This window comes from Chiloscyllium plagiosum, unplaced genomic scaffold (assembly GCF_037043375.1).
Source record: "Chiloscyllium plagiosum isolate Xiang-an unplaced genomic scaffold, Cpla_swu_hap1 HiC_scaffold_17, whole genome shotgun sequence".
In the NCBI taxonomy this organism is placed as follows: domain Eukaryota; kingdom Metazoa; phylum Chordata; class Chondrichthyes; order Orectolobiformes; family Hemiscylliidae; genus Chiloscyllium; species Chiloscyllium plagiosum.
In genome coordinates, this window is record NW_028270155.1 from 1,043,431 (window position 1) to 1,187,609 (window position 144,179).

The window sequence follows — 144,179 nt, forward strand, 5'->3', positions numbered from 1 at the left end:
GAACTGCCTCCAATACCACTACATCTTTCCTCAAATAAGGGGATCAAAACTGTGCACAATACTCCAGGGTCTCACCAATGCCTTGTATAGTTGTAGCAATACTTCCTTACCTTTATATTGTGTTCCTTTAGCAATAAAAGCCAACATTCCATTTGTTTTCTTTATTATCTGCTGTACCTGCATGCTAGTTTTCTGTAACTCATGAATGAGGGCTGCCAACTGAACCTGCACGTAAACCTTAAGAGAATCTGAACTAGCACTCCCAAGTCCCTATGTGCTTCATATTTCCAAAGCTTTTCCCTATTCAGAAAATAGCCTATGCCTCTATTCTTCTGACCAAAATGCAAAACTTCATTCTTTCCCACATTGTATTTTATTTGCCACTTCTTTGCCCACTCACCTAACCTGTCCAAGACCTTATTGCAGCTCCCCAGCTTTCTCAACACTACCTGTCCTTCCATCTATGTGTCATCTGCAAGTTTTGCAATTTAGGGGAGGTTATGGCCTAGCGGAATTATCACTGGATTTGTTAATCCAGAGACCTAGGTAGTGTGCTAGTGGCCTGGATTCCAATCCTGCGTTGGTAGATGGTGAAAATAAAAATCTGGAATATTTTTAAACAGTGACCCCCTATTTCTAGATTCTCGTACAAGAGTAACATCCTCTTCACATCCACCCTGAAAAGACCCCTCATGAGCTTATGTTTCAATCAAATCACCTCTTTATTAAACTCCAGCAGATAGTTTTATGATGACCCTGGCAAGTTACTGTTCCCCAGACCTAAAATATCTAACGAAGTGCCATCCTTACTCCCTGCCTATCCTGACAGCAGTTTACATCCTACTCCATGCAGAAGTGAAGAGCACACTTGATGAAATATACACCATCACAAATAGTCTTGAGACTGAATACCCTGAGACCTTATTCATCGTAGCTAGTGACTTCAATCAGGTCAACCTCAAGAGTGTGATACCAAGTTACCATCAACATATCTCCTGTTCCACCCAAAACACCCTTGATAATGGGTACAGAACCAAAATAAATGCCTACTGCTTCACCTCCCCCCATCATCTGCATTTTGGTAAATCAGACCACAAGACTGTGCCCCTTCTCCCAGCTGACAAGCAGAAACTGAACCGTGAGGATCTGGTACAGAAAACGTACAGTGCTAATCTGAAATAACGGATGAGCTCCTACATGACTGCTTGGAGTCGGTGGACTGGTCCATATTCAAGAACTCAGCGGCCAACCTAAACGAGTATGCCATTAGTCGAGAGTGTGGTGCTGGAAAAACACAGCAGGTCAGGCAGCATCTGAGAAGCAGGAGAATCGACGTTTCGTGCATAAGCCCTTCATCAGGAATCCTTTCCTGATGAAGGGCTTATGCCTGAAATGTTGACTCTCCTGCTTCTCGGATGCTGCCTGACCTGCTGTACTTTTCCAGCAGTACACTCTCAACCCTGAGCTCCAGCATCTGCAGTCCTCACTTTCTTCTGAGTATGCCATTACCATCACAGACTTCATCAGTAAGTTTGTAGAGGACTGTGTGTCAACAAAGTTAATCTAAGTGTTCCTCAACCATGGATGAACCGAGAGATCCACTCTCTCCTGAAGTCCAGGTCTGAGGCATTCAAATTGGGTGCTCTTGGCCTATACAAGAAATCTAGGTACGATCTTCACAAAGCCACCAGGAACACCAAGAGACAATTACAGACTAAACTAGACTCCCAGACTAACCACACAAATACACATCAACTATGGCAAGATATAGCAGGCTACAAAGTGAAGATGCGTAGAATCACTGACAGCAATGCATCCCTCCCCATTGTGCTCAATGCATTCTCTGTTTGTTTTGAGCAGAAGGTCAGTGAAGTGATGACACTTTCCTCAACAGCCTCAGTACACCTTTATCCACAGTTACTGCTGCAGACATCAGATCGGCCTTCTTGAGAGTGAACCCACAGAAAGCAACTGGCCCAGATGGAATCCCTGGCTGTGCACTCAAATCCTGGGTGGACCAGCTGGTGGGAGTATTTGCAGACATCTTTAAGTTCTCCTTAATCCAATGCGAGGTTCCTACCTGCTTCAAGAAGACCACTGTCATCCCATTGCCAAAGGAAAATCAGGCAACTTGCCCTAATGACGGCTGCCCAATGGCTCTGACATCCATCATTATGAAGTGCTTTGAAAGGTTAGTAATGGTACACATCAGCTCCAACCTCCCAGATCACCATGATCCACTACAATTCCCCTACCAGCGCAATAGGCCCACCGCAGATGCCATCTCTCTGGCCCTACACTCATTCCTGGAACATCTTGAAATAAGGACACCTACGTCAGACTCCTATTTATTGTTTAGCTCCACCTTCAACACCATAATTCCAACTAAACCTATCTCCTAACTCAAAGACCTATGACTGCTCCAACCTCTACAAGTGAATCCTTGACTTCCTGACCCGCAATCACAATCAGTAAGCATAGGTGACAGCTACTCCTCCATGATAATCCTCAACACCAGTGACCCGCAAGGCTGCATACTCAGCCTCTTACTATACCCCTTATACACTCAAGATTGTGTGGTCAAATTCAGCTTTAACTCCATTTACAATTTGTTAATGATATCACTATAGTAAGTTGGATCTTAAACAAAGACGAGACAGAGTACAGCAAAGAGATAGCTTAGTGATGTGGTGTAAAGACAACAATCTCTCCCTTATTATCAGAAAAATGAAGGAGCTGGACATCAAGTTCAGGAATTAGAGTGGAGGACATACCTCTGTTTGCATCAATGGTGCTGAAGTGGAGATGGAGAAAGTGAGGACTGCAGATGCTGGCGATCAGAGTCAAAAAGTGTGGTACTCGAAAAGTACAGCCGGTCAGGCAACATCCAAGGGGCAGGACAGTCGACATTTCGAGCATAAGCTCTTCATCAGGAATCCTGGTGAAGAGCTTATGCTCAGGAATCTGATGAAGAGCTCATGCTCGAAACCTTGACTCTCCCGCTCTCTGGATGCTGCCTGAGATGGAGATGGTTGAGAGTTTCAAGTTCCAGGAGTAAACATCATCAACAATCTGTCCTGGTTCATCCATGTTGACGCCATAGTCAATAAAGCATCCCAACATCTCTACTTCCTTAGAAGGCTAAGGAAATTCAACATGTCTACAATGACTCTTACCAATTTCAGAGATGCATGTGGAAAACATCCTATCTGCATGCAATACAGCTTCATGTGGCAACTGCTTTACCAAAGACCACAAGAATTTACAGAGAGTTGTGAATGCAACCCAGTCAATGATGAAAACTAGCTTTTTCCATTGACTCTATCTATACTTCCTGATGTATCGGGAAAGCAGCCAGCATCATAAAAAAGACCCTCCCACCCTGGTTATTATTTCTTCCAACTGGCAGAGGTTACAAAAATTTAAAAATACATACCAGATTCAAGCTCAGCTTCTTTCCTGCTGTTATTAGACTTATGAACGGACCTCTCATATATTAGATTTGATCTTTCTCTGCACCTTCTCGTAGTTATAACACTTTATTCTACATTCTGTTCAATGACTGTGATGTATGATTTGCCTGGATAGCACGCAAAACAATGCTTTTCATATATCTTGGTACATATGACAATAATAAGTGAAGTCAAATCAAATCTCTCTGTCCTTTCATCCCAATACATTTCTAATCTATTCCAGATAAACCTTCTCCAAACTGCTTCCCATGTATTGACATCCTTCCTTTAAAAAGGTGGCCATCACTGTACAAAGTACACCAACTCTTCATTATCCACAGATTTGCTACCTGCTGCTCCGTGCACTCGCAAGGTCAGCCCAGACTCCCCCTTTTTAATATAGACTTCCCCAGTCTGATCTCATGGTCCTTTGCATTAGGAGAGTTAGGTGGTAGCGATATCCATATTTTCTGTTATCCACAGAAAATCTGTGCTCCTATTCGCAGCGAATAAAGAGAATTTGGTGTAATCCAGGTATGGTTTCACCAGTGCCACATATGACTGAAACATAACCTCCCTATTTTTGTGTTCAACTCCCCTTACAATAATTAATAATATTCTGTTAACTTTACTAATTACATGTACGTGCAGGCTAACATTTTGTGATTCATGCACGAGGACACTCAAGTTCTTCTGCATCTCAGAGCTCAGCAATGTCTTTTCATTTATATAATATATCTTTTTTATTCTTCCTGCTTAAGTGTTGTCTCACCTTGTTTCTGCCAGGAAATGATCAAAATTTATGGGAAGGATAGAAGCATCACACTAGGGCAAGAAAATAATGAATGGGATATCTTAGGGTTGAAGGTTCTGTGTTGGAACTAGTGCAGTTTCTAAATTATGGAAATCGACGGGTAACTTTTTCACACAGAGGATGGTATGTATATGAAATGAGCTGCCAGTGGAAGTGGTAGAGGCGTGTACAATTACAACATTTAAAAGACACTTGAATGGGTACGTGAATAGGAATGGGCCAAATGCAAGCAAATGGGACCAGTTAAATTTAGGACATTTGCTGGCATGGATGAGTTGAGCTGAAGAGCCTATTTCTGTGCTGTATCAACCTATATGGATTCAGAAACCAAAGATGCATTGTTAGATTTGCAGACAATACCAAACCAGACACAGCAAAATCAAGGCTTAAAAAAAGATAAGTTACACAAAGTTTGACAGTTGGCAAAACAAAAGGCCAATGAAATTTAATACTGGAAATATAAAGGATAGCTCACAGGAAAGAAAACTGGGAAAACTGATGCTGACCATAAGGGTTGCTGAAATAGTTACAGGTACAATGGAAACTTATTGAGTCAGTCAGCTCAATACTTAACATTTTAATGTTGATCCATAAACAAAGCAACAAAAATAACAGGTCAAGATCAAAACTGACTCTAAAACTGTCCCACCTGGCATTAGCTGCATTGACACACAGTACTCCATCTACCTCCTCCCCACCTTCTCCCCCATCCAACTTCCCACCCTCTCTCAAACACACAGAACCCCATCCAATTTGGCAACTAGTTAGACACTGGCTTTGTGTTGCATGTTACTTTGCAGTGTTTGACACACAGTGTTCTCCATCCACTGTCTCTCTCCTTATCGGTTTGCTTTTCCTGTCTTGCTGGGTCACCTTTCCACATCCCATTTTGTCTTTGTCTGATTCCCTTGCTCATTCCCTCCTTGCTCATTCCCTCTCTTTTTCCCTTTCTCTCTTGCTCTCATTCACCTCTTACCCTTTTAATCTCCCAGTGTTTTCATTATTAGCATGGTATGGAATGCCTGTGTGACAGACTGAGTTTACAATATGATATCATCCTTACCCACTGACCCCTAAGATAAAAGTTTGACAGTTGTGTTCCATATCACAGAGTCATGGCTCAGAATTCAGATGAGAAACTGTACAAGTTATTGGCAAAGAATGAGAATAATTTCAGACATTTAGTGATTCAGTTGGAATAATACATTTCCTCAGATTGAAGTTTTGGAGATCTCAGTTGGACTGACAATTAGTGATCTCCATACATATCAGCTAGCTTCTTGAAACGAGGGCCCCAATCACTAAGGTAGTCATAATCCTGGTCTGAGTCAGAAGCCCTGGATGTGATGGAACTCAGAGTCTCAGCCAGAGAGCCCTCACCCTCATAATCGTAGATCAGAGCAGTGTCATACGGGGGTGCATTTGGGTCGTTATCAGCTGCATCCAATCCCTGCAAAACAGATTAAAAAGGGTTATTGGAGAGCACAATGACAGGGCACACAGCACCAAGAAGAGCACATGGCGCTTACTTGGGAAGAGAGACACCTGAGCACAAGACACTATTGATGTATATTTAATGTAGCTCTATACTGGTAACTTTAATATCAGCACACAGATCAGGGTATGTTTGTATAGAAATTACTATTAGAGAATGGCTTGTATTTATGATTAGATGTTTACTGCATCTTGTTCTGAAATCATTGATCTAGCTGTTGGAATCAAGTGTTGCATATTTTTAAATGTATAGTGCCTGCAATAATACTCATCAAATGGAGATTACACCAATATCAGCTCACAGATTGTGGGGGACAAAGAAACCCAGTTCTGTCCACCACGTAGGTGGATCAATCTTTCTGAATACTAGTTGACGCCACTTATAGATCTCTCTTATTGTGTCTATGACAGTTTCTGTCTGACATGATGAGAAGAAAACTGCTTGCACCTATAATGATCCAGTAGCTAAAATACATCTGCAATAAATACAATTAATGAACCACTAACATTTACTTAACAAGGTCTTTCTCTGTTGGGCTAACATGAGCAGTATGACTCCCTTAACAGTGTGTGACTGACTATAATAACTTCACCCATAACGTTATAATTACTCATACAAAAAAAAATCTGTAAATAACTGCAGTGATTCCATTGCCCCGAGTTGCCTCTATGGAAACCCACCTCATTGATGAAATCCTTGATGTCATTGGGGTTAGCAGGGGGTCTTTTTGGATAATGTGGTTGCCCATAATTAAATGGTGCATCTCTTCTGATTGGCTGCTTTCCTCTGATTGGGGTTGAGGGCAAGACCTCATCTGGATTCCTTAATTGGTCAATGTTATAGGCATCCTTGGGGGACAAAAATCAACCATGAGCCGGTGGCATTGCAGTGGTGTGTTGAAATTTCAAAATCGATTTGCAAAATGTATTAAAGACAGGAATTGAACAGGAACTCTTTCTAATGGTGTTTTGATTATGTTATTTTGCACGTTACCAAACAATCTTCCTTGACTTCAGGAAAAAAAACTATTCAATGAGTAACTGACCAGCAAATTAATAACACACAAGTGATAGAAGAATCACACAAGATATATAGCAGCGTAGAGATTGGAACAAGGTCAGCCAGGTGGACATCATAAAATATGAGTTCCCTGATTGGGACTGTTAATTTGGTCCAATCAGAGAGCCCCAATGAAAACAGACCCAAGTCTCTCAGCCTTTCCTCATAAGACCTTCCCTCCAGACCAGAAACATCCTGGTAAATCTCCTCTGCACCTTTTCCAATGCTTCCACATCCTTTTTGTAATGGGGCGACCAGAACTGTACACAATGTTCCAAGTGTGGCCACACCAGCGTTTTGTATAGTTGCAGCAGGATATTGCGGTTCCGAAAATCAATCCCTCTACCAATGAAACCTAATACACCATATGCCTTCTTAACAGCGCTATCCACCTGTGCGGCAACTTTCAGGGATCTATGAACATGGACTCCAAGAACCCTCAGCACATCCACACAACCAAGAATCTTTCCATTAATTCAGTACTCTGCCTTCCTGTTATTCATCCCAAAGTGCATTATCTCACATTTAGCTGCATTGAACTCCATTTGCCACATCTCAGCCCAATTCTGCAGTTTATTCAAGTCCCCCTGCAACCTGTAACATTCTTCCAAACTGTCCACTACTCCACCGACTTTAGTGTTGTCTACAAATTTACTAATCCATCCACCTATGCCTGCGTCTAAGTCACTTATAAAAATGACAAACAGCAGTGGTCCCAAAACAGATCCTTGTGGCACACCACTAGCAACTGGACTCCAGACTGAATACTTTCCATCAACCACCACTCACTGCTTTCTTCCAGAAAGCCAATTTCTAATCCAAACTGCTAAATCACCCTCAGTTCCTTTCCTCTGCATTTTCTCCATCAGCCTACCATGTGGAACCTTATCAGAGGCTTAACTGAAGTCCATGTATACCACATCAACTGCCCTATCCTCATCTACATGCTTGGTCACCTTCGCAAAAAATTCAATGAGGTTTATGAGACACAACCTGCCCTTGACAAAACCATGTTGACTATCTGAAATCAAATTGTTGCTTGCTAGATGAATGTAAATCTCATCTCTTATAATCCTTTCCAAAATCTTTCCTATATCAGAAGTAAGGCTCACTGGTCTAAAATTACCTGGGTCATTTCTGTTGCCCTCTTGAACAAGGGCACAACACTTGCAATCCTCCAGTCCTCAGGTACTAAACCTGTAGACAATGATGACTCAAATATCAAAGCCAAAGGGTCTGCTATCTCCTCCCAGCTTCCTAGAGAATCCTCCAATAAATCCCATCCGGCCCAGGGGACTTGTCTACTTTCACTCCTTCTAGAATTGATAACACCTGTTCATAACTACCTCGATCCTTCCTAATCTAATATCTTGTACCTCATTCTTCTCCTCTACAATATTCTCTTTTTCCTGAGTGAAAACCGATGAGAAATGTTCATTTACCACCACTCCAATCTCCACAGGGTCCACACTCAACTTATCACTTCTGTCTTTGACTGGCCCTATTCCTACCCTAAAACATTTCCAGTCAATGTTGAGGAAGTTAAAGCCCCCATAATGACCACCCTGTTCCTTTCACTCATACTCAGAATAATTTTGCTAATTCTCTCTTCCACCTCCCTGGAACTCTGCGGAGGCCTATAAAAAACTCCAAGCAGTGTGACCTCTCCTTCCTGTTTCTAACCTCAGCCCACACTACCTCAGTAGACGAGTCCTCATCAAAAATTCTCTCAGCCACCGTTATACTACCTTTGACTAACAAGGCCACGCCTCCCCCTCTTTTACCGCCTTGCCATTCTTAATGAAAGATCTAAACCCTGGAAACTGCAACATCCATTCCTGACCCTGCTCTATCCATGTCTCCGAAATGGCCACAGCATCGAAGTTCCAGGTACCTATCCATGCTGCAAGGTCACCTTCAGTCTGGCTCTGGTGAAGCCAAATCAGTGTCAACGACTTTCCACATGTAAGTAAAAGGTGACTTGGTGACAGGATACTGGCCTCTGTGGAGTTATTTCAGTGGTGATGAAAGAAAAGCATGCTCCTGAAGACATTCACTTGCAATAGTTAACTTTGAGTTGAGGTAAGCATTTCTGGCATCATGCTGTTATTTTGAAAGCTTAATTCATTTGATCCTGCCGTCGAAGACTGGAGTTTTTTTGAGCAAATGAAATTGGGGGTGGGCGGGTAGATGAAAAGCAACAAGTAATTCTCCTAACAGTTGAAGACCACAGCTTTCTTAGTTATTAAGAGCCTAACTTTCCCTGAGACATCAGATACTAAAGTCTTTCAAGAGTTGATGGATTTAGTTAAGGAATGTTATGACCCCAAACCTCCCCTAATTCTGAGATGCTATCGGTTTTACTTGGCAATTTGGGAACCAAGGAATCCTTATCTGGATTTTTGACTAAATTAAGAAGACTAGCAGAGGCATGTGACTTTGATTTAACACTTTATTAGATGCTGAGAGAGTGTTTGGCATGTGGTAATAATGGTGTAACCATGCCAAAGTGCCTACTAGCTAAAGCCCAACTGGACTTCAAACAGACACTACAACTGGCTTTATCATTGAAAAATGCTGCAGTGAAAAATATGAGTTGCAGGGTATTTTGATGGAAGTGGACACCCTCACTAATCTGACTGAGTTTATAGAACACCACTTGAGTGCAGGCAGTTGTACAGCCTCAATCAGGTCATGTCCTGACCAGAGGGACTGTAGGTTAGCTCACAACTAGAAAGTTAGTAACACCCTGTTCTCCACCTCCTCATTCTGTCTCTCTGTTTAATCTTAACCTCCCCGGTGCACTTCAGCATTTATCTCCCTCTTTCTCTTGGCCTCAGTCTCTCCCTCTCTCTGTTTCTCGCTTTCACTGGTACTGTGATCACTTATGGAATCACAGCAAGAGGAGGAGATACATGCATACACTGAAATCATGGCTGATTTGTGACCTTACTCCATTCACCTGCATTTTTCACATATTCCTTAATATCATTGTTAATAAAACAAATCAATCTCAAATTTTAAATTCTGTTGAATACAGAGTATGAGGATTACATATGAAGAATGTGTATTATATAGGAACAGGGATTATATATGGGATTGGAGGAAGTTTGCATAAAGTGGGGATTATATATAATAAGAATTATATGTGGAATATTTATGAGAAAGGGAGATTATGTAAAGAGATTAGGGTTTATATGCAAAAGGACTAGGAATGATATACAGATGGGGTAGGGATTATATATGGAGAGATGAGGATTATAAATGGGGGAGGGGGGTAGGGACATAGAGGGGTGCAGATTATATTCACAGATAAATGTAGTCTGCAGTTGTCCTGCATATGTTAATGTTGCTTAGGACATTATTTACTACAATTTGTGAATTGCTCACTGACCTGATCTTCCTCTCCTCCTCCCTGTTCGTTGTAGTTTAAAATGTTGTCCCGAATGTCATCTTCAGAAGCAGCCAGGAGTCCCTTGTGGTGGAGACGGCGGTGAAGACAGTCAGAAACTGCCACAAGCAGAATGAGAACTAGTATAGTGAAAGAGAGAGAGAGTATACGTCAGTATGATCATCAAAATGGACCTCAACACAGAGCTAGGAACTATGGGTCTAAGGAAAGAGTTACTCTCTTTCTGTTTGAATTTCTAACCAGATGAAGATTTCATTGTTCACATGATCTATGTGTTGCTAGTTGGGCCAGCATTTGTTGCCCATCTTAATTCCTTTGAAAAAGTGATGATGTGCTGCCTTCTTGAACCCTGCAGTTCATTTGGTGTAGAGATGCTGTAAAGATGGCATTTTTCATTTTTCTGTATCTCCAATTGTGGACTGCAAGAGAAAAGGGCTAGTTTAAAAGCAAAGGATTGTTGAAGGATTACAGCACTTTTTAAAATCAAGTTACCTGATACTCATTGTAAGTGCTGTTAACAGATGGTTTATGCAATGGGAAAAGCCTAGTTATAGGTGAGCTGGAGCCATGGGACTATATATAAATGGAGATTTGACCAGCAACATTTACATCCAACAAAAAAGCTACTGTTTTGGGAGTTAAAATACCTCCTGAGCAAAAATTGAGTGCCCTCGTTGTGATGATGGGATCTAACATCTAGTCAGCCAAGATCCTCCTCCATTCATTGCAGCCAAGACCACTCTTCATTTCTTCCTGGACCATCCCTGCTCATCCCAGCCCAGCTCACCCAGAGCTCCATCTCCATTGGCAAATCTGGAATAGTCTACAGGATTATACAATGGAATTTACCAGTTTGTCAGAATTCTGCTTCAGGACACTGAGCGCAAGTGAACCAATACTGAGCAATGGGCAAACTAGCATGGGGTAAATAAAGTCAATAAATTAATTGCATGACTCAAAGATTGGTGCGGCTGGCATAAGTTTCATTTCATGGGTACTGGCATCAGCACTGGTAGAAAGGAAATTCTAGTTGGAGATGTTTTGCTTGAACAGTGCTGGGATCCCTGTCCTGGTGAATTGACTAACAAGGCTTAGAGATGGGATTTCAGAGAGAGAGAGAATGTAGCCTTATGAAGTAAAAGGATATTGCAACATTGCAGGGCAGCTATTTGAATAGTGATATATATTGGATATGCTGTTTTAGCTATTATGGAGAAATTGTTTGCATGGAGATTAAAGATGAGACTAAATATTCAGGAATATGTGACTTTTTGAAAGGATAGGTAGGAAGTAAAGGGTGGAATATATACGCCTGCAAGTAATGATCTTGGATTGAAAGATGTTAGAATCCGTATAAGCGGAGGTAAGGAATAACAAGGAGAAAGAAGACATTAGTAAGAGTAGTCTATTAGCCCCTGATCAGTAGCTATACTGTAGGACAGAGAATATACCTAGAGAAAATCAAGACACATAGAAATGGTAGTACATTAATCATGGGTGACTTTAATCTTTGTATAGATTGGGAAAATCAAATTGGCAGAGGTAGCCACAGGAGGAACTCATAGGGCTGAATCTTTTTTTTTGTTGACAAAGTATGAGTTGCAATAAGTTTTTTGGAGGGAGTCTTGACATAATGCCCAACAAGATGTCTTGCCATATCTTATCAAATGCATTGCACAAACTTCCTACCACCTCTGACATTCCTCAAGTTTAATTCTATCCACATCTTACCACTTACCAAGTCCCAGTATACCTCTGTACTCACTGAATATCTACCAAAAGACATACACCCTCACCATGGACACTGGAAGTGTCCCTGATTTCCCACATATTGCAGGTGGAGCATTCCATGAGGCCGAGATCTACCATTTCAAACTTTATCCGCTAAAGCGATGACAGACAATAATCCAGGAACTGACTATGCAACTTATCTACTGGTCACTAAACTCAAGTCTCTTACTTCTGCTCTCCATTCCTAGCAGACTACAACCACAAAAAAGTAAGTGCTTTCTTCAGTCACAATTCACTCAGTCTGCAAACATGGTTCCTGAGGAGGTAAGACCAGGTCATTTTTTGAGTCGTGACATCTTGCCCTTGCAGCCAAAACTGTCACAAGAGGGTCGATGATATTTTCTGCTCCACCAGGGTGCATGCCAGATTCTTCTGTTACCTTACATTACTCTATCTCAGCTACTGCACCAATCTCCCACCATGTCAGAAGCCATCTGATTTTACTGCTCCTCGGATGCTGCCTGAACTGCTGTGCTTTTCCAGCACCACTCTAATTAAACTCTGGTTTCCAGCATCTGCAGTCATTGTTTTTACCTAGAAGCCATCTTCTTAATCTCTGAGAACAAACCGTTCGGCTCAGACACTGACACCTTATGGGAACGTTAGCGCAATCTGATGAGCAACTGCAGCAACTTTGTAGCTGGCTGAGTGGTAAAAGAACACAGCAAACCACTGACACTTGGAGGATTGCTGGAGACAGGCTGAGCCCCAGAAAAAATAGTACCCTGTGGGGTCAGCATCCAGTAACTTCACGTGCATCCTCAGGACCAATGACCTGGCAACAGGAACTACGAACCTGACGTGTATGCCAGATGCCCATTCCTCCGAAGGAGACAGGTTTGTGTCAGGAACCACCCAGCTAAAGGAGGAGCCATACACAGGGCCTTCAGAATTTTCCTCTCCAAACACTCCTGAGGCGGTAGGGCTCTCCATCTCCTCCTTATTGGACCCCTTTCGAGCTTTGAAAATTCAAGATGAAGAGGGTTCGCTTGCCTCTGCCAAGATAACTCATGGCATGTCTGACCCATCCTAACTTAAACAGCCCCAGGGTCGCATGACCAAACCGCCAGGGCCAATGGACTCAACTGCCAAGTAGGCATTCTCACTTTAACTGCAGAACCAGAGACTACACTGAGATGTTTGGGAGGAAGAAAAAGAGGAAAGTATTGAGGACATTTTAGTGGCACAGGTGATAATAATTGTTCATTATTTGGAATGTTTCTATAAACTGCAGTTTCAACCTTACATTTAGCTGTTTGTCTCTCTGTGTAGCCCCAAATGTAAGTGCCAGTGCAATACCAAACTTCAGTGGCCACATAGGATGTACCATGAGTCAGTGTCTGTGTTGAAAACTTTCTGCAGCATGTAGAAGCAAGATGAACAATTAATTTTCTGCTGACATCATTGCCCCTAATTCTACCACATTACTATTCTGGTTGAAGTTCAAGATGGCAGCAGCGAGGTAGACAGCATTCAGGCTCCTCACCCAGGACTTGTCCATTCTGACCTTTTTCTGTTCTTTTCTCATTGTTCTTCTTACTTTCCTTATAGGCTTTTTTTGGAATGAAAATTAACTTGGAGTAGCGGTGACATCAGCTGAGGGCCAAAGCAAAGCAAGCTAGAGGCCCAAGTGAAGTGGGGACAGCCAGTGTGCCCAGAGCAGAATGGGGACATTTGTTGGACGGATGTGAGTGGTCAGCAGCTTGTAAGTCCAGTCAGACCACACATGGAAGTCCCCTGCATTAATCTACTGAAGGCCCTTTATGGAAAGATTGCATTGTTTATCTTATTAACTTTATTTTATATAACTTATACCAAGAATAACTGTAAGGTAATGTTACATTTTTTTTCTTTATTTCTCTGTTTTGTATCTAAGATTTGTACTGAGGTACTTTGTGCCTAAGATGGTACAACATGGAGCAACAATGTAAACTTTTCACCGTACTCCTGTACTTCTGTACTTGAGTAGATGTGACAATAAACCAGATTTTATTTCTTCTAATTCTTTCCCTGGCTTCAGTGTCCAAAAGTGTTGATGTGGATGAGATGGTCAGGGAGGTGTACAGCCTACAGGGAGCCAATGCATTAAAATGGCCAAGGACTAGGGACCATGCAGATCTGTGTCCTATACAGTGCATGAGCCTGTGTAATGGTAGCCTGCAGCCTCCTCTCTCTCATGGGTTGATACACTTTACCCAACCACTCCAAGTATGGTTGAAACCATTTCTTTCTTATTGTGTACTTTCAATTTTCAACATGATGGAAGGCTACAATAAGCACTCTTCAGCTGGTGACTTCCAGCCTGTACCTCTATCGTGTTAATGAGACTCTGAACAACCAGATACCCTTCCTGTGAATTACTTAGACTTCGCACCTCCCCAGGTCCCCACCCACTCCATCTACATGAGTCTGCAGCTTTCTATCTTCCCCTCTTCCCATACCCCTTATGGTCATACACTGCCCATCCCTTAAAGCCAGAGTATGCCTAACTCTGGTGAACTTCCACTCCCACATGACCTTTTTCCCAATGATGCTTTCCCTTTTTAACATTTGTGCAGATACTGTTGTCCTCTTTCACAAAATATCACCTCTTTTTCCTCTTGGCCTGTAGCCTCCAATCCTGAAGAATTGGTTTCTGATTCGTTTTTCCACAGCAACAGCCTCCCTTGTCCCACCCTTCTGTGGACAACCATATTTTCCATGGCCCATCCCAGTAACTGCAATCTAACTGGACAACCCCAGTTGAAAAGTGCCCAGACCCTATTCTGGTGGTCACACATCACCCCAATCTCATTAGCCCTAGCAGCCAGACTGGATTCTATGGCAGCATATGACTAACTGTGACACTCTCCCTAAACTGCAAAAATATGGATCCTCTGATCTAGATCATTCAACCAGATGTCTGACTGTAGCAAATCCACTGGACTGGTTTTGAAGGCTACCCTTGACCTACTGTGTCTTAGCAGTTTTCCAACACTTGGCTACTTGCTTGTTGCACAAGCAATGTCTCTATGTGTCTGCCGAAAGCTGCTGTCACACAGTACAGGTGGGAGATTGACATAGAGCAAGATGTCCTCCAGTTTGACTGAGGATTACTGAGCAGCAAGACAAGCTGCTGGTTATGTGGCAATGCAAGGCATGCAGGCCGGCATAAAGTGAATAAGCTCAAAGAGAGCAAGTAAGCATACTTGAGACGCAGCCTGATCTTATCCATGACCTGAATGTTTGACCCTACATGCCAGTGTCCCTGCTACAGCCTTTCAATGCTACTTGCTGATCTGCCCAGCAACGCAAGTCATGCTGTCTAAGACAGAGGTATTGGAGAGGTGCCACGACAATCATGAGGGTTTGGCAGATGCAAATACAAATGTTCATGGGCAAGGGCCATCTATGGTGGCCATAGATCATGCTCTGAGACGCTGTTTAATTCTCAACGACATGGAAACTCTTTGTAGTCAGTGACAAGCTAAAGTCACTGGGTACCTGTTCTGATTTCCATTTTGAGTTTTCTTGAATTCCAGCTTGTTTGATGTATTTGGTAAGATAGGAAACTGAATATTAGTGAGACAAGTTGAGTTATTACTAAGGCATTTAACAAGTTATAATGCCCCTTATTTGGCAAGATAATGAAAAACCTACCTCTTCACTCAGTAAATGCATGAAAGTCACAGTGAAATGCTCCCAACATTGATATTGGCCTCGCCGGACTCCTCACCTGATTCTGCCACCATCCACTGGTAGATTGTGTCAGTCACTCAGACCACTATAAGACTTTACCCGTAGAGTATATTTAGGGCAGTTCTTTAGTAAAATATGCTGTGGATCCAGTCTGGCTATTTTGGATCGAGTAATATGTAATGAGGCTGGTTTAACAAATGATCACAGAGTAAAGGATCCCCAAGGAAGCATTGACCATAACATGGTAGAATTTAATCATCAGTTTGAGAGAAAGAAAGCTTAGTCAGAAACAACTGTTGCAAACTTAAATTAGGATAATTATGAAAGAATAAGGGTAGAATTAGCTGGAGTGGTCTGAGAAAAATGTTGCGCAGAAAAGATGGTCGAGGAATAGTAGTGGATATTTAAGAAAATAGTGTTCAGCCAGAGGATTGTAAAAGCTTTAGAAAACATCAAAAAATAATCAAAAAAGGGTGAAAATAGACTTTTGAGGTTAAAAAAAGGCTTCTTTAAATACATAGAAAGGAAAAGAGAAGCCAAAGTGGACATTGATACCGCAGGGAATGAGGCTGGAAATAATAATGAGGAAGCAGGAAAAGACAGAGGAGTTGAATAAACACTTTGCATCAATCTTCATCATATAAAAGACAAATAGCATTCTAGGAATGCTAAATAATCATGGAGCAAAAGAAGGCAAAAGGAAATAAATACCATCACCAGAGAAAATGTATTAGGGAAACTAATGGGCTAAAAAACAACACATCCCCTAGACTTGATGAGCTGTATAAACAATATAATATTAAAAGAAGCAGCTACAGAGATAATGGATACACGAGTAGTAATCTTGCAAGAATTTCTGGATTCAGGAAAAAGTTCTAGAGGATTGGAAAACTGCCAATTTAAGACTCTTATGCAAAAAGGGGAGACAAAAAAATCCAAATAACAAGAAACCAGTTAGCTTAACACCTATTTTTGGGAAAATGGTAGAGTATATGTTAAAGGATGAAATACCAGAGCATTTAGAAATGGAAAACATAATAAAGCAGAGTCAGCACGGGTTCATGTTGGGGAAATCATGCCTGACAAATTTATTAGAATACTTTGAGAAGATAACAAGTATGATAGTAAAGGGGAACTGGTGGATGTCATAGCTTTGGATTTCCAAAGGGTATTTAACAAAGTACCACATATTAGGCAGTGAATAAGAGCCCATGGAGTTGGATATAGTCTATTTGTATGGACAGAGGATTTGCTTACGAATAGAAAACAGACAAGTGGGAGGTGAGGTACATTTTTAGGATGGCAACCTGTAACTAGTGGGGTGCCACAGAGATCACTGCTGGGGCCATAATTATTTAGAATGTATATTAAGGATTTGGATAAGGAAAGTGAATATACTATACCCATTTTTGAAGGCAATATATCAATACAAATAAGTAACAAGGGTTATTTATACAGGTCAAATGAGTGGGCAAAAACTTGACAGGTGGAATTTATACTTTATTCATGCATGGACCAGCACTGGTTTCCCCACCACAAGTTGCCCTCAAACTGATTGGCTTGCTAAGCCATTTCAGAGGGCAGTTAAGAGTCAACCATCACTTTGCTGTGAGTCAGGAGACGCATATAGACCAGACCAGGTAAGGATGTCATTTTTCCATTCCTGAAGGACATTAGTGAACTAGTTGGGTTTTTACGAAGGTCAACAATAGTTTCATGGTCATCATCAGATTTTTATTTCCAGATTGTTAATTGAATTCTGGGTGTAGGTTTGCTCACTGAGCTGGAAGGTTCGTTTTCAGATGTTTCATCACCATACTAGGTAACATCTTCAGTGAGCCTCTGGAAAAAGCACTGGTGGTGTAACCTGCTTTCTATTTATATGATTGGGTTTCCTTGGGTTGGTGATGTCATTTCCTGTGGTGACATCATTTCCTGTGGTGATGTCATTTCCTGTTCTTTTTCTCAGGAGGTGGTAAATGGGATGCAAGTCTATGCATTTGTTGATAGACTGCCAGTTGGAATGCCATGCTTCTAGGAATTCTCATGTGTGTTTCTGTTTGGCTGTTGGCCCAGTTGAAGTGGTGTCCTTCCTCATCCATATGTAAGGATACTAGTGAGAGTGGGTCATGTCTTTTTGTGGCTAGTTGATGTTAATGTATCCTGGTGGCTAGTTTTCTGCCTTTTTGTCCAATGTAGTCTTATATATAAACATATAAATAGAAAGTGGGTTACACCACCAGTGCTTCATCTGAAGGCTCACTGAAAATGTTACCGAGTATGGTGACAAAACCTTCCAGCTCAGTGAGCAAACTTACATCCAGAATCTCAACCTGAGCTACAAATCTTCTCAAAACATGTTTATTGAATTCTAATGACAATACCACTATGCCATTGACTCCTTTGAATATAATGTAAAAATATGAGGTTATGCACTTTGGCAAGCAGAATAATGGAGCTGAATATTACTTCAATGAAGAAAGACTGTGAAAACCTGCAATGCAGAGGGATTTGGGAGTCCTAGTGCATAAACCACAAAAAACTAACTTGCTTGTAGGCAATAGGGAAGTCAATTGCAATGTCTTTTATTTAAAGGGAGGGAAGTCTTGCTAAGGTACAAGTTAGACCACATCTTGAATACCAGTGAGCAGTTTTGGTCCCCTTATTTAAAAGATATTACTGACATAAGAAACAGTCCAGAGAAAGTTAATCCTAGGTATGGAGGAATTTTATTATGAGGAGTGTTTGAGTCGGTTCAGCCTGTTCTGATCGGAAAACCTCAAACTGAGCTACAAATCTTCTCAAAACTCGTTCTGATTGGAATTTAGAAGAATAAGAGGCGGCCTTATTGAAACATGTGAGGTTCTGAGGAGATTTCAACATCCTTTCTCCCCAGCAGTCTGCACTCTTCCATGTCCCACCAGCTATAGTACAAATGCTTTCCCCTCCACAGGTCACATCAGCTCTAATGAAGAGCCATGTAGATTCGAAACGTTAGTTTGCTGTCTCTCCATGGATGCTGCCTGACTCACTGTGATCTCCAGCATTTGTTGTTTTCAGTACAGCTTCCAGCATCTGCAGTCATTTGATCCTTGAAAATTAGATTTTGGGAGGTGGTTCCCAAGGAAGCTTCTAGGTCAAGAGGGCACAATCTGAGTAAAGGTTGCCCAATTAGGACAGAGATGAAGCTATCCTCTGTAAAAATAGTGAATGTATGGACTTCCTTACCTATAGATACTGATCATTCAGTACATTCAATTTTTAATTGGTAAGGGAATTGATGGCTGTAGGGAAAAGGCATGAAAGTGAAATTGAGGATTATCAGGTCAGTCATGATCTCGTAGAATGGCAGGAGCAGACTTGATGGGCTGAATGGCCTACTTCTGTTCCTCCATCTTCTGATTTGTTTTGGCCAGACTGTATAACTGGAAAGCACAATACCATGGACTGACTATATGTGAAACAGATGTTAGGGGAAAGAATCATTGGAAAGGCAAGGAAACTGATACTCACAAAGTAAGAGCAGAACGCTGGTGAGAATAACCATTGCAGCTCCAAAGCTCAGACCCACATGGGTACCAAGAATTGCAGCTGCTCCAGGTGTACAATCTCCTTTCACACTGCAGAAACAAATGGTCACATTCAGGGTGTGGTCCTGGCTTAGACGTGGCTGCCCTGAGTCACTCACACGAATCTGGAGGCTATAAGTTCCTTCACTGACATCCTGCCGAGCTCTCAGCTGAGAATGTGTGTCTATCGGTGAGAACAGAAAAATTGAAATCTGTCTGTAATATGAATTGCCAAATTCTGCACTCCATCAGCAACATTCCCTTGATAACTTTCATTATTCCAAACTTATTATCATAAAATCCAGAAACAAAAATAAAAATTCTGGAAACACACAGATTCAAAGTCTGGGACATGGTGGGTTCTGAATGGGGATGGACAGGATCAATCCTATTCTTTAGGGGTTGCTGGTAAATAAATTCCAATGGCTTCATCAGACTAATATTGAGATGTTATTTGCAAATGAAGTATACCTCTTGCCTCAGGCATTGACTCATGTAACTCTGGGTATTGATGGTTTTATTTATATATGTTTAGTTGTATGGAGTGGCTCAGTGATAGCACTACTGCCTTACAGCAACAGTGACCTGGTTTCAATTCCAGCCTTGGGTAACTATTTGTGTGGAGTTTGCACATTCTCCCTGTGTCTGCGTGGGTTTCCTCCAGGTGTTCCTGTTTCCTCCCTCAGTCTAAAGATGTGCAGATTAGGTGGATTGACCCTGTTAAATTGGGCATTGTGTCCAGGGATATGCAGGCTAGGTGGATTAGCCATGGGAAATGTAGGGTTACAGGGACAGGATAGGGAGGTGGGTTGCTGTTCGAAGGAACCGTATAGACTTGATGGGCAAATGGCCTGTTTCCACACTGTAGGAATTCTATGATTTTGTCTATGTGGACATACTCAGTTTAGATACAAAATAAACCTTCCTGTATTATGTCAAAGTGAAAGTTAAGCTCTCTCTACACTGCCCGCAACAAAAAAAACCCAGAACAGGGACAGCATGGGGTTAGATACAGAGCTAAGCTCCCTCTACACTGTTCCATCAAACATTCCCAAGACTGGTACATCATAGGGTTCAGTACAGAGAAATGCTCCCCCTATACCATCTCTGCGAAATACTCTCAGGGCAGGTATAGTTTGGAATTAGACACAGAGTAAGTTCCCTCTACACTGTCCTTGGTAAATCACTTGCAGGATAAGTACAGCACAGAATTAAATACAGAGTAAAGTTTCTCTCTATAAACAATTACTGGCAATGGGCCATTCTTATTGTATCTGATGTTTCCTGACACATTTCACCCTCAGACTACACCCACCATTTAAGTGGCTGATTGTCCAGTTCTGGGAATATTCAGAGTCATCGGGAACAATCTCAAAATGAAAGGGTTCAGCATGAGGCTCAAGGTCTCCATCCAATGCCCAGAGGAGGACTCCATCATCCTTGTCCCACTGACTGCACAAAAAGCCATGTTGTGGGTATAGAACAGGAGGGAAATCGTTGACCTCAGTCACATGAATCTCCAGGGTTCCTGTTGCTGTATGTGGTGGCTCTCCTGTTATTACAAACATCACAAGTTAAAGAATTAGAAGAATCCTAAACAAGCATAATTCTCCTGCTGCCAGACCTGCTGAGATTTTCCAGCATTTTCTCTTTTGTTTTCACATTCCAGCATCTGCAGTAATTTGCTTTTATTTTAATTCTTCTTCGATACTGATATTCTATACCAACAAAACAATGTAGCACTGAAAGTATACCCCCATTCTTCCACAAGGGATACAATGAGAATAGATTCTCTGGATTGTGGAGTTAAGTGATGGTTGAGGAGGAAATACATTGAACAGATGCCAGAGCAGAGAGTGGTCGCCATCCATTAGCAGAGGGGCAGAAGGGAGAGAGAAAAATAAGAAGTGGGGGAGTGAGATGGAATGGACAGAAGAAGAAGGGATAGGGGAGGTGACTGACAGGGAGGGGAGAGAAGAAGAATGAACAGAGGGAAATAATAAAGGACAAGGGAAGATGGAATGGAGAGGTTAAGATAAGTGGGAAAAGAAACATGTAGGAGAGGCGAGGATTGTTCTTTAGTGAGATCCACTCTGGAACCTGATCACTTGTGTAACGATGTTAGCTGCCCATTTCTTCACTGTAAATCATCACCATGCCACTTGTATGTTATTATCCAATGCAATTCCCTAAATGCCATACTTCTCATTCTGGGAAGTAAGTGCACCTCAAATTGGTGCAGATGGGAAAAGTATATAAGCCGAGTATAACTAAAAGCCATTATATGTCCTGCTTTGCAGCTATTGCGAAGCTTAAGATTTGCAATAATACAGATAAAATATTGGGAGGAATGTGAAATGATCAGGATGAGTGTGAAATAGACTGAAAAGAAAGTGAAGTAAATAAGAATCAATGAACAGGTCAAGATCATTGTGAAGCAGATGAGGAGGAATGTGAGCAAGAATTACAATAGAGTAGGTCAGGATCACTGAAATGAAAGAGAAGGTGGATGCGAGTCGGTTGCCTGGTGAGTACAAGGTGCTGTTTCCCTTTCACCAAAATTAGCCTTAGGACTGGGAAAATTAAAACTTCCAATTTTTTATTTAATTGCCAGTATTAAGTAAAATTTGGGGATTGATAGTAAACCAGAAGTTGAGGCTGGGCTAAATCTTATGGCTTGGTGGTAGTGAACTGCCATGCATTGGGAACTGTTTGCCAGACAGGAAACAAAGAGCAAAATAAACAGGCCTCTTTTCGATTGACAGTGCTTGGACCCCAGCTGTTCACAATATAAATTATTTAGATGAGGTAACTAACTGTAATATCTCTAAGTTTGTAGATGACAAAGCTGGGTGGGAAGGTGAACTATGAAAAGGATGCAGAGATGCTTCAGTGTGATTTGGACGAGTTGAGTGAGCGGGCACATGTATGACAAATGAAATATAATATGGATAAATGGAAGATTATCCATTTTGTTAGCAAAAAAGGTCAATGTCACTGATTCTTAACTGCCCTCTGAGCAATTACAGATAGGCAATAAATGCTGACCCTCATCCTGTGAATGAATAAAACAAAAACAATTAAACAACTCACTGGAGGAACAGGTTTCACAAATATCCCCAAACTCACTGAAGGGGGAACTGCGTTCACCAGTACGTTAGCAGCATTTTCCATTCATTTTATTAATTATGTAAAATCTGTATAAAACCGTATTCAGCCTCAACCAGAGTATTGAATCCAGTTCTGTGCAACACACATTGTAAAGAATGTGAATATATTTGGGAGGGAAAAATTCACAAAAATAGTTCCAAGGATGAGGAACTTCAGTTATGTGGATTGATGAGAGATGTTAGGGCATTTCTCCCTGGAGAAGAGAATGTTGAGAACAGATTTGATAGAGAAGTTCCAAATCTTGATGGGTCGGGATATAATGGGTAAGGAAAAGCTCTTCCCCATTGTTGGATGGATCGTCAGAGGGCATCGACTTAATATCATTACAAAATGAGCAATGGAGACATGAGGAAAACATTTTTTTAGTGTAGAAAGTGGTTAGGATTGGAAATTCACTTCGAGAGAGTGCAGTTCAATCAAGGCTTTCAAAGGCAATTAGATCAGTATTACAAAATTGTTATGGCTCAGAATGAGGCCATTTAGCTCATCACGTCTGAATTGACGCTCTGTAGATTTTGAAGTTAAAAATCACACAACACCAGGTTATAGTCCAACAGATTTAATTGGAAGCGCTAGCTTTCGGAGCGCTGCTCCTTCATCAGGTGGTTGTGGAGTACACATTTGTAAGACACAGAACTTATAGCAAACGTTTACAGTGTGATGTAACTGAAATTATACATTGAAAAATACCTTGATTGTTTGTTAAGTCTCTCATCTGTTAGAATGACCATGTTAGTTTCAGTTCTTTCATATGTAAATCGCAAAACGTTTTTAAAAATTTACATTTTCAGGTGAACATTAGTTTTGCGATTTACATATGAAAGAACTGAAACTATCATGGTCATTCTAACAGATGAGAGACTTAACAAACAATCAAGGTATTTTTCAATGTATAATTTCAGTTACATCACACTGTAAACGTTTGCTATAAATTCTGTGTCTTAGAACTGTGTACTCCACAACCACCTGATGAAGGAGCGTCGCTCTGAAAGCTAGAGCTTCCAATTAAAACTGTTGGACTATAACCTGGTGTTATGTGATTTTTAACTTTGTACACCCCAGTCCAACACTGGCATCTCCAAATGTAGATTTTGACTTATTACCAAACTCCAGTCATTTCCCCATAACCCTGCAAGTTGGTTCTATTTAAATAACCATCCATAGCACTCTTGAATGCCTCAACTGAACCTTCCTCCATTACATGCTCCAGACCATGCATTCCAAACCCAAACTATTTGCTGTGTAAAAAGGTTTTTTCTCACCTCACATTTGTTTCTTCTGCAAAACCCTATGCCCTCTAGTTCCTGATCATTTTATAAGCAGGAACAGTTTCTCCCTATCCACTCCGTCCAAACGTCACATGATTTTGAAAACTTCTATCAAATCTCCTCTTGAACTTTACCTCTCCAAAGAAGTCCCAACTTCCCTGATCTACTTTCATAATGAGGTTTCTCATTCTTAGAGCTATTCGTGTAAATCTTTTCTGCACTCACGCCAATGCATTCTCATCCTTCCTAATGTGTGGTACACTCAGAATTTTATACATAATATTTTCAGCTAAAGTCTAAGCAATGTTATCTCCCTCCTCTTGTAATGTGTGCCCTATAAATTAAGCCTAGCACGTAGTGGAGGAAGGTTCAATTGAGGAATTCAAGAGTGCTATGGATGGTTATTGAAATAGAAACAACTTGCAGGGTTATGGGGAAATAACTGGAGTTTGGTAATAAGTCAAAATCTACATTTGGAGATGCCAGTGTTGGACTGAAGTGTACAAAGTTAAAAGTGCTTGGTAATGAACCAGGCCAGGTGTTTGATTTAGTTGTAGGTGAGCACTTTGGAGAGAATGATCATAATTCAGTTATGTTCAGTTCAGCAAGGGACAGGGATAGGAACATGCCACAGGTCCTGGGTTACCGATGGGGCGAGGGCAAATATAATGCAATATGGCAAGAATTAGGATGTATAGAATGGGGTAGCAAAATGCAGGGGATGCAGACAATGAAAATGTGGAGCTGGTTTAAGGAACAGATATTGCATGTCCTTGATAGGTATGTCTCTGTCAGGCAGGGAGGAAGTGATAAGGTAAGGGAACTCTGGTTTACAACAGAGATTGCACCTCTTGTTAAGCAGAAGAAGATTATGATTTGATTAGATTAGATTAGATTACATTACATTACAGTGTGGAAACAGGCCCTTCGGCCCAACAAGTCCACACCGACCCGCCGAAGCGTAACCCACCCATACCCCTACATTTACCCCTTACCTAACACTACAAGCAATTTAGCATGGCCAATTCACCTGACCTGCACATCTTTGGACTGTGGGAGGAAACCGGAGCACCCGGAGGAAACCCACGCAAACTCGACACAGTCAGTCGCCTGAGGCGGGAATTGAACCTGGGTCTCTGGCGCTGTGAGGCAGCAGTGCTAACCACTGTGCCACCATGCCGTCCTTAGAAGGAGGCTTATGTGATGGTGAGACGAGATGGTTCAGATGAGTCGATGGAGAGTTACAGATTAGCTAGGAAGGATTTAAAGAGAGAGTTAAGAAGAGCAAAGAGAGGACATGAGCAGTCTTTAGCAGGCAGAATAAAGGAGAACCCTAAAGCTTCCTTTCGGTATATGAGGAATAAAAGGATGATTAGGGTAGGAATAGGGCCAATCAATGATAGAAGTGGGAAGTTGAGTGTGGACCCTGTGGAGAGCGGAGAGGTGCTAAACGAATATTTCTCATCGGTTTTCACTCAGGAAAAGAAGAATATTATAGAGGAGAAGAATGAGGTACGAGATATTAGACTAGAAAGGATCGAGGTTAGTTATGAACAGGTGCTATCAATTCTAGAAGGAGTGAAAGTAGACAAGTCCCCTGGGCCAGATGGGATTTATCTGAGGATTCTCTGGGAAGCTAGGGAGGAGATAGCAGAGCCTTTGGCTTTGATATTTGAGTCATCATTGTCTACAGGTTTAGTACCAGAGGACTGGAGGATTGCAAATGTTGTGCCCTTGTTCAAGAAGGGCAGCAGAGACGACCCAGGTAATTATAGACCAGTGTGCCTTACTTCTGTTGTAGGGAAGGTTTTGGAAAGGATTATAAGAGGTAAAGATTTACATTCATCTAGCAAGCAACAATTTGATTTCAGATAGTCAACATGGTCTCATCAAGGGCAGGTCGTGTCTCACAAACCTCATTGAGTTTTTTGAGAAGGTGACCAAGCATGTAGATGAGGGTAGAGCAGTTGACGTGTCATACATGGACTTCAGTAAAGCCTTAGATAAGGTTCCACATGGTAGGCTGTTGGAGAAAATGCAGAGACATGGAATTGAAGGTAATTTAGCAGTTTGGATTAGAAACTGGCTTTCTGAAAAAAGGCAGTGAGTAGTGGTTGATGGAAAATATTCAGCCTGGAGTCTGGTTACTAGTGGTGTGGCACAACGATATGTTTTGGGACCACTACCGTTTGTCATTTTTATAAGTGACTTAGACGCAGGCATAGGTGGGTGGATTAGTAAATTTGCAGATGGCACTATAGTCGGTGGAGTAGTGGACAGTTTGGAAGAATGCTATAGATTGCAGGGGGACTTAGATAAACTGCAGGATTGGGCTGAGAGGTAGCAAGTGCAGTTCAATGCAGCTAAATGTGAGGTAATGCACTTTGGGAAGAATAACAGGAAGGCAGAGTACTGAGTCAATGGAAAGATTCTTGGTAGTGTGGATATGCAGAGGGATGTTGGAGACCATATACATAGATCCCTGAAAGTTGCCACCCAGGTTGATTGTGCTGTCAAGAAGACATACGGTGTGTTAGATTTCATTGGTAGAGGGATTGAGTTCCGGAGCTGCAATATTACGCTGCAACTATACAAAACGCTAGTGTGGCTACACTTGGAATATTGTGTATAGTTCTGGTCGCCATATTTCGGGAAGGATGTGGGAGCATTGGAAAAGGTGCAGAGGAGATTTATGAGGATGTTGCCTGGTCTGGAGGGAAGGTCTTATGAGGAAAGGCTGAAAGACTTGGGTCTGTTCTCACTGGAAAGAAGAAGGCTAAGAGGTGATTTGATAGAGACATACAAGGTGATCAGAGGATTAGATAGGGTAGACAGTGAAAGTCTTTTTCCTGGGATGATTACGTCAGCTTGTACAAGGGGGCATAACTACAAACTGAGGGGTGATAGATTTAAGACAGATGTCAGAGGCAGGTTCTTTACTCAGAGAGTGGTAAGGGCGTGGAATGCCCTACCTGCCAATGTAGTTAACGCAGCCACATTAGGGAGATTTAAACAATCCTTGGATAAGCACATGGATGATGATGGGATAGCGTAGGGGGACGAGCTGAGAATAGTTCACGGTGCAATATCGAGGGCCGAAGGGCCTATTCTCCGCTGTATTGTTCTATGTTCTAACTCTGAGTGTTTTATTATCAGCACTCTCTACCTGAGCGGTCATCCTTAATGGATTATGCACACGTACATCCAGATATCACTGCTTCTGCAAACCCTTTAGAGCGATACTGTTTATTTTTCATTGCTTCACTTCACATTGAAATTCATCCACTAACTATCCATCTGAAAAAATATTGCAGTCTGCAGGGAAAAGGCAGGACAATGTCAGAATGTGAATTGCTTCAGCATGTGCTGGCGTAGACAAGGGTGAGTTGAGTGGTCTCCTACTCTTGCCTGCTGCAGCTATTGCAACTAGTCTGTGTTCAAAAGCAGTAAAACTAACAGATTGAAATGCTGAGAGGAGGTCCCAAGTCTAAGCTGCAATAGAATTTGCAACGTGAACTCTCTTTATTTTTCTGTTTTATTGCTCTATTCCTGTTGTCTTTCTACCAATCATGAGCATGGACTCCATTTACTACCTTATTTATATGGACGACACTAATTATTATTTCAATTTATACTGTTCTTTAACACTGTCATTCCCTGTTTATTCCCATCAGTCTGTACCTCAGTATTCATTGCTTACCGTTGTCCGTGGCTGTGATAACAGCTGTGTACCGATGTTTGAGCAGGAATGGAGAGCCACGCTGAATCTTCTGCTGAACAAATATCTCCCCTGTATTCACGTCCACCATTAACCAATCGGCAGGATCATACTGAATCCCGTAACTGGAATACAGGAGAGGGTGGGGTTAGTGGCCCAGGAGGTAAAGACACAGAGGAAAAAGTGCAGACAGTAAACACCCCTAACACCAGGGCTACACAGGCTGTGAGGGTAAACATCCCAGACACCACAAGCAAACATCCAAACAAGGATGGGGGAATAGCCAGGCAAGAGGGGTAATAAACCCAAACCGAAAAACAGAAATACATGATCAGACTAAGAATTGAACAATTAACTGTCATCCTCACCTGATATTTTGTTGTTGTTTGGTGTCAGGATCAGTGACAGTGTAGACTGTTAGAAAGCTTCCCGCTGTTAAACCTTCTGGAACATTCAGTTCTCGGGGGTCTTCCACAAACCTAGGAGCTTCATTCACGTCTGTAACTGTCACAATGACTTTAGCTGAGGAACGGAGAGTTTGAGGTGCGCCAGGACTGACGGCTTCCCTGTTCTTCACTTCTATAGTCAGGATATGTTTGTCGGCCTTCTCATAATCCAGACTCTGAAACAGGCGGCAGCACAATAAACCCTGACGGATAACTCCTTGGTTTCTCCATTTTATTTTTCCTTTGCCTCAACTTTTCTTCCCTTGTACACTAGTAATGTGACCATTGTCCCGGCCTGTGTCTAAAATACACTGAACAACAGCTTACGTTTAACCGAGCAAAATACCCCAATATGCCCCATGGGAGCTTTACAAAGCCAAACATGATACTGAGTCACATAAGGAATATCAGGATACATTATGAAAAGCTTGACAAATACTATAAGGAGCATCTTAAAGGAGGGGAGAAAGGTGCGGGGATACAAGTTTGGAGAGAATTCTTGAACTTAGCGTGATGACCCTTATGTTCTGGGAATATTGTACTTTCACTTTGTCCGTTGTCCCTTTAAGACCAAAGTAGGCTTGGGAGTATTGTGAAAGAGGGCTAATTGTTTTCCTGATGATGATATAATTAGGTTCTAAGAAATATCTATGTGACCACAGGTTGTCATGTGGATGAACAGCTCAGAAACAAAGAGCAAACAGACAGTTAGGTTTCAGCCTTTGTTTCGTGGCAGTTCAAAACATCCCAAAAATTCCAGTGAGAGGAAACAAAAGTGGCTTCAATAGCTTCCAAATGTAAGTTTTCTACGTGACAGTTTTAAATCTCATCCTGGTGTGAAGTTTCTGAGCAGAGACTGTGTTATGTTAGTGGGTTAAACAGTTAGAAAAGGTGGGAAGGGCAGGGGACAATTCACTTCCCCACTGTTTCAATGTTGCCAGAGTCCAACAGTCCATTTATAGGAATTTAGTTTCAGGAGTAGGCCACTTAATCTTTGAGCCTGTTCCACCTGGATCAGATAATTATGGTTGGTCAGATTATGGTTTCAACTCTGCATTCTCACCTACCCCTGTTAACCTGTGGCTCTGCTGTTAGTCAAGATATACTTAAATTCCACCAGCTGCGGTGGTAGGATTGGAATTTGTGTCATAGAGTCAGAGAGATGCACAGCACGGAAACAGACCCTTCGATCCAACCTATCCATGTTGACTTGATATCCTAAATTGATCTAATCCCATTTGCCAGCATTTGGCCCATATCCCTCTAAACCCTTCCTATTCATATACCCATCCAGATGCCTTTTAAAATGTTGTCTTAGATGCACTCCGATATCCAGAAATACTTGAACTCAAACAGCAATGTAGGTTTCTTTCTGTCTTGCTCCCTCTCTCTCTCTCTTTCTCTCTCACTTGCTCACTGACCATGTGGTCCTACCTTTGTAGCTCTTCCTCCTTTTTAAAATATTGTTGTTTTGATCTTTTTTCCCCCCAAAGTTCCAAAACAATGCAACAGCTTATAAAACAATAATTAGTGCTTTTGGAATTTGACTGAGCAATAGTTAGGCTTCTGGCTTACAAGTTCAGTAATATTAACACTATGCTACCATTTGCCCTCTGAAGGGGCTTGAGAGGGGAGTTTCTGAGGAGTCTGTGTTATCTTGAATATTGGGACACATATGAGAGGAGGTTTACAGATGTGCGCCTTCTTGGTGGTAATCTGTGTCAGGGGACATTGCATGGAATACTACTGCTGGTGAATGTGATCTTAGACCAAAATGATTGAATGAGCAGTGAGAGATCCTACAAAACAAAGGTTGAATTGGAAATACGGTACTACATTTGTACAGGATGCGATGGAAGTGATTAGAACAATGTGAGGCATGAAATTTATTGATTTATTTGAAATAACCTTCACCAGTTAATCATTGTTTAAAGTGTGTTAATTTGATTTGATTTGTTATAGTAAATGTTTATAAAAGTTAAATCATATTGAGTAAATTTCTTTCCATTGATGTCATGGGAATTGCTCTTTTTAAAAAAAAAGGCCTCTATAGGATTATAACATTAAGGACCAGGAGTTCCAGCAGTACCACCAACAGTAGACAGATTAAAAAGTTGAGGCTATGATAAACAGCAAAACTGTAGGAGTGCAGGAGTGTAGGAGTGTTGTGGGGCTGGAGGAGATAGGAAATGGGTGAGACCCAGAGAGATTTGCTAAATAAGCGATATGAATTACGAGCCCAAAGCTCAACATTCTCTCTGACATTGCAGGATGAGCAATGGTTCTGCTAAGATCTTCTAGAACATAGAACGTAGAACAATACAGCGCAGAACAGACCCTTCGGCCCGCAACGTTGTGCCGATCCGTGAACTATTCTCAGCTCATCCCCCTACGCTATCCCATCATCATCCATGTCCTTATCCAAGGATTGTTTAAATCTCCCTAATGTGGCTGAGTTAACTACATTGGCAGGTAGGACATTCCATGCCCTTACCACTCTCTGAGTAAAGAACCTGCCTCTGACATCTGTCTTAAATCTATCACCCTTCAATTTGTAGCCATGCCCCCTTGTACAAGCTGAAGTCATCATCCTAGGAAAAAGACTTTCACTGTCTACCCTATCTAATTCTCTGATCATCTTGTATGTCTCTATCAAATCACCTCTTAGCCTTCTTCTTTCCACTGAGAACACATCCAAATCTCTCAGCCTTTCCTCATAAGACCTTCCCTCCAGACCAGGCAATATCCTTGTAAATCTCCTCTGCACCTTTTCCAATGCTCCCACATCCTTCCTGAAATATGGCGACCAGAATCTACACAATATTCCAAGTGTGGCTGCACTAGTGTTTTGTATAGTTCTCAGTGTCAGTGAGGAATAATGTCGTAATAAAACCAAAAAAAAATGTTGGCACTACTCAACAGATCAAGCAAAAACTGAGAGGGTAAGGATTGGTTAATGTGCTTGGGAGAAGCTTCAACAGATTTTTATCAATTTGAACATTCAACAGGACTTAGGCAATCTGATTCCTGAAACCAGATGCTGGCTAACCTAACCATTTCACTGACAGCTGTTTAGCTGTTGGGAGATCAAGATCGAATGGCCAGACCCCAGCTGAAGAATTATCTCCAGTTGGGAGCACATTTAACCATTCAGTCTCCCCATTGATCTTTCTTGACAGCATCATTTTGCTGCTAAGAGAGAGAAAATAATCCTGGGTTGGGTTTGGAGAGTTTTCTGAAAAAGAAGGTTCAGTTTTCTAAACATAAATCTAATTGCTAAACTGCTTTTTGATTGGTTGTATCCCTTTACTTTTTCAACAAATAAGATGCCTCTGTTGGTGTCCGGCTCAGTCTTGATGCTGAAAAGTCCACTGTCATTGCCATCAATAATCGTGTAGTCTACAAGCCAGTTCAGTGTTCCAGGTTGATCCTTGTCCATCACGCTGATGTGGCCAATCTCTGCTCCCACCATGTCCTCTGATACTTCAACATTGAACTGCAAGGACCAAATTCAGAGATTATTGGAAATTGTAATTAACAGTTATTTAAAAATGTTATATTTTCCCATTTCATGGAAAACTGAGTCTGAGCAAAGTCTGCTAAATGCCTTGACCCCAAAAACCTGCAGTGTGTTTGGTGGAAGTAAAACAGATTATTCAGAATTAAGCTGACATTAGTTACACCAAACTAATCTCAACCTCATGGTTGACATTTCCATCATAATGACAGAGCAATTCCTGGAATAGTGGGACTATCTTACGCTGAAAGACTGGAATGTATACTCTTGAGTTTAGAAGACTGAGAGGGGGTCTGATTGAGACATATAAGATTATTAAAGGATTAGACACTCTGTAGGCAGGAAACATGTTTCAGCTGATGGGTGAGTGCCGAACCAGAGGACACAGCTTAAAAATGTGGGATAGACCATTTAGGACAGAGATGAGGAGAAACTTCTTCACCCAGAGAGTGGTGACTGTGTGGAATGCTCTGCTCCAGAGAGCAGTGGAGGCCCAGTCTCGGGATTCATTTAAGAAAGAGTTGGATAGAGCTCTCAAGGATAGTGGAATCAAGGGTTATGGAGATAAGGCAGGAACAGGATACTGATTAAGGATGATCAGCCATGATCGTATTGAATGGTGGTGCAGGCTCGAAGGGCAGAATGGCCTACTCCTGCACCTATTATCTATTGTCTATTGGCAGAGCTAGAAACTCAAAACAGACCTGCATTTCTAATCAGGCATATCCATAGAACCAAGCGAAAGATATGGAAGCCAAGATGGAGTCTACTGCTGGATGAAGATATAGACCTCTGAAAACAGCCATTTTGTGTAACAGGCCATTGGAAGAAACTGAAGTTGCCTCTGGTAGTTCAAACAAATACTTGCCCAGGTTTCTTCATTGGGAGAACCTCTCAGGTTCACTAAAGGCATTTAAATCCTGGGAGCACCTCCAATTCTGTGAAGTTTGGCAGGGTTAACAATGGATGCTGAGGTTCTCTTTATCTTAGTAATAACACTTCAAAGTACCACACTGCAGGCATTCCTTATTCAGGTTATCCTAAACTGCCCCTTATGTATATCCCTGTTGAAATTCTACATTACAGACCTTGATCCTTTAGCTTTGATAATGTCTTGCACTTTGACCCTTCAGCAAGGAGAAAATGAGGATTGCAGATGCTGAAGATCAGAGTCTAGATTAGAGTGGTGCTGGAAAAGCACAGCAGGTCAAGCAGCATCTGAGGAGCAGGAAAATCGAATTTTCGGGCGTAAGCTCTTCATCAGGAATAAAGGGTTTATGCCTGAAATGTTGATTCTCTTGCTCCTCAGATGCTGCCTGACATGCTGTGCTTTTCCAGCACCACATTGTTAATTCTGACCCTTCACCTTGATTATATCCTGCACTAAATCATGAGTTTGAACTTTTCCCTAAGTTCTCAATAATTGATGTGATTGACAGACCGAATTATATTACAAACCTCGTTGGCAATAAACTCTGGGGCATTGTCATTGATGTCATCAATGAAGATAACTGCAGTGGCGGTGGTGGAGAGTCCTTCACCTGACAGATCTGCCACTTGTAGAGTCAAATTATACACAGAAATATTCTGCAAATACAAAAGGAACATTCAAGGAAGAATAATCACTCACTCGTGTTACTGTGCACACTGTATTGGAACTAACGGTAAAATGTAAGGAGCTGGATAGCATAACAGGCTGAGAAAGTCTTTAGATATCTCCACCATCTGTCCATACTCCTCAATCTAGTCTCTCTCCATATTCCCTGACCCTGTCTCTTCATTTTCTATCTCTCCAAACACCTTGATCTAGTCTCTCCAAAATCCCTAATTCCATTTCTCTGTACGTCTTGATCTCATTTCTCCAACTTCCCAATCCCATCTCTCCATGACTCATTTTAGGAATGGGTGTGACCATAATTATTTCACGGAGTAAGTGAGGACTGCAGATGCTGGAGATCAGAGCTGAAAATGTGTTGCTGGAAAAGCGCAGCAGGTCAGGCAGCATCCAAGGAACAGGAGAATCGACGTTTTGGGCATAAGCCCTTCTTCAGGAATGAGGAAAGTGTGTCCAGCAGGCTAAGATAAAAGGTAGGGAGGAGGGACTTGGGGGAGGGGCGTTGGAAATGCGATAGGTGGAAGGAGATCAAGGTGAGAGTGATAGGCCGGAGTGGGGTGGGGGCGGAGAGGTCAGGAAGAAGATTGCAGGTTAGGAAGGCGGTGCTGAGTTCGAGGGTTGGGACTGAGACAAGATGGGGGGAGGGGAAATTAGGAAACTGGAGAAATCTGAGTTCATCCCTTGTGGTTGGAGGGTTCCTAGGCCGAAGATGAGGCGCTCTTCCTCCAACCGTCGTGTTGCTATGGTCTGGCGATGGAGGAGTCCAAGGACCTGCATGTCCTTGGTGGAGTGGGAGGGGGAGTTGAAGTGTTGAGCCAAGGGGTGGTTGGGTTGGTTGGTCCGCGTGTCCCAGAGGTGTTCTCTGAAATGTTCTGCAAGTTGGCGGCCTGTCTCCCCAATATAGAGGAGGCCACATCGGGTGCAGCGGATGCAATAAATGATGTGTGTAGAGGTGCAGGTGAATTTGTGGCGAATATGGAAATATCCCTTGGGGCCTTGGAGGGAAGTGACGGGGGAGGTGTGGGCGCAAGTTTTGCATTTCTTGCGGTTGCAGGGGAAGATGCTGGGAGTGGAGGTTGGGTTGGTGGGGGGTATGGACCTGACGAGGGAGTCACGGAGGGAGTGGTCTTTTCGGAATGCTGATAGGGGAGGGGAGGAAAATATGTCCCTGGTGGTGGGGTCCGTTTGGAGGTGGCGGAAATGACGGCGGATGATACGCTGTATATGGAGGTTGGTGGGGTGGTAGGTGAGGACCAGTGGGGTTCTGTCCTGGTGGCGGTTGGAGGGCAGGGCTCAAGGGCGGAGGAGCAGGAAGTGGAGGAGATGCAGTGGAGAGCATCGTCAACCACGTCTGGGGGGAAATTGCAGTCTTTGAAGAAGGAGGCCATCTGGGTGGTACGGTATTGGAACGTTTCAGAGAACACCTCTGAATATTGTTGAGGAGAAGATTGAGGTACAGATATTAGACTAGAAAGGATCGAGGTTAGTTATGAACAGGTGTTATCAATTCTAGAAGGAGTGAAAATAGACAAGTCCTCTGGGCCGGATGGGATTTATCTGAGGATTCTCTGGGAAGCTTGGGAGGAGATAGCAGAGCCTTTGGCTTTGATAGTTGAGTTGTCATTGTCTACAGGTTTGGTGCCAGAGGACTGGAGGATTGCAAATGTTGTGCCCTGTTCAAGAAGGGCAGCAGAGACGATCCAGGTAATTATAGACCAGTGAGCCTTACTTCTGTTGTAGGAAAAGGTTTGGAAAGGATTATAAGAGATAAGATTTATAATCATCTAGCAAGCAACAATTTTTTCTAGGATGAGGATGTCAGCATGTGCGAGGGGGCAAAACTGCAAATTGAGGGGTGATAGATTTAAGACAGATGTCAGAGGCAGGTTCTTTACTCAGAAAGTGGTAAGAGTGTGGAATACCCTACCTGCCAATGTAGTTAATTCAGCCACATTAGGGAGATTTAAACAATCCTTGGATAAGCACATGGATGATGATGAGATAGTGTAGGGGGACGAGCTGAGAATAGTTCACAGGTCGACGCAACATCGAGGGTGCTGTATTATTCTGTGTTCTATGTTCTATGTAACTGAAATTATATATTGGATTGTTTGTTAAGTCTCTCATCTTTTAGAATGACCTTGTTGGTTTCAGTTTTTTCATATGTAAATCCCAGAACATTTTTGAAAAGTTACATTCTCAAATGAACTTGTGCCATGTCAGCTCAGATAGTGCATTGAATCCATGTAAGATTCTGTAAATCCCTTTTTTAGGTATTGAATCATTGAACTGAACATTGGGGCACAGACAGCCTCAGACAGGGCACCTCACACCTTCAATGCCTTATCTCAGCTGACGTGGCACTGATTGTTAAATTCACTTGAGAATGTAACTTTAAAAAAATCCTCTTGAATTTCCATATGAAAGAACTGAAACCAACATGATCATTCTAAAAGATAAGAGACTTAGCAAACAATCCTGTTCTTTTTAAAATATATGATCTCAGTTGCATCACACTGTAAACTTTTGCTATAAATTCTGCGTCTTGTGATCTTATATTCCACAACCACCTGATGAAGGAGCAGTGTGCCGAACGTTAGTGCTTCCAAATAAACCTGTTGGATTATAATCTGGTGTTGTGTGATTTTTAACTTCCTACTCTCCTGCTCTTTTTCCATAATCCTCCAAATGTTTGTTTCAATTTTTAACAAATTCCCTTTGAAAGTTATTATTGAATCTGCTTCCACCATCCATTCAGAAAGTGTGTTCCAGATCACAACTTATTAAGTAAAAATATATTCAATCAGGTCACCTCAGGATATTTGAGAATCAATTTAAATCTGTTTCCTAATTAGTTTCTGTTATTTTCTGCATCAAAACCCTTCAATATTTTGAACATATCTGTCAACTTTCCTTTTCATAAAGCTGAACGCTAGCTTTTCGAGTCTTCTCCAATAACTGATCACCCATCCTTGGTATGATTCCAACTCTTGTCAAAGGTTTGTTTTTTGAGTTCTATTCCACTATTAATAAAGTCAAGGCTCCCGTAAGTTTTTAAACAGCATTCTCACCCTGTCCTGTCAACCTCAAAACTTTCTATATGCATAACTTTGGGTCCCCGCATTTTTTAACGAGACTCTTAATGCAGACAAAAAATGATGATCAGGTAGCATATGTGGAGCGAGAGTCAGAATTCACATTTCAAGTTAGAGATGTAACAAGTTGTAAGCAATTGAGAAGATGCGAAGAACCAAAGGAAAGAACTGTGTTAGGCTGGAGGGCAGGAGAGACTGAGTGACCACACTTTCCACTTCTGATGAAAGACTACAGCTGTGAAATATGAGCTGTTTCTCTATGCAGAAAGGGGAGATATAGCTGAGACAGTCACTGGACTGTCAACATGCTGTGAATGAATTCTTAAATAAAGATGCTGTCTGACCTGCTGAGCATTATCAGCACTTTTCTTTATTTCAGATTTCCAGCATCAGTATTTTAATTCAGCTTGAATTTGTTTTGGTTTTAACTGATGTCACCTCCTCAATGCTCAGGTCTGGTGAAGGGAGGGAGATGGCAATAGGTGGTGGAAGAAAGAGAGAGAGGAGAGAGAGAGAGAGAGAGAGACAGAGAAAAAGAGAGAGAGAGACTATTAACATGAGGTGTGCACCTGAGACAGGTTTCAAGTATACAGTGAATGGAAAGTGCTGGAAGATAGAAAAGTGCCAGGTAACATGTTTATTTATAAAGAAAGGAGATAGAAAATAGGTAGCTACAGACCAGTTCACGTGACATCTGTTACTGAGGAAATGTTAGAATCTATTAAGGCAGAACATTTAGAAATATATAACATAATCGGCAGAGTCAGCATGGCTTCATGTAGGAAACATTTATTAGATAGGAAGTAACAGGCAGGATAGATAAAGGGGGAAGGAGAAGGGGAAGCAGTGTATATAATATATTTGGATTTCCAGAAGATATTTGATAAAGCACCACACTTTAGGCTACTTAATAAGGTAAGAGCCTAAAGTTTTGGAGGTAATATATAAGCATGGATAGATGATTGATGAACTAGTAGAAGATAGAGAGTTAGGATGAGGGGGCATTTTCAGGACGATAACCTGTAACTCCTTTAGTGCAGCAGGGATCAGTGCTGGGGCCACAATTACTTCTAAAATATATTAATGACTTGGATGAGTTTAAGTCAATGTCCTTTAGCCAAATTTGCAGATGACACAAGGATAGACAGGAAGGCTAATGATGATGATATGATAAAAGAGTCAATAGAGAGATTTGGACACGTTAAGCGAGTGGGCGAAAACTTAGCAGAGGGAATATACTGTGAGAAAGTGTGAGGTTATACACTTTGACAGGCAGAATAGAGCAGCTAAATATTATTTACATGGAGAAAGACTGCTGAAAACTACAGCACAGAGGAGTCCTCATGCATAAATCACAAAAAGCTAGCCTTCAAGTTCAATGATTAATAGGTAAGGCAAATGGGAATCTTGCCTTTATTTCAAAGGGAATGGAATATAAAAATAGGGAGGTCTTGCCAAAAGCTCTACAAGGTATGAATTAAACCACAGCTGGAATACTGTGAACAGTTTTGGTCCCATTATCTAAGGAAAGATATCCTGCCATTGGTGTGAATGTGGAGAAGGTTTATTAGATATGAGCTGGAAGCCTGTGATCAGGGGTGTTCTGCAGGGATTAGTGCAGGGTTCACTTTTGTTTGTCACTTACATAAACAATTTGGATGATAATTTCAGAGGCATGTTTAGTAGGTTTGGGGATGACATCAAAATTGGTGGTATCGTCAACAGTGCAAAAGGTTATCCAAGATTACAAAGGGATCTTGCTTGATCACAGCAATTCAGGCAGGATCCGAGGACAGGCAAAATCCGAGGACAGGCAAAATCCGAGGACAGGCAAAATCCGAGGACAGGCAAAATCGACATGTCGGGCAAAAGCTCTTCATTCCTGATGAAGGACTTTTGCCCGAAACGTCGATTTTGCCTGTCCTCGGATGCTGCCTGAATTGCTGTGCTCTTCCAGCACCACTGATCCAGAATCTGGTTTCCAGCATCTGCAGTCATTGTTTTTATCATCTTGCTTGATCAGTTGGGTGATTGGGCTGAGGTGGCAGATGGAATTTAATTTGGATAAATGCGCAGTATTGCATTTTGGTAAAATAAACAAGTAGGACTGGAGTACAACAGTCAGGATGTCATGTTGCAACATTATAATACTTTGGTTAGGCCATCCTTAGTTGAATTCTGGTCACCACATTACAGGAAGGATGTGGAGATTTTGAAGAGGGTGTAGTGGAGGTTTTGAAGTGGATGCAGAGGAGGTTTAGCAGGATGCTGCCTGGATTAGAGTGTATGAGCTATAAGGGGAGGCTAGAAAAACTTGGGTTGTTTTCTCTGGAGTGCGGAGGCTGAGGGGAGACTTAGAGTCATATACTCATAGAGATGTACAGCATGGAAATAGATCCTTCGGTCCAACCTGTCCATGCCGACCAGATATCCCAAACCAATCTAGTCCCACCTGCCAGCATCCAGCCCATATCCTTCCAAACCCTTCCTATTCATATACCCATCCAAATGCCTCTTAAATGTTGCAATTGTACCAGCCTCCAACACATCCTCTGGCAGCTCATTCCACACACGTACCACAGTCTGCCTGAAAAAGTTGCCCCTTAGGTCTCTTTCCCCTCTCACCCTAAACCTATGCCCTCTAGTTCTGGACAACCCGACCCCAGGGAAAAGACTTTGTCTATTTATCCTATCCATGCTCCTCATAATTTTGTAAACATCTTTAAGGTCACCCCTCAGCTTCCAACACTCCAGGGAAAACAGCCCCAGCCTGTTCAGCCTCTCCCTATAGCTCAAATCCTCCAACCCTGGCAACATCCTTGTAAATCTTTTCTGAATCCTTTCAAGTTTCACAACATCTTTCCGATAGGAAGGAGACCAGAATGGCATGCAATATTCCAACAGTGGCCTAACCAATGTCCTGTACAGCCGCAACTTGACCTCCCAACTCCTGTACTCAATACTCTTTCCAATAAAAGACAGCATACCAAACGCCTTCTTCGCTATCCTATCTATCTGCGACTCCACTTTCAAGGAGCTATGAACCTGCACTGCAAGGTCTCTTTGTTCAGCAACACTCCCTAGGACCTTACCATTAAATGCATAAGTCCTGCTAAGATTTGGTTTCCCAAAATGCAACACCTCGCATTTATCTGAATTAAAACTCCATCTGCCACTTCTCAGCCCATTGGCCCATCTGGTCCAGATCCTGTTGTCATCTGAAGTAACCCTCTTCGCTGTCCACTACACCTCCAATTTTGGTGTCATCTACAAACTTACTGACTGTACCTCTTATGCTCACATCCAAATCATTTATGTAAATGACAAAAAGTAGAGGGCCCAGCACCGATCCTTGTGGCACTCCACTGGTCACAGGCCTCCAGTCTGAAAAACAACCCTCCACCACCAGCCTCTGTCTTCTACCTTTGAGCCAGTTCTGTATCCATATGGCTAGTTCTCCTGTATTCCATGAGATCTAATCTTGCTAACCAGTCTCCCATGGGTAATCTTGTTGAACACCTTACTGAAGTCCATATAGATCACATCTCCTGCTCTGTCCTCATCAATCCTCTTTGTTACGTCTTCAAAAAACTCAATCAAGTTTGTGAGACATGATTTCCCATGCACAAAGCCATGTTGACTATCCCTAAACAGACCTTGTCTTTCGAAATAAGTCTATAAAATTGAGGTGCATAGATAGGGTTGACGGTCAGGACCTTTTTCCCCCAGAGTTGAACTGTCTAATACTAGTGGGCATGCATTTAAGGTGAGAGAGGGAAAGTTCAAAGAATATATGAGGGGCAATTTGTTTTTACACAGACAGTGGTAGGAGCCCGCAATGTGCTGCTGGGTGGTGGTAAAGGCAGATATGATAGGAGCATTTAAGAGACTTTTAGATAAGTACATGAATATACAAGGAATGGAGGGATATGGACCAAAGGCAGGCAGAAAGAATTAGTTCAATTTGGCAGCATGTTCGGCTCAACATCATGGGCCAAAGGACCCATTCCTGTGCTGTGCTGTTCTAATGTTCTATGACTTATACAGTTAATGGTAAGGCCCTGGGTAATGTTGTCAAACAGAGCGACTGAGGGGCTCAGGTACATAGCTCTTTGAAAGCTGCATCACAGGTAAACATCACAGGTCAAGAAGGCATTTAGCATGCTTGCCTTCATTGCTCAGACCATTGAGTCATGTTAAGGTTGTGCAGGATGTTAGTGAGGCCACTTTTGGTGTACTATGTGCAGTTCTGGTTTCCCTGCTGTAGGAAGAATATTATTAAATTGGAAAGGATTCAGAAAAGATTCACCAGGATTTTGCTGGGACTGGAGGCTGGAACTTTCCTCAATGGAGCGTAGGAGGTTGAAGAGTAGTTGGGCCTGATGCAGGTAAGTGGGACTAGTTTAATTTGGAAAACGTGATCAGCATGTACGAGTTGGACTGAAGGGTCTGTTTCTAACGCACCTTACCCTATGGACAATTTAGCATGACCAGTCCACCTGATCTGCACATCTTTGGATTGTGGGAGGAAACCAGAGCACCTGGAAGAAACCCACACAGACACGGGGAGAATGTGCAAACTTCACCTCGTTAATTGCCCGAGGCTGGAATTGAACCCGGGTCCCTGGTGCTGTGAGAATGTGGTGTTAACCACTGAGTCACCATGCCGCCCCATTCTTCACTCAGAGTGGTGAATCTTTGGAATTCCAGAAGATTGTGGAAGTTCAGCCACTGAGTAAATTAATGAGGGAATATGGCATAGAGGTAGATGATCAGCTATGAGGGGCTGAAAGGTCTATTCCTGATTCTGTGCCCAACACAGATTTAAGACTTGCAATAAGTTGACACTTGGGACAAACTAGATCACATTCTTTCTAACATGGAACATTCCCATTGCAACTACCATCATATTCTGATTTTTTCACAAGTGACCCAAAATATCATGTTTGCCAAACATCATGCTGCTATTTCTAAGCATCATTCCTAAATTCACAGCTGCAAGTTTTTCCAAATACTTAACATTTCTGAGATTGATTCTATGCCTGCTATTTATTGCAAGCTTCCTTGCTTTATGTGACACAAATAAGAAGGCAATTTACACTGAGGCATCAAAGAACATTTCTACATTAAACCCTACTGGTGCACCTCCGTCATTGATGTCACTAATATGCCAGTTTCTTCACTGCACTCTCACTGCAGTCGGATTCTATGAACTCTTTCTTACCTCCCGATCCAGACCCACTCCAACCGTTCGAATCTCTCCAGTCGCAGGATCAATTCGGAAAATTCCTCTTCCATCACCCACTATTGAGTAGCCTAGAGCCGCATTATCAGTCTGAGGGTCATCAGCATCAGAAGCAGTCACTCGCATTACCAGCGTCCCTGGAACATTCCACACTGAGATCAGCCAGTGTTAACATTCTGATTTTGCCCAAACATGGTCAATCTGAGGCCAATACCTGGGTGTGCAGGAGGTGAGACAGGTATTGCACACCTGAAAATATCTGATGTATGTTCTACTATCGCCCATCTCAATCACCCTGAATTTACTGGCCACAGGAACAGGAGGAGACCCCTCAGCCGCCATTATTAAATTATATCAAGCTGAGACTCTATTAATTGAAAGATTTGTATTTATGGACATCCATCTATTCACTTTCGCTCCACTGTCCTTGGGGATCAAATGGGAATCTAAGTCCCTTGCGAGCACCGAGATTATTGATGCAATTGACCGGAAAGTGTCCAGCCAATTGACCGCTTCTGTGTAAGACATTGATTATATTGGAAACATTAGAAGTTCATCTAAAGAGCTGGAAATCCTGCCTGCCCCTCCAGGAAAGCTAGGCATTGCTAAAGCTGGTAGCAAATTGAGAGGAGATTTGAACATTGAAGTATTCTTGCTGGTCAATGCAGAAGAGCTGATGATGTCTAAAGCTGCTAGAGACATTGGAATGGAATCCCTCTACAGGTCTGTTTACTCAGGGCTGGGGCTTTAATCCCTGAGGTTCTACCACTGGAAAATGAGCCCTTTGCCCGCCACTTCAGCTGGCTGCCTCAACTGATAAGAACATAAGAATTGGATCAGGAGTAGGCCAACTGGCCTGTCGAACCTGCTCAGCCATTCAATTAGGTCACGGCTGGTCTTTTCATGGACTCAGCTCCACTTACCTGCCTGCTTACCATAACACTTAATTCCTTTATTGTTCAAAAACTATCTATTTCTGGATAGATTAAAAACATTCAATGAGGTAGCCTCAACTGTTTCACTGGGCAGAGAATTCCACAGATTGATAAGGTTCCCCATGGTAGGCTCATTCATAAAGTCAGGAACTATGGGATACAGGGAGATTTGGCTGTCTGGATTCAGAATTAGTTGGCTGACAGAAGGCAGAGTTGAAAAATGTGGTGCTGGAAAAACACAGCAGGACAGGCAGCATCCGAGGAGCAGGAGAATTGACGTTTTGGGCATAAGCCCTTCTTCAGGAATGAGGCTAGTGTGCCAAGCGGGCTGAGGTGAAAGGTAGGGGGAATGGAATTTGGGGGAGGGGCGCTGGGAATACGATAGGTGGAAGGAGGTGAGGATGAGGGTGATAGGCCGGAGAGGAGGTGGGGGCGAAGAGGTCGGGAAGAAGATTGCAGGTCAAGAGGGCGGTGTTGAATCCGGTGGTTGGGACGGAGATAAGGTGGGGGGAGGGAAAATGAGGAAGCTGGAGAAATCTGCATTCATCCCGTGTGGTTGGAGGGTTCCTAGGCGGAAGATGAGGCGCTCTTCCTCCAGACATCGTGTGGTCAGTGTCTGGCGATTGGTTGCAGATGGAAAGTATTCTGCCTGGAAGACAGTGTTGAGTGGAGTCCCGCAGGGCTCTGTTCTTGGGCCTCTGCTCTTTGTAGTTTTTATAAATGACTTGAATGAGGAGGTTGAGGGGTGGGTTAGTAAATTTGCAGATGACACAAAGGTTGGAGGTGTCATCGATAGTATAGAGGGCTACTGCAGGCTGCAGCGTGACATAGACAGGATGCAGAGCTGGGCTGAGAAATGGCAGATGGAGTTCAACCTGGATAAATGCGAAGTGATGCATTTTGGAAGGTCAAATTTGAATGCTGAATATAGGATTAAAGACAGGATTCTTGGCAGTGTGGAGGAACAGAGGGATCTGGGTGTGCAAGTACATACATCCCTCAAAGTTGCCAAGTGGATAGGGTTGTTAAGAAAGCATATGGTGTTTTGGCTTTCATTAACAGGGGGATTGAGTTTAAGAGCTGCGAGGTTTTGCTGCAGCTCTACAAGTCCCTGATGAGACCACACTGTGTCCAGTACTGGTCGTCCTACTATAGGAAAGATACAGAGGCTTTGGAGATGGTGCAAAGAAGGTTTACCAGGATGTTGCCTGGATTGGAGGGCTTGCCTTATGAAGAAAGGTTGAATAAGCTCGGACTTTTCTGTCCGGAGAGAAGGAGGAAGAGAGGAGACCTGATCGAGGTGTACAAAATAATGAGAGGAATGGATAGAGTCAATAGCCAGAGACTTTCCCCAGGGCAGGATTGACTGGTATGAGGGGTCATAGTTTGAAGATATTAGGAGAACGGTATTGAGGGGACGTCAGAGGTAGGTTCTTTACGCAGAGAGTTGTGAATGCATGGAATGCGTTGCCAGTGATGGTGGTGGTAGTGAAGTCATTAGGGACATTTATGCAACTGCTGGACATGTACATGGATAGCAGTGAGTTGAGGGGTGTGTAGGTTAAGTTATTATATTTTACATTAGAATTAAACCTTGGCACAACATCGTGGGCCTGAGGGCCTGTTCTGTGCAGTACCTTTCCATGTTCTATGTTCTATTCACAACCCTTTGGGTGAAGAAGTTCCTCCTCACCTCAATCCTAAACCTGCTCCCCTCTATCCCCTAGTTCTAGTTTCACCCACTTTGGAAACAAATTCCCTGGTTCTTTCTTATGTATTCCTTTCATAATTTTCTATATTTCTAGAAGATCCCCTCTCATTCTTCTAAGTTCCAATGAGTATAGTTCCAGGCTACTCAATCTGTCCTCATAAGCCAACCTTTGCTATTCCAGAATCAACCTGGTGAACCTCCTCTGAAGCCCTTCCAGTGTCAGTATATCCTTCCTCAAGTAAGGAGACCAAAACTGTGCGTAATTGGCAGAGGTTGACTCTGATATTGGTAACACACCAGTGTTAGCTGAAAATGGCCCTTAAACGCAGCCCTAACTCACTGTTCACCTATATGCAGCAGTAAATAATGCAGTTGGTCTTTCCTAGAAAATTACTCTTGTTACAACACGGGGTAACCCCCCCCCCCACTAATTTAAAGCAGCAACATAGAAAGAAAATTTACCCCACGCGGTAATCTGTGAAAATTCGAGAGGATAAAAACTTTCCCAAAAGTCACTATTTAAAGTAAAAACTAACAACTTTATTTTTTAAAATCTAACAGAGAATAATTCATTAACAATTAGTTATAACTCCTTTCTCTAACCTTTCTTTTACCTCCCCTTCTACAATACTAGCCCGATAAAACCCCTGAATAAGATTTGCCAAAAATTCAAATTTCAAAACTAGCCCCTGTCGAATCTCCTCTTTGTATCTACCTCTGTCTTCTTTTCTTCTTCTTAGGGATTTCTGTTTCATAGGTCATTGTTAGATAAAGGTACCTTTAAGAGAGCAATTCTCCAGGCAGTCTGCAGATGTTGGTGGCTTGGCAGTTCTCCTCCAACTGTTCAATTTTTCCTGGTCATGTGCCCCAAAGCATTGGATCATTTCATTGATCTTAATATTGTCAAAATACTAAATTCAAACTTGATTGGAGTTTGGTATTTTGGGGCATAATTTAAACTGATATGCTGAATTTGAATTTGTTTTCGTTTCATAGCAATCCAGCCAGTGCTAGCCGTTTTGACCAAGCATTACATTGTTACCTTGTCTCGGACTCTGTGTGCCTCTCTAAGTCCTTGCTAACGTTTCCACTGTCTTAAAGCTACAGTACCCCTTACCTTCATAACACTCTGAAGGGACCATGTATCAGGGAGCTGTCCCAGAATGCTTCCTAATTTTTCAGAAAAAAATCATGGGATGTGGGTGTTGCTGGCAAGGAACACATTTATTGCCCATTCCTAATTTCTCAGTTAAGAGTCAGCTATATTGCTGTGAGTCTGGGGCCACATGTAAGCAAGGGGTGGCAGGTTACTTCACTATAGGATCTTAGTGAATTAGATTGGTTCTTCCTAATATTTGGAGAAATTGAGGACTGGAGATGATTGATTCTTCCTAATATTTGGAGAAAGTGAGGACTGCAGATGCTGGAGGTCAGATTTGAAAAGGGTGGTGCTGGACAAGTACAGCTGATCAGGTAGCATCCGAGGAGCAGCAGAGTCGATGTTTCGATCTCCTGATGAAGAACTTATGTGTGAAACGTCGACTCTCCTGCTCCTTGGATGCTGTCTGACCAGCTGTGCTTTTCAAGTACCATACCTTTTGACTCTTTTCCTGATATTTGGCATGTCATCATTAGACTTTTAAGTTAGATTCCTTTTGAATTAAATTCTGCCATGGTGAGATTTGAAGCCAGGCCCCCAGAAAGTTACGAGGATCTCTGAGTTACTAATCCAGTGATAACACCACTCGGCCATTGCCTCCCAGATGCTGCCCCAACATGTCAGCTCCCACCCCTGCTTCCAATTTCCTTTACTCTGAGATGGAAGGCTCCAGCCCAGTATTTCCTCACTGAGTGTGATGCCTACAACTAGACAGAGCAACATATATCTGCAACACACTCTCAGCCCTTTCGGCTTTAAGCCAAAATTTCAATAGCCTTTGAAAACAGTTTTTATACCTGTCACATTGATAACAGAAGTTAAATGTTGGTTTGACAGAATCTGGGCATATACTTTTCTAATCAGTGTTTTATTTCAAATCACTGTCACATTGATTACTTACTTCTTTACATTTACACACACACTCACACTCACATATTTCATATATGTATGGTCTTACCCACAATTCCCTTATTTAACCTTAATTAGAATGTAACTATCGCTTGTTGCCTAGTTATCATTAGAATCATACAGTATGGAAGGGCCCTTTCACCCAATCCAGGTTGCCTCATCTCTCACAGCAGTCTGAGATGCAGCTCATTTATCCACTTTTAAGCTCCTGAAACCTCCAATAGCTTCTCAGTCCAATGTGAATCTACTTCTCAGCACCCCTGCCACACCCTATGAGATGATAGGGCCTTTAAACGTTAGCTGTGTGTAAGCACCTAAATCTCTCAGCTCCCCATAGAAATGCTCTGGGCTGTCTTTCTTGAGTTTAAAGTGGAACAGCTCACATTTCCTTAAATTAAATTCCATCTACCATTGTTTTACTCACTCATTTAATCAATCAATATCCCTTTACAATTTCCTGGTGCCATCAGCAAAATAGAATATATAAATTTCTATTTCTTCATCTAAGTCATCAATAAAACAAAAATTAAAAATCACACAACACCAGGTTATAGTCCAACAGGTTTAATTGGAAGCACTAGCTTTCGGAGCGCTGCTCCATCATCAGGTAAATGGAGTATGTGGAGTATTCCACAACCGCCTGACGAAGGAGCGTCGCTCCGAAAGCTAGTGTGCTTCCAATTAAACCTGTTGGATTATAACCTGGTGTTGTGTGATTTTTAACTTTGTACACCCCAGTCTAACACCAGCATCTCCAAATCATCAATAAAATATAATGAGATCCAGAACAAATCCATTATTTCCTGCAAATTGTTGTTCCTATTTCCTAAACAATTTCTTACACAATCTAATTAAAGTTTGTGAGAAGATTTGTAGCTCGGGTGCTCGTTGTTGTGGTTCTGTTCGCCGAGCTGGGAATTTGTGTTGCAGACGTTGCGTCCCCTGTCTAGGTGACACCCTCAGTGCTTGGGAGCCTCCTGTGAAGCGCTTCTATGATGTTTCCTCCGGCATTTATAGTGATTTGTTATAGACAAATGCCGGAGGAAACATCACAGAAGCGCTTCACAGGAGGCTCCCAAGCACTGAGGATGTTCCGCAAGGATCTGTTTTGGGACCATTGTTGTTTGTCATTTTTATAAATGACCTGGAGGAGGGGCTAGAAGGTTGGGTGAGCAAGTTTGCGGATGATACGAAAGTTGGTGGAGTTGTTGACAGTGAGGAAGGATGTGTCAGGTTACAGCGGGATATAGATAAGCTGCAGAACTGGGCAGAAAGGTGGCAAATGGAGTTCAATGTAGGTAAGTGTGAGGTGATTCACTTTGGTAAGAGTAACAAAAAGATGGGGTACTGGGCTAATGGTCGGATACTTGGTAGTGTGGATGAGCAGAGGGATCTTGGTGTCCATGTACACAGATCTCTGAAAGTTGCCACCCAGGTAAATAGTGTGGTAATGAAGACATATGGCGTACTGGCTTTTATTGGTAGAGGAATTGAGTTCCGGAGCCCTGAGGTCATGTTGCAGTTGTTTAAGACTCTGGTGCGGCCGCATCTGGAGTATTGTGTGCAGTTTTGGTCGCCATACTATAGGAAGGATGTGGAGGCACTGGAACGGGTGCAGAGGAGGTTTACCAGGATGTTGCCTGGTATGGTAGGAAGATCGTATGAGGAAAGGCTGAGGCACTTGGGGCTGTTTTCATTGGAGAAAAGAAGGTTTAGGGGTGACTTGATAGAGGTGTACAAGATGATTAGGGGGTTAGATAGGGTTGACCATGAGAACCTTTTTCCACGTATGGAGTCAGCTATTACGAGGGGGCATAGCTCTAAATTAAGGGGTGGTAGGTATAGGACAGATGTTAGGGGTAGATTCTTTACTCAGTGAGTCATGAGTTCATGGAATGCCCTGCCAAGAGCAGTGGTGGACTCTCCCTCTTTATGGGCATTTAAACTGGCATTGGATACGCATATGGAGGATAGTGGGCTAGTGTAGGTTAGGTGGGCTTGGATCGGCGCAACATCGAGGGCCAAAGGGCCTGTACTGCGCTGTATTCTTCTATGTTCTATGTTCTATGTCACCTAGACAGGGGACGAAACGTCTGCAACACAAATTCCCAGCTCGGTGAACAGAACCACAACACAATCTAATTAGTTATCTCCAATTCCATGAGTGGTCACATTTGTTAACAGTCTCACGTGTGGAATCTTATTTCACATACAAAGATGTGGAGGTGCTGGTGTTGGACTGGGGTGGACAAAGTCAAAAGTCACTGAACACCAGGATATAGTCCAACAGGTTATTCAAAATCACAAGCTTTTGAAGTGCTGCTCCTTGTCAGGTGAAGGTATGACTTCTGATCACATACAGAGAGTAATAGAAGTACATTTAAATTATGATCACCTCCCCTAACTTACCTCTTAAAATAGCATTGAAAGAGAGAAAACAGGAGCATTCAATATGATAATGGTTGATCATCTAACTCAGGATCCTGCTCCCACTTTCTCCCAATGAACAAACTAAAATACAGGACATGAACAGGCCCTTCAGCACTCTAAGCCTGTGTCAACACCTTTTGCCTTTCCATTCTAAAATTATCTTTACTTACAAGATTTGTATCCCGCTATTCCCTTCCTATTCATGTAATTATCCAGGTGTCTCTTGAATGCTGCTTTTGTGCCTGCTTCCACCATCTTCTCTGGCAGCCTTTGTGTGAGAAACCTGCTTTGTACATCTCTTTTAAGCATCCCTTCCCACACCTTGAACATGTGTTCCCTGATAATTGACCCCTCACCCTGGAAAAAAGCCTTATATTTTCCTCTCTATCCATGCCATTCACATTCTTATAAACTTCTATCAGGTTACCTCTCAACCTCCTGCGTGCAGAAAACAAGCCCAGTCTATCTAATCTTTCTCATAGCTAAAATCCCCCCTACCAGGCAACATCCTGTAAATCTTTCTGTACCCTCTCCAAAGCATCCACATCTGGTAGTGTAGTGACCAGAACTGTATGCAATATTCAAAGTGTGGTCAAACTAAAGTTCTATAATCCTGAACCCTAACTACTCTATCCTTAAACTCAATGCCCCTTCCAATGAAGACAAGCATGCCTTATACCTTTTTTACTCCCTTATCTACCTGCACTGCCACCTGCAGTGATCTGTGGACCTGCACATCCAGATCCCTCTGTATATCAATACCCCTAAGGTTCTGCCATTCACTGTATAATTTCCACTTGTACTTGACCTTCCAAAATGCATCACTTCATATTTGTCCAGATTAAACTCCATCAGCCACTTTTCTGCCCATGCCTCCAAATGATCTATATCCTGCTGTATCCTCTGACAATCCTCCTCACTATCCACAACTCCAAAAATCTCTGTATTGCCCGCAAACTTAAGAATTAAATCAGCTATGTTTTCCTCCAAATCATTTTTGTAGATCATGAACTGCAGAGGTCCCAGCACCGATCCTTGTGGAACACCACTGGTCATAACCCTCCATTCCAAAAAGCATCCTTTCACTGCTTCTCTCTGTCTCCTATAACTGAACCAGTCTGTATCCATCTTGCCAGCTTATCCCTGATACCATTGACCTCACTTTTTGTACCAGTCTCCATGAGGGACCTTGTCAAAAGCTTTACTGAAGTCATTGTAGACATCAACCACTTTTACGTCATCAATCATCTTTGCTACCTCCTCAAATAACTTGGTTAAGTTAGTGAGGAATGACCTCTCCACTACACAACACCATGCTCTCTATCACTAATAAGCCCATTTGCCTCTAAATGTGCATCGAATTTCTCCCTCAGAATTTTTTCCAATAGTTTCCCTACTACTAATGTGAGGCTCACAGGCCTGGATGATCTCTGCTTCCCTTCTTAAACTATGGGACAACATTAGCTATTCCCCAGTCCTCTGGAATCTCACCTGTGGACAAAGAACTTATAAAGAACTTATAAAGATATCTGTCAATGCTCCAACAATTTGTTCCCTTTCCTCCCTCGATATTCTGGGAAAGATCCCATCAGGACCTGGGGACTTATCTTCCTTAATACTTTTTAAGACACAAAACACCACTACCTTTTTAGTCGCAACTTGATTTAGAAATTTGACACTACCTTTCTTGAGGCTATTGTCCACCAAGTCCTTCTCTTTGGTGAATACCAACACAAAGTATTCATTTAGGACCTCTCCTACCTGTTCTGACTCCAAACGTACATTCCTTCCTTTGTCCTTGAGTGAGCCAATTCTTTTCCTGGCTGCTCTCTTGTATTTGATTATGTATCTCCTTAATTGTATTTGCTAATGACTTTTCATGACCCCTTTTTGCCCTTCTAGTTCTTTGTTTCATTTCTTTGCTACTTTCCTTATATACTTCAAGGGCTTCATCAGTTCCCATCCTCCAAGACCTTATGTGTGCTTCCCTTTTCTTTTTGACCAAGGGCATAACATCCTTAGTCATGCAAGGTTCACATAACTTGCCACACTTATCCTTCAATCTCGCAGGAATGTGCTGTTCCTGAACTCTTATCAAATGCCATTTGAAATACTGCCACATGTCTGATGTGGATTTACCCCCAAATAATTGTCTCCAATCAAAATTCTCCAGTTTCTGCCTAATCTTGTTGTAGTTTTCCTTCCCCCAATTTAATACCTTTACTCGAGGCTATTGTTAGCCCTATCCATGTGTATCTTAAAATTCACAGTACAATTGTCATTACTCCCGAAATGCTCCCCCACTGAAACGTCACTCATCTGGCCTGGCCCATTTCATAAAACCAGGTCCAGTATAACCCCTTCCCTGCTTGGACTGTTTACATACTGTGTCAAGAATCCCTCCTGAATGGTCCTTACAAATTAGAACAAAGAACAGTACAGCACAGTAAAGGCCTTTGGCCCTCAATGTTGTGCCGGCCTTCTACTCTAAGATCAGATTAACCTACATACCCTTCATTGCACTAACTTCCATGTGCCTATCCAAGAGTCGATTAAATATCCATAATGTATCTGATTCTACTACCACTGCTGGCAGTGCATTCCACACCCCACCTCTCTCTGATTAAAGAACCTACATCTTCCCTATTCTTTCCTCCAATCACCTTAAAATTATGCCCCTTCATGGTAGACCTTTCCGCTATGGGAAAAAGTCTCTGGCTATCCATTCTATGTATGCCTCTAAACATCTTGAACAATTCTATCAAGTCACCTCTCATCCTTCTTCACTCCAATGAGAAAAGGCCAAGCTCCCTCAACCTTTCTTAATAAGACATACCCTCCAGCATCCTGGTAAATCTCGTCTGCACTGTCTCTAAAGCTTCTACATCTTTCCTATAATGAGGTGACCAGAAGTGAACACAATGTTCCAAATGTGGTCTAACCAGGGCTCTATACAGCTACAACATAACCTCACTCTTAAAGTCAATTCCCCTGCTAATGAAAGCCAACATACCAAACGCTTTCTGAACAACCCTATTAACTTGGGTGGCAACTTTGAGGGATCGATGGACATGGATCCCTCTGTTCCTCCACACTGCCACGAATCCGGCCTTTAAAGCTGTATTCTGCATTCAAATTCAACCTTCCAAAGTCTATGACTTCACACTTTTCCAGGTTGAACTCAATCTGCCACTTATCAGCCCAGTTCTGCAAGCTGTCGATGCCTTCCACATTATCAACAACTCCACCAACCTTCATTTCATTGGCAAAGTTACTAACCCACCCTTCCACTTCCTCATCCCAGTCATTTAGAAAAATCATAAAGATCAGTGGTACCAGAACTGATCCCTGGGGAAACCACTGGTCACCGAGCTCCAGGCTGAATACTTTCCATCTACTACCACCCTCTGTCTTCTAATGGACAGCCAATTCTGTATCCAAACAGACAGGTTTCTTTGTATCCCATGCCTCATTACTTTCTGAATGAGCCTACCATGGGGAACCTTATCAAACATCTCGCTAAAATCCATGTACACCACATCCACTGTTCTACTTTCATCAATGTTTTTTTGTCATATCCTCAAAGAACTCAATAAGTTTTGTAACCTGCCCCTCACAAAGCTAGGCTGACCGCCTCTAATCAAACTATGATTTTCCAAGCAATCATAAATCCTGTCTCTCAGAATCCTCTCCAATACTTTGCACACCACACTTGTAAGACTGACTCTTCTATAATTCCAAGGGTTATTCCTATTCCCTTTCTTGAACAAGGAGATAACATTTGCCACCTTCCAATCACCTGGTACTACTCCAGTGGACAGTGAGGATGCAAAGATCATCACCAAAGGTGCAGCAATCTCTTCCATCGCTTCCCATAGTAAGCTAGGGTAAACCCAGGATATTTATCTATCCTTATGTTTTTCAAAAGTTTCACAACATCCTCCTTCCTAACATCAACCTGTTCTACTACATCAGCCTGTTTCATGCTGTCCTCAGAAACATCAGAGTCCCTCTCAGTAGTGAATACTGAAGCAAAGTATTCATTAAGGACCTCCCCTACCTCCTCCAACTCCAGGCACAAGTTCCCTCCACTATCCCTGATCAGCCCTACCCTCACTCTGACCATCCTCTTGTTCCTCACATAAGTGAAGAAAACCTTGGGGTTTTCTTTAATCCTACCCGCTAAAGCTTTCTCATGCCCCGTTCTAGCTCTCCTAAATGCATTCTTCAGTTCCTTCCCGGTTACCTTGTAACCCTGTAGAGCCCTATCTGATCCTTGCCTCCTCAACCTTAAGCAAGCTTCTTTCTTCCTCTTGACTAGATGTTCCACATCCCTTGTCATCCAAGGCTCTTTCAACCTACCATCCCTTCCTTGTCTCAGTGGGACAAATCTGCCCAGCACTATGAGCAGGTGCTTCCTAAACAACCTCCACATTTCTGTTGTGCATTCCCCGGAGAACATCTGTTCCCAATTTAGGTGCCCAATTTGCAGTTTAATAGTATTGTAATTCCCCCTTCCCCCAATTAAATACTTTCCCATACTGTCTGCTCCTATCCCTCTCCATGAGTATAGTAAAGATCATGGAGTTGTGATCACTATCACTGAAATGCTCTCCCACCGAGTGATCTGACACCTGGCTTGGTGGAGTTGTGGATAGTGTGGAGGGACATTATAGATTGCAACAAGACATTGACAGGATGTAGAACTGGGCTGATAAGTGGCAGATTGAGTTCAACTTGGAAAAGTGTGAAGTGATTCACTTTGGAAGGTCGAATTTCAATGCAGATTACAGGGTTAAAGGCAGGATTTCTGGCAGTGTGGAGGAACAGAGGTATCTTGGGGTCCATGTTCATAGTTCGTTAACAAGCAACAAATTCAATTTGGCTCCCCTGTTGTCAGCCTATCTATATATTGCGTCAGGAAACTTTCCTGGATACACCTGACAAAAATTGATCCATCCAAACTATTTGATAAGTAGGATCCAATCAATATTCAGGAAGTTAAATTCACCCATGACAACAACCTTCTACATATTTCCAAAATCTGCCTCCCAATCTGCTCCTCCGTGTGTCTGTTGCTATTGGGGGGTCGATAGAAAACTCCCAACAAAGTGACTCCTCCTTTCCTGTTTCTGACTTCCACCCACACTGACTCTGTAGACAAACACTCCACAATGATCTACCTTTCTACAGCTGTGATACTATCCCTGATTAGCAGAACCATTCTTCCACCTTTTTTACCTTCCCCCCCATATTCCTTTTGAAACATCTAAATCCTGAAACATCCAACAACTATTCCTGTCCCTGTGATATCCAAGTCTCTGTAACACCATAGTCCCAAGTTCTGATCCATGCTCTGAGTTTGTCACCCTTATTCCTGATACTTATTACATTAAAATAGACACACTTCAACCCATCACACTGACTGCACCTTTGCCCTATCAAGTGCCTATCCCTCTTCACAGACTCTCTGCATGCTGTACCTGGCTGTTCACTACCTCCTCCATCATCTGATCTGTAGCTCAGGTTCCCACCAACTTTGCCAATCTCGTTTAAACTCTTCCAAAGAGCCTATCAAACCTTCTGCCTAGGATATTGGTGCCCCTCCAGTTCAGGTGCAACACGTCCTTCTTGTACAGATCCCACCTTCTCCAGAAGGTTCCCAATGATCCACATATCTGGAGCCCTCCCTCCTACACCAGTCCTGCAGCCACATGTTGATCTGCACTCGCTCTCTATTCCTAGCCTCAAGAGGTAGCAATCCTGAGATTACTATTCTGTTTGTCCTACCTTCGAGCTTCCAACCTAACTCCCTATATTCTCTTTTCAGGTCATCCTCTGTTTCCTTACCTCTGTCATTGATACCGATGTGTACCATTACTTATAGCTGCTCTCCCTCCCCCTTAAGAATCCTGTCGTCCCGATCAGAGATATCCCTGACCCTGGCACCCAAGAGGCAACACACCATCCGGGAGTCTCACTCACGACCACAGAATCTCCTGTCTGTTCCTCTCACGATCTCCTCTTCCTCCTGCCACTATTGCTCTCCTATTAATCCTCCCTTACTTCTGAGCCACTGAATTCTTCCCCATCCAAGTCTCTAGCACAAAGTGTAACCCAGTCAATATAGGGGAAGTTAAAATCACAACAACCTGCTGTTCTTACATCTTTCCAAAATTTATCGACATATTCTCTCCTCTATCTCTCCCTGGCTGTTCGGAGACCAGTGGTATGCCCCTGCATTGTGATTTCATCTTTTCTATTCCTGAATTCTACATATTGCCTGGCTGTGCGAGTCCTCTGATGTATCCTCCCTCATTAAAGCTGTGAGATACTCCTTTACCAGTAAGGTGACTCCTCCATCCCTTTTACATACATTTCTATCACCCCATAACCTTTGATCCCTTTTGCCCAAAGAAATACATCTAACCTCTTCTGGAAAACATTCAATGTTTTGCCCTCAACTGCTATCTGTGGCAGCGAGTTCTACAGGCTTTCCACTATCTGGGTGAAGACATATTTGCTCATCTCAGTCCTAAATGACCTACCGTGTATCCTTAGACTGTAATCCCTGGTTCTGGATTCCCACTCATCAGGAACATCCTTCCTGGGTTTACCCTGTCTAGGCCTGTTAGAATTTTATGGTTTTATATGAGAGCCCTTCTCATTCTTCCAAACTCCAGTGAATATAGTCTTAGCCAATCCAATCGCTCTTCATACATCAGTCCTACCATCTCAAGAATCAATCTGGTAAATCATTGCTGCACTCCTTCTACAGTCAGAACATCCTACCTCACAAATTCCAGGTGTGGTCTCACAAAGGCCCTGGAAAACTGTAATAAAAAATCACTGTTCTTGTCCTTTAATCCTTTCACTATGAAGACCAACATACTAGTTGCCTTGAGTAAAACAGAGAGTGGTGGATACAGGAGATCTAAAACAAAAAGCAGTAATTGCCGGTGAAACTCAGCAAGTCCAGCAGCAACTGTAGAAAGAAAGCAGAGTTAACTTTTCAAGTCTAATGATTCTTCATCTAGTTCTGATGATTCAGACTCAAAATGTTAACTCTGCTTTCTTCCCACACATGCTGCCAGACATGAAGAGTTCTGCTAGAAACTGTTGTTTGTGTTTCATTCCATTAGCCTTTCCCACCTGCTGAACTTGCATGCTTCCTTTCAGTACAGATGTACAAGGACTTCCAGGTCTCATTTACACCTCCCCCTTTCCCATCTATCACCATTCAGATATGAATCTGCCTTTCTGATTTGGCTATTAAAGTGGATAACCTCTAATTTATCCATTGTATACTTCATCTGCATACATCTGTCCACTCATTCAACTTTTCCCAACCAAGTGAAGACTTCATTCTCTCACCGAGCTTGGTGTCATCTGTAGACTTGGAGATATTACATTAATGAGGGACTGTTTGACTTAATCCTTTCCCTTTTCACTTCTGTCCTTTCCTTAGGTGGGCCAAAGTGTGTGCCCCAAACCTCGGTTTTCAAATTCCAATTTTTCAAATTAAGCCACAGAAAAAATCTTGAAGGTGAAATCCAAAATAGGATTTATTAGTAAAACATTCAAAATGGAGGGTTTTTGGTTTGTTACTCCACACACACACACACCCACACGGGCACACGCACACACACCCATACAAACACAGATACACTCCCCCCACACACGCGCACACACACACACTCGTACAGACACAGACACACCCCACACACACACACCCCCACTCACACACACCGCGCACACACTCATACAAACACACACACTCACACACACTGACACACACACACAAACAGGAAGTAAAGGCAGAAAGGACAGGAGAGGGGAGAGGTTATAAATTACATATGATATTGAAAATCAATTTACATGAGTTACAACATCCCAGAGGTCAGTAATAGATTCCTCAATGAGCTGGGTTGAGTAGTTTTTGTTCTTGCAGTTTTTTTCCAGCTAGCACCTCAGAGTCAGAGACAGAGTCGGAGAGTTTGAGTCAGGCTGTCGACTCACGCTGGAGTCCTATTCTCCCCCTGGAGCAACTGACTTTAGAATCTCAGAATTACATATTTAGAGAATTCAACAAGCTCTAATTTCAGTCATGTGACCTGGACAATAATTTCAAATTTGATGGCCCATCACAGTGGGTTAACTAGAATTTCATTGAACTAAGGGTAATTAAAGGTCTTGTGATGCACTGATAATGTCTCTACCTCTGGATCACAAGGTCTGGTTTCAAGTCCCACTTGTCCCAAAGGTATTTTATAACAAGTTCGAATAGGGTGTTTAAAATAATTATAGTGATGAGGAACTGTAAAAGCAATAGCATTCATTTAACATAACATTGCTCCATCCAGAACTGGGTGGAGGCAGATGGTTTCCTGCTCATTTGTCTGAGCTTTAGTTTGACTGTCTATACAAGCCAGGGTGTCACAAGCTTCTTGAAATACGAATATATGATCAGCCCGATTCATTTTAAGAATCCAGTAAGATTGTTTTTTAAAAGACAAAGAAGTTATGCATGAAGTTTTAGAAGAGCATACAGTTTTCTTTGGAATTTCCCATGATGCCTTCTAGTCAAGACACTTAGCAAATGTACTCTGGAAATGTATACGACGATATCCATTGTGGTATGGCCTTGGAAGCTCCAACTGACTTGTTTCCACAAACTTTTAAGGAGATGTCTGCCATTCAATTAGACCATAGCTGATTTGTATCTTAATTCCATTTACCTGCCATGGATACAGTTATCCAATTAAAAAAACTCGCAATCTCAGTTTCCAATTGACACCCACAGGCTGGCAGCTTTTTTCAGGAAGAGAGTTGCAGATTTTCACTCCCCTTTGTGTGAAGAAGTCTTTCCTGACATCACCCTAATTAATTTTAAGTTTTCTCCTGTTCTGAGTCCTCCTACCTGAGGGAATAATTTCCTCTTTGAATTCATATAGTATTATTACTATTCTAAACCCTGTAATCAGATCATTGCTTAATCTTCAAAATTCAATGAGACACAGGCCTAGTTTTTCAAATAGCTCATGTGTGTGTGAGAGAGAGAAAGAGGGAGAGAGAGAGAGAGAGATCAAAGCTCTCCCTTTTATCATTAGACGTTTTACTCTATGTTCAACCAAAGTAGAGTGGATGGATATTTAATGACTGGCACAGACACCATGGGCCAAAGGGCTGTAAAACTCTGTGATGCTATGACTCAATGATTCTTCAGATTAGATACACCTGACACGAAACTTTAATCCCATCATGTACTGGGAAGGAGAGAGTTAGATGGCAGGATACAAGATGAACTGCTGGGTGATTCGTCAACAGGATGTACATGTATTTGGAAAGGCAAGGACTGATTCAGGATAGTCAACATGGCTTTGTACGTGGGAAATCATGTCTCACAAAATTGATTGAGTTTTCTGAAGAAGAAACAAAGAGGATTGATGAGGGCAGAGTGGTAGATGTGATCTATATGGACTTCAGTAAGGCGTTTGACAAGGTTCCCCATGGGAGACTGATTAGCAAGGTTAGATCTCACAGAATACAGGGAGAACTAGCCATTTGGATACAGAACTGGCTCAAAGGTAGAGGGTAGTGGTGGAGGGTTGTTTTTCAGACTGGAGGCCTGTGACCAGTGGAGTGCCACAAGGATCAGTGCTGGGTCCACTACTTTTTGTTATTTACATAAATGATTTGGATGCAAGCATAAGAGGTACAGTTAGTAAGTTTGCAGGTGACACCAAAATTGGAGATTTACCTCAGAGGAGGGTTACCTCAGATTACAACAAGATCTGGACCAGATGGGCCAATGGACTAAGAAGTGGCAGATGGAGTTTAATTCGGATAAATGCGAGGTGCTGCATTTTGTGAAAGCAAATCTTAGCAGGACTTATACACTTAATGGTAAAGTCCTAGGGAGTGTTGCTGAACAAAGAGACCTTGAAGTGCAGGTTCATAGCTTCTTGAAAGTAGAGTCGCAGGTAGATAGGATAGTGAAGAAGGCGTTTGGTATGCTTTCCTTTATCGGTCAGAGTACATAGAACATAGAACATAGAAGAATACAGCGCAGTACAGGCCCTTTGGCCCTCGATGTTGCGCCGATCCAAGCCCACCTAACCTATACTAACCCACTATCCTCCATATACCTATCCAATGCCCGCTTAAATGCCCATAAAGAGGGAGAGTCCACCACTGCTGCTGGCAGGGCATTCCATGAACTTACGACTCGCTGAGTGAAGAACCTACCCCTAACTTCAGTCCTATATCTACCCCCCCTTAATTTAAAGCTATGCCCCCTTGTAATACCCGACTCCATACGCGGGAAAAGGTTCACACTGTCAACCCTATCTAACCCCCTAATCATCTTGTACACCTCAATCAAGTCACCCCTAAACCTTCTTTTCTCTAATGAAAACAGCCCCAAGTGTCTCAGTCTATCCTCATACGATCTTCCTTCCATACCAGGCAACATCCTGGTAAACCTCCTCTGCACCCGTTCCAGTGCCTCCACATCCTTCCTATAGTATGGCGACCAAAACTGCACACAATATTCCAGATGCGGCCGCACCAGAGTTTTATACAACTGCATCATGACCTCAGGACTCCGGAACTCAATTCCTCTACCAATAAAAGCCAGTACGCCATATGCCTTCCTCACCGCACTATTTACCTGGGTGGCAACTTTCAGAGATCTGTGTACATGGACACCAAGATCCCTCTGCTCATCCACACTACCAAGTATCCGACCATTAGCCCAGTACCCCATCTTTTTGTTATTCTTCCCAAAGTGAATCACCTCACACTTAGCTACATTGAATTCCATTTGCCACCTTTCTGCCCAGCTCTGCAGCTTCTCTATATCCTGCTGTAACCTGCCACATCCTTCCTCACTGTCAACAACTCCTCCGACTTTCGTATCATCCGCAAACTTGCTCACCCAACCTTCTAACCCCTCTTCCAGGTCATTTATAAAAATGACAAACAGCAATGGTCCCAAAACAGATCCTTGCGGAACACCGCTAGTGACGGCACTCCATGAAGAAACTTTGCCATCAACTACTACCCTCTGTCTTCTTCCATCCAGCCAATTCCTAATCCAAACCTCCAACTCACCCTCAATGCCATATCTCCGTATTTTCTGCAGTAGCCTACCATGGGGAACCTTATCAAACGCCTTACTAAAATCCATATATACCACATCTACCGCTTTCCCCTCATCAACCTCCTTCGTCACCTTTTCAAAGAATTCAATAAGGTTTGTGAGGCACGACCTGCCCTTCACAAAACCATGCTGACTATCCTTGATCACATTATTCCTATCCAGATGTGCATAAATCCTATCCCTTACAATTCTCTCTAAGACTTTGCCCACAACAGAAGTGAGACTCACCGGCCTATAGTTACTAGGGTTATCCCTACTCCCCTTTTTGAACAAGGGAACCACATTTGCTATCCTCCAGTCTTCTGGCACTACTCCTGTAGACAAAGAGGACATAAAAATCAAGGCCAATGGCTCTGCAATCTCCTCCCTTGCTTCCCAGAGAATCCTAGGATAAATGCCATCAGGCCCAGGGGACTTATCTATTTTCACCTTTTCCAGGATTTCCAACACCTCTTCTCTACATACCTCAAAGCCATCCATTCTACTTATTTGTGACTCAGTATTCACATCGACGACAATGCCCTGTTCCTGAGTAAATACTGAAGAAAAGTATTCATTCAGTGTCTCCCCAATCTCTTCCGCCTCCACACGCAACTTCCCACTACTATCCTTGACTGGACCTATTCCTACCCTAGTCATTCTTTTATTCCTAACATACCTATAGAAAGCCTTAGGGTTTTCCCTAATCCTACCGACTAAGGACCTTTCATGTCCCCTCCTTGCTGCTCTTAACTCTCTCTTCAGGTCCTTCCTGGCTACCCTATAACTCTCAATCGCCCCAATTGAACCTTCACGTCTCATCTTGAGATAGGCCGCCCTCTTCCATTTAACAAGGGATTCCAATTCCTTATTAAACCACGGCTCCCTCGCACGACCCTTTCCTCCCTGCCTGACAGGTACATAATTATCAAGGACACTCAATAGTTGCTCCTTGAACAAGCTCCACATATCATTTACACTCTTGCCTTGGAGTCTACTTTTCCAGGCCACACATCCTAAGTCATGCCTCACCGCATCATAATTTCCCTGACCCCAGCTATAACTCTTGCCCTGTAGTACACACTTATCCCTCTCCATCACGAGAGTAAAAATCACCGAATTATGGTCACTATCCCCAAAGTGCTCACCTACCTCTAATTCTAACACCTGGCCTGGTTCGTTACCCAGAACCAAATCCAGTATGGCCTCACCTCTTGTTGGCCTGTCTACATATTGTGTCTACATATTGAGTACAGGAGTTGGGAGGTCATGTTGCGGCTGTACAGGACATTGGTTAGGCCATTGTTGGAATATTGCGTGCAATTCTGGTCTCCTTCCTATCAGAAAGATGTTGTTAAACATAAAAGGGTTCAGAAAAAATTTACAAGGATGTTGCCAGGGTTGGAGGATTTGAGGTATAGGGAGAGGTTGAATAGGTTGGAGCTGTTTTCCGTGGAGTGTTAGAGGCTGAGGGGTGACCTTTATAGAGGTTTACAAAATTCTGAGGGTAGGATAGGATAAATAGACAAAGTCTTTTCCATGGGGTCGGAGAGTCCAAAATTAGAGGGCATAGATTTAGGGTGAGGGGGGAAAGATATAAGAAGGACCTAAGGGGCAATGTTTTCACGCAGAGGGTGGTAAGTGTATGGAATGAGCTGCCAGAGGAAGTGGTGGAGGCTGGTACAATTGCAACATTTAAGAGGCATTTGGATGGGTATATGAATAGGAAGGGTTTGGAAGGATGTGGGCCGGGTGCTGGCAGGTGGGACTAGATTGGGTTGGGATATCTGGTCGGTATGGACGGGTTGGACCGAAGGGTCTGTTTCCATGCTGTACATCTCTATGACTCTATAACTGTCATCTTCCTCCATTTATATCCTATTATCTATCAAAGATAACGGATGCGCAGTAAAAAGTCCATTTCAGATTGAGGATGGAAGTCTTAATTAGGTGCATCTTTGCTGATGGCTCATGGGACCAATCTGATAGAGGCAGTTTCTAACAGAAGCACCGCACATGGAGCAGTTGAATGTTGTGTAGTGGAACGTTTTCAGCATTTGCCACATTTGCCAAGTTACAGTAGCGATTAATATTTTGTGTGATGCACACCAGCTCACAGGAGGGCATTTTCCTCTATCATCAGCCAGGGACCTTTGTGTACAATAATCAAGGTCTAGGACCTTCACGTCACATTTGGAAATGTTAAGTGGAGCTTTGGGTATCCTATTGTTCATCTGGATCCACCCATGTCTACTTTAACACATGATCCTTGGCTATGTGACCATTTTCTGTGGACATGCCCAACCAAATGAACCATCTCTGATAACAAGGAACAACATATTTGGTAGGTCTGCCTTTCAGAGGACTGCGAAAATTATCCAGCCAGTTTTCACAATGTCTACCTAGCTTTTGCATGATTGCCTTGGCTTCTTTCAAGTCACATAGTTTTTCAACTGTCGATGTTGTGTATCATATTGGCTTTGTTTTTTGCATCAATGACAGAAATAATCACAGCTGAACTCAGTGTTTGTTGCAGATTCTGCCTTTACCAAATGATGCTTCTGCTGCTTCATTGATCAAGTTTAGTGACTTTCAAGCATTTATTTGACAGATAGCATTTATTTGAGAAACACTACAACACTGGGTCTTGGTATCATTGCTTGTGGCAGGAATACTGATACGCGGCAGGCCATCATGTTTGAAACTGTGAATGCTCATTGGTGCTCACTCAGCCAGCTGTTGATGAGAGAGTGGTCAGGGAGGGTTACAGTCTGCACTGTGGTAGGTGTGGAGAACGGAGCAGCTCACATTTTGTCTTGATGATCAGATCATGTTGCTGGAAAACGTTTGTGTAAATTGGTAATTCCTTGCAAGTCCCTATTATCTGAGGATATCACAGTCAGAAAAAAACAAGCAGAAAGTAATTGCTTTCTGTTTTGAAGTGCGAAAGATGGTCAGGATGCAAGACTTTTAAAAAATATGCATTTGAACCACTTTAGTTTGTGTCAACACCGTAACCGCTGCCATTCCATGGTACTTACCTGGAGGTGATCCCTCAAGAACATGTCCAATGAAATATTGCTGGTCAAAGGTCGGTCTGTTATCATTCTGATCAATAACAATAATCTCTAGATCTGTAGGCTCTTCCAAAGGCATTCCAGCCTCATTGACAGCGTAAGCTTTGATCTATGTAAAACAAACACAAGCAATTAGGAGAAAGTGAGGTCTGCAGATGCTGGAGATCAGAGCTGAAAATGTGTTGCTGGAAAAGCGCAGCAGGTCAGGCAGCATCCAAGGAGCAGGAGAATCGATGTTTCAGGCATGAGCCCTTCTTCAGAATTCCTGAAGAAGGGCTCATGCCCGAAACTTTGATTCTCCTGCTTCTTGGGTGCTGCCTGACCTGCTGCGCTTTTCCAGCAACACATTTTCAGCAAACACAAGCAATTAGCCTTGGTTTTCAGACCTCTTGTGGTGTCTGCTAATTTTCTCAGGTTTCCTACCTTGTAACTGCTCTTCTCTTCACGGTCCAGCACTGTGGTCAGAAAGACAAGTCCAGTGTCAGGGTCAATGGTGAAGATTCCCTTTGGCTCTTCATCCACCCCAGGTCCCTTAATGCTGTAGATCACCTTACTCGGAAGCTTGTCTGATTTAATCTGTTCAGAAAACACTGTATAATTACCTGCATCCACAATAGGCTTTTATCTTTCTCATTTTCTCCATGGGAATCTCAATTCTATTCTCTTTCCTCCTGTTAAGCTGATTCTTTGCACATTGTCCACAAATGACTAGGTAAAAACTCTGAGCCTCACAATCTAAAATCTCCTCCTGAAACGTTTTACTGCTCTACTTCCCTTTCTACCTGTAAAAACCTACCTCTTTCACTGAGCTTCAGTTCCTACTCCTAATACCCTTTATCTGGTTTGTTGTTCAATTTTCCTTGTGTCTCTCGGAAATGCACTGGAACATTTTTTGTCACAAAGTTGATCCTTTTCTCAAAGTTACTGTGCCCTTGAATCTTTTTCAGAGCGGGGGTAATTGTCCAGGCTCCAACTGGTGGCATAGTGCCTCATGGTTAGCACTGCTGCTTCATAGTGCCAGGGACCCAGGTTCTATTCCAACATCGGGCCACTGTCTGTGTTGAGTTTGCACAGTCTCCCTGTGTCTGCATGGGTTTCCTCCCACAATCCAAAGATGTGCAGATTAGGTGAATTGGCCATGTTAAATTGCCCATACTGTTCAGGGATATGTAGGTTAGGTGCATTAGTCAGGGGTAAATATAGGATAATCAGGTTGGGGAAGGGGGCTGGGTGAGTTACTCTTTGGAAGGGAGCTGCGGTCTTGTTGGGCTGAAGGGCCTGTTTCCACACTGTAGGGAATCTATGCACTAGGCTGGTTTGAAAGGTTTATTGGGATCCTATTTGTTTACCACTAATAGATAATGCCTCCAGCCTGAGGCTTTCTTGTATTAATAATAAAACCGGTATAATCAAGGGGATGTGGCCAGCTCTCTCGCTGTGTAGGTCAATTCAGTTCGGGGTTAGTTGAGTCAGGCTCACAGTTGAAACTGGAAGCTCCCTTCCTCCTGTCCTTCTGACTATGTAACCTATAAGCTTTTTGTGTCATGTTTACTCTTTGTGCTAAGGGGTCTGTGTATGGGGATTGTTGCAAGTATTTTGGAACAGCATCATTAAGTCAGGGTAGTCTGTCGGGTTTTTGGATAGGGTACGTTATTCGGGTATTATCTTTTCGGTATGTTGTGTTTCATTCCGTAATTTTGTAAATAAATTCTGTTTGTTTAAAACTTGGCAGTCAGACCAGCTAATTCACTCTGGGAATATCTACTGTACACTTACCTGAAATAAATAGCAAAGTTACGATCTGGGCTACCTGCTTGAAAATGTTGTGAGGGATCGAGCCTGGTCCATAACATTCTCTATATAAAGAATGCTATGTAAATGCAATACTGCACAGCACTACCTCAGTACTGACCCTCCACTAGTGCAGGGTTCCCTCAGCACTGACCCTCTGACAAAGTAACATTCCATCAGCACTGACCCTCTGATAGTGCTGCACTCCCTCAGCACTGACCCTCCACTAATGCAGGGCTCCCTTAGTACTGACCCTCTGACAATGTCACACTCCCTCAGTACTGACCCTCTGCTACTGCGGGGTGCCCTCTGTACTGACCCACTATTAATATGATGTTCCCTCATCACTGACCCTTCAATAGTCATGGAGTAATTAAGATTTTGCAACAAGGAAAAATGCCATTCAGCCCATCATGTCCACACCAGTCAAAAAACATCCATCTCTTCTAATCCTATTTTCCAGCACTTGGCCTGTAGCCTTGTATTTTATGGTTTCAAGGGTTCATCAAAATGCTTTATAAATGTCCTGCCTCCACCATTGTTCTAGTTCATGATCTCCAGATATCCACAAATCTCTGGGTGAGAACATTTTTCCTCAAATCCCTCTAAGCCTCCTGCTCAATACCTTAAAACTGTGACTGCTGGTTTGGGATCTTTCTACTAAGGGGAGACATTGCTCTCTATCCACCCTTTGTACATCTCTGTCAGATCCCTCCCTCAGCCTGCTGAATGGCTTCAGTGCTGACTTACCAGCAGTGCAGCAGAAGTTACTCCCTCAGTGCTTATCTTCTGACAGTTCAAAGCTGCACTGGGAGTGAGAGATGAGACTAATGATAAATTCACTTTTCTTTTGAGGGTATTCATGGGATCATTCTGAAAGGAGAAAGTGAGGACTGCAGATGCTGGAGGTCAGAGTTGAAAAGTGTGATGAAGGACTTATACCTGAACCATCAATTCTCCTGCTCCTCTGATGCTGCCTGACCTGCTGTGCTTTTCCAGTGCTGCACTTTTCCATTCTGAAAATATTGTCTACTAAACAAAGCTAACATAGGAAAGTCAATACACACCCAGCTCTATTCACATTCCTTACAGATGATGCACCCATTACCTGAACTAACTGGAATGGGATCTTCCTGCTGTTTTCAGAGACTGCAATAGGAGGAATGACCCAGGCTCTTCTAATTCTTGTCAAGCCTTCAGTTGCTGATTTCAGCCTCCAAGGATACAGAACCTGGACATTTTCTGACTGAGTTCTATCCACCATAGAAATCTAGAAAGAATCATTTTAAAAATGTAACAATTAAGTAATCAGCAGTTTCCTGTCAACAGAAGCAAAGAAAACTGGAGGATTGCAATTGCAAACCAGTTAGTTTAATTTTGTGATGGGGAAACTTCTAGAAACAATTATCTGGGAATAGAATTAATAGTCAAATGGAAAAAGATGGGTTGATTAGCAAAAGTCAGCATGGATCTCAAACAGAAATTCATATTAAATTATTTTGTTTGAGTAGGTGTCAGAAAGGCTTGATGACAGTAACTTTGTTGATGTGATGTACATAGATTTCTAGATAGTATTTGATACAGTGCTACTCAACAGACTTGTGAGGAAAGTTATAAAAGGGTCTGTAAAAATATGGATACAAAATTGGTTGAGTGATACGAAACAAAGAGTAATACTCAATGAATATTTTTCAGGCTGAGGGAAGGTTTGCAGTGGAGTTCTGGAGATACTGAGGACTGCAGATGCTGGAGAATCAGAGTGGAACAGGGGAGTCAACATTTCAGGTCTGAACCTTTGAGGTTCCAACCTGAAATGCAGACTTCCCTTTTCCTCTGATACTGCTTGACTTGCTGTGCTTTTTCCAGCTCCACTCTTTATCCACTTGTTGTGGAATTCCACAGGGGTCGATATTTGGCCTCTTGTTTTCCTGACATATTCATGATCTGCATCTTGGTGTGCAGGGGACAGTTTCAAGGTTTGCAGATGACACTAAACTTGGAAGAGTTTGAGGACAAAAGTTTGAAACTCCAAAAGGACATTCACAAGTTGGTGGAGTGGGTGGATGAGTGGCAGATGAGGTTCAATGTAGAGAAGTCTGAGGTGATGTAGTTTGGTAGGAAGAACATTGAGAGACAATATAAAATAGGCATGATGTGGAGGTGCTGATGTTAGACTGGGCTGGACAAAGTCAGGAGCCACACGACACCAGTTTATAGTCACAGGTTTATTTGAAATTACAAGCTTTTGGAGTACTCTCCTTCATCAGGTGAAGTGCATAAAATAGGGGATACAATTCTAAAGGGGTGCAGAAGCAGGAGGACAATGTGTATATGTGCAAAGGTCATTGAAATGGCAGAATAGGCAGAGAGAGTGCTTAATAAGCATCCAAAGTTTTTGGCTTTATTAACAGAGGCATTGAGTACAAGAGCAGGGAGATGACGTCAAACTTGTACAAGACACTTGTTAGACATCAGCAGGAGTATTGTGTATAGTTGTAGGTGCCACATCATAGGAAAGATGTGAATGGATTGGAGGGAATGCAGAAATAATTTACGGGAATGGGTTGGAGAATGAGAAACTTCAGTTACGAGGATAGATTGAAGACATTGATATTCTTCTTCTTGGAGAGAAGGCTGAGAGGAGATCTGATGGAGATTTTCAAAATGATGAGAAGCTGGATAGAGTTGATAGGGAGAAACTGTTCCTGCTTGCAAGAAGAACAAGAATGTGAGGGCATAGACTTAAAGTTATATGCAAACGAAACAGGGTGATATGAGAAAAAACTTTTTCACTCAATGAGGTAGTTAGGGTGTGGAATGCATTTCCTGGAAATGTGATGGAGGCAGATTGAATTCAACCATTCAAGAAGGCATTGGATAGTTACTTGGACAGAAATATTGTGCAAGGGTATGAAGAGAAAGAAACAGATCTGTACTTGGTAATGATGCTCGGTTGAAGAGCCAGTAGAGATACATTGTGTCAAATGGCTTCCTTCTGCAAGTTATAAAATCTTTTAGTTATTGTATAAAAGCTGTAGCTTACAGCAATTCATGAGGCAAAATAAACAGGCTTTTTGAAGGCTTTAGGTGTTTTTTACTGCAGAGAGAGAAAGACATTATCTCCTCTCTTGGAGTCTAAATGTTTCCAGCCATATTTTTCACCTCATAAGCTGTTCAGCTACCTAAGTGTCTGTCATATAGTCGTTGGTAGGCAGATGGTTTTTGTCATTAACAACTAGTTACCACTCCACAAGCCAATTAGCTACTCCTTGCAGAATGAATCTCACTTTGCACACACTCCCTGGTGCCAACCCATCTCCCCACTGGTTGAACAAAGCATTCATGGTAAACAGCGCTTCGATAAATGTTGGTAACAGCTTTTCGAAGGTGTAGTACCTTTTCCACAATCTTTGGTTTTAAAACAGTCCATTTTCCATTTCAGTCCAGAATCAAAAATAAAGAAACTAAAAATATATGATCTTTATACTTTTTAAAAAATCACTTGATTGAACTTAGCAGTTGGAGTTGTCCAGTGGTGTTCGTTTCTAAACCTGATTGATCCACTAGATTCTATATCACTTACAGGAATGCAAATACCACAATAAAACCAGATTCATTCCTAATTCCTTAGTCATTGTGTATGGCTAGGGCTGGCATTGCTTCATTTTTTATTTATTGAAGCGGTTCTGGCAAATGCCATCAACATCAAGAGTTAAAGAGATATTAGCTTTGGTTACACCAAATGGATTTATAAATGTTGAGTCATACTGAGTGCATGTTGAGTAGGGTTCAAAAATGCTTCAGCTACAATCTAAAGATTTTTGATCCAGGTTGTAACTAGCATCTCTAATTGTGCTGTTTATTTAGATAATGCATTAATATTTAATAACAACTAAGAACAACATGTCAAAAAAAACCTTATTTCAACAGTCAAAGCTAGCAATATGTCTTGTCAAACGTGAATTCATGAATGAATGGATAATTTACCCAGAACACGTTGTAGGGCAAGGGTAAATGTTGCCCACTGAAAGTAAAGGTTTTGATAGAATTCCCCAGTCCTAAAGCTAGTTGGCAATATGAGATTTTTAGGTATTGTGGTGACTTTGAGAAATTTGTGCCAAGCCTCAGTACAACAGCTGCATCTCTCACAGATTTATTACGAAAACGTGTAAAAGAGACACATTCAAAAGAATGCCAAATGGCATTTGAGAAGCTGTAGGCAATTCTAACTATTGAATTGATGCTGCCTATTCATTAAATCTTTTAAAATTAATGCTACTGACTTGAGGGTAAATGCAGCCTAATTGCCAGGTGATGAATCAAGAATACACAAACCAGAAGAGGGCTTTTCTAAAAACGAAATCAACAACAGAATAAATAAATATTCTGCACTGAAAGAGGAAACTCTGGGATTGTCACTAGCTCCTAGACATTTTGGAATTTGTATTTGTCACAACCTAAAGAAATGCAAATATATACTGACCATAAGATTACATTACATTACAGTGTGGAAACAGGCCCTTCGGCCCAACAAGTCCACACCGACCCCCCGAAGCGCAACCCACCCATACCCCTACATTTACCCCTTACCTAACACTACGGGCAATTTAGCATGGCCAATTCACCTGACCTGCACATCTTTGGACTGTGGGAGGAAACCGGAGCACCCGGAGGAAACCCACGCAGACACAGGGAGAACGTGCAAACTCCACACAGTCAGTCGCCTGTAAGCTCTTAGTATTTACAGAGAAATTTAAAACTTAAAATGCTAGACTATTTGGATGGAACTTTGTAATTCAACCTTATGAGAATTGTTCATATTGCTGGAAAAATAAAGTAAAATTGTAAATGCACTCTCAAGAATTAATGATGCTGGAATAGTTTGAAGATTTAACAAAAATGTATCAAGAAGTGAATGAAGATAAATGAACTTTTTTTGTATTTCCTTGAATAGGCGTCGTGTTTTCATTGTAATGAAACATTTTTTTGAAACTCTAAAAACAATTAAAATCTCTCTTTTTTTCATGAGCTCTGAAAAGTTACCTGTTAACTCAATCGAAAGACCGGAGTCTAACTGATCTTCCCCCTGGCCTGGGAGTCTTTTTTCCCTCTGCAACTGACAGCAATTAGACTTGTCAACAGGAAATCAAAGAAACCATGAGATAGGTTTTATCTCTATCTTCAAAGTTTGTGAGAAGATTTGTAGCTCGGGTGCTCGTTGCTGTGGTTCTGTTCGCCGAGCTGGAAGTTTTTGCTGCAAACGTTTCGTCCCCTGTCTAGGTGACATCCTCAGTGCTTGGGAGCCTCCTGTGAAGCGCTTCTGTGGTGTTTCCTCCGGCATTTATAGTGGCCTGTTCCTGCCGCTTCCGGTTGTCAGTTTCAGCTGTCCGCTGTAGTGGCCGGTAGATTGGGTCCAGATCGATGTGTTTGTTGATGGAGTTTGTTGATGGACCCAATATACCGGCCACTACAGCGGACAGCTGAAACTGACAGCCGGAAGCGGCAGGGACAGGCCACTATAAATGCCGGAGGAAACACCACAGAAGCGCTTCACAGGAGGCTCCCAAGCACTGAGGATGTCACCTAGACAGGGGACGAAACGTTTGCAACAAAAACTTTATCTCTATCTTTTGCATTTGAACCCTGGACTACTGGGACATTGTTCCTTTTAGATATATATTCCTGCATAACAGCAGGATAATTGGATTTTTGTCACTTTATATAAGAATACATTTTTTACTTCTAATAATCATTTGAGGTCAGTGAAGAAATCTGGAGAAAATGTGTTTTTTTTGTGATTAGGTTCCCTACAGTATGGAACATTTGGCCCAACAAGTGCACACCGACCCTCCGAAGAGTAACCCACCCAGACCCATTTCCCTCTGACTAATGCATCTAACACTATGGGCAATTTAGCATGGCCAATCCACCTGACGTGCACATTTTTGGATTGTAGGAGGAAATTGGAGCACCCAGAGGAAACCCACGCAGACACCGGGAGAATGTACAAACTCCACACAGTCACCCAAGGCTGGAATCGAACCCCTGTCCCTGGAGCTGTGAGGCTGCAGTGCTAACCACTGAGCCACTGTGCTGCCCCCTGGGTAACAGTAAATAGGAGAGACAAATTGACCATTTTGGTGAATAAGTAAGGCAATTACACTTTGGGTACAGCTCATGGAGTACTGGTGAAGTTAATTTCCAGTACACTCAATAGAATCAGAACATTAATTATGCACAGGTGATTATCTCTGGTTATTTATGGGCAGGGATTTTTGGATTAATTCATGTGATGTGAACATCAATAACTAAACCAATGTTTTTTATCTATCGTAATTGTGCTGGAGTAGATTCTGGTGAGATGCCTTCTTGAACCTCTGCAGTTCTTCAGATGTAGGGACAACCACAATGACATTAAGGAGAGGATTTCAAGATTTTCATCTTGCAGCACTAAAGGAACAGTGATATATTTCCAAGTCAAGATGGTGAGTGACTTGGAAGGGAACTTGCTGAAGGTGATGTTCCCATATATCTATTGCCCTTCTCCTTCGAGGTGGTAATGGTCATGGGTTTGGAAGGTGCTATTTAAGAAGTCTTGGTGAATTTCTGCAGTGCATCTTGCAGATGGTACATATGACTACTCCTAAGCCCAGGGGGTAAATATTTGTGGATCCGGTGCCAATCAAGTAGGCTACTTTGTCCTAACTTTTTGAGTGTTTTAGAGTTCCAAGCAAGTGGGGAGTATTCCACTTTTGCCTTGTAGATAGTGGACAGGCTTTGGTGAGTGATGAGGTGAGTTACTTACTGCAGGATTCCTAGCCTTTCACCTGCTGTTGTAGCCAGAGTACTCATATGGCTTGTCTGGTTCATTTTCTGGTCATTAGTAAGCCTCAGATGTAGATAGTGGGAGATTTAATAATAGCAGTGCCATTTAATGCCAAGGGGTAATGGTTAGATTCTCTCTTGTTGGAGATGGCTATTTGATGGCTAGTATCTATCACAGGTTTTATTTATTCACTCACAGCATGTGGGCATTGCCAGATAGGCTAGCATTCATTGTCCATCCTTAATTGCCCACAGGGCAATTAAGAGTCAACCACATTGCTGTTAGTCTGGAGTCATATGTAGGCCAGACCAGATAAGGATGGCAGATTCCTTCCCTAAAGGACATTAGTGAACCAGATGGGTTTTTCTGACAATTGACAATGGTTTCATGGTTATTATTAGACTCTTACTTCCAGATTCTTTATTAAATTCTGAATCCACCATCTGCCAAGGCAGGACATGAACCCAGGTCTCCAGAACATTAGCTGAGTTCCTCAAGTAATAGTCTAGCAATAATATCACTAGGCCATCGCCTCCCCTATTTACCAGCTGGTGTCAATCTCAGATTACTTACCAGCTGCTTTCTATTCTTGGGTTATTTCTTGGTTGGTGTGGGCTATTACCTGTTGACACATGTTTTGGGTTATTTCCATGAAGGTTTTTATCTCAGGTAATTTACTAGTTGCTGTCTATTCTCAGTTTATTTAGAATGTTTGTTCTACTGAGATAGCTGAACTTTAATTTTTTGATAATAATACTGAACCGTCAGGAGATCAGGACCTTGTCAATGAGGCTAGAACCTTATCTGTGTAATGGAACTGATCTTCAAACAAAGGCAATTATCCAGTAAGCACCAAGGTCAATGTAGGAATTTGGAATTCAGCCTTCCCATACAGTTGTTGAGGCTGGGATCAACTAAAACTTTTCAATACTGAATTAAATAAATTCTTGCTACATAAGCATGTTAATCATTAATCTTCAAGCTGGAATATGGATTTATTATGAGTTTGGCCGTAATCTATCTGGATTGAGAAATAGATTTGAAGTGTTGAATGTCCTCCTCTGAATGTCTTCCTTATTATGTCAAGGATACAGAGCAACACATTGTCTCATATACAGGAAGATGGTACAGGAGCTATTTGCAAGCCAGACATCAAATGCATACTGGAATGCAGAGTGAAGCTGGGGGCGTTGGTTGGGGGGATGAATGGTGAAGGGGTGAGTCAGCAGACGGGATGCATTGGAGCAGGAGAAGTTCAGGGAGTTGTGAGTAAGGGGATGGAGATTTGGGGAAATTGTAAAGGAAGTTTAGTGAGAATCCAGTGTTTGGAATGAAGGCGGTACAAGCTGAAAATTAAATGGAGCATTCTTTGATTCTCCGTGGGATTAGAGACAATGCTGGTGGAGGAGGGGTTACTGACAAGTAGCAGCTGAAATAATGACAGATGTTACTGAGTTATGCCTTTAAATGATCCAAATATGTCCCAGATTATTAACACAAGACATATTTCTTCCTTATCACTTATTAATAATTACATCTTGAGGGTTTCCTTTCCCAGCATGGGTGGTTTTGTCACCTTTACTTAAATAACAGCCAATAGACCACCCCACAGCATATCCATCTGGCCAGGGCAGAATTGTCCACACATTATTTCAAGCTTGTAATTTCCAAGGATTTGGGGGGGGGGAGAGAAGAATACAGGGTTATTGACAAGGAACATGAGTGTGTGTGTGTGTGTGTGAGAGAGAGAGAGAGACAGACAGACAAACAGACAGGGAGACCAACACGAGTCATAGAGCTGTACAGCATGGAAACAGACCCCTTTGGTCCAACTCATCTAGGCCAACCAAATATCCTATATTTACTTAGTCCCATTTGCCGGCATTTGGCCCATACCCCTCCAAACCCTTCCTATTCATATGTTTAGATCAGAGTGGTGCTGGAAAAGCACAGCAGGTCAGGCAGCATCCAAGGAGCAGGAAAATCGACATTTCGGGCAAGGACTTATATATTGGTCAGGAATTCAGGGAAAATTCTTCTGTTTTTCTTTGAAATAGTGCCATAAAACCACTACAGCAGGGATATGCGGTTTCAGGGTCTAGATTAGAGTGGTGCTGGAATCTGTCTGTGTGGGGTATGGAGTTTCAGTCAAGCCTCAAATCCAAAAGACACAATCTTAAACAGTGCCACACTGCCTTAGTGACACACTCCCGGAATGGGATTTGAAAACAATCTTTTGAGCTAGAGGTAGATCTGTTCTCCACTAATTCACAGTTGGCCCTATAATAACTGATATAGGTTTCAAGCACTCAGTGATTACATTTCTGTACTTTTTTAAATTAAGTTCAGAATCACAGCATTCTAATAGTGCAAATGGAGGCCATTTAATCCATCGTTATTTAAAAAGCAACATGACGTGGTACTATTCTTCTACCCTTTCCCTGTAACCTTACAGACAGGCACGGTGGCTCAGTGGTTAGCACTGCTGCCTCACAGCGTCAGGGACCCAGGTTTGATTTCAGCCTCGGGCAACTGTGTGGAGTTTGCACATTCTCCCTGTGTCTGCGTGGATTTCCTCTCACAGTTCAAAGATGCACAGGTTAGGTGAAATGGCTATGCTAAATTGCCCATACTGTTCAGGGGTATATAGGTTAGGGGCATTAGCCTGGGGAAATGGGTCTGGGTGGGTTACTCATCAGAGCGTTGGTGTGGACTTGTTGGGCCAAATGGTCTGTTTCCACACAATAAGGATTCTATGAATTTATATTTTAATAATCATCTAAACCCTCTTGAATGCCTTGAATCTGTCTTTACAGTACTCTCCAGAACCAAACCATTCACTTGAAAGTTTCTCACATTGCATTTATTTCTTTAGCAAATTGCTTGAAATCTGTGCCCTCTAGTTCTTAATTCTTTTACAAGAGAGAGAAGTTTACGCTAAGATACTGAGTGACCAGAGACTACACCAGTGAGAGAGGAAGCTGAAATATGCACATTGCTGCATAGACCCTGCAGAAACTCTAGGAATTCTAGAAATGGACTTAACTACTGGAGCAAACCGTGTCTGGGCCAAGACACAGCCCAGTCTAAATAAATACTAGCACCTGTCAGAGGAAATTATCCAAATCTGCAGGAAGGTATCATATTACCAAGCCTTAGAACAGCAATTTGAGGGAAGGACAAGGAGCAGGAACAGTGACCAAAAATCAGAGAGCCAAGAGAGTTGCAAAGAGAGAAAGAAAGACAGAGACATGATCATGTGTGATAGAAAGAGAGAACAAGAGAGAAACAAAGAGGTATCGAGGAGGCACACAAAAAGAAAAAAGCACAAAGAGAGAGATTTAATTTTTACTGCCAAGTTGGGTCATTGGGGATTAGGTTCAAGTTTGTGAGGGTTAATTCTCAAATAAATGTATGACATGTTGGATTCACACCATGATCACGCTCACATCTGTGTTTTATTAATGTATGTGAGAGGTGAGGGTCCTGTGGAGCCATCAATCAGTTAATGAAATAATGAACTAATTGAATCTTCAACCCAGGATTCTGGCCATAATCAATGAAACTGACAAGCTGGAAAGCCTTACACATTGAAACTGCTTAGCTGCTGACCTGTCTACGTGAAAGGCTTTCAGTCATTCCATATGTTCTCTGAGACTGATTTCAAACACTTCCAAGTTTTTGGTAAAAGCAAAATACTGTGAATGTTATTAATTTGGAATAAAAATAAAAAATGTTGGTGAAACTCAGCAGGTCTGTGCAGGGTGACTGAAGGAGAATAATATTAAACTCAAAACATAACTAATGTTTCTCTCTCCTGTTTCTCTGTGGAGAGGGAAACAAAGTTAACATTTTGAATCCAACATGATCCTTCTTCAGTTTCTGTCCACACCTGCAGAGTTTCTTCAGTACTTTTGATTTTCAAGATTTGGAGAAATTCCATGCTGTCAGCATTTCCTGCAGCATGGGAACACTTTACTGTATTAGCATGGACCACGAAAGAGCAACAACTGGATCAGTTACAACAACAGCTACAATCCAGAAGGACATGAGCAGCAGATATATGGGAACACCATGATCTGCAAGGTCTCCTCCAAGCTACTCACCATCCTGGCTTGGAAATAAAACGCTGTTCTTTCAGTGTCACCTGAATCAAAATGCTCAACCTCCCTCCCTAACAGCATTGTGGGTATTCTTACACCAAATGAACTTCAGTGATTCAAGAGAGCACTCACCATGTCCTTCTCAAGGGAAATTAGGGATGGGCAATAAATGCTGGTCCAGCCAATGATTCCAATATCCTGTGAGTGAATTTTTAAAAGTCCACCAGCAACAGAAACAACAGCACCACCAACAGTGACATTCTCTGCAGTGGTAGGGCAAATAGCCACAGAATTCCAGCTAGAAGGAAATTGTATTCCTAGAAAAGGCGATATGGACAGCAACAGCAGTGTCTTGTAAGGTTTAGATTTTCACAGCAGGTTGCTACTGAATTTTGCAGCAACTGGAACAAGACCTCTTTCTAAATAGGCCAGTTGTCAACAGTGAATTTCTTCATCTTCATCACTTGTCATGGATCCCTTTGTGACATCCCTAGAATCTGACAATCTGCAACTTCTACAGATCCATTTTGACAGTGATGAAGACATTTTGATAACTACAATCAGATTTAATGCTGTGATCATATTTTCACAGGTTCAGAGAATCACTGATATCACATAGCAATCAAGGCACCCTCAGGTAAGCAATAAGTTTCCATAAATTAAGAGCTATTCCCTTCACTCAATGTTTAGCATGTTTGTGTCCATCAGAAGTTTGCCATACCTGTCTGCGCAAAATATCCTGGAAGTTGCCATGATTTGTTCACTCAGGTTTCAGATTTCCCTCAGGTTTTCATACCCACCAAACAGCATGAATGGGTGACTCCTTTAAAACAAGGACTATGCTTTGATAATCTGGCTGATATCATCAACGAGGAGCCCGACCAAAGATAACACAAGAGTGATTCAAGTACCTTCAGAGAGCTCGGGGCACCATTAGAATTCACCAAGATCCTCCAGAATGCACAACAAATAATTAAGGAAGGATTGAAACTGCAGGAGAAGGAAGGTGCAGATCACAGAGGGGGAGGGAGAGAAGAGGAAAGGGAAAGAGGGGGAAAGGAAAAGGAAGGAAATGAGAAAGAGGAGGAACCAAATGTAGCTCTGCGGCCTGAAGCTGCTCATCTGGCTGCCAGAAAGTGTGGGATGACGTCGACAAACCATAAGATGTAGGAGCAGAAGTAGGAAATTTGCCCCCCCTAGAACCTGCTCTCTCATTAAATAAGATCATGGCTGAGCTGGTAATGCACAACTCCACTTTCCTGCTTTTTCACAACCCTGATTTCTATACTGATTAAAAATGTCATTCTTAGCTTTGAATATACTTAACAACCCAACCTCTACAGCCAACTGTGGTAAAGAATTCTGCACATTCACTATTCTTTATGAGAAGAAATTCTTTGTCATCTCAGAATTAACTGAGTGACCCCTTATTCTGAAATTATGCCCTTTGTTCCTGGAATCGTCCATAAAGTCCTTAATAATTTTGTATGTTTCAAAAAGAACACCTCTCATTCTTCTAAATTCCAGTGAGTACCACCTTAAACTACTTAAACTCTCCTCATAAGTCAGTTTCTCCAAATGTAGGATCAACATAGTGAATCTTTTCTAGACTATCTCCAATGCCAGTATATAAGGGAACCAAAATAGTTCACAGTACTCCAGCTGCAGTCTAACTTGTGCCTTGTATTGCAATATTTCCCTATTTTTATTCTATCTCCTTTGAAATAAAGGCCAGCATTCTATTTGCCTTCCCCATTACCTGGAGAACTTGGATACTATTGTCTATATTGTTTATATTCTTCTCCAGGCACTTTGTATCATCCTCACCACTGGCTTTCCCATCTTATTTTTGACATCTGCAAACTTGGTTATAGTACATTTACTTCCCTCATCCAAGCAATTCATATATAGTGTAAATATCTGTGACCCAAGCAATGATCCTGCGGCACCAAACTAGTTACAGGTTGCCATCTTGAAAATGGCCTCTTATCCCAACTCTGTTTTCTGTAGGTTAGCCAATCCTCTATCCAGACTAATATACTACATTCAACACCATGAGCTATTATTTTATTAAGTAGCCCAATGTGTGGTAATCTATCAAATTCCTTCTGAACATCCAACATATTATATCATCTATTTCCCCTTTATCTACCCTGCTGGTTACCTCCTCAAAGAATTTTAATCTGTTTGTTGGGCATGATTTTCTCTTCATGAAACCACACTGACTCTATTTGATCATCTTATGTATTTCTAAATGCTCTGCTTTTACATTCCTTTATGATAGGATTGCAGGAGTTAGGAGCAGGAGTAGCTCTATGAGCCCGTTCTTCCATTTAACATGACCATGGCTCATCTTGTCCTGGTTTCAACTCCACTTTCCTATCTCCTCCCCAAAGCCCTTTATCCCACTTTTCATCAGGAAACATATCAGTTTCTTTCTTGAATCCGTTGATGGATTCTGCCCCCTCTGCACTCTGAGGCAGTGAGTTCCACAGATTCACAACCTTCTGAGAGAAGGAATTTCTCCTCATTTCAGTTTTGAATCTACCTCCTCTCAATCCATATCTATGAACCTCTTGTTCTAGACAGTCTCACAAAGTGGAATATCTGTTCAACCTCCACCTTATCAATTCCCTTTAGCGCTTTAATTACTTCAATCAGATCTCTCCTCATTCTTCTGGACTCCAGCGAGTACAAACCCAAGCTATTGAGCGGCTCTTTCATCCCTGGAATCAACCTGGTCCAATGCCCCCACATCCTTCCTTAAGTAAGGAGACCAAAACGACACAGTTCTCTGGGTGTGGTCTCACCAATGCCTTTTATAATTGTTACAATACTTGTTTACTTTTATAATCCAGGCCTTTTGTAATAAATGCCAAGATTCCTGAGTCATGCTGAAGTCAATTTGAGTGTTGGCATCTAGGTCATAGAGTTATAAAACATGGAAACATACCCTTCAGTCCAACCAATCCATGCCAACCATAATCCCAAACTAAACTAGTCCCACCTGCATGGCCAGTATCCCTCCAAGCATTCCTTATTCATGTACTTATCCAAATGTCTTTTAAGTTGGACGATTTGAGCTATAGGGAGAGGCTGAACAGGCTGGGGCTGTTTTCCCTGGAACATCGGAGGCTGAGGGGTGACCTTATAGAGGTTTACAAAATTATGAGGGGCATGGATAGGATAAATAGGCAAAAGTCTTTACCCTGGGGTCAGGGAGTCCAGAACTGGAGGGCATAGGTTTAGAGTGAGAGGGGAAAGATATAAAAGAGACCTAAGCGGCAACTTTTTCACGCAGAGGGTGGTACGTGTATGGAATTAGCTGCCAGAGGAAGTGGTGGAGGCTGGTACAATTGCAACATTTAAGAGGCATTTGGATGGGTATATGAATAGGAAGGGTTTGGAGTGATATGGGCTGGGTGCTGGCAGGTGGGACTAGATTGGGTTGCGATATCTGGTCGGCATGGATATGTTGGACCGAAGGGTCTGTTTCCATGCTGTACATCTCTATGACTCTATGACTCTATAAATGTTGTAATCGTATCCATATCCACCATTTCCTCATTCCACACACAAACCACACTGTAAAAATGTCGGCTCTCATGACCTTCATAAATCTTTCTCCTCTCACCTTAAAGATATGCCCCCTAGTCTTGAAAACCCCCACTCTATGGAAAAGACCCTTGCCATCATTTTCTCTCATGATTTTGTATACCTCTATAAAGGTCACCCCTCATCCTCCTACGCTCCAGTGAGAAAAGTCCCTACCTATTCAGCCTCTCCTTATAACTCAAACCCTCCATTCCCAGCAACATCCTGGTAAATATTTGCTAAATCTTCTCCAGCTTAATAATATCCTACTTATAACAGAACGACCAGAACTGGACACAGAACTGGACACAGATTCAAGTTGGCAATGGAGTAGGATTCCTCAGCCAGAGCTCACCTGCTCCATCTGTTTCTCTTTTTTCTCTCTTTCATGTTTGTTTTTTCATCTTTCTCCTCAGCGATGTCCTGAACTCCCAGTCTCAGTGCAGACCCAGTGTGGCAATCTCTCAGCTCATTGTGTCTCTCTCTCAACCTATGTGATGGTCAGTCAGTGGCCCAGTGTAGCATTCTTTCAGCCCATGTGGCCTCAGCATGGACCTTAGACTTCAAGATGATTCCAGAGCAGTCTCCCAACCTCAAGAGCCTCGATGTGAAGTCTAGTGTGATCTGGAGTCAAAGCCGCACAGACTAGAGGCTCGGTGCTGGTGTGGACTGGGTTGGAACACTATTTTGAACTTTTTATTTCTTTATCTATTTCTTTTCCCTAAGAATTTGTACTCAAGAATCTGTACCTAGGTACCTTTCTATCCAAGATGGTGCCTTGTAAGTGACAACTTGTAAACGTTTTAGTGTACTCATGAATACATGTGACAAGATGGCTGATTCTAAGATTCTACTGGAGAAGGGGCCTCACCAATGTTCAGTACAACCTCAGCATGATGTCCCAACTCCTATCCTCAACGGTCTGAGCAGTGAAGCCAAGCTTGCTAAACACCTTCTTAACCCCCTGTCTACATGTGACAGAACCCCAGGTCCCTCTGTCCTACAACATTAACCAATATTACTTAATTGTATAAGTCCTACCCTTGTTTATTTTACCAAAATGCAATATCTCACATTTATCCAAATTAAACTCCACCTGCCACTCCTTAGTCTATTAACCTAATTAATCAAGTTCACTTTATAATCTTTTTTTAAAAATATTTTGATTGAAAAGATATTTTTTAATATAAATTAACAAAATTACATCAACAATAAACCAACTATATACTTTATATATAAAATTATTTAAAAATCGAAATAAAAAACTATACTCATGTGTAAGGTAAACAACCCAGTGGAAGTAATAAATAAATAAATAACACTGCTCAGCACAACAAAACAATAGCTCCCGACATTCAAGAGCATTGAATATTACACCCACATTTATTTGAAATTGTTCCTCTCAGGGTATCAAGTTTACTAAATCAGATCATCATGACAACACAAAATACTTTTTTTTAAATGGCAGACAAGTCTGCGGCTAGGTAATCCAAACAGGGCTGCCATGTCTTATAAAAATTTTCAATTTCTTGGTGCACCATATTTGTGAGAATGTCCAGGGGAATATGTTCCATAATTAGCTTACGCCAACCCAACAGGCCCGGGGGGGGGGGGGGGGGGCGGTTTCAGGCACCCAACACATCAAAATGTTTTTCCTCGTGCAGAAAGAAAGGATGTTAAAAAGTTTTCTCCTATGATGTGTCTAAAGAACACAAAGTTGGAGAGGCCCAGGAGAAGAGATCGGGTCCGTCTTAATTTTGGTCTCAAAGACCCTCCCTATTACTCCTGCCACAGCACTCCAGGTACAAAGCCTGTGACAGGACCACAGATAGTGAGTGAGAGTAACAATGTTTATTTTACATTTGGGGCACACTGAGGATACTCCCACCTTAAATTTCAAGACACGGTGTGGGGTCAGATGAATTTTTAACTGCATGGCATGGGCCCTATTATAGATTGAAATCTTTCTCGCATTTTCATAGATATTCTCCCATTTCTCAGAGGGGATCTCAATTCCTCACTCTCTCTCTCCCAGACCTCACGTAGTGGCTAAATATCATCTGAGGGACCATGCCCCAACAAATGATAAAGAAGACTAACTGAGAGAGTGTTTTTGGCATGAAGCACCCTCTTTTCTATAGGAATCGGTCAAGAGCAAAGTTCATTCTTGAACAAAGTCCTTAATCTGGAAAAAGCAAGAAAGGTCTCTTCTAGATGTGAGAAACAAAAGCTCACTCACTTCAATAATTTCAGTCCGAGACCAAAAATCTGAAACAGTGTCGTTTATTTGTACACTTGCAAGTGGGTGCCATGTCTAATGCCAGGTAAGGCAATGACAAATGCACATCAAATCCAACAAACTCTCAAAATTTATACAGTTTGAATCCCCATATTTTTCCTTATTTCATTGTTTGCCCCCCTCCTCCGCTTACGTCACTCATTTCCTTAAGACTGATCCCACAACTTCTGTTTATCCGGCCTTGTCGGTGACAAATGTCTATCTCTGCCTCCCATAAAGTTGTTTGATGTCATCCCATCCTTTGCTTACCATTATCTACTCCCTCCATCTGCGCTGCCCCTCACAGCATCTTATCACTAGGCCCTTTTAATTGGGGTTTGTTCCTGTGTCTCTGTACAAGTGGGAAACAGATGTTTATAAAGGCCTTTTTTCACAGCATTTTATCTAGTGCCTGTATTTCTACCATTGTTCTGTAATCACGTCTCATGCTAATGTCCTTCCTCGATGTAGTTCCCATTTTTGCTAACTTAGCTCCTAGCTGAGAAAACAATCACAGACTAATGTGAATTCATTTACTCTGTATCAGAAATGGTAATTTGTAGAAATACCATTAATTCACCTATATCCCACATAGATAATCCATTCTTGCGGCTCATTTGGTCAAAGGACATCAATGTTTTGCCCTCAAAAAAGTCACCCAAACAGGAAACCCCCCCTAGCTGCCCAGTGTTTAAACCCGGGGTCCATTATCCCTGGCCGGAACCCTGGCATCCCACTATAGGGATAATAAAAGAAGTTTTGGATATATTACCCTCACTCTGCTGCATTGCCCTCCACACTTTGACAGTATGAATAACTATTGGATTACAACAGTCCTCATTTTATCTTAGAACAACAGGCGAGTAGGGGAACACTTTACCTGGGAGGCCTCAATATCCAACCATATTGATGCTGGGTCCTCACAAGCCCACAAAAGATAAAATGAGCTTAATTGGTATCTTTTAATATTTGGGAGGTCCCCTCCTCCCAGCCTTTGGGGCAATTGTAATTTGGCGAGTTTAATAAGGGGCCACCTGTGGTGCCAAATAAAAGAGTTAAATCAGCCATTTAGTCTCCTAAATGTTTATCTGGGAAAAATCAAGGGAAGCATTTGCATAGGGTATAGCAAACAAGGAAGGATATTCATTTTAATAAGGGCTACTCAGCCTAACCAGGATATTGGAAGAGCCTCCCGTCTTTGAGGATCTTGCTTAATTTTGTCAAGCAAATGGTCAAAATTAGCCTTAAATAACTGATCAAAGACAGGAGTAATGAAAATACCTAAATAAAGAAAACACCCCTGTGACCACTTAATGCGAAACCATGACTCACCCTCAACATCGGATATTCCCCCAAAACCCTTCATTGACATCGCCTCCGATTTGGAAAAATTAATCTTATAGCCCGAAAAGGAGCCAAATAAATTAATACATTGTATCAAATGGGGTACAGAAACTACTGGGTTTGACAAGAAGATAAGAACACCATCCGCATAACAATGTGATCTGATGTGTCTTTAGTTAAAAATCACACAACACCAGGTTATAGTCCAACAGGTTTAATTGACAGCACACTAGCTTTCGGATGTGTCTTTGATCCATTTCTGGGGCAGTTATGTTAGGACCCTCCGGGTAGCCTCTACTGGTGGTTCTCTCACCAGTGTAAAAGCTAGAGGTGAGAGGAGATAACCTTGCTGACTACCCCTACAGATACTAAAATTACTGGATCTCACACCGTTGGTGAGAATTGCAGCCAGAGGATCACTATAAAGGGTTCCTACCCATCTAATAAAAACTCCACTGAGACTAAACCATTCCAAGGCTTAAAAAAGATATTGTCATTCCACCTGATCAAATGCCTTAGAACGCAGAACATAGGACATAGAATGTTACAGCGCAGTACAGTCCTTTGGGCCCTTGATGTTGCGCTGACCTATAAAAATAATCTGATGCCCATCTAACCTTTCATTATTATCCATATGTATGTCCAATGCCCATTTAATTGCCCTTAATGTCGGTGAGTCTACTCCTGTTGCAGGCAGGCTGTTCCACGCCCCTACTACTCTCTGAGTAAAGAAACTACCCCTGATATCTGTCCTAAATCTATTACCCCTCAATTTAAAGCTGTGTCCCCTCATGTTAGCCTTCATCATCTGAGGAAAAAGGCTCTCCCTGTCCACCCTATCTAACCCTCTGATTATCGTATACATCTCGACTAAGTCACCTCTCAACCTTCTTCTTTCCAACTAAAACAGTCTCAGTTCCCTCAGCCTTTTCTCATAAGACCCTCCCTCCATACCAGGCAACATCCCAGTAAATCTCCTCTGCATCCTTTCCAAAGCTTTTACATCCTTCCTGTAATGCAGTGACCAGAACTGTACACAATATTCCAGGTGCGGCCGCACCAGTGTCTTGTACAGCTGAGGCATGACCTTGTGGCTCCAAAACTCAATCCCCCTACCAGTAAACACCAACACACCGTATGCCTTCTTAACAACCCTATCAACCTGGGAGGCAACTTTCAGGGATTTATGCACCTGGACACCGAGATCTCTCTGTTCACCTACACTGCCAAGAATTTTACCATTAGCCCAGTACTCTGCATTCCTGTTACTTCTTCCAAAATGAACTACCTTACACTTTTCGGTATTAAGCTCCATTTGCCACTTCTCAGCCGAGATCTGTATCTTATCTATGTCCCTGTGTAACCCACAACATCCTTTGGCACTATCCACAACTCTGCCTACCTTAGTGTCATCTGCAAATTTACTGACCTATCCTTCTACACCCACATCCAGATCATTTATAAAAATGACGAACAGCAGTGGCCCCAAACTAAATCATGTGGCACACCACTCTGGTAACCGAGGTCCAGGATGAACATTTCCCATCAACCACCACCCTCTGTCTTTTTCAGTTAGCCAATTTCCGATCCAAACCATTAAATCACCTTCAATCCCAAAAACTTGTATTTTGTGCAATAGCCTACCGTGTGGAACCTTACCAAATGCCTTACTGATGTCCATATACACCACATCAACTGCTTTACCTTCATCCACCTGTTTTGTCAGCTTCTCGAAGAGCTCAGTAAGGTTAGTGAGGCACAACCTACCCTTCACAAAACCGTGTTGACTATCCCTAATCAAATTATTCCTTTCCAGATGATTATAAATCCTATCTCTAATAACCTTTTCCAACACCTTACCCACAACCAAAGCAAGACTCCCTGGCCTATAATTACCAGGGTTGTCCTGACTCCCCTTCTTAAACAAGGGAACAACATTTGCTCTCCTCCAGTCTTCTGGCACTACTCCTGTCGACAATGATGACATAAAGATCGAAGCGAAAGGCTCTGCAACTTCCTCCCTGACTTCCCAGAGAATCTGAGATAAATCCCATCTGGCCCAGGGGTCTTATTTATTTTCAGATCTTCCAAAATTGCTAAATCTTCCTTTGTTAACCTCAAACCCATCTAATCTTGTAGCCTGTATCTCCATATTCTCACTAACATTACCCTTTTCCAATATGAATACTGATGACAAGTAATCATTAAGCATTTCCCCAATGTCCTCAGGTTCCACACACAACTCCTCACTACTGTCTTTGATTGGCCCTAATCTTACTCTAGTCATTCTTTTATTCCTGATGTACCTATAGAAGGCCTTAGGGTTTTCCTTGATCCTATATACCAACAATTTCTCATGTCCCCTCTTCTTAGCCCTCTCTTTAGACTTTTTCTTCCTAACTTATAACACTCAAACCTGCTAACTGAGCCTTCACATGTCATCCTCACATAAGCCTTCTTCTGCTCCCTCTTGACAATCGCTTCAACTTCTTTAGTAAGCCATGGCTCACTCTTTCGACAACTACCTCCCTGCCTGATAGGTACATACTTATCAAGGACCCGCAGTAACTGTTCCTTGAATAAGCTCCACATTTCAAGTGTGTCCATCCCTTGCAGTTTCCTTCCCCATGCACCTCCATAACCCCATGCACCGCCATAACCCCATACCCCTCCATAACTCCAAACACCTCCATAATGCCACATACACCTGCATAACCCCCGCACACCTCCGCAACTCCCACACACCTCCTTAACTCCCATACCCCTCCATAACTCCAAACACCTCCATAATGCCACATACACCTGCATAACCCCAGCACACCTCCGCAACTCCCACACACCTCCTTAACTCCCACACACCTCCTTAACTCCCACACACCTCCTTAACTCCCACACACCTCCTTAACTCCCATACACCTCCATAACTCCCATACCCTTCCATAACCCCACACACTTCCATAACTCTCATACACCTCCATAATCCCACACACCTCCATAACTCCACACACTTCCATAACCCCCACACACCTCCATAACCCCCACACACCTCCATAACCGCACATACACCTCCACAACTCCCATACACCTCCATAACCCCTCACACCTCCATAACCCCACTCACCTCCATAAGCCCCATAACTCCCCATACATCTCCATAACCCCATACACCTCCATAACTCCCACACACCTCCATCACTCCCACACACCTCCATAACTCCACATACCCCTCCATAACTCCCACACACCTCCATAATGCCACATACACCTCCATAACTCCCACATACCTCCATAACCCCATACACCACCAAACCCTCGTACATCTCCATAACTCCCATACACTTCCATAACTCCACACACCTCCATAACCCACATACACCTCCATAACCCCCATACACCTCCATAACCCCCATACATCTCCATAACCCAAAATAGCTCCATTAACTCCCATAGACCTCCATAACTCCACACACCTCCATAACTCCCATACACCTCCATAACCCCACTCACGTCCATAACCCCACTCACCTCCATAACCCCACTCACCTCCATAACCCCCATACACCTCCATAATCCCATACACCTCCATAACCCCACTCACCTCCATAACCCTACTCACCTCCATAACCCCACTCACCTCCATAACCCCCATACACCTCCATAACCCCCACACACCTCCATAACTCCACATACACCTCCATAGCCCCATACACCTTCATAACTCCCATACACCTCCATAACCCCACTCACCTCTATAACCCCACTCACCTCTATAACCCCACTCACCTCCATATGCCCCATAACTCCCATACACCTCCATAACTCGCATACACCTCCATAACCCCACTCACCTCCATAACCCCACTCACCTCCATAACCCCACTCACCTCCATAAACCCACTCACCTCCATTAGCCCCATAATCCCCATACACCTCCATAACTCTACATGCACATCCATAATACCCACACACCTCCATAACCCCCACACACCTCGATAATCCCCTCACACCTCCATAACTCCCACACACCTCCATAACCCCCACACACCTCCATAATCCCCTCACACCTCCATAACTCCCACACACCTCCATAACTCCCACACACCTCCATAACTCCCACACACCTCCATAACTCCCATACACCTCCATAACTCCACATACACCTCCATAACTCCCATACACCTTTATAACTCCCATACACCTCCATAACGCCACATACACTTCCACAAAGTCACATACACCTCCATAACCCCACACACCACCATAACCCCACTCACCTCCATAAGCCCCATAACCCCCCATGTACCTCCGTAACCACATACCCCTCCATAACCTCATACACCTCCATAACTCCACATACCCCTCCATAACCTCATACACCTCCATAGCTCTCACACACCTCCATACCTCCACGTAGCCCTCCATAACCCCATGCACCTCCATAACCCCATACCCCTCCATAACCCCATACCCCTCCATAACTCCATACACCTCCATAATTCCCACACACCTCCATAACCCCATTTACCATCAAACCCTCGTACATCTCCATAACCCACATATACCTCCATAACCCGAAATACGTCCATAACTCCCATAGACCTCCATAACACACATACACCTCCATAACCCCAGACACCTCCATAACTGCCATACACTTCCATAACTCCACACACCTCCATAACCCCCATGCACCTCCATAACCCCATACACCTCCATAACTTCCATACACCTCCATAACTTCCATACACCTCCATAACCCCACTCACCTCCATAACCCCAGACACCTCCATAACTGCCATACACTTCCATAACTTCCACACACCTCCATAACCCCCATATACCTCCATAACCCCCATACACCTCCATAGCCCCCATACACCTCCATAACCCACATACACCTCCATAACCTGAAACATCTCCATAACTCCCATACACCTCCATAACTGTCATAAACCTCCATAGCCCCCATACACCTCCATAACCCCCATACACCTCCATAACCCCCATACACCTCCATAACCTGAAACATCTCCATAACCCCCATACACCTCCATAACCCCCCCACACCTCCATAACCCCCACACACCTCCATAACTTCCATACATCTCCATAGACCCACTCACCTCCATAACCCCATACACGTCCAGAAGCCCCATAACCGCTACACACCTTCATAACTCCCATACACCTCCATACCCCCATACACCTCCATATCCCCAGACAGCACCATAACCCCACTCACCTCTATAACCCCACTCACCTCTATAACCCCACTCACCTCTATAACCTCACTCACCTCCATATGCCCCATAACCCTCATACACCTCCATAACTCCCATACACCTTCATAACTCCCATACACCTCCATAACCCCACACACCTCCATAACCCCACACACCTCTATAACCCCATTCACCTCTATAACCCCACTCACCTCCATTAGCTCCATAACCCCCATACACCTCCATAACTCCACATACACCTCCATAACCGCCATACACCTCCATAACTCCACATACACCTCCATAACTCCAATACACCTCCATAACCCCCATACACCTCCATAACCCCCATACACCTCTATAACCCCCATACACCTCTATAACCCCCATATACCTCCATAACTCCCATACACCTCCATAACTCCCATACACCTCCATAACGCCACATACACCTCCATAACGCCACATACACCTCCATAACTCTCACACATCTCCATAACTCCCATACACCTTCATAACCCCCACACACCTCCATAACTTCCATACATCTCCATAGACCCACTCACCTCCATAACCCCATACACGTCCAGAAGCCCCATAACCGCTACACACCTTCATAACTCCCATACACCTCCATAACCCCCATACACCTCCATAACCCCCCCACACCTCCATAACCCCCACACACCTCCATAACTTCCATACATCTCCATAGACCCACTCACCTCCATAACCCCATACACGTCCAGAAGCCCCATAACCGCTACACACCTTCATAACTCCCATACACCTCCATACCCCCATACACCTCCATATCCCCAGACAGCACCATAACCCCACTCACCTCTATAACCCCACTCACCTCTATAACCCCACTCACCTCTATAACCTCACTCACCTCCATATGCCCCATAACCCTCATACACCTCCATAACTCCCATACACCTTCATAACTCCCATACACCTCCATAACCCCACACACCTCCATAAACCCACACACCTCTATAACCCCATTCACCTCTATAACCCCACTCACCTCCATTAGCTCCATAACCCCCATACACCTCCATAACTCCACATACACCTCCATAACCGCCATACACCTCCATAACTCCACATACACCTCCATAACTCCCATACACCTTCATAACTCCAATACACCTCCATAACCCCCATACACCTCCATAACCCCCATACACCTCTATAACCCCCATACACCTCTATAACCCCCATATACCTCCATAACTCCCATACACCTCCATAACTCCCATACACCTCCATAACGCCACATACACCTCCATAACGCCACATACACCTCCATAACTCTCACACATCTCCATAACTCCCATACACCTTCATAACCCCATACACCTCCATAACTACACATACACCTCCATAACTCTCACACACCTCCATAACTCCCATACACCTCCATAACGCCACATACACCTCCATAACGCCACATACACCTCCATAACTCTCACACATCTCCATAACTCCCATACACCTTCATAACCCCATACACCTCCATAACTACACATACACCTCCATAACTCTCACACACCTCCATAACTCCCATACACCTCCATAATCCCCCATACACCTCCATAACTCCCAGACACCTCCATAACCCCAATAACCTCCATAACGCCAAATACTCCTCCATAACCCCACATACACCTCCATGACCCCATACACCTCCATAACCAGAAACACCTCCATAACTCCCATACACATCCATAACACCCATACACCTCCATAACCCCCATACACCTCCATAACCCCCATACACCTCCATAACGCCCATACACCTCCATAACCCCCATACACCTCCATAACCCCCATACACCTCCATAACGCCCATACACCTCCATAACCCCCATACACCTCCATAACCAGAAACACCTCCATAACTCCCATACACATCCATAACACCCATACACCTCCATAACCCCCATACACCTCCCTAACCCCCATACACCTCCATAATGCCACATACACCTCCATAACCCCCATACACCTCCATAACCCCCATACACCTCCATAACCCCCATACACCTCCATAACGCCACATACACCTCCATAACGCCACATACACCTCCATAACTCCCAATCACCTTCATAACCCCCATACAACTCCACAACCCCCATACAACTCCATAACCGCACATACATCTCCATAACCCCACCTACACCTCCATAACTCCCATACACTTCTATAAATGCACATACACTTCCATAACTCAACATACACCATCATAACCCCACATACACCACCATAACCCCCATACACCTCCAGAAACCCACATACACCTCCATAACCCCCATACACGCCCATAAACCCCATACACCTCCATAACCACACACACCACAATAACCTCCATACACCTCCATAACCCCCATACATCTCCATAACTCCCACATACCTCCATAACCCCCATATACCTCCATAACCTCACTTACACCTCTATAACCCCACATACACTTCCATAACCCCACACATCTCCATAACCCCACACGTCTCCATAACCCCACACGCCTCCATAGCCCCACATACACCTCCATAAACCCACATACACCTCCATAGCCCCACATACACCTCCATAACCCCACATACACCTCCATAACGCCACATACACCTCCATAACCCCACATACACCTCCATAACCCCACACGTCTCCATAACCCCACACGCCTCCATAGCCCCACATACACCTCCATAACCTCAATACACCTCCATAACCCCCATACACCTCCATAACACCACACACCTCCATAACTCCCAGACACCTCCATAACCTCAATACACCTCCATAAACCCCATACACCTCCATAACCCCCATACACCTCCATACCTCCCATACACCTCGATAACCCCCATACACCTCTATAACCCCCATACACCTCTATAACCCCCATATACCTCCATAACTCCCTTACACCTCCATAACTCCCATACCCTCCATAACTCCCATACACCTCCATAACGCAACATACACCTACATAACCCCCATACACCTCCATAACTCCCAGACACCTCCATAACCCCAATGACCTCCATAACGCCAAATACTCCTCCATAATCCCACATACACCTCCATAACCAGAAACACCTCCATAACTCCCATACACCTCCATAACGCCCATACACCTCCATAACCCCCATACACCTCCATAACCCCCATACACCTCCATAACGCCCATACACCTCCATAACGCCCATACACCTCCATAACCCCCATACACCTCCATAACCCCCATACACCTCCATAACTCCCAATCACCTCCATAACCCCCATACACCTCCATAACCCCCATACACCTCCATAACCCCCATATACCTCCATAACCCCCATACACCTCCATAACCCCCATACACCTCCATAACCCCACATACACCTCCATAACCCCACATACACCTCCATAACCCCCATACAACTCCACAACCCCCATACAACTCCATAACCCCACATACATCTCCATAACCCCACCTACACCTCCATAACTCCCATACACTTCTATAAACGCACATACACTTCCATAACTCAACATACACCATCATAACCCCACATACACCACCAAAACCCCCATACACCTCCATAACTCAACATACACTTCCATAACCCCACATACACCTCCATAACCCCCATATACCTCCAGAACCCCACATACACCTCCATAACCCCCATATACCTCCATAACCCCACATACACCTCAATAACTCCCATACACCTCCATAACCCCACACGCCTCCATAATAACACATGCTTCCATAACTCCCATACACCTCCATAACTCCCATATACCTCCATAACCCTATAGATCTCCATAACCCCCATATATCTCCATAACCCCCATTTATCTCCATAACCCCATCGATCTCCATAACTCCCATACATCTCCATAGCCCTATAGATCTCCATAACTCCCATATACCTCCATAATTCCACATACGTCTCCATAACGCCCATACACCTCCATAACCCCCATACACCTCCATAACCCCCATACACCTCCATAACTCCCAACCACCTCCATAACCCCCATACACCTCCATAACCCCCATACACCTCCATAACCCCCATACACCTCCATAACCCCCATACACCTCCATAACTCCCAATCATCTCCATAACCCCCATACACCTCCATAACCCCCATACACCTCCATAACCCCACATACACCTCCATAAACCCACATACACCTCCATAACCCCACATACACCCCCATACCCCTCATACACCCCCCATACCCCACATACCCCACCCTAAGTCCCATACACCTCCATAACTCCCACACACCTCCATAACACCCATACACCTCCATAACCCCACATACACTACCCTAAGTCCCATACACCTCCATAACCCCACATACACCTCCATAACCCCACATACACCTCCATAACCCCCATAAACCCCCATACCCCCATACACCTCCATAATCCGACATTCAGCTCCATAACCCCACCTACACCTCCATAACCCCCATAAACCCCCATACACCTCCATAAAGCCACATACACCTCCATAACATCCATACACCGCCATATCCCTCTATAACCCCACATACATCTCCATAACCCCCATTGACCTCCATAAACCCCACACACCTCCATAACCCCACACACCTCCATAACTCCCATACACCTCCATAACCCCACACACCTCCATAACTCCCATACACCTCCATAACCCCCACACACCTCCACAACCCCCACACACCTCCATAACCCCACATACAGCTCCATAACCCCCACACACCTCCACAATCCCCACACACCTCCATAACCCCACATACACCTCCATAACATCCATACACCTCCATATACCTCCATAACCCCACATATGTCTCCATAACCCCCATAGACCTCCATAAACCCCACACACCTCCATAACCCCACACACCTCCATAACTCCCATACACCTCCATAACCCCCACACACCTCCACAACCCCCACACACTTCCATAACCCCACATACAGCGCCATAACCCCCACACAGCTCCATAACCCCAAATACACCTCCATAACCCCCACACACTTCCATAAGTCCCATACACCTCCAAAATTCCCACACACCTCCATAACCCCACATAACCTCCATAACCCCACATGCACCTCAATAACACCACTAAACCTCCATAACCCCACATATACCGCCATAACCCCGCTCACCTCCATAACTCCCATACACCGCCATAACCCCACTCACCTCCATAAGCCCCATAAACCTCCATAACCCCATACACCTCCATAACCCCAATAACTCCCATACACCTCCATTACTCCCACACTCCTCCATAACTCCACATACACCTCTATAACCCCATACACCTCCATAACTCCCACACACTCCATAACCCCCACACACCTCCATAACCCCACACACTCCATAACCCCACATACACCTCCATAACCCCATACACCTCCATAAGCCCAATAATCGACACACACCGCCATAACTCCCATACACCTCCATAACTCCCATACACCTCCAAATTGCCACATATATCTCCATAACTCCCACACACCTCCATAACCCCGTTCACCTCCATAACCCCCATACACCTCCATAACACCACATACACCTCCATAACCCCCATACACCTCCATAACTCCTATACACCTCCATAACCCCCATACACCTCCATTACCCCCATACACCTCCATATCTCCCACACACCTCCATAACTCCCCACACACCTCCATAACCCCATACGCCTCCATAACCCCCATACGTCTCCATAATTCCCACACAGTTCCATAACTCCCACACACCTCCAAAACCCCTCATACACCTCCATAACCCCCATACACCTCCATAACCCCACACGCCTCCATAACCCCACATACACCTCCATAACCCCACATACACCTCCATAACCCCACATACACCACCATAACCCCATACACCTCCATAACCCCCATATAACATCCATAATGCCAAATACACCTCCATTACCCCACATACACCTCCATAACTCCCAGACACCTCCATAACTCCTTATACCTCCATAACCCCCATACACCTCCATAACCCCCAGACACCTCCATAACTCCATATACCTCCATAACCCCCATACACCTCCATAACCCCCATACACCTCCATAACCCACATACACCACCATAACTCCCATACACCGCCATAACCCCACAAACACCTTCATTACCCCCATACACCTCCATAACCCCCATACACCTCCATAACCCCCATACGCCTCCATAACCCCCATACACCTCCATCACACCCATACTCCATAACTCCCACACACCTCCATAACCTCTCATACACCTCAATAACCCCCATACACCTCCATAACCCCACACACCTCCATAACCCCACACGTCTCCATAACCCCATACACCTCCATAACCCCCATACACCACCATAACCCCCATACACCTCCATAACCTACATACACCACCATAACTCCCATACACCGCCATAACCCCACAAACACCTTCATTACCCCCATACACCTCCATAACCCCCATACACCTCCATCACACCCATACTCCATAACTCCCACACATCTCCATAACCCCTCATACACCTCAATAACCCCCATACACCTCCATAACCCCACACACCTCCATAACCCCACACGTCTCCATAACCCCATACACCTCCATAACCCCACATACACCTCCATAACTCCACATACACCTCCATAACTCCACATACACCTCTATAACCCCCACACACCTCCATACCTTCCACACACTTCCATAACTCCCACACACCTCCATAACTCCCATACACCTCCATAACCCCCATACACCTCCATAACCCCCAAACACCTCCATAACTCCCACAGACCTCCATAACTTCCATACACCTCCATAACTCCCATACACCTCCATAACTCCCACACACCTCCATAATCCCCATACACCTCCATAACCCCCAAACACCTCCATAACTCCCACACACCTCCATAACCCCCATACACCTCCATAACCCCCAAACACCTCCATAACTCCCACACACCTCCATAACCCCCATACACCTCCATAACCCCCAAACACCTCCATAACTCCCACACACCTCCATAACCCCATACACCTCCATAACTCCCACAGACCTCCATAATCCCCCATACACCTCCATAACCCCACATGTACCTCCATAACCCCACATACACCTCCATAACCCCACACACACCTCCATAACCCCACACACCTCCATAACTCCCATACACCTCCATAACCCCCACGCACCTCCATAAACCTACATACACCTCCTTAACCCCACATACACCTCCATAACCCCCATACACCTCCATAACCCCTCCACACCTCCATAACCCCCATACTCTTCCATAACCCCACACACCTCCATAACCACCATACTCTTCCATAACCCCACACACCTCCATAACTCCACATACACCTCTATAACCCCCACACACCTCCATACCTTCCACACACTTCCATAACTCCCATACACCTCCATAACTCCCACACACCTCCATAACCCCCATACACCTCCATAACCCCCAAACACCTCCATAACTCCCACAGACCTCCATAACTTCCATACACCTCCATAACTCCCATACACCTCCATAACCCCATACACCTCCATAACCCCCATACATCTCCATAACCCCATACACCTCCATAACTCCCACAGACCTCCATAATCCCCATACTCCTCCATAACCCCACATGTACCTCCATAACCCCACATACACCTCCATAACCCCACACACCTCCATAACTCCCATACACCTCCATAACCCCCACGCACCTCCATAACCCTACAAACACCTCCTTAACCCCACATACACCTCCATAACCCCCATACACCTCCGTAACCCCCATACACCTCCATAACCTCCATACACCTCCATAACCTCCATACACCTCCATAACCTCCATAACCTCCATACACCTCCATAACCCCACACACCTCCATAACTCCCACACACCTCCATAACTCCCATACACCTCCATAACTCCCATACACCTCTATAACCCCCATACACCTCCGTAACTCCCATACACCTCCATAACTCCCATACACCTCTATAACCCCCATACACCTCCGTAACTCCCATACACCTCCATAACCGCACTCCAAACTCAAGCAAAAGAAATAAAATATAGGTAATATTGACAAATAGGTAATATTGACAAATAAGTTAAAAGTGAGCACTCTGTCTATACTCAAATGTACATTAACCCCAATTAACTGTAGGAAAAACATCCAGCAACACTTTCTTTAAGGAAAGGAGAGAGGTATGAAAAAAAAGAGAAAACATTATTATCTATATTCTTTCGACTATCCAGTCTATTTAAAGTGTCCAGAAAGTTTTTTTTGCTTTTTCCGAAGAGTCAAATGATTGTACAGACCCCTTATGAGTAAAACGAAGCATCGCTGGGTACCTTACAGAATATTGAATATCCAGGTTCCTCAGTTTTCTCTTCACCTCATCAAAGGACTTCCTTTTGTGGATCATGGCCACAGAAAAGTCCTGGAAGAACATTATCCCGGATCCCTTGTAAATCAAGCCCTGTGGATCCTACTCTGGAAACTTCCATTACTCTCTCCTTGTCTCTGTAGCATCGGAACTGCACGAGGACAGGGCGGGTGAGCTGGTCTGAACTGAGCCTGCACACCTCAACCCGGTGAACTCTGTCAACCTTCACCCGGCCCACCTCAGCCTCCCAACCAAGAAATCGCTGCAGCCAGTCTTCAAACAAAACTTACTGGCTACTCACCTTCCACTCCCCCGGCAACCCGATGACCCGGATATTCTTTCTCCAACCTGCTTTTGAGGTCGTTGACCTGCTCTGTTAAGGCCCGGACCTGTTTCTCAAGGGCCTGGATCCGCTCCGTTGAGGACTTGATCACAGTCTCCGATGCTGCAGTCCACCATTCAACCTCCTCCAGTCACTTTCTGAGCCCTTCCTGCTCCTGATTGTGTTTGTGCAGCATGGCTGAGATCAGTTCCAGCCTGGGACGGCTCTCCTCGATCAACGCCTCGATCATCTCCTGGAGCTTCACAAACTCTGCAGTCAAGGTCTGTTGGGTAAGTGACTTCAGTGGAATTGCAAAGGAAGCTGTTGCTGCAGACACAGTCGTGGTTGCAGTCATGTCCAATGCCATCGGAGTGTCCCCCGTGTGTTGGGACTTACTCAAACCTTTACTTTTTGTCATCTTCCCTTGCTAAAAAAAAGAGGATTTATAACAAGTCCACAAATGTTTAATTATCAAATTTTTCTGAGACAACTTAGGTGGGGAGGGTAAAAGCACCACTTTACCTGAATTGTGATGCAGAGCTCAGCGGGCCAGACCTTTCAGATCATCGCCATCTTGGATCGTCCCCCTCTTTGTCATCTTAGCTAACCTTCTTCACTGTCCACCATGCCACCAATTTTGATGTCATCGCAAACTTACCGAACTGTGCCTATTATATTTTCATCCAACTTTACTAATTAGTCTACATTGCGGAACTGTCAAAGACTTTACTAAAGTCCAAGTAAACAAGGTCGACCACTCTGCCCTCATCAATCTTCTTGGTTACATGCTTAAAAAAACTCAATCAAGTTTGTGAAACATGATTTCCCACGCACAAAGCCATGCTGACTATCCCTAATCATTCCTTGCCTCTCCAAATGTATATAAATCCTATCTTTCAGAATCACCTCCAACAACTTACCCACCCCTGAAATCAGGCACACAGGTCTATAATTCCCAGGTTTCTGCTTACATCCTTTTCAAACAAAGGTACAACATTAGCCAATCTCCAGTCATCCGACACTTCACCTGTAGCTATAGATAGAGTCATTGAGATGTACAGCATGGAAACAGACCCTTCGGTCCAACCCATCCATGCCGACCAGATATCCCAGCCCAATCTAGTCCCACCTGCCAGCACCTGGCCCATATCCCTCCAAACCCTTCCTATTCATATAGCCATCCAAATGCCTCTTAAATGTTGCAATTGTACCAGCCTCCACCACTTCCTCTGGCAGCTCATTCCATACACGTACCACCCTCTGCTTGTAAAAGACATCCCTTAGGTCTCTTTTGTTTCTTTCCCCTCTCACCCTAAACCTATACGCTCTAGTTCTGGACTCCCCGACCCAGGGAAAAGACTTTGTCTATTTATCCTATCCATGAGGGGCCCCACAATTTCTCCTTCCTAGCTCTCTAATATATAGGAGAGATGTCAGAGGTAGTTTCTTTACTCAGAGAGTAGTAGGGGCGTGGAATGCACTGCCTGCAACAATAATAGACTCACCAACTTTAAGGACATTTAAATGGTCATTGGATAAACATATAGATGAAAATGGAATAGTGTAGGTTAGATGGTTTTCAGATTGGATCCACAGGTCGGTGCAACATTGAGGGCCGAAGGGCCTGTCCTGAGCTGTAATGTTCTATGTTCAATGTTAAACCTGGATCAGGTCGCAAAGATTTATCCACCTTTATATTTTCTAAGATCTCCAGCTCTTCTTCTGCAATGTGAACTGTTTCAAAACATCAATATTTATTTTCCTGAGTTCTTCAGCCCTATTTCTTTCTCCACAGTAAAAGCTGATATAAATATTCATTTAATATCTCTCCCATGTCCTGAGGTTCAACACAAAGATGACCTCTTTGATCTTTAAGTGGCCCAATTCTCTCTCTGTAGTTGTTCTCCTGTTCTTAATGTACTGGTAGGATCTCTTTGGATTATCCTTAACTTATTTGCCATATCCCCTCGTTGTCTTTGTGATCTTCCTCTTAAGAGAGTGCCCCTACTAGCTTTATGCTGTTCAAGAAATTCATTTGAATCCAGTTAGTCATAGAGTCAGAGAGATGTACAGCATGGAAACAGACCCTTCGGTCCAACCCGTCCATGCCGACCAGATATCCCAATCCAATCTAGTCCCACCTGCCAGCTCCCGGCGCATATCCCTCCAAACCCTTCCTATTCATATACCCATCCAGATGCGTCTTAAATGTTGCAATTGTATTAGCCACCATCACATCCTCTGGCAGCTCATTCCATAAACGTACCACTCTCTGCATGAAAAGGTTGCCCCTTAGGTCTCTTTTATATCTTTCCCTTCTCACCCTAAACCTATGCCCTCTATTTAATATATAATTCTTTTTTATTCTTGACTAGAACCTCAATCTTTATTCATCAACTGTTCCCTAATCCTACCAGCCTTAACTCTCACACTAATAGGAACATAATGACTCTGAACTCTTGTTATGAAATTTTTGAAAGCATCCCACTTATCAGACATCCCTTTAACAATCTACTCCAATCAACTTTTGAAAGTCCTTGTCTCATACCGTTAAAAGGTGCTTGGCCATATGCCTTTCCTGCCTTTATTAGTTGAATGAGTTTCTTGCAGAACTGTATTGTGTAGAACTGCAATGCTCACAACCTCAGCGATAGGGAGGGAGCACAGACAAAGGGGAAAAGATGCCCATGATTCCGACCATCCGGGTTAATATTTGATTTTTATTGATTTTTATTTGATTTTTAATATTTGATTTTTATTGATTTTTATTTGATTTTTAATATTTGATTTTTATTGTGCAGCAGAGATTTCTCTTTTAATTTCTCTCTCTCTTCGAGTGATGAGTAGGTTTGGCGTAAAGACTTCCTATTCACTCTGTTTCTCCCACAGTCTAATCTCCTGACAGCAACCTACCAAATTAAAATGAGATTAACCTCCTGTCATTAAACCTGGCCTTAATCCACATAAACACTTCATATTGGCTATAGACCAGGTTGTTGCTGTGTGATAAAATTTAAATTATTTCAAAGTTACATTTTCCATTACTTTGATATAATAAGACCATAAGATCACAGGAGCAGAAATTAGGCCATTCAGCCCATCAAGTCTACTCTGCCATTTGATCATGACTGATGGAGTTGTAAAACCTATTTTCCTGCTTTCTCCCTGTAATCCTTGATCCACTTGGCAATCAAGAACTTATCTATCTCTGTCTTAAATATACTCAATGACTTGGCCTCAATTCTGCCCCCCCCAAACTCTCTTGAATTTTTGGAATATTACTCATGTCTTTCACCATGAAGAGTACTCAAAGTACTCATTTAATTCCTCAGATATTTCTTTGTTCCCCATTACCAGTTCTCCAATATCATTTTCCAGTGGCCCAACATCCACTTTTGCCTCTCTTTGCCCTTTATATATCTAAAGAAAATCTTGCAATGTTCCCTAATATTACTGGCTAGCTTACCTTCACATTTAATCTTCTCCCTCCTTATTTCTTTCTTTGTTGTTCTATTCAACAATAGGCTGCTCAAATCCATCAGAATTAAATGCTCTCAATAAATATGAATTTTGAGATCCACCATTAAGATTGTGTGGTTCCAACTCTGCAACATTACTCATCTTTGACCCTGTCTCAACTCATCAGCTGCTGAACCTCTTAGCTCCACCTCTGTTATCTCCAGACACAACTATTCTAAAGCTCTCTTGACCATTCTCCTCTATTCTGTCCTCCATAAATTTCAGCATATCCAAAAACAGTCCATGCTAATTGTAACAAGATCTGGACAGTGTCCTGGCTTGGGCTGACAAGTGGCAAGTAACACAAATGCCAGGTAATGAGTATTTCCAATAAGAGACAATTTAACCATTGCCCTTGACATTCAATGGTTGAATTATTGAATCCTTCACTTTCAACATCCTGGGGAATACCATTAACCAGAAACTGAATTAAACTTGTCATATAAATACAATGGCTACAAGAGCAGGAATACCATGGCAAGCAACTCACCTTCTGACTCCCCAAAGCCTGTCCACAATCTCCAAGGCACAAGTCAGAAGTGTGTTGGAATACTCCCCACTTGTCTGGAGAGTGCATCTCCAACAACTCTCAAAGAGCCTTACACCATTCAGGACAAAGCAGCCCGCTTGATTGGCACCACATCCACAAGCATCCGCTCCCTCCACCAGCAACACTCAGTACCAGCGGTATATACTAATTGCACGATGTGCTGCAGAAATTCACCAAATATCCTTGAACAGCACCTTCCAAACCCACTTCCATCCAAAAGGACAAAGGCAGCAGATAAATGGGAACACCTTCACCTACAAATTCTTCTCAAAGCAACTCACCATCTTGTTATTTCATGTTGCTAGGTCAAAATCCTCATGTTCCTTCCCTCAGAGCATTGTGGGTCTACCAGAAACATATGGACCGCAGTGGTTGACCAAGGCAGCTCACCACCACCTTTTCAAGTGCAGCTAGAGATGGGCAGGAAATGCTGGCTAGCCAGAGGCACTGATGTTCCATAATGAATTAAAGAAAACTTCAATTCTTTGTTGTGCCAAATCCCGTGCACCCATCATTCCTGGGCTTATTGGGCAAATGGCATCCTCCTGCTTGAACTCTATCAACTCCTAGCCCAAAAATGACCAAATTTCAAATTTCTCCAACAAAAACAGAAATTGAGGTCTGGAGGCATCTGTGGAGACAAATCAGATTTAACATTTCGTGTCGAGTGATCCTTCCTCAGAACTGATGGTAACTAGGAAAATGTCAGTTTACATGCAGAAGGTGGGGGTGAGGGGGTAAGCAGTAAATGAGAGTTGGGGATGGATCCCAAAGAAAGAGGAGAACAGTTAGGCAGAAAAAGGAGTGGGCATGTCCATCCTGGGCCTCCTCCACTGTCAAAATGAGGCCACACTCAAACAGGAGAAACAACATGTTGTATTCCACCTCAGGAGTTGACAGCCCAATGGCCTCAATATCGAGTGCACCAGGTTCAGTCAAAATCTCCCCACCCCCAACATCAACCCATATCCAGCCCTCCCTCTCCTCCCCGCTCCTTTGACCTGACCTAACCTGCCCATCTTCCTTGTCACCTATCTGCTCCACCCTTCCCACTTACCAATCACAATCCCCCCCCACCTGTATCCACCTATCACCATCCAACTACTTTTCCCACAGCCCCATACACCTCCCTCTATTTATTTCTGAGCTCCCTTTCCCTCCCCAGTCCTGATGAAGGGTCCTGACTCAAAACGTTGAGTTTCCTGCTCCTTTAATGCTATCTGACCTGCTCAACATTTACTGACTCTGACATCCTGCATCTGCAGTTCTCACTATCTCAGAGTGGATAACGATCTGGTTAGAAGGGTGAATAACTAGTAATGGGTACTGTTAGTCCCGTTGTTAGCCATGAACCGTCCCTATTAGCAGCTATTCACCCTTCTAGCCAAATTGTTAGCCACTCCTTTGTCTACCCAACTGTTCTCTCTCTTTGACCTTCATCCCCATGTATCATTTACTCCTGACCCCCTCAACCACCCACCCCATCTTCTGCATATAAACAGACATTTTCCGAGCTATCATCTGAAGAAGGGTCACTCGACCTGAAGTGTTCACTTTGATTTCTCTCCAGAGGCTGGCAGACCTGCTGAGCTTTTCCAGCAATTTCTGTTTTTGTTTCAGATTTACAGAACCCACAGTTTTTCCAGTTTTCAAATTTCTCCAATTTGTTTTCCAATTTCTTCTGGTCAAGTCCTCTATCTGTATGGTCCTCTTTGCTACAAGTCTTTTGAGTCCCCCATGCTCCTTGGACAAGTTGGTGAACTGCATTTATATAGCATCTTTAGTAAAGTAAAATATCCCTGGGAGCTTCATGGAAGTGACATCAAATGCTCTTGTATTTCCCCAATTTCCATCACTCCACCATCTGCAAATGTCCCTTCACTTGTCCCGCCATCGTCTCAATCTCTGGAATTCCTACCCTACATCTTTTCAGCTTTCTTCTTCACTTCCTTCTTTAAGATGTTCCTTAAAACCTATTTTTTGATCATGGTTTTGGTGATATGATTGAATACCTCCTTGTAGGTTTCAGTATCAAATGCTTGTAGAATCCCTACAGCGGGGAAACAAGCCATTCGGCCCAACTAGTCCTCACCGACTCTCCAAAGAGGTTCAGACTCACCCCCCCAACCCTATAACCCTGCATTTCTCCACCTTTACTAAGTTGAAGGGGTTATATAAAACTAAGTTGCTACTCATGTAATTTTATTACGTTTAAATATTTTTAAATCTAAGGTGAAGGTTGAAGCAGAACTCTGTCAATCTAGGAGGTGGCTGTGGTAAATATGGGATACTACGAGAGCTGTGAAGCCAGTCAGTGACATGTTTCAATACTGGGGAAATTCGACAATGTACAGGAGGGAGTTTAACACTCACTAGAAATAGGAGCAATATTTTTCTGAACATGAAGCACTAATAAATGATTTAAATTTAATTTAAGATGACTTATTTTGATCAGAGTCAGTATTTTTAGACGAGGAATCGGGCCACCTCCCACAGGCTGTAATATAAGAATTTCATGCCGAATTCCACACTAAGAAATACAAGACAGCAGCTGTCACAGATTGATCTCCTGCCCCTCCCTTGAAAGATTCATGCACAGTGTTTGTATTGCATGTCATACAACCCCACTGCAAAGTATTTGCCTAATTTTAGTAAAAGACAATAGAGGGGATTCTTCACCTTAATCTGAAGGATGAACCAGTCTTGGAAAACTAATTGATAGAAAACTGTACATAATACTGAACTTATTAGTGGTAGGTCAGAAAATTAGCAATATTTGAGGAACCAACAATCTATAACTGAGAACAAAGAAAACAATATAAGCAATTGGCTGATTGTACAGAATTTGAATATTACTAAAAAGAGAGAAATGTTGCTAAAGCCTTTCATTGTACATGGATCAGAACAAACACAAGAATGTCAAATTCCAAATAATCACAACAATTTATATTATTGGAGGAAAGGGTACTGATTGGTTGGCAAGTTGACTCTGATTGGCAGAGATGTTGCTATGGACGAAGCAATGGGGGAATGAAGGGCTTCAAATACTTGAAGGAATATTTCAAAAAGTGCACACAGCTTTAAAATATTCATAAGAACTAGAAGCAAGTAAGAACATAAGAACCAGAAGCATTCCTTTAGCTTACAGATATTGGGTCCCTGTGTTGAACATATGTTGATTCCAGCAAATATAAATTAACCATGTTATGAACCTGAATTATTCTATTAAACTGGTTGCTAGTTTTTCACACATTCAGGATCATTCAGCCAGAGCTGCTCAATCATAGAAACACACATGACAAGAGATGGTTTAGTTTGGATATTACAACCATGGATAGGTTGATTATGTTCTGTACTCTTCCACATCGAGGCAGCAACAGCCCAGCAAGTAGCTGATGAAACCAAACATCATGTTCTTTTTGATGTTCTTAATAGGAAAAGTGCGCATTGTATTCAACCAACCTGCATTTGCAAAATCCAAAACAGAATGTCTATTGTTAGATATGATTCCCAGAATGAGCAGCATTTGATGAAAAATTCAGAACGTGCTAATAACTCCATTAACAACCAGTTTAAGATCATCAGTCAAGCTTGCAATGTGGCTGATTTATGTTTGTTAGAAGTGATATAAATTCATACACATTTGTATTTGTATTCATACATACTTCTGTAAACTAAAGAATATGTTAATGTTTTGTGTATTTTCTGGATTTCCTGGGAGGTTGAGGACCACTGCTGATCTCTCTGTGATGATAGTAGGACAGATTGATAAATGGTTAAGAAAGCATGTGGAATACTTTCAATGGTACAATGTCTGGAGGAGTACAGGAGCAGAGGGACCTCATCCTCTGAAGGTGGCCATGCAAGTTGAAACAGTTGTTAAGGTGGTTTATCTGATCCTTGGATTTATAGATACAGGCTTAGAGTGTAAAAGCAAGGAAATGATGCTCCACCACGACAAATCATTGGTCAGGCCACATTTGCAGTATTATGCTCAGTTCTGGGCACCTTATTTAAGGAAGAACGTTGAAACGCCTGCAGAGTTTTCAAAGGAGATTTACTAGAATTAGAATGAGGAATTTTAGATATAAAGAAAGATTAAAGGCTTATTCCCCTTGGACTAGAGAAGATTAAGAAGTGAGTTTATTGAGGTGTTGAAAATTATGAACAATTTTGACAGGGTAAAGAAGGATACTCTATTTCCAGTAGTTGGTATGTCACTAACTAGGGGTCACAATTTCAAGATTGTCAGCAAAAGAGCTAGGAGGGAGGTGAGGAGCAACTTCTTTACTCAGCAAGTTGTTAGGATCTGGAATATGAAGCCTAGGAGAGTGGTGGAGGTGATTCCAGAGGTGGTTGCAAAAGAGAGCTAAATATAAATTTGAAAGTGTTGAAGTTAGAGGGCTCCAGAGATGGGGCTGAAGAATGGGATGAGCTTGGTAGGTCTTTTGGGAGCCAGTACAGACATGATAAGTCAAACAGCCTCCTAAATGTTCTATGATTCTACTTTCCTTTATGAGCCAAAATATACAAGTGCTGGGAGGTTTCACTGGAGCTATATAAATCACTAATTTAAAGTGAGGGGAGATAGGTATAAGACAGATGTCAGAGGTAGTTTCTTTACTCAGAGAGTAGTGAGGGTATGGAATGCTTTGCCTGCATCGGTAGTAGATTCGCCAAGTTTAAGTGCATTTAAGTCGTCATTGGACAGGCATATGGACGTACATGGAATAGTGGGATGGGCTTCAGATTAGTATGACAGGGCGGCGCAACATCGAGGGCCGAAAGGCCTGTACTGTGCTGTAATGTTCTATGTTCTATGTTCTAATTTGGCCACATTTGAGTACTGTCTACAGTTCCCTGTGGGACCTTACTATAAAAAGGAAGGAATCACACTAGAGAGGGTGCAGAACAGATTTACAGTGATGTTGCAAGGACTGGAAAAATGCAACTATAAATTAAGATTGGATAGGCCGGGCTTGTTCTTCTTGTAACTAAGGAGGGTGATGAAAGATTCGATTAAGGTAAACAAGGTGGTGAGTAGCTTACATAGAGTGGATGGGAATGACCTATTTAGAAGGGTCACTGACTAGGGATCATTGATTAAAAGGGGAGATGAGGAAATTTCTTTATCTCCTGGGATGGTGATTAGGGTCCAGAACACACTACCTGAAAGCAGAAACCCTCGACACACTGTAAAAATCACCTTTTTTTTGCCTTTGTTTTTAGACTGTGAACTTGAATAAAGGAAGATATTGCTTTAAACCAAGGAGACTGTGTAAAGAGATAGTTACAATTTTAAAAATCATGTTTACTGGAGCACATTGTGAGTTGTGTTCAATGATGAGTTTTCCTGGAAAGGTGAGAGCAAAACAGACACTATGGAGCCGTCGGGTTCTGAAGTAAGGGAAAACTGCTTGACTACACCGTTCTGTTTGGCTCCTGACCAGGATCTTGGCTTGTGTGGGGTCAGTCGAGCAGAAAACCACCTAGTCTTTCTCTCTCTCCCTCTCTGTCATGTAGAGATACCAGAAAGTCTCTAATAGCAGCCAGCTATTTTGCATTCAGTTTTCCTGCAAATCCCCTACTGAAGGAGGAATAAAACACCCTTATAGAAACCTGATGGATGTCTTCTTTTAACTTGAGTTCATCAGTCAGGGAAATGGGTATTTTGGACAGTTTTACTAAATTTTTTCTCATTTCTGATGACTCTGGGAATATGGTGTTTGATTTCCAGGGCATCATCCTAGAGGGTTGTGTCATAATTTAAAAGATCTCTTGATATGCACATGATGTGTCATACCACCAATGTGGGACCAAGTGCTGGAAAGTGTGATTAGGCTGGGGCTCAGTTTTGATTGTGACAGAAATGATGGGCCAAGAATTTCCTCTTTTGCCATAAACTCTCTAGGAGTAGATCTCTCTTTTCAGCAATATCCACTGAAATTAAAATTGTTCTAAGCATTCCAGAAGTCTTGCAGGAAAGTTACTCATTCCCAACCAAATCAGTGCATGGAATATGGCGATAGTATTTTGCTGTTGTGAAAAGATTCAGAAGAATCAGAATCTCCTGCCAATGATAAGGTCTGGAGTACAAACTCCACACTCTTAGTTTATGTAGTCAGCAGTTTGTGAGACAGTATAATCTATTTAATAAAGGCAGAGATTTTCCAAGAGGGAAAGACTATATTCTAGTGTTAGAAGTGACAGTAGTGCAGAGAAATAATGAATCATAGCAATGAGGAATAATCCAGGAAACCACACATACCATTCCTCCTCCTGTCCTATCCCATGGTACCTTCAGTTCTCAAGCAAATTATTTCCACTTCTGTTTACTTGAGCAAAAATCCTCAAGTCTGTCACTGCCTGTCAGTTGGGTGATCATACATGAACAAAGACCTAGCTGTTCAAATATCAAAGTCTCTGAAAGTTTGAGTACTGGGAGCTAAAGGTCGTAAAAGGTACAATAGAGCACATCCTGTGGAGTACATTTGCAATAATAAATTTTATAAAACATTGGTTAGGGTACAGTTAGAGACTGAGTGCAGATCTAGGTCCCATTCTTTAGTTTTACATTATTTGTGATTCTCACCTGCTGCTCGTCCTTATGAGTTTTGATTTGGGAGCACAGTGCTATTTCAGCAAGGCATTTTTGGTTACACTGGCATCATAGGTCACCATTTATTTATGGACAGGCTACTGGACATGCTCCTTGCTGCAATGGCAATCTGAAGATGTAGTTCTTCACATTTCTGTACTGTGCTGTGGAGACTTCAATGTTGACTACTCCAGTCATGTGTAGGCTGTCCTCAGTTATTGAAGTCAATCTGGTGTGAAATGACATTTCACTTGCATAATGCTGGCATTTCAAATTTGACATTCCACCAGGTGTCTCAAGCATTCCATACAGTGCATCCTATGGTACAGTACCATTATCCCCTTTAACCACATGGCTCCTTTGTAAAAAATGATAGTCAAGCCATAAGGAATTACCTTTCCAGATTCATCAGGATGGTACCAAGAATGGGAAGCTATAATTATGAAAAGAGATTACAGACTGTTCCCTCTGGAGAAATGGGGCCTTTTTAAGTTATTCATTGGATCTGAGCATCTCTGGCTGGATGGGCTTATTGTCCATCCTGAGTTGCCCTTGAGAGACTTGATGAGCCAAAGGACCTCTTCTGTACTGTTTGATTCTATAAGATGATGGTGAGCTTGTTCTTGAACCATTGCAATCCATTTGATGGAGGTTCTAAATCTTTTCTCATTTCTGATGACTCCAGAAATATGGGACCCGTCTTCCAGTGCACTACTCCAGTGAGGACAAGATGGATCCCCAATGCAGTACTGGGAGGAAGAGGAAGAGGGGAGAGCAGAAATGTGGGAAATGGGGAGATCACTGGCAAGCGCCCCATCAATCACGTTGGGCATGATTCTCAGATTGAGAAAAAGATGTCAGTTTAGTATGGATGATGGAACTAACAAAACAGATGTCTAAGTACTTATGCAGTCTGCTCTCACAATTTAACCTGCTTAACTCCAATCAAGTTTGAGAATATTTAACCCTCTGCAAAAGACTCAGTGTTGGGTTTCTACCTTGAGCAAAGCTCGGGTCTGTATCTGCTGTTTCCTCACACAGCTTCAAATTTAAACATTTCACTCAAAACTGGAGGCTCTGCGGAGACTGTAATAGTACAGCAGTAGACAGACTCCTCATCTTCATCATTCAATGGCAGTGCTCATTGACATTCCGCATTGCTGCCCTCACCATTGCCCCTCAATGGCACTGACATGGCTGCCCTCACCAGTACCCCTCAACACTGGCTCTCACTGTTGCCCCTCACTGGCCAGTCTTACTAGCATCCAACATTGGCACTACTCGCTGCTAACCCTCATTGGCACTCTTCACCAGTGTACTTCATTAGCATTCCTCACCAGCAACACTCACCAACACTATTCACTAACACCCCTCATTTCTACCCTCACTGACATTCCTCACTGATGCTACTCATTGGTATTATTCATCAGCAATCCTCAATGCTGCCCATCACTGTTGCCCCTCGCATGTCTGCTTTATGGCCTAGCCTCACTGGCACTCATTATTGCTGTCCTTCACTAATATGCCTCATCGCCAACCCTTACCACTGCCCTTCACTGCCAGAGTCAGTTGTTTGGCACTGGGTAAACCTCACTTTTTCTAATAAAGTGATGTTGTGCTGGGGAGTTAGGAGTGTTGAGAAGATAAATTTAGTGCAAGTGATTGGATACCATGGGGGCGTGGGTCTAAAGGAATCAATTAAATTCAGTTGGATTGAGCTGGGAGGACAGGGACCATTGTAAGGTATTGATTATGCTCAAACAGCCCCATGTTTGCAAAAGATCATGTTTTCAGCCCAATTCACACCTGAGACAAATCAAGCACCCATTAAGTCTCAGCACCAGTGGCCAAAGAAAGCAAACATGAATAAATCAACCAAGTTCAGCAACAACAACCAGTACCTTACATTCATATCGCATATTTAACACAATGAAACATGCCACCGTGTTTCACAGGGGCATTATAGAACAAAACATTACAGCAAGCTATATAAAGAGATATTCAGAGCAGATGACTAAACAAAAAAGCAAAGAACTATAGATGCTGGAAATCAGAAACAAAAACAAAAACCAGTTTCTAAAGGTGGATCACTGGACCTGAAATGTTTACTCTGCTTTCTTTCCACAGATGATGCTAGCTGAGTTTTTCCAGCAATTTTTGCTTTTGTTTCAGATGGCTAAACATTTGGTCTAAGAAATAGGTTTTAAGAAGTCTTTCAAGATGTGTAGCAGCCAATGGTGGAGTGGTTAGGATTGGGATGCATCAGCCCCAGGATTAGAGGAGATTCTAGAGATAGGGATTATCATGTTACAGGATAGCAACGACCATTTGCAACATCATATCTTCTCTTATTCTTGGCTGCAATGATACAAAGGAATCCAACAGTCCAACTCTCCCTACATTTTCTTTTCATTATTGGACTTCGGTGTTGCTGGCTGTCCCAGATTTTATTGCTCATCCCCAATTAATATTAAGAAGGTGATTATGAGCTTTCTTCTTAAAACATTGGAGTCCATGTGCTGCATGTAGACCCACAATGCCCTAAGGGAGGGAGGTCAGGATTTTGACCCAACTACACTGAAGGAAATAGCTGAAATACTCCACAGAGGCTGATATCCCGTAATCAAGTCACCCTTTATTTACACATGGAGAGTCCTTCACCCTGATCCAGCTCTCAATGCAAACAGGGCGTCTGATACTCCTGTTTTTAATCTGTCAGCCAGGACTCCCTGATTGGAGCAGATTAACGGCCTCAATCAGGGAACTCGTATTCTATGAGGTCCACCGGGCTGATCTCGTTACAAATACTACAACTGCTATATATTTCCAAGTCAGGAATGATGTGTGGCTTGGAGGGGAATTTGCAGTGGATAGTATTTCCAGATATCTGCTGCCCTTCTTCTAGTTGGAAGCTACTGTAGAAATGTCTGTAGTACTTCTTGTAGATGGTACACACAGCTGCTGTTGAGCATTGGTGGTTGGGGGACTGAATGTTGAGGTTGTAGTACTAGTCAAACCTGAATGATGACAAGGCCTTGAGGTTTGTTGGAGCTAGCTTATCTAGGCAAGTGGGGAATCTTCGATCACATTCCTGACTTGTGCCATGTAGATGATGGACAGGTTTTGAGGAGTCATAAGGTGAGATACTCACATCTAACCTGCTCTTATAGCCATAGAACTTACATGGCTAGGCTTTATTCCTGATGAAAAGCTTTTGTCCGAAACATCGATTTCGCTGCTCCTTGGATGCTGCCTGAACTGCTATGCTCTTCCAGCACCACTAATCCAGTTGAGTTTCTGGTCAATGGTAACCCTCAGGATGTTGATAGTGGGGGATTCAGTGATGGCAATGCCATTAATATTAAGAGGTGATGGTTAGATTCTCTCGAAGGAGATGGTTATTGCCTGGCAGTTCTGTGGCACAAATGTTACTTACCACTTGCAAGCCCAAACCTGGATATTGGTCAGGTCTTGCTGCATTTGGACATGAACTGATTTAATATCTGAGGAATTGGGAATTTTGCTGAAAATTGCTCGCTAATGTTTGCACATCCCCACTTGTGATCTTATGATGGAGGAAAGATTATTGATGGTTGAAGATGGTTGGACCTAGGACACTACCCTGTGGACTTGCAGAGATATCCTAGCGTTGAAATGGCTGACCTCCAACAGCCACAATCACCTTCTATGTGCCAGGTATGACTCCAACCAATGGAAAGTTTGTCCCTGATACCTACTGATTCCGATTTTGTAACAGGTCATTGATGTTACACTTCATGCAGCCCTGATGTGAAGGGCTGGTCACCCTCACCTCACCTCTGGAATTCAGCTCCTTTGTCCATGTTTGAACGAATATCAGAAGCTGAGTGGTGCTGGCAGAGCCCAAACTGGGTGTCACAGGGCAGGTTATTGCTTAGCAGGTGCTGCTTGAGAGCACCATTGACTTTTCGTCATTTTACCATGATTGAGAGGAGACTGACAGGGCAGTAATTGGCTGTGTTGGATTTGTCCTTTTTTGTGTCCAGGACATGCCTGAGAGATTTGACGTGATCTATGATTGTCTCATGTACTGAGATACAGTGAAAAGTATTATTTTATGTGCTAACCAGACAAATCATACTTTACATTAGTACATCAGGGTAATAGAACAGAATGCAGGATATAGTGTTACAGCTACAGAGAAGGTGCAGAGAAAGATTACCTCTAATAAGTCTAATAACAACAGGGAAGAAGCTGTTCTTAGATCTGTTATCATAGAATTGTACAACATGGTTCAATTCATTCATGTCAACCAGATATCCTAAATTAATCTAGTCCCATTTGCCAGCATTTGGCCCATATCCTTCTAAACCTTTCCTATTCATATACCCATCCTGATGCCTTTTAAATGATGTAATTGTACCAGCCTCCACCACTTCCGCTGACAGCTCATTTCGTACACGCATCACCCTCTGCATGAAAAAGTTCCCCCTCAGGTCCTTTTATATCTTTACTCTCTCACCTTACACCTCTGCCCTCTAGTTGTTGACTCCCCTATCTTGCCTATCCTGAGAAATAGACCTTAGCTATTCACCCTATCCATACCTCTCATGATTTTATAAACCTTGATAAGGTCACCCCATAACCTCCAATGCTCCAGGGAAAATAGCCCCACCCTATTGAGCCTCTCCCTATAGCTCAAACCCTCCAATCCGGCAACATTTTTATAAATCTTTTCTGCACCGTTTAAAGTTTAACAATATCTTTCCTATAGCAAGGAGACCAGAATTGAACACTGTATTCCAAAGTGGCCTAACCAATGTCCTGTACAGCCATAACATTACCTCCCAACTTCTATATTCAATGCACTGACCAATAAAGTGGCACATATTTTCAAACTTTTATGTGTTCTTTCCAATGAAAGATGTTGGAAGAGAATAAAATTGGGGTGGGTGAGGTCTCTGATAATATGGCTGCTTTCCCAAGACAGAGTGTAGACAGAGTCAATGAAAAGCAGGCGAGTTTGTCTGATAGACCAGTTGCCATACCAAGCTGTGATGCATCCAGATAGGTGCAGACACTAGTGTTGTAGCTAAATTTGAGCAGCTTGGCTGGGGAAACAGCAAATTCTGGAGCACAAGACATCAGTACTATCACTGGAATGTTGTCAGGGCTGTGTAACAAAGAGTGAGATCATGGCCTCTCACTTTCATATCTTCAGTAGTCTGACCTTTCTTCAATATATTACATTTTCCGTGTCCTGAAAGCATCTCTAAAGGAATCTCTCGATTATTGGTTTCACTGATGGCAACTGAAATAAAATTGTGGAGAGATGGAAAAATACCAGACTGGCCATCTCCCATTTTGCAATATTGTACAAAAGTATTTTCCACTCAACAAAGACGTGAACAGATAAAATATGTTGGTATAGATTGATCATCATAATTAAAAACTCTACAAGGAACTCTAGCAACATATTCTGATGCAAGTTCATATACACCACATGCAACCCTTCCTACCACAGGCACACCCAAGAGACATGCCGGTCTGTGTCATCTAAACTAAGCCTGCTCCCGATAGAGCACCTGCCCCTCAACACCCTCCATCCTGAAAACACCCACATTCCCCCAAAGCGTGTGTACACACACATCTAGCAACTTCTATTTACATTGCACATTAACATAGTGAAAAATGTAAATGCAATTGCAGATGTAATATAAAACAAAACATGACAGTGAGCCACATAAGATGTTCGGTCAGATGACCAAAAATCTGAGTCAAGTAAGTAGAGGTTTTAAGGAGTGTCTAAAGGAAAAAAGTGAAGCAGAAAGGTTTAGGAAGGGAATTACACAGGTTTGAACTGAGGCAGCCAAAGGCAGGGTCATCAGTTGTGGGGCAATTAAAATTGGGACTGCTCAAAAGACCCGAATGAGGAGCGCAGTAACTCGGAGGAGAAAGCAGAGATAGGGAGGGAGAGATCATGGAGGGGTCTGAAGACAAGGATGAGAATGTTAATATTTAAGACATTGCATGACCAGGAGCCTATGTAAGTCAGTGAGCATAGAGGGTATTGGGGAAACACAGACATACACTCTATGGCACATATTCCTCAATACACATACTCCCCAATACACAATTAAGCGCACATACAGCATATACCTGAATGAGTGCCACTACTGTTGTGAGAATAATGGAGTTCTCCGTCCTCATCCCAGCAATAGAGAGACAGAACATTAGAGCATACGACAGAAAGCGCCACAGAAACAAAGTGAGTTGGAGCTGCTCCGTGGGATCTGCTGTCTCTGTGATGCCAATTAACTGACAGCTGACGAGCAGACTCTCGGAAAACCAATTGACTGACGGCACATGTGCTGAGGAGAGAGAAAAGGCGGACTGAAATATTAGTGTCCTGACACAGAGCAACTGTGGAGAGAAAGACAGACAGAAAACAGCTGCTCTCATCAAAGTGCCCCTGACCCGATCCATACCCTCCCCCAATTCTAACCTCCCCACTGAATTCAGGATTAAGTTGCTCACATTGTGATATTTTGACTAGGTGAACAAAATTATAAATAATTATTAATGCACAAATTGATAGTGACACGGTTTCTGGTGGTTAACTGTACTGTCACAGAGTACAAATGTTGACTGAGGGTAAAATACACGATCATCATGTGTAAATTAATATATAGAAAGGACATGTTGCTGCATGTTACAGAATGAATATCAGGCTTCACAAACCAAAAGGAACTTCCGAAAATTGAGATAAAGAAAACATTTAAAATGAAATCTAGAAGCAAAACAAAACTGGAAATATACAGTGACTAAAATAGAGAATCTAAAGAGACAGTTTGTCCTTCAAGTAAAAAAGCTCAGATTCAGCACAATGTCAGAGTGAAACAAAAAGCAACAATTTAAAGGATGTTCGGATGTTTGTTTACTCGGGGCCAAAGGGGAGCGGGCTGCTTACTGAGTCTGTTATTGCTGAACTGGTGAGGGTTTATATAAAGCTGCACAGGCATTGTTGGAAATCGGTTCTGTCAGTGTGACTCTTCTATACTGCACTTATCTGCTCTGCTTACTTGGCCAGGTCTACATGTGACTCCAGACTCAGCCATGTGGTTCACTCTTAACCATCTCCAGGGGCTTTAGTTTCAGTGACTAACTACAACCTTAACCAACTGCAAAAAATAGACATATGATGGATCAAGCCAGGTTTCCTACTGAGATGGTACTTGTTCAGAATGACCAGCAACCGATAACTGTAACATAGACAGGACGAAAACAAGGAGTGTTTATAACTATGTGCAAGTTTTGAGGAGATAATTCTCAATGTAGGAGCATGTTACTGCAGATGCTGGAATCTGTATTGAAAATAACAAATGTTGGAGAAGATCACAGAAGGTCAGACAGCATCCATGGAGAAAGAGCAAGTTCACGTTGTGAGTCATCTGGATTTGAAACCTTAGCTTGCTCTGTCTCCACAGATGCTGTCTTACCTGCTGTAATCTCCAGCATTTGTTGCTTTCATTTCAGGAGATTATTGACTGGTTTGGAGTTTGGGCAGGACAGGTAGTATATAGCTGGTACATTTTGGTAGAGGAATAAGGAGATGGAGCAGATATCAAATAATAAACTTCAAAAGGTGTGACGGTGCAGTGACAATTAGGAGTTCAGATATTCAAATATTTAAAAGTGGGAGGGCAGTGAGCTGACTTCTTGAATCACTGCAGTCCATTTGGTACAGGGATACCACAACACTGTTAGGGAGGGTATTCAAGGATTTTGCCCTCGACATCAGACAGAGGGTAGGGCTGATCAGGGATAGTGGACGGAACTTGTGTCTGGACTCTGATGAGGTAGGGGAGGCCCTAAATGAGTTTTTTGCTTCAGTATTCACTAGAGAGAGGGAACTTGTTGATAGTGAGAACAGCATGGCCTAGGTTAATAAGCTTGAACAGATGGATATTAAGAAAGTGGATGTGCTGGATATTCTGGGAAAATCATGATGGATAAGTCCCCAGGGCTGGACCAGATACATCCAAGGTTACTACAGGAATAGGATTAAAGACAGGATTCTTGGCAGTGTGGAGGAACAGTGGGAACTTGGGGTCCATGTATATGGATCCCTCAAGGTTGCCGCCCAAGTTGATAGGGTTGTTAAGAAGGCATGTGGTGTTTTGGCTTTCACTAACAGGGGGATTGAGTGTAAGAGCCATGAGTTTTTGCTGCAGCTCTGTAAAACCCTGGTTAGACCACACTTGGACTATTGTGTCCAGTTCTGGGCGCCTCATTATAGGAAGATGTGCAGAGGAGGTCTACCAGCATGCTGCCTGGATTGGAGGGTATGTCTTGTGAAGAGAGGTTGAGTGAGTTCGGGCTTTTCACACTGGAGAGAAGGAAGAGAGGTGACTTGATAGAGGGGTACAAGGTAATGAGAAGCATAGACAGAGTGGATAGCCAGAGACTTTTCCCCAGGGCAGAAATGGCTGTCACGAGAGGTCATAACTTTAAGATGATTGGAGGAAGGTACAAGGGAGATGTCAGAGGTAGGTTCTTTACACAGAGAGTGGTGGGTGTGTGGAATGCACTGCCAGCGGTGGTTGTAGAGTCAGAGACATTAGGGACATTTAAGTGACTGTTGGACAAGCACATGGATTGCAGCAAATAGAGGGGTGTGTAGGTTTGGTTGATTTTAGATTAAGATAAATGCTTGGCATTGTGGGCTGAAGGGCCTGTACTGTCGTGTACCGTTCTATGTTCTATGTAGATATTGAAGGAATGGTGAAAGGAATGGGGAGGTGTTGGCGTATTATAATGTCACTGGGTTAGTAATCCAGATTCCCAGCCTAATGTTTTAGGAATATGAGTTTGAGACTCACTATGGTAAATGATGAATTCAATAAAAGCTCGCTAGTTAAAAGCAAGTCACTCGGTAGTATCAAACTGCTAAAGAGTGTAAATAAAGAAATGAAACCAGACAGACCACTGGTGATGACTTAGGCAGCAGCAAAGTCAACAGGAAACTCAAAACTTTCAGTCCTGCAAAGTCTTTCTTACTAGTATCTGGGGGCTAGTGCCAAAATTGAGAGAGCTCTGTCACAGTCTGACAAAGTCATACTCATAGAATCCTATCTTACAGACAATATCCCAGACAGCACTGTCACCATCCCCTGGTTATGTCCTGTCCCACCAAAAAGACAGACCCAGCAGAGCTGGCAGCACAGTGGTATACAGGTGCCTGAGTATCCTCAACATTGACTACAGATAACATGAAGTCACTGGAGTTAGAGAGGATCCGAGATGACTGGAAAATGGCTAATGTAATATCTCTGTTTAAGAAGAGAAGGAGGCAGAAGACAGAAGACAGAAAATTACAGACGTTTTAGCTTGATCTCAGTTGCTGGTAAGATTTTAGGGTCCGTTATTAAGGATGAGATTGTGGAGTATGTGAATGGGAAATAGGGCTGGGTCAGCATGGCTTTGTCAAGGAGAAAGTGAGGACTGCAGATGCTGGAGAGTCAGAGTCGAAAAGTGTGGTGTTGGAAAAGCACAGCAGGTCAGTCAGCCAGTCAGGCAGCATCCGAGGAGTAGGAGAATTGATGTTTCGGGAATAAGCGTGGCTTTATCAAGGGTAGTCACGCCTGACAAATCTGTTGGAATTCTTTGCGGAGGTAACAAGCAACTTAGACAAAGGAGAGTCAGTGGATGTGATCTATTTGGATTTCCAGAAGGCCTTTGACAAGGTGTCGCACGGGAGGCTGCTAAATGAGATAAGAGCCCATCGTGTTAGGGGCATGGTACTGATATGGATAGAGGATTGGTTGACTGGCAGGAGGCAGAGAGTGGGGTTAAAGGGTCTTTTTCAGGTTGGCTGTTGCTGACCAGTGGAGTTCCACAGGGGTCAATGTTGGGAGCACAAATATTTAGTTACTCATTAATGAGCTGCAGGAGCGACTGAGGGCATTGTTGCTATGTTTGCAGATGACACAAAGACAGGTGAAGGGACAGATAGTGTGGAGGAACTGGGGAGACTGCAGAGGGACTTGGAAAGGCTAGGAGAGTGGGCAGAGAAGTAGCAGATGGACTACAATGTGGGAAAGTGTAAGGTTATATATTTTGTTAGGAAGAATAGAAGCACAGACTATTTCCTAAATGGGAAAAGGCTTTGGGAATCTGAAGCACAAAGGAACTTGGGAATCCTAGTTTAGAATTCTCTTAAGGTTAACAGGTTGAGTTGGCAGTTAGGATGGCAAATGTAATGTAAGCATTGATTTCAAGAGAACTATCATATCAGATTTACTGCTGAGACTGTAGACAGCATTCAAAATATTGTGAGCAGATTTGGACAATGTATCTCATGAATGATGTGCTGGCAGTAGAGAGCGTCCAGAGGATGTTTACAAGAATGATCCCAGAGATGAAGAGTTTGTCATATCAGGAAGGCTTGTGGACTCTGGATCTCTACACGATGGAGTTTAGAAGGATGAGGCATGATTGGATTGAAATTTACAGAATACTATAGGCCTGGTTAGAGTGGACATGGAGAAGATGTTTCCACTAGTAGGAGAGACTGGCACAACCTCAGGGTGGAGGGACAATCCTTTAGAACTGAGATGAGGAAGCATTTCTTCAGTTGGAGGGTGGTGAGTCTGTGGAGCGCATTGCCACTACAATCACTACAATCACCAGGTTCTGTCCTCCCTCAGCTGATGAATCAGTACGCCTCCATATTGCAGGAAGCACATTGCAGTGGAAAGGGCACAGATTGTACACTGGGTGGGGGATTTCAACGCTACCACCAAGAATAGCTTGGCAGCAGCACTACTGATAGGGGTTGGTTGGGTCCTAAAAGATATAGCTGCTAAACTGGGTGTGCTGCAGGTGATGAGGGAACCAACAAGTGGGAAAAACATACTTGCCCTCATTCATATCAATCTGCCTGCTGCATGTATATCTGACCACCTGGAGTTGAAGTTCATTTTGAATACCCTCCATCAGATTGTGTGGCACTATCATCGTGCTAAATGATGTGGAAGTGCCAGTGTTGGACTGGTGTGGACAAAGTTAAAATCACATAACAGCAGGTTATAGTCCAACAGGTTTATTTGGAAGTACTAGGTTTCTCAAGGTAGCTTCAGTTTATCTAACAATAGGTGTTATCATAGCTCAGAGGTAAAAACAATGACTGCAGATGCTGGAAACCAGATTCTGGATCAGTGGTGCTGGAAGAGCACAGCAATTCAGGCAGCATCCGAGGACAGGCAAAATCGACGTTTCGGGCAAAAGCCCTTCATCAGGAATAAAGGCAGAGAGCCTGAAGCGTGGAGAGATAAGCTAGAGGAGGGTGGAGTGGGGAGAGAGTGGCATAGAGTACAATAGGTCAGTGGGGAAGGAGATGAAGGTGATAGGTCAGGGAGGAGAGGGTGGAGTGGATAGGTGGAAAAGGAGCTAGGCAGGTCGGACAAGTCCGGACAGGTCAAGGGGACAGTGCGGAGCTGCAAGTTTGAAACTAAGATGAGGTGGGGGAAGGGGAAATGAGGAAACTGTTGAAGTCCACATTGATGCCCTGGGGTTGAAGTGTTCCGAGGCAGAAGATGAGGCGTTCTTCCTCCAGGCGTCTGGTGGTGAGGGAGCGGCGGTGGAGGAGGCCCAGCACCTCCATATCCTCGGCAGAGTGGGAGGGGGAGTTGAAATGTTGAGCCACTGGGCGATTTGGTTGATTGGTGCGGGTGTCTCGGAGATGTTCCCTAAAGCGCTCTGCTAGGAGGCGCCCAGTCTCCCCAATGTAGAGGAGACCGCATCGGGAGCAATGGATACAATAGATGATATTAGTGGATGTGCAGGTAAAACTTTGATGGATGTGGAAAGCTCCTTTGGGGCCTTGGATAGAGGTGAGGGAGGAGGTGTGGGCGCAGGTTTTACAGTTCCTGCGGTGGCAGGGGAAAGTGCCAGGATGGGAGGGTGGGTCGTAGGGGGGCATGGACCTGACCAGGTAGTCACGGAGGAAACGGTCTTTGCGGAAGGCGGAGAGGGGTGGGGAGGGAAATATATCCCTGGTGGTGGGGTCTGTTTGGAGGTGGCGGAAATGTCGGCGGATGATTTGGTTTATGCGAAGGTTGGTAGGATGGAAGGTGAGCACCAGGGGCGTTCTGTCCTTGTTGCGGTTGGAGGGGTTGGGTCTGAGGGCGGAGGTGCGGGATGTGGATGAGATGCGTTGGAGGGCAATTTTAACCACGTGGGAAGGGAAATTGCGGTCTCTAAAGAAGGAGGCCATCTGGTGTGTTCTATGGTGGAACCGCTCCTCCTGGGAGCAGATACGGCGGAGGCGGAGGAATTGGGAATACGGGATGGCATTTTTGCAAGTGGTAGGGTGGGAAGAGGTGTAATCCAGGTAGCTGTGGGAGTCGGTGGGTTTGTAGAAGATGTCAGTGTCAAGTCGGTCGTCACTGATGGAGATGGAGAGGTCCAGGAAGGGGAGGGAGGTGTCAGAGATGGTCCAGGTAAATTTAAGGTCAGGGTGGAATGTGTTGGTGAAGTTGATGAATTGCTCAACCTCCTCGCGGGAGCACGAGGTGGCGCCAATGCAGTCATCAATGTAGCGGAGGAAGAGGTGGGGAGTGGTGCCGGTGTAAGTACGGAAGATCAACTGTTCTACATAGCCAACAAAGAGACAGGCATAGCTGGGGCCCATACGTGTGCCCATGGCTACCCCTTTGGTCTGGAGGAAGTGGGAGGATTCAAAGGAGAAATTGTTAAGGGTGAGGACCAGTTCGGTCAAACGAATGAGAGTGTTGGTGGAGGGGTACTGTTGGGAACGTCTGGAGAGGAAAAAACGGAGGGCTTGGAGGCCCTGGTCATGGCGGATGGAGGTGTAGAGGGATTGGATATCCATGGTGAAGATGAGGCGTTGGGGGCCGGGGAAACGGAAGTCTTGGAGGAGGTGGAGGGCGTGGGTGGTGTCTCGAACGTATGTGGGGAGTTCCTGGACTAGGGGGGATAGGACAGTGTCGAGGTAGTTAGAGATGAGTTCAGTGGGGCAGGAGAATGCTGAGACAATGGGTCGGCCAGGATGGTCAGGCTTGTGGACAGTGTCGAGGTAGTTAGAGATGAGTTCAGTGGGGCAGGAGCATCCACAAGCCTGACCACCTCCGCCCTCAGACCCAACCCCTCCAACCGCAACAAGGACAGAACGCCCCTGGTGCTCACCTTCCATCCTACCAACCTTCGCATAAACCAAATCATCCGCCGACATTTCCGCCACCTCCAAACAGACCCCACCACCAGGGATATATTTCCCTCCCCACCCCTCTCTGCCTTCCGCAAAGACCGTTCCCTCCGTGACTACCTGGTCAGGTCCATGCCCCCCTACGACCCACCCTCCCATCCTGGCACTTTCCCATGCCACCGCAGGAACTGTAAAACCTGCGCCCACACCTCCTCCCTCACCTCTATCCAAGGCCCCAAAGGAGCTTTCCACATCCATCAAAGTTTTACCTGCACATCCACTAATATCATCTATTGTATCCATTGCTCCCGATGCGGTCTCCTCTACATTGGGGAGACTGGGCGCCTCCTAGCAGAGCGCTTTAGGGAACATCTCCGAGACACCCGCACCAATCAACCAAATCGCCCAGTGGCTCAACATTTCAACTCCCCCTCCCACTCTGCCGAGGATATGGAGGTGCTGGGCCTCCTCCACCGCCGCTCCCTCACCACCAGACGCCTGGAGGAAGAACGCCTCATCTTCCGCCTCGGAACACTTCAACCCCAGGGCATCAATGTGGACTTCAACAGTTCCCTCATTTCCCCTTCCCCTACCTCATCCTAGTTTCAAACTTGCAGCTCCGCACTGTCCCCTTGACCTGTCCGGACTTGTCCGACCTGCCTAGCTCCTTTTCCACCTATCCACTCCACCCTCTCCTCCCTGACCTATCACCTTCATCTCCTTCCCCACTGACCTATTGTACTCTATGCCACTCTCTCCCCACTCCCACCCTCCTCTAGCTTATCTCTCCACGCTTCAGGCTCTCTGCCTTTATTCCTGATGAAGGGCTTTTGCCCGAAACGTCGATTTTGCCTGTTATCATAGCTCAGACAATGTATTAAAGGTGTGAACTTAAAGTCTGTCCCAATGTTGAGTCAGTTTTATTTCTAAAGTGGGACTTCCACAATCCTACATGGATTTATGCAGTTTTTGAGGAAAATAAAATGTAATTCATCAACTACAGATCCACCCCATAAATTTATTTGTGTGGGCAGGCAAGAGAGATAGAGTGGGTGTGAGTATGTGAGTGTGTGTGAATGTGAAAGAGCATATGTATATGTGTGTAAGCTTGGTCAAGTATGTGTGTGAGTGTGAGAGGATATGTGTGTGGGTGTGAGTGCAGGAGGTGCATGTATGTGTGCATGAGAAAGAGCTTGTGTATGAGTGTGTAGGAGAGTGTGTGTGTGTCAGTGTGAGAGTATGTAGGAATGTGTGTGTGTGTGAGAGAATGAAGAGTGCAGTGGAGTCACCTGTAGTGTGACATGAACCCAAGGTCCAGGTTGAGGCATCCCAATGGGTACTGAACTTAGTTTAGATTAGATTATGTAGATTAGATTACTTACAGTGTGGAAACAGGCCTTTCGGCCCAACAAGTCCACACCGACCCTCCGAAGGGCAATCCACCCAGACCCATTCCCCTACATTTACCTATTCACCTAACACGACGGGGCAATTTAGTGTGGCCAATTCACCTGCACATTTTTGGACTGTGGGAAGAAACCGGAGCACCCGGAGGAAACCCACGCAGACACGGGGAGAATGTTCAAACTCCACACAGTCAGTCGCCTGAGGCTGGAATTGAACCTGGGTCTCTGGCGCTGTGAGGCAGCAGTGCTAACCACTGTGCCATCGTGCCGCCCACTAGTTATCAGCCTCTGCTTGGCCACCTTGTGTTGTTGCTTGTCCCGAAGGTCTGCCTTAGAGGATGGTCACCTGAAAGTCCAAGGCCGAATGTCCAGGACTGCTGAAGTGTTCTCCGACTGGGAGGGAACACTCCTGTCTGGTAATCGTTGCGCAGTGTCCATTTATCCATTGCCGTAGCCTCTACCTGATTTCGCCAATGTACCATGCATCAGGACATCCCTACCACAGTATGTCAGATAGACAACGTTGACCAAGTTGCATGAATACTTGTGGTGTACATGGTGTATGGTGTCCCCACATGTAATGGTGTTATCTGTGTCGATACTCTGACACGTCTTGCAGTGTATCTGGCAATGGGACCCTGTGTGAGAACCTCACTGGCTATGTCAAAGGCATCTTGAAACTCATTGTACGGGGGACTCCCAGCTTCTGTTGCGACACTACGGATTTCTTACAGAAACTCAGCACCCACAGACCAGTCAAACCGGGAATATTCCTCGTCACAATGGATGTTTCCGCACTCTACACCAGCATCCCCCACAATGATGGCATCAGGGAAACAGCCTCAGTACTCAATGCCAACAACTGCCAATCTCTGAGCACCGTCCTACAACTCATCTGCTTCAGCCTAGACCACAACGTTTTCAACTTTGACAACCTTATGCGGAAAGTCAGGAGGCATGGGATAGAGGGAAATTTGGCCAATTGGATAGAAAACTGGCTAACCGGTCGAAGGCAGAGAGTGGTGGTAGATGGTAAATATTCAGCCTGGAGCCCAGTTACAAGTGGAGTTCCGCAGGGATCAGTTCTGGGTCCTCTGCTGTTTGTAATTTTTATTAATGACTTAGATGAGGGAGTCGAAGGGTGGGTCAGTAAATTTGCAGATGATACGAAGATAGGTGGAGTTGTGGACAGTGAGGAGGGCTGTTGTCGGCTGCAGAGGGACTTAGATATGATGCAGAGCTGGGCTGAGGAGTGGCAGATGGAGTTCAACCCTGCCAAGTGTGAGGTTGTCCATTTTGGAAGAACAAATAAGAATGCGGAATACAGGGTTAATGGTAGGGTTCTTAGTCAGGTGGAGGAACAGAGGGATCTTGGGGTCTATGTACATAGATCTTTGAAGGTTGCCACTCAGGTGGATAGAGTTTGTAAGAAGGCCTATGGAGTATTATCGTTCATTAGCAGAGGGATTGAATTCAAGAGTCGTGAAGTGATGTTGCAGCTGTACAGGACTTTGGTTAGGCCACAGTTGGAGTACTGTGTGCAGTTCTGGTCGCCTCACTTTAGGAAAGATGTGGAAGCTTTGGAGAGGGTGCAGAGAAGATTTACCAGGATGTTGCCTGGAATGGAGAGGAAGTCGTACGAGGATAGGTTGAGAGTTCTCGGTCTTTTCTCGTTGGAACGGCGAAGGATGAGGGGTGACTTGATAGAGGTTTATAAGATGATCAGAGGAATAGATAGAGTAGACAGTCAGAAAATTTTTCCCCGGGTACAACAGAGTGTTACAAGGGGACATAAATTTAAGGTGAAGGGTGGAAGGTATAGGGGAGATGTCAGGGGTGGGTTCTTTACCCAGAGAGTGGTGGGGGCATGGAATGCGCTGCCCGTGGGTGTGGTAGAGTCGGAATCATTGGCGACCTTTAAGCGGCATTTGGATAGGTACATGGATGGGTACTTAATCTAGGTTAGAAGTTCGGCACAACATCGTGGGCCGAAGGGCCTGTTCTGTGCTGTATTGTTCTATGTTCTATGTTCTATGTTCTATGTTCTAACCTGTTCTTCATCCAGACACACAGAACAGCAATAGGGACCAAATCTGCATCCCAATATGCCAACATTTTTATGCACAGGATTGAACAAGATTTCTTTTCTGCACGGGTCCTCCAACCAACACTATACACCAGGTATATTGATGACATTTTGTTTTCTCTGGACCCATGGTGAGGAGTCACTGAAATAATTATACAGTGATATCAACGAGATTCATCCCACCATCAGACTTACCATGGACTACTCTTCAGTATCTGTCTCATTCTTGGACACATGCGTCTCCATCAAGGACGGACACCTCAGCACCTCACTCTACCGCAAACCCACAGATAACCTCACAATGTTACACTTCTCCAGCTTCCACCCAAAACATATTAAAATAGATATCCCCTATGGACAAGCCCTATGCATACAGGATCTGTTTGGATGAGGAGGAACGTGACGGACACCTGAAAATAGTCAAGAATGCCCTCTTAAGAACAGTATATGATGCTCAACGCATCGACTGCCAGTTCCGATGAGCCACAGCAAGAAACCGCAATTACCTCCTCAGGAGACAGATATGGGCTGCAACCAATAGGGTACCTTTCATTGTCCAGTACTTCCTGGGAGCTGAAAGACTGCACCATGTTCTTTGCAGCCTGTAACACATTGCCAACTCCTTCCCCACATCTCCACTTCTTGCCTTTAAACAACCACCAAACCTTAAACAGACCATTGTTCTCAGCAAAGTGTCCAGCCTTCAGGACAACATCGACCACAACACTATCATGGCAACCACTTCAAGACGTGTCAGAGGCTATGGAAATGGATGAATGGACACTGCGCAACGATTACCAGACAGGAATTAGATTAGATTAGATTAGATTAGATTACTTACAGTGTGGAAACAGGCCCTTCGGCCCAACAAGTCCACACCGACCCGCCGAAGCGCAACCCACCCATACCCCTACATTTACCCCTTATTACCTAACACTAAGGGCAATTTAGCATGGCCAATTCACCTAACCTGCACATCTTTGGACTGTGGGAGGAAACCGGAGCACCCGGAGGAAACCCACGCAGATACGGGGAGAACGTGCAAACTCCACACAGTCAGTCGCCTGAGTCGGGAATTGAACCCGGGTCTCTGGCGCTGTGAGGCAGCTGTGCTAACCACTGTGCCACCGTGCCGCCCACCAGTCAGGGAACACTTCAACGGTCCAGGACTTTCAGCCTTGGACCCTCGGGTGACCGTCCTCTAAGGCGGACTTCAGGACAAGCAACAACGTAAGGTGGCTGAGCAGAGGCTGAGAGCCACGTTCAGTACCTATTGGGATGGCCTCAACCGGGCCCTTGAGTTCAAGTCACACTACAGGTGGCACCACTGCACTATATACTCACTCACTCACACACAAACACTCACACGCACACAAACACATGTGCGCGTGCACACAGACACATACACACACCCACACACTCCTATATACTCACACACACATTCCTACATACTTACACACTCCTGCAGACCCTCTCTCATACACAAGCTCTCCCTTATGCACGTCCCGCACTCACACCCAAGCACGCATCCTCTCACAGGCTATTAACCTATCACACTCACAAACATTATTGAGTTCTTTGAGATGGTGACCAAACAGATGGATGAGGGTAAAGCCATTGATGTAGTGTATATGGATTCCAGTAAGGTGTTTGATAAGGTTCCCCATGGTAGGCTATTGCACAGGATATGGAGACATGGGATTGAGGGTGATTTAGCAGTTTGGATCAGATATTGGCTAGCTGAAAGAAGACAGAGGGTGGTGTTGATGCGTATTGTTCATTGGAGTTCAGTTACTAGTGAAGTACCACAAGGATTTGTTTTGGGGCCTTGCTGTTTGTCATTTTTGTAAATGACCTAGATGAGAACGTTGAAGGATGGGTTAGTAAATTTGTGGATGACACTAAGGTTGGTGGAGTTGTGGATAGTGCTGAAGGATGTTGCAGATTACAAAAGGACATAGATAAGCTGCAGAGCTGGGCTGAGAGGTGGCAAATGATGTTTAATGCAGAAAAGTGTGAGGTGATTCACTTTGGAAGGAGCAACAGGAACAAAGAGTACTGGGCTAATGGTAAGATTCTTGGTAGTGTAGATGAGCAGAGAGATCTTGGTGTCCATGTACATTGATCCCTGAAAGTTGCCACCCAGAATGATAGGGGCTGTTAAGAAGAAATACGGTGTGTTAGATTTTATTGGTAGAGGAATTGAGTTTTGGAGCCACGAGGTCATGCTACAGCTGTACAAAACCCTGGTGCTGCCACACTTGGAGTATTGCGTACATTTGGGAGGTCATGTTGCGGTTGTATAAGACATTGGTTAGAGCTGAAAATGTGTTGCTGGAAAAGCGCAGCAGGTCAAGCAGCATCCAAGGAACAGGAGAATCGACGTTTCGGGCATAAGGCCTTCTTCAGGAATGAGGAAAGTGTATCCAGCAGGCTAAGATAAAAAGTAGGGAGGAGAGACTTGGGGGAGGGGCATTGGAAATGCGATAGGTGGAAGGAGGTCAAGGTGAGAGTGATAGGCCGGAGTGGGGTGGGGGCGGAGAGGTCAGGAAGAAGATTGCAGGTTAGGAAGGCGGTGCTGAGTTCGAGGGATTTGACTGAGACAAGGTGGGGGGAGGGGAAATGAGGAAACTGGAGAAATCTGAGTTCATCCCTTGTGGTTGGAGGGTTAAGACATTGGTCAGGCCACTTTTGATAGATGGGCTTCAGATTGGTTCCACAGGTCAGCGCAATATCGAGGACCGAAGGGCTTGTACTGTGTTAAATTACCATTAAAAGCAGAGGAAAAAGAGGGAAAAGAGGGAAAAAAGAGAGGGAAGAAGGAAAGAGAGGGAGTTTGAATTTCAGAAATTGTCACTGAGACAGGAAAGTCAGCTTAAAAGGATGGAGATGAAGGCTGAAGGGAAGCTTAGTGAGGATGAGCAAACCCATGGTAGCGAAAGGCCTGGTGGGGGGGAGATAGGGAATCTGTGTAAATACATTCACACATTACCTAAATTTGAGGAGAAGGATGTAGAAGCCTTTTTCATCTCATTTGAAAAGGTGGCTAAACAAATGCAGTAGGTAGTGACCCTGTGGGTTTTGTTAATCCAGACAAAACGGTGATTTTTACTCTCGTGATGGAGAGGGATAAGTGTGTACTACAGGGCAAGAGTTATAGCTGGGGTCAGGGAAATTATGATGCGGTGAGGCATGACTTAGGATGTGTGGCTTGGAAAAGTAGACTCCAAGGCAAGAGTGTAAATGATATGTGGAGCTTGTTCAAGGAGCAACTATTGAGTGTCCTTGATAATTATGTACCTGTCAGGCAGGGAGGAAAGGGTCGTGCGAGGGAGCCGTGGTCTAATAAGGAATTGGAATCCCTTGTTAAATGGAAGAGGGTGGCCTATCTCAAGATGAGACGTGAAGGTTCAATTGGAGCGATTGAGAGTTATAGGGTAGCCAGGAAGGACCTGAAGAGAGAGCTAAGAGCAGCAAGGAGGGGACATGAAAGGTCCTTAGTCGGTAGGATTAGGGAAAACCCTAAGGCTTTCTATAGGTATGTTAGGAATAAAAGAATGACTAGGGTAGGAATAGGTCCAGTCAAGGATAGTAGTGGGAAGTTGCGTGTGGAGGCGGAAGAGATTGGGGAGACACTGAATGAATACTTTTCTTCAGTATTTACTCAGGAACAGGGCATTGTCGTCGATGTGAATACTGAGTCACAAATAAGTAGAATGGATGGCTTTGAGGTATGTAGAGAAGAGGTGTTGGAAATCCTGGAAAAGGTGAAAATAGATAAGTCCCCTGGGCCTGATGGCATTTATCCTAGGATTCTCTGGGAAGCAAGGGAGGAGATTGCAGAGCCATTGGCCTTGATTTTTATGTCCTCTTTGTCTACAGGAGTAGTGCCAGAAGACTGGAGGATAGCAAATGTGGTTCCCTTGTTCAAAAAGGGGAGTAGGGATAACCCTAGTAACTATAGGCCGGTGAGTCTCACTTCTGTTGTGGGCAAAGTCTTAGAGAGAATTGTAAGGGATAGGATTTATGCACATCTGGATAGGAATAATGTGATCAAGGATAGTCAGCATGGTTTTGTGAAGGGCAGGTCGTGCCTCACAAACCTTATTGAATTCTTTGAAAAGGTGACGAAGGAGGTTGATGAGGGGAAAGCGGTAGATGTGGTATATATGGATTTTAGTAAGGCGTTTGATAAGGTTCCCCATGGTAGGCTACTTCAAAAAATACGGAGGTATGGCATTGAGGGTGAGTTGGAGGTTTGGATTAGGAATTGGCTGGATGGAAGAAGACTGAGGGTAGTAGTTGATGGTAAAGGTTCATCTTGAAGTGCAGTTACTAGCGGTGTTCCGCGAGGATCTGTTTTGGGACCATTGCTGTTTGTCATTTTTATAAATGACCTGGAAGAGGGGTTAGAAGGTTGGGTGAGCAAGTTTGCGGATGATACGAAAGTCGGAGGAGTTGTTGACAGTGAGGAAGGATGTGGCAGGTTACAGCAGGATATAGAGAAGCTGCAGAGCTAGGCAGAAAGGTGGCAGATGGAATTCAATGTAGCTAAGTGCGAGGTGATTCACTTTGGGAAGAATAACAAAAAGATGGGGTACTGGGCTAATGGTTGGATACTTGGTAGTGTGGATGAGCAGAGGGATCTTGGTGTCCATGTACACAGATCTCTGAAAGTTGCCACTCAGGTAAATAGTGCGGTGAAGAAGGCATATGGCGTACTGGCTTTTATTGGTAGAGGAATTGAGTTCCGGAGTCCTGAGGTCATGATGCAGTTGTATAAGACTCTGGTGCGGCCGCATCTGGAATATTGTGTGCAGTTTTGGTCGCCATACTATAGGAAGGATGTGGAGGCACTGGAACGGGTGCAGAGGAGGTTTACCAGGATGTTACCTGGTATGGAAGGAAGATCGTATGAGGAAAGACTGAGACACTTGGGGCTGTTTTCATTAGAGAAAAGAAGGTTTAGGGGTGACTTGATTGAGGTGTACAAGATGATTAGGGGGTTAGATAGGGTTGACAGTGTGAACCTTTTCCCGCGTATGGAGTCGGGTATTACAAGGGGGCATAGCTTTAAATTAAGGGGGGGTAGATATAGGACTGAAGTTAGGGATAGGTTCTTCACTCAGCGAGTCGTGAGTTCATGGAATGCCCTGCCAGTAGCAGTGGTGGACTCTCCCTCTTTATGGGCATTTAAGCGGGCATTGGATAGGTATATGGAGGATAGTGGGTTAGTATAGGTTAGGTGGGCTTGGATCGGCGCAACATCGAGGGCCAAAGGGCCTGTACTGCGCTGTATTCTTCTATGTTCTATGTTCTATGTTCTATGTAGGTAGAGCTAGTGAGATATTTACATCACTATCAGAGGGAGGTATCTGGGGAGTATGAGGAGCTGAAGAAAACCACCTTCAGTGTATATGAGCCTGTGCCAGAAGCTGAGAGACAATGTTTCAGGAATCTAAGGCGGGGGGTACATGATCTCCCCTACGCTGAGCTTTAAAGGATAAAACAAAGTAACTTTGAACGATGGATAAGGGCATTAAAAATAGAGGAAACCTATGATGCTTTTAGAGAGACAATTATTTTGGAGGAGTTCAAAAATTCATTTCCTGAAGTAGTAAGAACTCATGTGGAAGAGCAGAGAGTTACACAGGCAAGATCAGCAGCTGAAATGGCTGATGAGTATGAGCTGGTTCATAAATCAAAGTTTGGCTTCCAATATCAATTTCAATCTATAAGGGATAGAAAGTGGGAAAAAGAGAAATCCTCACGTGGAAAGGGGAATGTAGATCTTGGTGAGATTCGTAAGGATATCTTACCACAGGGCTAAAAGGAAACAATGAAAGGGGAAAGAGAAGTTAAAAAGCTTTGGTGTTTTCACTGCAATAAAGCAGGCCACATGAAATCACCGTATTGGTGGGTTAGGAAAAGCACTGGGAAGCCATAAATAGGAAACCAGGATAAGCCAGTGAGTTTTGTTGGAGTGGTAATGGAAAGCACAGTGGAGAAAGTTGCACCAGGATGTACAAGCTGGTCAGAGGTCGGCTAAGGAGGAAGTGCCAGATCTTCTTAAACCATATCCCTGCGATGGTAAAGTTTATTCGCACAGGCCAGGAGCAGCAGGTGAAGAGGTTAAAATATTATGAACTACAGGATCCTCTCAATCTTTGATGTTGAAAGATGAGGAGATAGGCACCTCTGAAGGACTATTGCCAGATGAGGTACTAGTAACAGGAATTCACGGTGAGGCAAGAAGTGCTCAATTATGTAGAGTCAGGTTAGAGCGGAGAGTGGAAAGGTCGTTGTAGGAGTACTGGACAAACTCTCAGCTCCAGGAGTACAATTTGTCCTTACTACCAATGTAGCTGGCTCACAGGTAAGAGTGCTGCCTACTGTGGTTGAAAAGCCAGTGGAAACTCAGACAACTGAACTATAGCAGGACACACATCCTGGGACTTTTCCCAACTGTGTGGTAGTGAGGTCACAAAGGCACCAGTTGAAACAGGAGAGATCAAAGAGTAAAGAAAAGAAAGTTGAAGTGTTATTAGCAGAGACCCTGTTTGGTTGAGACAAAACAAGGAGCAGATAGATGACAAAGCAGACATCTTTAACTGAGATAAATTAACTGAGTTACAGCAGAAAGGTGAAATTTTAAAACAATTGTTGTCACAAAGCTAGTCCCTTTGTTTCCTAAATGTTGTTCATTGGCTCAAGGAGACTCTGTCCTTTATTTTTATCAGAGGGACAATAAACCCGGCCGGGCTCCGATCAGTCTGGTTTGGTACAGAGATGAAAAAGATTTTGAAAGGCCTTTATATGTAAACAGATGAGACTTCAGGCCAAAGTGGTCATGTTTTAGAAGTGACCTGTATAAGGAAAGGGGAGTGATCAGCTCTTTAGCTGAGCAGTTTAGTTCAGTCTTGAATTGGTGAGGAGTTCAACAGTGAGCTGTGTGGAAACTCTCTCTTTTTTTGCCCTTCAACTTCAACCTGTAAACATCTGTTCCATTTATACTGGTTTTTAAAAGGAGTTTGCTTATTGGGACTGTTGGGTATATTTGGAACAGCGTAATTAATTCGAGTTTGGAGAGACTGAGTTCTGTAGGGGTTCTTTATTCTGTTCTTTGTGTTTCATTGTGTAATTTTGTGAATAAATTTTTGTCTGTTTTAAAATCTAGTAGTCAGCCTCGCTAGGGTAATTTTCACTGTACACTTACCAAAGCAAATTGCAAAGTTATGGTATGGGCTGTCAGCTTAAGAATGTTTTGAGTGGTCTGACCTAGTCCATAACAGTGTATCAAAAGGCATATATGGAAAAAGAATCTGACTATATCCTTGAATGCTACTATCTTAAAACTGATGTCTTAATGAGGAAATGGAGACTATCATATATTTAGGCAGATAAGAAATAGGCCGAAGTTCATCAAATCGTATTGCCAGTGGGTTATAGAACAAAGGTTTTGTGAGTGGTGCATGAACTACCAATAGGGGCTCTTTTAGGGGTGAGAAAAACAAGCTAAAATACAAAAGCATTTTTTTGTTGGCCTTGACTGCACAAGGATGTAGTTGAATTTTGCCAGACATTTCATACATATCACAGCTAAAAGAATTGTAGAGGAGTTACTCAAAATTTTCACTACATATGGACTACCCACAGAAATACAATCAGATCAAGGATCAAACTTCACATTCAAATTATTCAAGGAAGTTATGGACAGCTAAGGAGTAAAACAATTCAAATCTACTGCGTACCATCCATAGCTGCAGGGACTGCTGGAAAGGTGGCATCAGACATAAAGACCATGTTGAGGACTTATAGTCCTGATAATTGGGATAAGGGGATTCTGTTTGTACTTTTTGCAATTCAGAGATACACCAAATGAATCCATCAAATTCAGTCCCTTTGAATTAGTTTTTGGGCATTAAGTGAGAGGACCACTAAAATTGATTAAGATGAAATTGGTAAGTCATAATTTAGAGACCACATATTTGGACTACTTGTCAAATTTTAAAGATCAATTAAATAGAGTAGGGGAGTTAGCTAGACAGCATTTAAAACGTATCACAGCACACAATGAACCTGGAAGCAGACAAGAAATCAAAAACTTGCAATTTTGCTATTGGAGCTAAGGTATTGGTGTAACTTCCAGCGATAGGTGAACCTTTAAAAGCAAGGTTTAGTGGACCTTATCAAGTCGAAAGGAAATTGAGTGAGGTGAACTATTTGATAAGGACTCCAGACAGAAAGAAACCTCACAGAGTGTGTCATGTGAATATGCTCAAAAGGTATTTTGACAGGGAAGGAAAACTAAAAGAGACTTGTTATTGGTTAAAAGGCAGAGTGAAGAACCTAGTTCAGAGGATTCTGAATTGGACATTCCTCAAATTAAATTGGACAATTAAGAAGTTGTCAAAAATTGGGATAAATTATTGAATTACCTTCCAGAGGAAAATCAAAATAACCTGAAAGAGTTATTATTATCATATGGGGAGATATGTGGGAATGAGCTGGGATATATGATTCTAATTATGCATGATGTAGATATCGGGGATGCTGTTCCATTTAAGCAACACCCTCTTAAAGGAAAACCCTCTAAGGTTGGCACACATACAGAAGGAGATTGAACACATGCTCCAAGACAGCATCATTGAAGTGAGTTACAGTGACTCGAGCTCATCCATAGTAATGTTGCCAAAACCAGATGGTACCAATGGTTATGTGTGGACTATTGCAAAGTCAATGCAGTTACAAAGATTGATGCATATCCAAATCGACATTTGGAAGACTGTGTTGAAAATGTGGGACAAGCAACTTACTATTATAAGTTAGACTTACTCAGAGGCTACTGGCAGGTGTACCTCTGTCCAAAAGAATGAAGACAAGTTTGGCTTTCAAATGGACTGTATCAGTTTAAAGTCATGCCGTTGGATATGAAAAATGTGCCAGCCACATTTCAGACATTAACCAATAAGGTCATTTCTGGATTGCCCAGTTGTGTTGTATCCATTGATGACCTGGTGATTTTTAGTCACACATGGAAGGAACATTTGCAACTTTATCAGAATTGTTCGATCGACTTCGGGACGCTGGCTTGGTGATAAACCTGGCTAAAAGTGAATTTGCCAAAGCCCAAGTCACCTTCCTGGACCATGTTATTGGACATGGACAAATGGCCCCATGGGATACAAAATCAAAGGGAATTGGGAAGGTACCCTTACCATCGACAAAAAGAGCAGCACTACGGTTCCTGGGGTTGAGTGCATTTTATCGAAAACTAGTTCCAAATTTTAGCAGTGTGGCTGCTCCACTCACTGAATTGCTAAAGAAAGGCAAGAGATTTCAGTGGACAGTGGACTGCCAGAAGGTATTTAACAATCTGAAAGCTGTGTTAACCATTGCCTCAGTGGTGGGACTAGATTGGGTTGGGATATCTTGTCGGCATGGACAGGTTGGACCGAATGGTCTGTTTCCGTGCTGTACATCTCCATGACTCTATGACTCTATGACCTAATTACGCAAAATCATTCAAGGTGGCTATCGACACAAGTGATGTGGGTGTTGGTTCTGTGCTCTTACAGAAAGACGACAAGAAGATAGAAAGGCCTATCGAGTATTTCTCCAGGAAATTCAACATTCATCAGCAGAAATATTCAGCAGTTGAGAAGAAGACTTGGAGCTTGGGGTTGCCATTACAACATTTCAATGTTTATGTTACCAGTAATATATCTGAGACAATCGTATACACTGATCATAGTCCATTGAAGTTTGTGGAGAAACATAAGGACAAAAATTCCAGACCATTTAGATGGAGCTTGCTGTTACAGCCATTCAGTTTGAAGATTGTGCATTTGGCAGGACAAGAAACCATGATTGCCAACGAATTGTGGAGACTTGAATGAGAAACAGAAGTGAAGATTAGATTACTTACAGTGTGGAAACAGGCCCTTCGGCCCAACAAGTCCACACCGACCCTCCGAAGTGCAACCCACCCAAACCCATTCCCCTACATTTACCCCTTACCTAACACTAGGGGCAATTTAACATGGCCAATTCACCTAACCTGCGCATCTTTGGACTGTGAGAGGAAACCGGAGCACCCGGAGGAAACCCACGCAGTCATGGGGAGAATATGCAAACTCCACACAGTCAGTCGCCTGAGGCGGGAATTGAACCCGGGTCTCGGGTGCTGTGAGGCAGCAGTGCTAACCACTGTGCCGCCCCAAAAAACTTCGAGCCAGCCAGGAGTTGAACCTGGAGTCTTCTGATCTGTAGTCAGATGTGTTGTCCATTGCACCACTGGTTCGGTGACTGGAGTAAAACAGACTGAAACAGAATGTAGTAGTCAGGTTTGCATGATTATTATCGATGCGATGTATATGGGTGTTGTAATGTACTAACAATTTAAGATTAAGAGGTTTTAAAATGAAGCCATCTTTGGATATTGATGGTTCATTTTTTTTAAAGGGGGATGGTGTGATGATGCTGCTCCTTTAACAAGGTCTTGTTGTCCTTGGTTTTTTTTTCAAAAGTGTTTTACGACACAGATTCCAAAGTGTCTGGCTTAATCTACTTGAAGAAGCTTTTAAGTTTAAAAAAACACTTGAACAATGAAAGGGGAGTGCCCAGTTCTCCCAGCTCAGCTTCTCTCTGGGTTGGTTTGTTTGGTTTTAGCAGTCTGGCTTGTCAGAGCAGTCAGTCAGTCAGTTTTGAGGCTGCTGGTCAAAGAAACAGCTCCATGGAAGAAGGTGTTCCCTGCTGAATCTCCCCAACATCTCTCCTGTAAGACCCAGTGTTTGATTTTACCTTTCGTGTGAATGGGTGTATATGGGGATTGTTGCAAGTAGTTGGAAAAGCATCATTAAGTTGGGAGAATCTGTTGGGTTTTTGGATTAGGTTAAGTAATTCTGTATTCTGTTCCTTTTTGTTTGTGTTTTAGTAATCTTGCAAATAAATTCTGTTTTGTTTAAAACTAAGTGGTTGGGCCATCTCCATCCCTCCTGGAGTATCCATGTTACATCCGCTTAAAACAACTAACAAGGGGATCTAAGATGGCGGCAATCTGAGAAGATCACACTGCAGAGCTTTGCATCGCAGCAGGAGCAGGACAGTCCTTTAACCCAGCCAACCCAGGTCATCGGGATTTCTTGGGGTATTGGAAAGATTGTGGAGCCCCAAGAAACATTTAAAAATTGAATTACCTATATTTTCAGCTGTCAAGAAATGACGAAAAAGGGAGGAGGAGCATCTAAGACCAGGCCTGCAGATCAGCCTGCAGCAGCCTCAGAGCCAATTGCTCTCCAGGACCTGGTGAGCCAGCTCTCGAAATCTCGCAAGATGCTGAGGAAACAGATTGAAGAGAAGCTGGCTCCAGTCTCTCTCATGCTGCAGAAGCATGAGCAGCAGCTGGGAGACCTGGACAAGAGGACAGATGAGGTAGAGCACAGGGTCACAGCAGTGGAAGCTGATGTCAGTTCATTCAAGGATGAGACCCAAGCCCTGAAGACGCAGGTTCGTAATTTGCGTGAACAAGTGAATGATCTTGAAAACAGGGACAGGAGAAAAAACATTCGGATCATCGGTCTGCCTGAGGGTAAGGAGGTGTTGTGGTTCTGTTCGCCGAGCTGTGTTGCAGACATTTCATTCCCTGTCTAGGTGACATCCTCAGTGCTTGGGAGCCTCCTGTGAAGTGCTTCTATGATCTTTCCTCCGGCATTTGTAGTGGTTTGAATCTACTGCTTCCGGTTGTCAGTTCCAGCTGTCCGTTGCAGTGGCCGGTATATTGGGTCCAGGTCGATGTGCTTATTGATTGAATCTGTGGATGAGTGTTGCAGGAACCAGAGTTGTTCGTATGTGGCGCTTGGGCGGTTGGCACAGGATTCCCATTTCCTGGCTTGTCTTAGCGTCTCTCACCTGTAGGTGTTCAAAGTTTGTGAGAAGATTTGTAGCTCGGGTGCTCGTTGTTGTGGTTGTGTTCGCCGAGCTGGGAATTTGTGATGCAGACGTTTTGTCCCCTGTCTAGGTGACATCCTCAGTGCTTGGGAGCCTCCTGTGAAGCGCTTCTGTGATGTTTCCTCCAGCATTTATAGTGGTTTGAATCTGCTGCTTCCGGTTTTCAGTTCCAGCTGTCCGTTGCAGTGGCCGGTATATTGGGTCCAGGTTGATGTGCTTATTGATTGAATCTGTGGATGAGTAAGGAAGGTGGTAAGGAAGGTGAGCAGCGTGCGGAATTTGTTGAAGATTGGCTTCCAAAATTCCTTGACTTAGAGACTGGCATGAGAGGATTGAAGATAGAGAGGGCTCACCGGGTCGCAGCATGGAGGTCGGGTCTGGGTCAACGCTCTTGTCCTTTCCTGGTGCGGTTCCATCATTACTGGGATAAGGAGAGAGTCATGGAGCTTCCAGACTCCAGGGGAAGGATCCAAAGGCCCTAATTTATGAGGGGTCTAAGATCATGTTTTTTCAGGACTTTTCAGCGGCAGTGCTCCAGAAACGAAAATCGTATGATGGTGTCAAGAGAAGATTGAAGGAGCTTGGGATTCAGTATTCCCTGAGATATCCGGCAGTGCTTCGGATCACCTTAGGTGGATCCATACATCTCTTTGACACATCGGAGAAGGCAAGAGACTTTGTGGACAAACTAACCTAATTTAAACAATTGTAGTATGTATAAATATTGTTGCTTGGGTATGCGTTTATCATTCTGTAAAAGAAATGGAGGAAATCTGGTTGGAGCTTTGTTTTTCCCTTTTTTTTCCTCTATTGATAATAATTTGGTACAAACTATGTCTGGCGGTGGTTAAGATGTACATTTTAAATTTCTAAGTTAGGACATGCCAAAGGACGGGTGGGGTATTTATTCCCCTTTTTTTTAATAAAAGAATTTTTTTTATTCATATTGATATTCTATGGGGTGTTTATTCTTTTTAGCTTGTGCTTGCGATGTGGCTCTAGCTGGGAGAAGTGAAGGTGGTTGAGATGGTTAGATGCCTATTTATGGGTAGTTCGGGACGGGTTGTTGCTCCAACCGGGCAGGGGGGAAGTTCCCCTACTCAGTGCTATTGGCGCTTTATATGTTGGTTTGTTTTCTGGGTTTGTTGTTTTTTATTTTTAATAATTTTGTATGTTTGTTAAACGTAGTGGTTTTAGTTTATGTAGTTTTTATATTTGGTGGACCCATGCGACACTAAGGCTCAGTAATTTGTGGTTCAGATTCCTCCTCTCTGGAATTTAAATGTAATTGCAGAAGATTATGGCTAATGATTTCATTAAATGGTGTACCTGGAATATCAAGTGAAGTCACTCACCAATTAAGAGGAAGAAGGTACTCTTGAGTCTTAGAAAGGAGAAGGTGGATATTGCTTTGTTACAGGAGACACATTTGGATGACAAGGAACACCTGAAATTACAGCAGAATGGCTTTGACCGAGTTTATTTTTCATCATTTAATACCAGAAGTAGGGGAGTGGTTATATTGGTTAGGAAAAAGCTCTCATTTAAATTGTTGGAATGTATTAAAGACAAATACAGGAAGTTTGTAATTCTTAAAGCCTTGATAAATGGGGAAGAATATGTTGTTTTAAATGTTTATTTTCCCCCAGCTCATCCTCTTAAATTTTTGATAGATGCTTTTCCTAAACTGATAAGTCTCAAGTCTTGGCAGATAGGGGGAGACTTTAACTGTCTCATGGACCCTACAGTAGACAGGTTGCCTAAAGGTCCCTCGATACCCTCTAAACAAACTAAACAGTTATTGGGTCTGTGTGGGGAATTAGGGTTGGTGGACGTCTGGAGGTGTCTCCACCCTACAGGTAGGGATTTCATGTTTTTCTCCAATCCGCATAGATGTCACACGAGGATTGATTTTTTTCTGACCCCTGCGGTAACCCTGGATCTGGTGGTATCCTGTACGATTGGTAATAATGCCATCTCTGATCATGCTCCAGTGTACCTCATGGTTAAAATTAAGGATGTTACAGTGGATTCAAGGTACTGGCGAATGGACCCCTTTATTCTCATGGACAGTAAGTTTGTGGAGTATTTCTCTAGGGAATTTTGGGCATTCCTAGACATCAACATAGGCTCGGTTAATAGCTCATCCGTTCTCTGGGAAACTGCCAAAGCTTATGCCAGAGGATTAGTTATTTCATATTCCACAAGTAGGAAGCAGCAGAAGGGTGAGCAGCAACGTCTCCCTGAAGCACGGTTGAAGGCAGCCGAGAAGGTCTATTTTGACAGACCCTCGTTGGTCAAACTACAGAGGATTACGGCACTGCGGTCTGCACTAAATTCCGTGCTCACGCAGATGGCAAAGAAGAAGCTGGCTTTTGCAAAGCAAAGGTTATACGAGCATGGTGACAAACCAGGCAAATACTTAGCATTCCTTGCCAGAAAGAGAAGTGCCCCACAAACCATTACAGCGATTAGGGAAGGGTCTGGGAACCTAACATGTGATTCTGAAAAGATTAATGTGGCGTTCCAGAGATTCTACTCTAAGTTATATCAGTCTGAGAATTGTAAGGAGGGGCAGGCCAAAATGGAATCCTTTTTTCGAGATCTGAAGTTCCCGGGTGTGACTCCCGAACAACAGTCCTCTCTCAATGCCCCATTATCAGAGCAAGAAGTGCAGGAAGCTGTGAGGCAGCTTCAGAGTGGAAAGGCGACCGGTCCTGATGGACTTCCCAGTGAATTCTATAAGGAATTTATAAGTATACTGTCAGGCCCGATGCTGACTATGTTTAATGATTCATACAGTCATGTTTGTCTCCCACCATCTCTGAGAGAGGCCAATATTTCATTTATCCTTAAAAAAGGGAAGGATCCGGAAGACTGTGCTTCATACAGGCCCATCTCGCTCTTAAATGTGGACTTTAAGATCCTTTCTAAGGCTCTTGCGTTAAGGCTGGAGACTGTGTTACCTTCTATTATTAAAGAGGATCAGACGGGTTTCATAAAGGGTGGCAGATCCTCCAATAATGTTAGGAGGCTGCTTAACGTTATTCAAGCATGCCAACAGCAGTCAATACAGGGATTGGTGATTTCTTTAGATGCAGAGCAGGCATTTGACCGAGTTGAGTGGCCATATCTTTTCTATACTCTAGACCGGTTTGGTCTGGGTGAAGTTTTCATAAGATGGGTAAAGGTTCTCTACAGTGTACCTCTCGCTGCGGTCATTACCAACGGGGTACGATCAAGCAATTTTAATATTTCTAGGGGCAGCCGGCAGGGCTGTCCCCTTTCACCATTACTTTTTACGTTGGTGATTGAACCGTTGGCAGAAGCCATTCGTGGGGATCTTAATATATCAGCTCCAGAAGTGGGGTCAAAATTACATAAGATCTCACTGTATGCAGATGATGTTCTAATTTTCTTGACAAATCCAGCAGTCTCAGTACCTTGCCTGATACAATGCATTCACGTGTTTGGCGCTTTTTCAGGGTATAAGATTAATTTTGCTAATCAGAGGCTATGCCTATGGGTGGTCTTACGAAAGAGTTGGCTCTTGAGAGTGACTATAGATTCCCATTTAGGTGGTCACAGGGGAGTTTTGTGTATTTGGGCATATTCATTACTCCAGTTCTGGATTGGCTGTTCAAAGCCAATTTTACGCAATTATTTGAAAAAAATTAAACAAGATCTCCAAAGATGGGGGGCACTTCCAGTCTCATGGTTGGGTCGGATAGCACTTATTAAGATGAATAATCTCCCTCGTTTGCTATACCCTATACGGATGCTCCCCCTGATTTTCAATAAACAAACACTCAGGAGACTGAACAGTTGGTTCAGCTCCTTTATCTGGCACCGTAAACAGCCCCTCATTAAATTAGCCAAACTGCAGTTGCCTCATAGATTTGGGGGGGGGGGGGGGGGGGGGGGGGGGAGTAGACCTTCCGGACATTAAAAATGACCAATTAAACTCGCTTTTGACCTACGTGAGTGATTGGGTTTGTGGGGACCCTCTTTCAATATGGCTAGATATCGAAGTCTCCCAGGCAAGGTGCCCCCTTACCAGTTTGCTGTTTTTGGACAAGGTGAGGACAGTTAGGGAATATTGCCATAACCCAATAGTCATCAATACTGTTAAAGCATGGAGGGCAATTCGGCAGAGGGAAGGTAATATTGGCAAAACATCTTTGTTTACACCTTTAGTGGATATGCCGGGTTTTCAACCAGGTATGATAGATTCAGGATTTAAACGTTGGGCAGCTAGGGGTGTATCTTGCATGGGTGATTTATTTGAGGGAGACATAATGATGTCCTTTGATCAGTTAGTACGGAAGTATGAGTTACCTCATAGAGACCTCTTTCATTTTTTTCAAGTTAGGGATTTTATTTAAAAAAATCACACTTTTGACTGATCCCTACAAATCTGACATAGAAAGAGGGGTACTAAGGGCTAAGAGTACACTCTCCGACAGTACTCTATATCACCAATTGGGGGTGCCACCTCAGATGAGTCTGATCGACTCTGCAGGATGTGGGAAAGAGAGCTGGGTGTTGAAGTTTCCTCAGAGGCATGGGAGGATATTTGGGAGAATGCAAGGAAGATATCAATTTGCAATAGGACCCATGCTTTACAGTGGAAGATTCTCCACAGGGTCCACTTAGCCCCAGACCGTTTGTCAAAACTGAAACCAGCATATCCCAAGTGCAAGGTCTGTATGGGTACTCTTACCCATTGTCTTTGGTCTTGTCACAGGCTTCAAACATATTGGAGCGCTGTGGTGGGTGCAATGGAGAGGATTTTAGGTGTAGGGGTGGAGAAGGTTCCTATTTCGCTCCTTTTGGGCCTACCCATTGTATTTCCTGCAGACTTGCATAAGGAAAAACCTTTCAATATTCTTACATTCTGTGCAAGGAAGAATATCTTACTAGGTTGGATATCAGAACCCCCCCCCCCCCCCCCCCCAGGCCTGTCGGGTTGGCGGAAGATTGTTATGGAGCATATTCCCCTGGATTTTCTCACAAATATGGTACACCACAAAACTGAGAATTTTTATAAGACATGGCAACCCTTTTTGAAATACCTGGACACAGATTTATCTGCCACACTAACAAGAGCTTTTATATAGCCGTAACAATTGTGTTTCATGAGTCCAATATCCAGGGAGGAGGAACTGTGAATGTATGACTGTTTTGTTTGCTGGGCTGAGTTATTACTATTTATTTGTTTGTTGTTAGGTATTTATTTAGTTAGATAAATAGCTAGTTTAGGTTTTTAAAAAATTTTATATTTCTCTATATATGTTTATACATTCGTACAGGAGGGTGGGTTGGGGAATATTTTTCTTATTATTTTGGTTTAGTTTTGTACTATTTTTGCATTGTTTTGAATTGCATTGTTTTGTATTTGTTGTAATATTTAAAAATCTATTTTTTCTTATAAAAATATATTATAAAAAAGCAACTAACAAAGTTAGGGTCTGGGTACTTTCTTGAAATGTTTTCAGGGTGTCTGGCCTGGTCCATAACATACTGATACTCTGATGCCTGACTCTGAATGAGACAGCACTACAGTCAAGGACTGTTCATGTGTAAATAAAAGGTGACCTGGTGACAGGATACCAGCCGCTGTAGAATTTGAGTAGAGCATGATCCTGAAGAGACTCGTTCACAACAGTGGTCTTTGAATTGGGGTAAGAATTTTTTATCAGCATGACTTTGTTTGGAATTCTTGACTTTTTTGAAGATTGTGCCCAGTATGTGGAAAAAAAAAGGTTTTTTTCCAGACAAATGACATTGTGGCAGACAAAAATCAATGAGAAATTCTCTTGACAGCCTGTGGAACTGCAGCTTTTTCTGTCATGAGGAGCCTAAATTTCCCTGAGGCACCAGATACTAAAACATTTCAAGAATTTACTGACACACTGAAGGAACATTATGACACCAAGCCGCCTCTGATTCTGAGATGTGATTGCTTTTACTTGGCAATTCAAGAACCAGGGGAATCCATACTGGATTTTTGGCTAGGATAAGACGACTGGCAGAATTTGAGTATTACTTCAAGTTGAATGGGATTCAACATATTAGGACAGCTCCATACCAACCATCATCCAATAGCCTGGCAGAAAGAGTGATCCAAATTTTGGAGTCTATATTCAGGAAACAATGTATGACCTCGCAATAATAAGCTATCACAATTCTTGTTTGATTATAGGACCACGCCACATGCAACTATAGGGATAGCACTGATAGAGTTGCTAATAGGTAGAAGGGTCTGCATCAGGTCAGATCTTCCTGGTCTGGTGGGTTGGGGGAGCAGGAAATGGAATTAGGAACTCCAATGCCAGACGCCAGACTCCGCCAAGTGAGAAGGACAGTTTGATAAATGGGATGAAGTTTGGTGTAAGAAGCACAGAAATGGCCCTGCATGGGTAACAGGCATGGTAGGACGTTGGGGCCTCCATTTGCCGAGAGGTGCGAGGAGGAGTGAAGGAATTCTGGGAAGTTTTTAAGTGGGTGATGTTCCAGGGTTTAGAACATTTAGAAAGAACAGGGAGGGTGAAAAAAGGGGGTGTAGCATTGCTAATCAGGGAGTGCACCACAGCTACAGAAATGAAGGTTGTTGAGGAAGGTTTGTCGACTGAGTCAGTATGGGTGGAAATTAGGAACAACAAGGGAACAGCCACCGCATTGGGGGTTTTCTACAGACCCCCTAATAGCAGTAGGGAGATTGAAGAACTCATAGATGGGCAGATTCTGGAAAAATGCAAAAGTAGCAGGGTTGTTGTTACGGGTGATTTCAATTTTCCCAATATCGATTGGAACCTCCGAAGCGCAGATGGCTTGGATGGAGCCGTTTTTGTCAGATGTGTTCAGGAGGGTTTCCTTACTCAGTAGGTAGGCCGACGAGGGGAGAGGCCATTTTGGATTTGGTGCTCGGCAACGAGCCTGGACAGGTGTCAGATCTCGCAGTGGGAGAACATTTTGGTGACAGTGATCACAACTGCCTCACATGTAGCATAGCCTTGGAGAGGGAAAGGAGCAGTTACCAAGGGAAGATATTTAATTGGGGAAAAGGAAATTATGATGCTATCAGATAGAAGTTGGGAAGTACAGACTGGGAGCAATTGTTCCACAGAAAGGGCACAGCAGACGTGTGGAGACTGTTTAAGGAGCAGTTGTTGTGAGTGATGCACAAATGTGTTCCTCTGAGACAGGTAAGAAGGGGTAAGATTAAGGAGCCTTGGATGACGAGGAGCTTCTCGTGAAAAGGAAGAAGGCAGCTTACATAAGGTGGAGGAAGCAAGGATCTAGCACAGCTTTAGAGGATTACAGGCTTACTAGAAAGGAGCTCAGAAAGGACTGAGGAGAGCCAGGAGGGGGCACGAAAAAGGCTTGGCAAGGAGGATTAGGGAGAACCCAAAAGCATTTTACTCATACGTGAGGAATAAGAGAATGATCAGGAAGAAGGTAGGGCCGATTAGGGATAGCGGAGGGAACTTGTGCATGGAGTCTGAGCAGATAGGGAAAGCCCTAAATGAGTATTTTGCATCAGTTTTCACGAAGGAAAGGGACCTTGTTGTGAATGAGAACTTTGAGGAGCTGGGAAACAGGCTTGAACAGATCAAGATTGATGAAGTTGATGTGCTAGAAATTTTGGAAAACATTAAGATTGATAAGTCTCCAGGGCCAGACCAGATTTATCCTAGGCTGCTCCAGGAAGCGAGAAAGGAGGTTGCTAAGCCGCAGGCGAAGATATTTGCCTCCTCACTCTCCATGGAAGTCGTACTGGAGGATTGGAATGAGGCGAATGTTGTTCCTCTTTTCAAGAAAGGGAATAGGGAAATCCCTGGCAATTACAGACCAGTCAGTCTCATGTCTCTGGTCAGCAAAGTTTTGGAAAGAATTCTGAGGGATAGGATTTATGACTATTTAGAAAAGCATAGAGTGATTAAAGGCAGTCAGCATGGCTTTGTGAGGGGCAAGTCGTGCCTCACAAATCTTATTGAGGTGGTGAGGAGGTGACAAGACAGGTCGACAATGGTCAAGCAGTGGATGTGGTGTATATGGATTTCAGCAAGGCATTTGATAGGGCTCCCCATGGTAGGCTCATTCATAAAGTCAGGGAGATTTGGCTATCTGGATTCAGAATTGGTTGGCTGACAGAAGGCAGAGAGTGGTTGTAGATGGAAAGTATTCTGCCTGGAGGTCAGTGTTGAATGGTGTCCCGCAGGGCTCTGTTCTTGGGCCTCTGC

The 144,179-nt window shown here is 43.4% G+C and overlaps 1 protein-coding gene and 1 non-coding gene across 4 annotated transcripts; both read right to left on the minus strand.

The window, feature by feature from the left end:
- Window positions 1–4,659: 4,659 nt before the first annotated feature.
- Window positions 4,660–113,549, minus strand: cdh15 (cadherin 15, type 1, M-cadherin (myotubule)). 3 transcript variants are annotated; one of them, XM_043706474.2, is made up of 14 exons: window positions 113,424–113,549; window positions 65,609–65,770; window positions 63,133–63,285; window positions 62,674–62,818; window positions 41,325–41,482; window positions 32,849–32,977; window positions 31,184–31,369; window positions 27,796–28,049; window positions 27,410–27,552; window positions 20,586–20,822; window positions 19,215–19,454; window positions 10,215–10,351; window positions 6,442–6,609; window positions 4,660–5,716 (listed from the first exon to the last, which is right to left on the minus strand). In XM_043706474.2, the coding sequence occupies exons 1-14, from the start codon at window positions 113,496–113,498 to the stop codon at window positions 5,516–5,518; spliced, it is 2,388 nt and encodes a 795-aa protein (XP_043562409.2). In that variant the 5' UTR covers window positions 113,499–113,549; the 3' UTR covers window positions 4,660–5,515. The 3 variants fall into 3 exon arrangements, with proteins under 3 accessions (XP_043562409.2, XP_087851772.1, XP_087851773.1); XM_087995646.1 differs by having other exon boundaries at window positions 41,325–41,497; XM_087995647.1 differs by lacking the exons at window positions 19,215–19,454; window positions 20,586–20,822 and having other exon boundaries at window positions 41,325–41,497.
- A 20,665-nt stretch (window positions 113,550–134,214) lies between these two features.
- On the minus strand, window positions 134,215–134,287 carry trnac-aca (transfer RNA cysteine (anticodon ACA)). The gene has a single exon. It is a non-coding gene; the product is annotated as a tRNA-Cys (tRNA).
- Between the last annotated feature and the right edge of the window lie 9,892 nt (window positions 134,288–144,179).

What these genes read in the sequence shown, in the direction of transcription:
- cdh15 (XM_087995646.1), bottom strand. Translation starts at nt 113,498, where the DNA reads ATGTTCTGTCTCTCTATTGCTGGGATGAGGACGGAGAACTCCATTATT. An exon ending in CAGTAGTGGCACTCATTCAG is followed by an intron (nt 65,771 to 113,423) that starts GTATATGCTGTA and finishes GATTCTTTCTAG; the next exon opens with ATTTCTATGGTGGATAGAAC. An exon ending in CAGCGTTCTGCTCTTACTTT is followed by an intron (nt 10,352 to 19,214) that starts GTGAGTATCAGT and finishes TCACTATACTAG; the next exon opens with TTCTCATTCTGCTTGTGGCA.